Source organism: Homalodisca vitripennis, chromosome 7 (genome assembly GCF_021130785.1).
Source record: "Homalodisca vitripennis isolate AUS2020 chromosome 7, UT_GWSS_2.1, whole genome shotgun sequence".
Classification (NCBI taxonomy): domain Eukaryota; kingdom Metazoa; phylum Arthropoda; class Insecta; order Hemiptera; family Cicadellidae; genus Homalodisca; species Homalodisca vitripennis.
Genome location: NC_060213.1, coordinates 133,863,943 through 134,001,658, shown reverse-complemented (window position 1 = coordinate 134,001,658; position 137,716 = coordinate 133,863,943). Strand labels below are relative to the sequence as shown.

Genomic DNA, 137,716 nt, shown 5'->3' with positions numbered 1-137,716 from the left:
AATTAATAATTTATTGTCACAATTAGAATTTAACTTAAAGAAATTTTCAGTACAAAAGGTGCCCATCAAAACATTTTTTTTCTGGATGGCCGTCATCTGTCAAAAAATATTAATCTTGACCTTAGCTGCCGAAAAGTCTCACAAGCTCATCTGTAACAATCATGATTCATGTGGTAGGTAAGATTCTACAGTCTCAGAGTAAACGTTGTATATCTTCATGCCTCGGGAAGATAAAGCAGATCATTATAAAGTATAAGGAATTATATTTGCCACTAGTAGATTGCACGATATTCCGATTATTTCTTATTACATTTTTTACTTTGTTATTACTCTTTTGCTGTTTTTGTTACAGTTGCATATCTCTATTTTATTGTTGATGCTCATGTATTATTGATAATTTTATTGTTATTACTGCTGTACAAAATTATGCTGTGGCAATTAGTTTACTTTCAAACGGTAAGTTATTATACTTTCATTATATCATTACAACGTATCATTATAGATACAGCTATGTAAATAACAACAATTAATTAATTAGTTATATGTTATTTCAAATAAAGTGACATGATTTGGCTAGGCCGACACAAATCAGTTGGAATCCTGTGTCTTTTGGTCTTCATTATAGTTTAATGTCCAGTAATACCTAAAGATTAGCTGTTTAGTAATTGTTACAGTAATGTTGGCTTATATGTTTCCAGAAAATACTATAGCGATAACGCGCACAGAAAATGGATTGGAGCCCTTGGTCTCGGACGTTTTCAAGTCAAGGAATAAGCGTTGGGTGTCCCTATGGGTGTTCCCCAAGGTTTGTGTAGTGGCCCAATTTGATTCAATTTGTACACGTTGGAGTTTCCCAGTCGTCTTCATTATTGCACTTCTCAGTTTTGTTTGAGAACAATTGATTTTATTTGAGCTGTACGTTTCATATGAGCAGGATATGTTGAGGAAGGATGTTGATCAAATTAACTGACTTACGCAGTACAGTATGTGGGCGGGGTAAGCCAATCATATATCAACAGTTTTTAACATAACAACCGATACAAATAAATAACAACTCTTTTGACGGATTTCAGTGTCGACAGTTTGCTCTTCAGAGAAAAACCTTCACCGTTTCCAATATCTGATGTATCAGTGACACAAAAAGCTTACAAAACTCCCTCACCGATACCAAACTGGCTGCCTTTCTATTGTAAGAACACATTCGTACTTGAGAGATCTGGTTCTTGAGATATAGTGCGGACAATCAATGCAGGGGATCACGAGAAAGAATAATTGATCTATAAACTTAGAATGCACGTTCCTTGTTATAATCTTAGCGCAGACTGTTGCACGAAAGCCTACGTGATTTAGCGTACGACTACTTTGTTATAAAAATACAATGAAGGCACCGATTTAAACTCTGAAAACATTAAAACTATATTATTGTATCATTGAGTTTAGTGCAATACGACGAAACATCCTATTCGGTCTTAAGAGAGAAAAGAATTGTGCTGACAATATTGGAAAAACTGGGTTACAATTTAAGAAATAAAGAAGCGTAAACTTTGGTTCAAAAAACTAATACCTATGTTTAGAAAAGAGGTAGACATGTCTTATTAATTTTATCAAAGTACTTTAGCATGATAACTCATCTCCTCTAATGTGTTTTATACAATTTTTTATTACATTAATTTCAAACTTTTATTTTATAAATGTCTTATTTTAGTAATTAATATTTCCAAAGCTGTAAAAACTCTATATAGTGTGTAATGTTTGATCAAGTATGAAGGAAACAGGATTTTTCCGGACATTTGCCATCGTTCAGTGAAACAAGAAAACAGTAACACTACGTTTCGAGATCTGCAATCTGATCTCTTCTTCAGGTAAAGAACTAACCTAATACATAATTACAAACTAAGTTAAAATAAACAAATCTTACTAAAGCGTTGTGGCACGCCTAAGTCAGGAATCACAACCTACATGTTGTTGTCAACTTCACTAACACTAAAGACATGCACTTAATACAAAACTATACAAAACACTAATCATTAAAAGTAAACTACGGAATACAGGTCACAATGCGTCTTCACTCGTCTACTGACCACCTACGACTGACCTTTAAGATGCAAGCTCTCAAGGTCTTTGATTTGTTTACTGGTTCCGGGTCCGTACCGAGAATCAATTCTTTGTTTAAAGGTTATTTTTGACGATGGAAGGATTGTGAAGGAAACAGGATTTTTTTCCGGACATTTGCCATCGTTCAGTGAAACAAGAAAACAGTAACACTACGTTTCGAGATCTGCAATCTGATCTCTTCTTCAGGTAAAGAACTAACCTAATACATAATTACAAACTAAGTTAAAATAAACAAATCTTACTAAAGCGTTGTGGCACGCCTAAGTCAGGAATCACAACCTACATGTTGTTGTCAACTTCACTAACACTAAAGACATGCACTTAATACAAAAACTATACAAAACACTAATCATTAAAAGTAAACTACGGAATACAGGTCACAATGCGTCTTCACTCGTCTACTGACCACCTACGACAAGTATTTTATCAATAATTCAGTTAAAATTGTCATAACTTTTTTCATATGGTTAATTACCACATTTCATTTTACCAGGGTTCTGGAAACAATTTATGCACCATTTAAGTAAAATTACAATTGATTATGATTTCAAAATTATAAATTTTAAAGTGATTATAAACTATAGTGTTTTGAAGTGACTGGTAAGAGAGACGAACTGTGATTCACCAGTGCCATTTCCTGTCCTCCTTAATGAAATAATTAATTATTTTATATTTTACCATTTCCTGAATTCACTATTCCTCATAGCTACCACGAAGGAATACAGAAGAAGTTAGTGTTAGCTAATTTTGGGCAAAGAAAGTAAAAATATAGATGTCTTATTTTACCTGGCAAAGTTAGGGCTAAGAAGCCCTTTCTATAATTTAACCTGGGGACCAACGGCTTAAAGGTGACTTCCAAACCACCATTGACATGGTGAGGTGAGTACCATTCGTATTAAATTATTTCCCAAGCCTTACCAATGGAACTACTGTTTTCTCAACCACGCCACGCCTATAGTATCACAGTAGTTTTTTGTATTCCCTTTTTTTAGCACGCAGCCTTTCCTGTAGTACAGACACCAGTGGTGAGACAGACTTTGTATGTGCCAACATTTTGAATTTTGAACTTTAAAATCGCAAAGAAGAATATTACGACATCACTTACAGAGAATATTGCGATTTCCTCAAATTTCAAGAACTTTCCAACTTGAATTCAACTTGTCGACAAGAACTAACATTTACTTTTTTTAATATTTTTATTAATAAAATATTAACAATATATTGGACTTATAATTTATTTGACTATGCATGCTATAAATAGACCCTCTATCCAGTATTTAGTGAGCGAGTACGATAGACTATTTCGGAGGACTTTTGCTCTATCGAAATGAAATAACATATATTTCAAAAGTAAATAAATGTGACCCTTTTATTGTGTAAACCCCCATTTTTAATTTAAAACTGTTAAGCCTTTTCGATTTCTGTATTTTTCACTTAATAAATAGTCTATGTCGTTTGTTAACTGTACTCATAGTTTAAATTACTATCAATAGTCCAGTAAAATAAGGATGCAACCTCGGAATGAAAGATAATAAGATAAAAATTTGCATACGTCTTTATTTTGATACCTCAAAAAGTCTCATATAATCACGTGTACGCGTCTTGAAATATTTAAGGTCAAAGTACACGAAAATCAGTTTTTTTAAATATCTCGTTTCCTTTACGCCAAATGACTTTGAAGGTAGTTAGAGAAATTGTAGAACGGAAAACTCTCTTCAACTTTTGTCTGAAGTAATTTTATGTACGTTCAACCCTTTTTGAGATACAGCGCAAAGAGAGTAGGGGACCGCTTACCTGTATATACGATCATGCGAGGTCAGCCAGTAGAATACAATAAATAAATGAGTTATATTGTTAATTATTCACTTACTATTATTATTACTTAGTACTTTTATTATTGTTAGCATTATTATCATTATTATTGCATTTTAATACAGAGTGGGCCAGATAAAACCGGTCCCGAGAGGCGTAGGCGCGCCGATGTACATACAGCATGACGGGACATTGACCTTTCCCCTTCCACTACTGTCTGCCGTCCGTTCCTGTCCTGTCTATCTGTCCACGTCAGTGTAGCTTGAGTGTTTGACCGAGCAGTGTGGATCATGCCGTATTCAATAGAACAGCGTGTTTTCATAGTGGAGGAATATGTTCGTACAACTTCAATAATGTCGGTCCGTGAAAAGTTTCTTGAGAAGTATCCTGAAGGTCGAGTTCCTGCTAAATCAACCATTCAGGATTTAATTAAAAAGTGGCGTACAACAGGCAATGTGTCCAATATGAAGAGAGACAAACAACCAACTGTACGAACACCAGAAGCTGTGGCCAATGTACAGACCATTATTGGAAGGAGTCCTTCAAAGTCAACACGACGATTATCGCAACAAGTCGAATTTCTCGAACATCTTGTCGGCGTATACTGCATGGATTAAAAATGCATTGCCTATCGTGTGAGTGTTGTTGTTCAGGAATTGAAAGAGGTTGATTTGGCTAGACGTGTACGTTACTGTCAATGGGTTCTTCAAGAAATTGCAGAAGGTAACGTGGATCCATTTTTATTCATTTCTACAGACGAAGCATGGTTCCACTTATCAGGGTATGTAAATTCTCAAAATACGCGGTATTGGGCAACACACAATCCTCATGGTAACCCATGAGAAACCATTGCATGACTTTAAAATTGGTGTTTGGTGCGCAATGTCTGGTCGCCGGATCATTGGACCAATATTCTTCGAGGAGACAGTTAATACAGACGTTTATCTACGGATCTATGAAGAATTTGTTACACAACTGAATCCAGAAGAAGTGTCATATGCGTACTTCCAACAAGATGGGGCAACCTGTCACACTTCTGATCGATCTCTCGCTCGAATCCACAGTGATTTTACTAAAATAGAGAACCATCAGTAAAGACTTGTGGCCAGCCAGATCGCCCGACCTATCGCCTTGCGATTTTTATCTCTGGGGCCGTCTCAAAGGTAATGTCTATCACAACAACCCACGGACTTTAGAAGAATTGAAGCAAAACATACGACAAGAAATTGCCAACATTCCAGTAGAAGAATTGCAGACTGTTTTCCTGAACATGATTCGCCAGTGCTGAAATTTGCATACAAGTTGGTGGCTCCCATTTTGAACAGAGACTGTAAATCCTTAAATGTACATGTTGTAAAATAGACAAAATAAAATTTCATTTTATTACTTAATATTATGTATTTTTTTTATTTCGCCTAGTCACTTTTTTTCAGTTTCCTGTACGCATTGTATGAGTATTACGTAAACTCGCTCGGGACCGGTTTTATCTGGCCCACTCTGTATTATCATTGTTCGTCTTCTTCTTCTTCTTCCTCTGGCTGTTCAATATCGGATTCATTATCCTCATTCTCGTTTACAAAAGTATCAGAATAGAAAGATTCAAGAATATCAGGTGCATATTCACTTCCTTCATTGAAACCATCTGAAGTTGATGAAGCGTTGAGGCATGATTGTCCATTACACTGCCCACAAAAGTGCATCCGCAATTAGAACCAAAACCTTTCCTGCAATTGCAAAATATTGTATTCAGCAGTTCTTCTGGTGCTGGTGGTTATAATGTTGTTATTGGTTCCAGGAGTTCATTTTGCAAGTACCCAGCCGAATTCCTGGGGTTCTAAATCATTTCCCAACCAAATTTGGGTCTGGTAATAGACACGAAGGATATGCTGACGAACTGCTGTACTTGAAGGTGGAAGACTTGATAACTGCACTGGTTTGTTGCTTCTTGTTTTTTTGATGAACTGGGTGTATCGAAAAGAGTCTATATCGTCTTTTGATTTCGGAGCATTATACGTTTGCTAAGAAAATACGTACTCCATTTTCAAATAATTCTTGTACAGAGCAGTTTTTTTTTGTTTAAATAGTTCAGCTGATTGATTTAAATCGTGATGTTTTTCGAACATTTTAATAAACGATATTTTACCTTTTTTATAAAGCGCAGAAGTCGTATCACATCCACTAAACGCCTGTAAAAATAATATGTGTTTCTTAGAATGAGGGTATTTATCAAAACTTTTCGATGAATACAATTTTGTCTCCAAATTACTCTTAACCATTTTTTTTTTTGAAAAAAATGTCTTGTTGATGTGATTGAGCACGTCCTATCAAGATAACTAGCAAATCAATATCTTCTCCTACAATGACAGAAGTTTTTTTTAAGTTCAGACTCTGCAATAGCTGTTGCTACAATAAGAACATCAGCATCATCTCTGGCTTGTTTTTGTAGTGATATTAACAGTTTTTAATTTGTTGATAAGCATGTCTATAAATTTTTTTATTAGATGAATTCGATAAAAATTTTTCTTGGCTGATTGGCACCTCCATTGTTTCATCAAAGCGGAGTTCGTAAGATTTTGAAACACCAGCAGTTCTTCTTAATTGTTCCATTGCTTAAATGACCTTAGTGTAGTCTGAGTAACCATCAAATACAACAACGATACTTGACCCATAATGTGTTTGTAAATATTTGACGTATTTATTCAAAATATGAGAGATAGTATCATCTTTATTCCATACAACGCGATGCAAGAGAAATACACCATCGATAATATAATATTCATGTGGTATAATATTCATAGTAATATAGTAATATGGAAGAAAAAGTATTTCTTTTAATATTGTATGTTTGGTAAAAATAAAATAAGTATTATTTAGAGAACATATAATTTATAATTTTTATCTAAATATGGTATATTAAATAATAAATAATAATAGAAATTTAATAATAATGATAATAATAAAATGTAATAATAGTGGATAATAATAAAAATGTAATAATAGTGATAATAATGCTAACAATAATAATAGTATTAAGTAATAATAATAATAGTAAGTGAATAATTAACAATATAACTCATTTATTTATTGTATTATACTGGCTGACTTTGCATTATCGTATATACAGGTAAGCGGTCCCCTACTCTTTGCGCTGTATCTCAAAAAGGGTTGATCGTACATAAAATTACTTCAGACAAAAGTTGAAGAGAGTTTTCCGTTCTAAAATTTCTCTAACCACCTTCAAAGTCATTTAGCGTAAAGGAAACGAGATATTTTAAAAAAACTGATTTTCGTGTACTTTGACCTTAAATATTTCAAGACGCGTACACGTGATTATATGAGACTTTTGAGGTAAGTTTTATAACATCAAAATAAAGACGTATGCAAATTTTTATCTTATTATCTTTCATTCCGAGGTTGCATCCTTATTTTGCCTTATTTTACTGAGTTACGAGGAACCTGTGTAGCCTACGTCTTAAGTTAATAAAAATCTAAGTAACAAAACTAGATAGGTATCCTATAAAGTATAAGTTAATCAATCAATATTTATTCAGAACAATTTCACTTATTTTCAAGGCATTCTACTACGTCTTGCCCAAATCTAATTTAGGAAAAACACAACTATAAGCAAAGTTCATTGTCTTCCACGAATGATGATGCTATTAATCAGATGTACTGATGAGACCTAATGGATCTCGGTAAGGAGTTCCTGGTGATGAACAGGTGTTACATGTAGAGCGATGTAGTATATAATCGCCAAGACAACCATGGCAAGTCACTGACTGTACTGTACTGTCACTGTCTCATCATGAGGACCTCCGTAGCCGTTGCTTCCCTTGCCATCGTTGCCCTCGCCATCGTGAGTTACTTGTTTAGTAATAATTCTAATTTACATAAATATTAAAATAGTCAAATAATTTGATTTTTATATTTTGATAATACGGTAACGTTCAATAACGATTCAGTAACGGACAGTTCCCACACAAAGTTCAATTTTAAAAGCACGACTTTTCTTGAATAACTTAATTTAAAACAAGTGAAATAGTATAATATTTTTTATACGTTACATGCTAAAGCCGATTGTGGGTAGTTGTTAAAATCAAACATGTTTGTACTATTGATATTTTACTTGTTAAATGTAATATTCCTAAGCAATATTAAAAAGTATTGGTCTACTGTGCAATAATGTAGCCAGGAAAAAGTTTTGGGAGGAGGTTCAGACAACATATTTTTCCGTAGTGGACAATGAGTAAGGCCCCATTTTGTTCCCTAAAACGTTCTTGACCCTTTTTATTTATATTTTGTGTGATAAGAACGATCTTTCAGGAGTAAATGTTAGTAATACTGAATTATTTGAATAATAATAACCGTTTACTAAAAAAATAATTGAAAAAATTAAATGGTACTTATTTTTATGTATATTTGGAACAAATCCATAATCCAGTTGTTATTCAAATATCTATAATAAATAGTGCATACAATTAAACCAAGAGGATACATTTTAAGCAAAATGTACATGTCTTTTAATAAGTTGAAACACTCGTACTAAAATCTTTGCTAACATTTCTGTCATTGATTTATTTCTAAAGACGAAAAACAATAAAGTTATTGATTTGATATTCATCACTTAACTGGGTAGATTATTAATTATTTATACAACTCTAGTTTTCTGTCATTACTTTAGTATTTTAATATTATTACGATCGTATTTCAGTGTCTCTAAGTATGTTTAAATGTATAATTTATGATTTTGTATTAATAACACTTATTCTTGTTGATATTATAGCGAAAACCCTACTCACATATATTTGTATATTTATAATATTCATTATATAAACAAAAAAGGAACATTTACAACCAATAAAAAAGTGGTTAATCATTGCTAGATTTCAATATTAGTCAAATACACCTCAATCATTCAAGTGTATTTGTCAAACATGGAAGATCCAAAAATTAAATTCATGTGTATTTTTGTGTAATTTTTAAATTCAACTGTATAAATCCAAAGCATTCGTCTGACTATTTTATTGCAGACGATTTCATACTATCTTTGATAGAAAACTATAATTAAATGCATTAAAAACGTTAGTTTGAATGTAAGAGTAGTTTTTTTAACTAATTCAGTACATAAAAGAACTGGATTTCCTGACATGCATAATATTGTAATCATTACTTCATTGAGAACATTTACTCTTAGAATTTTACAAGAGTAGATACATTTAATTTTATGACCTTCTGTAATTTATTTTCCCGCCATGTTATGTTTCAGTTGGTACCCACCATCTCTGCTGGATGTGCTAAAACAGTAAGTGTTTACCTTTATTTTTGTATTTTGAATAGTTTAGTAAATATTTAATTCAAGTTTTATTCATAGAAAAACGACTAAAATTCTTACAAACATTATCCCACTCTTTGTTTTGTCATTGATTAAAACATAGACTTTTTGTTATCGTTTTAAAATGACAATCGCACGTATCTAAAAATACACAAAATTATGAGCTTTTATCACGAAAATGTATTCAAAAAATGATATTTTCGCGTGTTTGGCAATTGACTGTAGGCGCGTTTAAAATGCTGATCAATGTACAAATTAACTCATTTCATCTACTTTTCTTTTCAAATTAAAAATTGGCTACAAACACTGTATTATTTGTGGTAGTATTCGATGTGAAAATAGAAAACCTCTCATAAACGACAATATGTTGGCTTAATATATTTCTCCGAAAAATATTGTTTTGTATTCGTGTCGCAAAAATGTATTTTAAATTTTTGTGCTATTTCTCTTATTTGTATTTTATTTACTCGCCAAAATCATCAAAGCTTAACGGAATATGTATTACAAAAAAAAAGTTCGGATCTTATGCATGATTATTCAGGTTGTTGGAGTTGGTGTGCCTGTAGAGAGCTACAGCGCCAGCGTGAAGAACGCCGCCTCCAACTCTGACGCCAAGACTGCTGAAGCCAACAAGGAAGACGAGGCTTACACTGATGGCATCGTCAAGTACGCTAGGGGATCCTCCAACACTGCCACCAGCCAGGACAAGGATAGCGCTCAGTCCTCCGTCAAGGAAGTCAACGTCAAGGGAATTGACGGCAGCTCATACAAGGCCAAGTCCTCCTCAGTGAAGACCGCCTCTCTGGACGCTGACACCAAGACCTCCAGCTCCTACGTGTCCGTAGGACCCGCCAGCTCCTGCGCTTAGAGGAATGTTTTCACTGACTTTTTAAATTTGCAATAAATTAATATTTAAACACTACACTTTTTTATTTTAATCCCATGTCTGGATGCTCTTGCTCTATAATATATGATGAAAAAACCATATGCAATCTCTGAAAAAAGATATTGATTTTTGAGGGGGCAAACAATACAACCCTCTTTTAATTATCCAGCATATAAGAGAGGTTGACGTTGACATACATTACCCTTGCAGTTCTGGCCCATCTACCAAAGTTATATATGGATGCCTTATAGTTGATAAGCCTGTTTCTGTTTCCTACTCTCTCTAACAGCCTCTGTTCTTGCCAGTGTCTCATGGTGCGTTCTAGGCTCCTCGTTCCTACCTCCGATGAACCCTCCAATTGGACCATCCGACTTTGATCTGGGACGTACATAGAATCTTGTAGGCTGCGCGTTCGTTTAAGTGTATTATGGGCGGTATCTGAGTCGGTGTGCCTGTAGAGAGCTACAGTGCCAGCGTGAAGAATGCCGCCTCCAACTCTGACGCCAAGACTGCTGAAGCCAACAAGGAAGACGAGGCTTACACTGATGGCATCGTCAAGTACGCTAGGGGATCCTCCAACACTGCCACCAGCCAGGACAAGGACATCGCTCAGTCCTCCGTCAAGGAAGTCAACGTCAAGGGAATTGACGGCAGCTCATACAAGGCCAAGTCTTCCTCAGTGAAGACCGCCTCTCTGGACGCTGACACCAAGACCTCCAGCTCCTACGTGTCCGTAGGACCCGCCAGCTCCTGCGCTTAGAGGAATGTTTTCACTGACTTTTTAAATTTCCAATAAATTAATGTTTAATACTACACTTTTTTATTTTAATCCCATGTTTGGATGCTCTTGCAATATAATATGTGATGCAAAAATTGTATAGCCTACAATCTCTGGAAAAAGATATAGGTAAAGTACGATTTGATTTTTGAGGGGGCAAACTAGCACTAGCACCCACAATACAGCCCTCTTTTAATTATCCAGCATATAAGTGAGGGTGTAGCATTACCCTTGCAGTTCTGGCCCATCTACCAAAGTTATATATGGATGCCTCTTAGTTAAAAGCCTATTTCTGTTTTCTGTTCTCTCCAACAGCCACCGTTCTCACCAATCCTCATGGTGCGTTCTAGGCTCCTCGCTTCCAACCTCCGACGAACCCTCCATTTGACCCATCCGACTTTTATCCGGGATGAACATAGAATCTAGTAGGCTGCGCGTTCTTTCAAGTGTATTATAGGCTGTATCTGTTCTCGCCTGTTGAACGGCGTTAAAAAGACCTTCAGGCTCACCCGCTGATTCCCAGACCCCTTATGACAGCTGCTTTGATCTCCAGGTCTTGGATTTCTAAGGCCGTCACAGCTTCCTAACATTTGACCTTTCGGTTCACTCTGATCGCATCATTTCAGTATTGCACTGAAAATCCTTCAGTACAATACTGAAAGGATCACGGTTTGTGATTTCCCTGCTGAGTGCAGCAGCTAGATGCTTCCAGGTCAAATGCCTGAAGACTAAACCCTCTGTGCCAGTCATCAGATTTCACCTTTCCCCATATCTCCTTCAGCAAATTCTCATAAGTCCTGCCTTCGGATGGGCCTTCTTCTGCGCTTTATTTACTTCTCAGTAGGTTGTCTCACTTCAGCCGTCTCCTCCAATGCTAGTGCCACCCACTGTTCCTTTATCCGGGCTCTCTACAGAGTTAGCTGCCAGGAACTCTCCTTGCTGATGTTCCTGACTCAGAGTTGAGATCATCGGAGCTCATGCGGGATGGATATCGCTCCCGTAGGTCCATTATTCGTCGTGAAAACGTACTTGGGCAGGCCTACAGCATCGTTGCTGAGTTCTTATCCGCAAGCACCACTTTTCTTCAGTGACCTCCGCAGGAGAGTAGGGCAAGTTCCCTGTTGAACAGAGAATGAGTTCTGATTCACAACCCCTTGTCATGTCCCGTTGCCTTCTATCTGACGGCTCAACATTCCTGGATTCACCTGGTCCATTTTACAATGTGGCCCACTCCTGCCTTCAGTCCCAACACAAAATTGTATTGTTGTTACGTTTATTTCGTTTCCATCAGAGCGGCGGCTGAGACACCCTCCTGTGTGTTTGTTTGTTTAAAGTTGGTATATTTAATCGTGCGAGGAACATTTCATTATCTCGAAAATAAATTGCTTATTTTCACTATACTCAATCTCTTAAATAAAACTTAATCCTGAAATTTGTTGATATGATCTAATATCGAGAACGACTGGAAGACTCCGGCTAATTCTTTGTGTAAAATATTTGTTAAAATCCAAAGAAGGTTTGTAAAAAGAGAAAGATAAGAAAGGTTAACTGTAATATTTTGGAATACTGAAAAAACTTTAGTATTTATGTTTTGTAATCCAAATGTAACTGACACTAAACAGCTGTTGGCACGTCTTTCAGATGAACTGGACGAATGGGTTGAAACATCTGTTTACATTAAAATTTTATAAAATACTATTACGCTCGGCTTCGCGTGCTTTTCGTAAGCTTTTCCCGCGTATGAGCACTTCTGGTTGAAATGAATTATATTTCCAACGTCGATTTAGGGTTTGGCTTGATGTCACGATCAAGAAAATTTGTCAAAAATGTAGGCCTATTGTACACGAACATGTAGTTTATTACAAAACTCAAGTTAATATCAAACTTTTACTCCATGCATTCAATGCTTCTAATGCATTGAAAATATTATTTAAACACTGTTATAAAACCAAACTTAATGAAAGAAGCAGTAAATGTTTTCACGTATCTTAGATTACAAGAACTGGTTTTCTGATTGATGTAGATGTCAGAGAACTACACACTTATATAGCTATTTGATTCGGGTAATAAAGCAGCCTCAACTGTGAGTCCATAAAATATTTTATACGGTCCGAAAAAGACACCTTTTAACCAAAGTAGTTACCCAGCAGGGATTACTTCTGGATGGTTTATCCTTTCCAGTTGAACCTACCAATGGACACACCAAAAACCGATGTGTCACTTAAATCTGGGCAATCTTATGGATCTCTAGGAGCGGTATATCACTAGCTGCAAATGATGACATTCCAAGGTGCAAGGGTAATTAAATAGGTCTAGTCTACCGCGGGAGATGACTGTTGGAGTTGGTGGGGTTTGTTCCCTAACCTCAGAGGTTCTTGCTAGCCTCAACATAAGGGTGTGCCACCCCTGCCTGCTTTGACTAGAGAGGCTGGTTCAGAGATGGACTCCCCTTCTTTCGAGGGGACATGACTTGAGATTAGTGCCCTAAATTCTTCATGTATCTCGACAGGAGGCGGCCCCTATCCCCAACCTTACCTATCCAGAATATCCTGTCACTCCGTAAGCAGTGCAAAGGTCCTTTAAGGACTAGGTGCAATTTATAAACTTCTTGTCCTAAGAGAACAAAAAAACCAAAGTAGGATTCTCAAACCTACATATGTAAAAAAATTTTCTTTGTCGGGACAAGGCAAACTTTACTATGGTACTAAAAATATAATTGACTTCAAGTACATGACAAGGACTGAAGTAAGCGTTTTTCAACCGAAGTAGGTTTCCGAGACCTTTGTATTTGTACGTTTGATCAGGGAAACAAGACAGACTCCAGCTGTTGGCAATATAATTAATGAATTATATAATATTAACGAACCAGAAATGCTCTTATACATAATATAAGAGCTCGATTAAAGTCTGATACTCTTAAGCATGAACAATGAAATAATATTTAGCTTACCTGATGTATGCCTACTGTTTGAAAAGTTTCATAGAACTCCATAATATTACATCTTGAGTGCTTTTACTAAGTGTTACAAGGATTTCTATTTCGGAAATTGTTTGTGGAATCGCAGGTATCTAGTGAGTAATAAAACCTACATTTCACTTTTTCATTTGATGTTACGTCTGGAATTGCTACCTCAAAATGGTTTTCAACTACGTGAAACGTGAGTTTTAAATGTTTGCTATTATATTGCAATGAATTGCTCATACAAATTTATAAATTTTAGAATGCAATGGGAAAACACTTATAAATTAGAAATAATTTCATTATTTGAAAACATTCTTTAAATTGTGCATTAATGTTGCCAAGCAATAAATGTAATAATTTTCTTTTCTGCCTCTAAAACAAACATTTGTTACCAAAAATATTATGAAAATATATAGTTTGTAGGACATTTTTCTGTTATTGACTGTAAAATTACTTTAAATGTTATAAACTAATTATAAGTTAATTATTTTAGTTGGAAGTCAGAAATTTTGTTTTGCAATTATTGTCCAATAAAGTAATTAACGCCTTGACCATGTCTGTGCTGAATAAGTACTCCCCAGTTGTGATGTTAAGAGCCCAGGGGGTGCTAAGGCATCATCTCCTTTTTGTCCAGTCGTTTTGTGTTTGGAAGAACATAAATATAAGGCCTTTCTCGTATTTTAACCTGGATCTGACTTTTGTCAAACTTATTTTTCAAGAAAAACATCTACGACATTGTTTTATGATATATCCAGACTGATACATCATCTCTGACATACACCAAATTCAAGTGAAATTTGTGATTATTCTGACTTATTAGTAAAATTAGGTGAACCCATAATGATTAGTTCCCTGACAGTAGTGTATTCTTCAACGGCTTTGTGACTCTTAGTGTTTACTTCAATGGAATTGTTACTTTTAGTGATTACTTTTATGCCATTGTCACTTTTTGCGTTTTCTTCAACGCTATTGTCATTTTTAGTGTTTTCTTTAATGGCATTTCCACTTTTATTGTGTGCTTCAAAGTCATTGTCCCTCTTAGAGTTTTCTTCAATGCCATTGTCGCTTTTAGTGTTTTCTTTAATGGCATTGTCGTTTTTAGTGTTTTCTTCAATGGCATTTCCACTTTTATTGTGTGCTTCTATGTCATTGTTGCTTTTAGTGTTTACTTCAAAGCCATTGTCTTATCAGTGTTGTCTTCAACGATATTGTCGCACGTAGTGTTTCCTTCAACACTATTGTCACTTTAAGTGTGTACTTCAAAGTCATTGTCCCTCTTAGAGTTTTCTTCAATGCCATTGTCGCTTTTAGTGTTTTCTTTAATGGCATTGTCGTTTTTAGTGTTTTCTTCAATGGCATTTCCACTTTTATTGTGTGCTTCTATGTCATTGTTGCTTTTAGTGTTTACTTCAAAGCCATTGTCTTATCAGTGTTGTCTTCAACGATATTGTCGCACGTAGTGTTTCCTTCAACACTATTGTCACTTTAAGTGTGTACTTCAAAGTCATTGTCCCTCTTAGAGTTTTCTTCAATGCCATTGTCGCTTTTAGTGTTTTCTTTAATGGCATTGTCGTTTTTTAGTATTTTCTTCATTAGCATTTCCACTTTTATTGTGTGCTTCTATGTCATTGTTGCTTTTAGTGTTTACTTCAAAGCCATTGTCTTATCAGTGTTGTCTTCAACGATATTGTCGCGTGTAGTGTTTCCTTCAACACTATTGTCACTTTTAGTGTGTACTTCAAAGTAATTGTCCCTCTTAGTGTTTACTTCAATGCCATTGTCGCTTGTAATGTTTTCTTCAACACCATTATGACTTTTAGTGTGTACTTCAACACCATTGGTCGCTTTTAGTGTTTTTCTCTAATGGTTATGTCACCTTTAGTGTTTTTCTTCGATGGCTTTATCACTTTTACATGACTCATTAGAAAATAAATTGTGTTATGAACTTAATTTTGCCAAAAGCTTTAGGAAACTTGTAGGGACATTTATTAAAAGATTGTATGAATGTTTTATTTTAAATCTATGAACCATTAGCAGTCATAAAAAGTTCCAGATGACCCAAGATCCCAAAAAAATTTGTTGTTACAGCAAGACTAAAGTTATGATAGCATGAATATTGATGGCACCTTCCATTTTTGTTCAGTTAAAACTTCACATTTTTCAAATAAATGACGACAGTAACATTTCTACTACAGTATCAAATAAGTCAACTAACAAGAACATAATACATCAATGAATTTTCAGTAATAGACGGTAATAAAAAATAACTGTTTTGTACATTTTATTCCAAAAATGACAATAGTCCATAAAAATATTTACAAATGATTATACACAAATACACCTATCACAATGCTCACAGGCTGAGGTGGGAGGTCACATGGCAACATGAATGGTTCCTGAAACACATCACAAAATTATTTGTATTATTTTCTAGAAAGTCAAAAAAAGCTCTATTCCAAATCAAAATCGTTTGAGTTTGAATCACCTTTTATAGAAAAAAGGTGAAATTTTCATTCAATTTTAAATATGATATTGATTCATGTGTGCTTAAGTGCGGAATATCTCAAATAAATTATACATACCATTGTTTAAGCTTTGCAGCCTACGGCCAGAGCAAATTGGCCAGGATGGGTGTAACAAGTCCCATCACGATGCTAGACAGCAAATTGACACTGTGGTTGTCCAAAATACTGATGCCACTGATGTGCTTGACACCCGGCCCCGGCACCTCTACGATGCGCTGTGTGCGCTTGTCAAGACCTGTTCACACACATCAAATATCCCATATACCAATCTGAATGTGGAGATTTCACTTTCCCTGAATGATTTTTATACTAGCCCTATACCTTTTTATTCACATGGAAACTAAGTTTTTTTTTTAACTGGTATGAAAGTATGATTGGAGCAGTTTAGATTTTAGGAGAAAAATGCTTTGACTAAAAAAGAAGAGTTTTGAAGCAAAGTCGGAATTTTATTTTCCAAACTAGAGGAATTTATTTTTAACAACATTTTAACCCTCTGACGCGAATGTATCAGCAAATGTAGTTACCGCTACGGTGGAACATGTTTAACAAAGTTAGTAAGTATTTACGAATACATAGGTGTAATAATGCCTTAATAGTTAATTTTGGTCAGAACTAATGATTTTCTTTCAATTAAATACTTCTAATAAAACTCACAATACATCTAATATAATAATTTTTGTATATGCTTAAAACTGTTGATTACTGTCAGAAAAAAAAAAAAAAAAAAAAAAATGTCTAATCAGCAGTTGATTTCCAAACCTGAAATATCATTTTGGCAACTTATCATAGCTTTGAGATAAAATATCACCATATCATACAATTCATTCAGAAAAATCAATTTCACAAATTTAAATAATCCTCAAACATATCTAAGTAGGGCAATATTACCATTTTGTTTACTGAAGCCTTTGTAACTGCAATAGCTGACAGAAGCCGATTGGATATTGAAGATATTCTACAAAATACAACAACTAGAATGAAAATCTTTACCAACATATGATCCTTGTTTTGTCTACAATGTTCTCTTAGACATGCTTAGTCGGAATAGTTCAAGACCACATGCCGGGCTATCAGCATGATGTTTTTATATGACATCAAACACGTGACATCATTACAAATATAAGTCAGATTATGATGACTATATAGACTAAATTTTGTATTATTATTTGATATGATATATTTTATATATTAATTCTGACAGCACTGATCTAATGACTCATTGCATAAAAATCCTATTTCAGAGTACATGTCTAGAGATCGATATCAATATATCTTTCGTCTTGCATTTTTCCGATAACACACTATGTACAGAAAAATTACAAAAATCAAAGTAATAGTAGATATTACAAGAAAAACATTTTCAGAGCATTTAGAACCTTTCCGAAATCCATATACCGATGAGTCTTCTCCTCTTCAAAAGCCAGCTAGGTTTCAAGCAATACATTTCTTTAAAAAGAAGTCGACTTGGAATTTATTCCGCGTCGACTGTTGTTTACAGTTAACAGTACTTATTGTGTGATTTTGAAATGTTAAATATATATATATAATATACTTTCAAATATTTAACCCTTTGCGCTAGAGAGGTCAGCATCACTGGCCACACCAAGGATGCAGACAGCTCACGATTGTTTTGCTGTAGTTTGTCCTCACAACTCGTATGGCCAGTACAGATGGCTGCGTTGTTTCATTGACAGTTTGGCGGCCACATTTTTGTTTGCCTCCCCAGATCGGAATTATTTTTCAATATCCTCCGTGTCTTAGCATAGTAACTTAAAATGTTTAAATAAAAAATAATTTAAATTTATTTTCAATGAATTTTTCTAATACGAAGATAAACATACATTTGTGAAATTTTACTCTGATACGTACCTGTATATTGTTAACAAAGATATATAAGAAAAATGTTATAAAGTAGGCCTTTACAGTTATTTTATACTCAGACATGAACTATTTTACATTTTTCTCAGTCTTTACATTTTTTTTTACGGAATACAAATTTTAAAAATACACACCTATGTGTAGTCAAGAATAGTTAGCACACGTCTTCTAGCAAAATTTTCTAGGTTTCTATCCCTTTTATCACTTTAGTGTCCCACTACACGTCATTCGTCTTATTTGCACAGTCAATGTTTAGGGAAGAATTATAGGCTAGTTTAAAATTTACTGCTTTACTTAAAAATTACTTAAAAACAAAAACAAAATTAGAAAATATCTGCTACGTTTATTGGCCAGTAGAGCTGGCCATACGAGCTCCAAGGACAAATTATAAATACTGCTTTCGAGTGCATAGGGTTAACGTTAAAATCGTAAATACACATACTTACTATATACAGGGTGTCAATTAAGTCTGGAACCTCTTTTTTAATTTTTGAACCACAATAGAAAGAAATACCAAAGTTCACACGTGCTTACTGGTGTGATAGTAACGCACACATCTGCCCAATTACCGACCAGATAATCCCTTTGGTTGACGGTCCACAAGGAGTCAGACAAAATTCTTAAATAGCAGCATAGGTCAAGTTTGGTATCAAATTAAAGGTCTTACTTAGCAGAGTATAATGCCGCAAATCGGACTTAAAAAGGTGGATTCATTCAGTAGTTATAGCTATTTGAGTTTTAAAACAATTGAACAATGTAAATTATTAAGTATTACAAGTAAACACCAATTTTTAAGTACCTGTGATCAAAGTAAGTGTTCAAAATGTTCCGCTCCCATTGTTTGGCAATGTCCTAGGCGGTTCTAAAAGCTATCCACTGCATTTTGAAGGTAGTCACGAGGAATATGTTGAGCTTCTTGGACTATGAGATTTCTTAGGTGCGCCAAATCTCGAGGCTTAGTACGATAAACTTTATCTTTGAGGTATCCCCAAAGAAAAAAATCCAGCGGAGATAAATCAGGGGAACGAGCAGGCCACTCTACTGCACCACGTCTTCCAATCCATCTGTGAAGGAATATTGTATCCAAGTATTCTCTAACAAGGAGAGCAAAGTGTGGTGGGGCGCCATCTTGTTGGAAATAAATTCTTTGAAATTGTCGACCAAGAGCAGCTTGTAGTGCAGGAATTATCTCATTTTGGAGCATTGCTAGATACGAGTCACCATTTAAATTACCATTGATAAATAATGGGCCCATAATTTGATTTCCTATAATACCTGCCCAAACGTTAAGTTTCTGTGGATGCTGTGTATGACTCAATCTGCCACTTTCACATTCTAACAGTAGTTGTGTTATTGGTAATAATTATTGATTCCTGGCTTCGATTACTACATTGTCAGATGATGGGAGGGGAACATTTTGAACACTTACTTTGATCATAGGTATTTAAAAATTGGTGTTTACTTGTAATATTTAATAATTTACATTATTCAATTGTTTTAAAATTCAAATAGCTATAACTACTGAATGAATCCACCTTTTTAAGTCCGGTTTGCGGCATTGTACTCTGCTAAGTAAGACCTTTAATTTGATACCAAACTTGACCTATGCTGCTATTTAAGAATTTTGTCTGACTCCTTGTGGACCGTCCCCCAAAGGGATTATCCGGTCGGTAATTAGGGAGATGTGTGCGTTACTATCACCAGTAAGCACGTGTGAACTTTGGTATTTCTTTCTATTGTGGTTCAAAAATTAAAAAAGAGGTTCCAGACTTAATTGACACCCTGTATAGTACAAATTTATTTTTGGTGTGCTTGATCCATATTAGAGATGTAGCCTCGAAAAGTGTTTGATGAACTCATCATTGAACAGTACCTGATGATGAATTCTTAGAATTGAAATGTACATCGTACGAAATAAAAAATACATCAAAAAGTGTTAAAAAGGTTTATTATTGTATATAAGTTTATTTTTGTTTGAAAAGTATACACTTAAGATTGAATTGACCACATAATTCATATTAAACGAGTTATAATTTAAATAAACAAAGGATATTTGAAATGTAAAACATTTAAAAGATTAAATGGTAGAGAAATTTGTTTTAACTTTGCCTCGTAAATAAAAACACTATCTTATCATGTCACATACCTGAAAACTGTACGGTGGCACCCAGGAAGGAGTCCACCAAGCTACCAGCAAGACCGGCAAAGGCACCCCACAGAATGATCGGCCACTGCACCGGACTGCGCGCCAGTTGCACCGGATCCACGAGGTACCATACAGCCAAATAGTAGGCTGCACCAATCACCAAGCCACCGAACAGACTGAACAGCAACCCGGCAGGTGAGACCCCACCATTGGTGCCTATCATTTAGATTTCCATGAGTTCTCAATTTTTCACAAACAGATGTAACCCATGAGTATGAGCATAATACGAGCAATCTGTAGATCAAATTATCTTCACCATAGCTTAGAAGTAATACTGTATCTCTCATACTTAGAGCTCATGAGTTTGATTCAGAGAGGTCAGTAAAATTTGCAAAAGAGTTTTGATCTATTTCCAAATGCCATCATAAAGGACTTCCTTTTACAAGAAATCCAAGGCAAATTGCATCATAAAACATTTCTCGCATACTTTTGATCTATTCTCGTGTTCCCAACAGATAGTAGAAAAAACTAGCTTCCACCTAACCTATTGTCCTTCCACCAGTGGAGCTTGAATGGTTTATGGATGGTTCTAAAACAAAAAGTGGCACAGGCACTCAAATTGTGGGAGTGAGACCATGTAGGGAGCTGGTGGTCCATATGGCTCCTTATCCCACAGTCTTTTAGACAGAAATTGCAGCCATAATGGAATGTGCTCGTGAGAATCTTTGCAGAAGACAAAGAAATAAGACGATTAGCATTTTCACAGATAGCAAGGCAGCATTAAAGACATTGAACTCTTGTGTGTTCAACTCCAAACTTGTCTGGGATTGCAATCAAGTTGTTTCTTCCCTTAGCAGAATCATCAATACGACAGTTGGTTAGGTTCCTGGTAATGAGGGAATCTCTGGGAACGAAAGCTGGTCAACTTGAGCAGCGTCTAACATGACGGAACCCCCACCGTTCTGTGGTATTTCTAGGTGTGAATCCTCGAAGTAAGCTCATGCTGAACATGAGAGAAGGTGGAGGCTGCATACGGGTCTGACAATGAGCAGAATGATCCTACAGCCGCCTTCCCCTAGGGTGTTATCTGACCTTCTCTCTCTAAGTCGATTGATGTCTTCTCGGGTTATGGGCCTGATTACAGGACATGGTCACTTGAGGAAACATCTTCACAGAGTAAGCATTCTTCTGAAGGATCTGCTTTTGTAGAATGTGTGCTGAACACTGCTCTTTGACTGTCCTGCAGTAGCAAAAGAACGCTACACCATCTTTGGTAGTTTTGACAAGGGTGGTGAATTTCCCCAGGAGGACCTGATAGGTTGTTTGCGGTGGTTTGTAGAACTCCTGAAATCATACTGGTTGGCCTCATGGTATACTTCTGGGGTGTGCAAAATGCCATTGAGGCATAAGTGCATGGTAATAGACCGCCCCTTAGAAGAAGAACACTATATCTCACACTCAGAGCTCATGAGTTTGATTTCCAGGGAGGTCATAAAAATTTGTAATCGGGTTTGGATCATTTTCCTTAAAAACGTCTACTATAATAAAATAAAATTTCATTAGAAAGGACTTGGTATATAATAGTATATTAGTATAATAGTTCTGTGTAAAAGTGTAATTATTGATCTGTTCTTGTGTTTTCCAACAAATTGCAGAAAAAACTAGCAACAAATCATCCTAAGATTATTCCACAGCTTTTTCAGTTTGCAGTTACCCATGCTGTTTTATAACATTATATAATTAGATAGTACGAATTTTTGATATTTTCCACTGTTATACGCTGTAAAAGTTATAATGATGGAAATGTCTAAAATCCTACTATTTTTTCAAATTATCCAACATTTAAACAAACTTTTCAGTTATATTTGAGGTTCTTTCTTCTTTTATTATAAAAACACCAACAACATCAAATGTTACATATTTACTTACTGTGTAACTGATCAAATTACATTAACACAAAAATACTTAAATATTATATGTCCCTTTTAATAAAATTTTAAAAAATGAGAAAAACTCAACATAACAATAAGAAGTTACAATTTTGCTCAATTTAGTACATCCGATGCTATTTGACTAGTAAATTCTTATTTGGGTGCAATCACTACTGACTTCATGCAATGGAAAATTAATTAAATTAGCAGATGAAATTTAAGTCCGCCGCAATCTCCAACCCACCTCTGGGGACCCGGCGGCCCGTAGTAACAAGGAATGGGCTGCTGCTGCCCACCACGGTGCCCAGTTCAGATGCCCACGTGTCACCATTACAGCAAGCCAACACTCCTGTCACACATAACAAATATATTAAACCTTACCGTTAAAAGTTCTTTTATTTCAATGCATGATGTGCAATTTCAATTAGTCTTATTTACTAATAAGAATTGTGAGTAAAATGAATCAGTACAAGACTAAACTAAGTTATTGTGTGCAAAGGAAGTTCTTTCTTGTTCAAGAATAAGTTTTCATCTTAGTATCAATTTTGCTGTTTGACTGTTATTTTCTTGGAAGAACACCACTACAAAGCAAAAAGGTGTAAACAAATCAAACAGAAAAGGTTGCTTCTTATTTTAAGAAATTTATTTTTTTTTTTACCCTTTTATTAGTGCCCCCTGTTTACCAGACGTCACAAAAAAATAGTTAAACATTTTTAAAACAAACTATTTATTTATTTAGAAACATTTTCCTATTTATAAACGTATGGTTTTACATAAAAAACACGATTGTAGTATATAAGTATAAGATTTAATTACCGTAGGATATCATTACAGTGACTTTTAGAACAAGAGTCTAAACCAAATGTGGCTGATCTGACAAATGTTACACTGATGTGTCCTGCCAATATCCATGAGGAATGATTTTGGTCATTAATCTTAGTCAAATCTCCTTGGAAGAAGGGGAAGCCAGCTCTGAACCAGCCTCTCCAGTCAAAGGCAGGGGTGGCACACTCTTATGTCTAGGCTAGTAATAGCCCTTAACACTTCAGGAGCCCCACCAACTCCAACAGTCATCTCCCGCAGTAGACTAGACCTATTGAATTACCCTTGCACCCCAGTATATCGTCATTTGCGGTTAGTGATGTGCCGCTCCTGGACATCCATAAGGTTGCCCAGATTTAAGTGACACATTGGTTTTTTATGTGCCCAGTGGTAGGTTCAACTGGAAGGTATAAACAAGCCAGAAGTGAACTCTCTTGGGATCTGCCACTGTTACACAACACCTACAAGTGGAACGGAAGTAGAAGTAGTGACTTACCGACAATTCCAAGGGCAAGCCAGGACCCACGGTAATCGTCATGGAAGTCTATTGGCCTCTCTCCGCAGCCTGAGTCTAGGATGTACAGGAATGCCAACTGTAGAGCCATACCACTGTTACACAACACCTACAAGTGGAACGGAAGTAGAAGTAGTGCCTTACCGACAATTCCAAGGGCAAGCCAGGACCCACGGTAATCGTCATGGAAGTCTATGGGCCTCTCTCCGCAGCCTGAGTCTAGGATGTACAGGAATGCCAACTGTAGAGCCATGCCACTGTTACACAACACCTACAAGTGGAACGGAAGTAGAAGTAGTGACTTACCGACAATTCCAAGGGCAAGCCAAGACCCACGGTAATCGTCATGGAAGTCTATTGGCCTCTCTCCGCAGCCTGAGTCTAGGATGTACAGGAATGCCAACTGTAGAGCCATGCCACTGTTACACAACACCTGTACCCAGTTGCGTTGTCCTCCTGGAACCAACTGTGTTGTTAAGATTAGTGAATACATTTTATTTTTATATATAATATGTGTTCTTTTTACTATTTTTTATACTACAAAGATTTAAAAATGTAATTTTAAATAAACATATGCAAAGAAGTATTAATGAGAATATTTTTGCAATGCATATCATCTCTTATCTGTTAGAATGTTTCACAAAATTATTGTTGTGGTGGATAATTATTAATTTTATTCTTATTCTTCCAAAGTAAATAAATATTAAAATGAATCCTAATTCTACAAATGTTGTTATGCTTCAAAACTAAGAAATAACTTGGTGATATTGTTCCAACATTGCTGTTAAAACAAACTTTATAAATATTGTTAACAATGTCAAGTAAATCATTAGAATTTAGAACTGTTATAAGTAATTAAATATACAATCAACATGTTTTATCATTAAATTTCTTTTTACGCTTGTAATTTGTTAGTGTGGAATTCTTAGAAATCTTATATAACTATAATAAGATAAATATATCAAGTTTGTAATATTTTAGATGTAAATCTATGGGTTTTAAAACAACATGTTTGTTAATTTTTTGTATAAAATATTATTATGTTTCGTACATTGACACTTTTCTTGCTATGTTTTTATAACATAGAACAGGGGTCGGTTATAATACACAAACTTTTAAGAGGAGTTGGTTTTGAACTTTGAGAGTCATGTTCGGTGAATTTATGCAGACTTTTTTTGTAATTGCTGCCATGTGGACGATTGCAATAGGTTGATTTTTTTATACAAATGTACCTAAAAAATTCACGACTAGGTTACTTACGCCTTAAACAAAATGAAATATGGTGTTTTTGAACGGATATAACAAACATTTTCTAAACATTTTGTTATGGACATTATTTTATATCTAAAGGGTGGTCCAATCAAAACGCACCATGTTAACTGTAAATAAAACAAAAAGTTTTCAAAGAATTATCCTAATATTTTTTATTTTGATAGAAAGATGTATGAAAAATTATGCGTGAAACAAAATATCGGCCAAATGCTCGCCTCTATCCGATATTTTTAGTGACTGTGAGACATAATTGAGGTTCAATAACTCTGACAATTGAAGTTCAATGTCTTAATGTGCTGAATTCTGAATTGTCTCATCCTTTAGATCTTAAATTGTGCTTGGGTTATTGATGTACACTTTTTCTTTTAAATATCCCCAAAAAAAGGTCCAACAGGGTCAAAGCACATGATCATGACAGCCAATTAACATAGCCACAACATGAGATAACACAGCCATTGAATTTCTTACACAAAAGAGCCATTGTTTCATTGGTTGTGGGGCACGTGAAACCATCCTGTTGGAATCAAATATCATCTAGGTCCATATCCTCAATCTCGGGCCACAAGAAGTCCATTATGATCTCACAATAGTGAACACCATTCACGGTAATTGCTTGGCCATCCCCGAGGAGGGTTCACTTCTGGCTGGTTTATATCTTCCAGTTAAACGCACATTGGGTACAGCAAAAACTCACGTGTCACTTAAATCTGGGCAACCTTATGGATGTTCAGGAGTAGCACATCACTAACTACAAATGTAGAGGTTCTGATGTGCAAGGGTAATTCGATATGTCTAGTCTACTGCGGGAGATGACTGTTAGAGTTGTGGGGTTCGTTCCCTAAGTATCAGAGGTTCTTATTAGCCTCTACAAGGGTGTGCCACCCCCTGCCTGCTTTGACTGGAGAGGCTGGTTCAGAGCTGGCATCTCCTTCTTCCGAGGTGACATGACTTGAGATTAGTGACCTAAACTTTTCCTCGTGAATCTTCGACAGGAGGCGGCCCCTACCCCCCAACCTCAATCATCCAGAATATCCAGTAACTCCGGAAGCAGCACAAAGGTCCTTATAGGACTAGGTGCGATTTTCAAAGCTCCTATCTGAAGCCTAGAGATTTATCACTGAGAGGAAATTGACCCACTTTATATAGTGAGAAATGTGATCAAGTTTTCTCAAATATAACAAATCTTGGAGCATAAGTTTTCCTCAGTGAAAGAATATCACAAATATCCTGAGTTAAACTGTTTCCCAGCACAGGAAATACATAATGTATAGTTGAAAATACCAAGGAATAAATCATGTGCAGTTTTAATGACACAGGAACTAAAGTTAATCTATTCAAAATTCTTAATTTGCTCACTGGACATTGAGAATTATTTTCAACACGCTTAAAACACGTAGCTAAGTGTAAATTAGATTTATGTAATAAGGATTCCACCACAGCCATAGTTTGTGGTTAACGTTAAAAAAAGTGTTGTTATCTATAATTTTTTACCAAAGAGTAAGTGAGATTAATGATTATTTAACTGTCACTAACCAGCCAAATGGATTTTATACATGTTACTTGGTTTTCAACCAAATGGTTACAAACTCCGATTTTCTCAATACTGACCATATCAACTTTCTCAACAGGGCTAGACTATAGACTATTAGACTATTTTCTCAAAGAGATTATAGAACACATCACCAGCTCAGGTAGTGAGTCCAGTAAGTCATTGATAACTTAGCCTTACCCTTATATACAATATATATAAAGACATTATTACAATATATATTATATTGTATACAATACTATACAATACTTTATATACAATATATATAAAGACATTATTACAATATATATTATATTACAATATATAAAGACATTAAGCCTGTAAAGCTTTTGGGAATGTATCTAGATAGTAGGTTAAGCTGGAATTATCACATTGAAGAACTGTGTAAAAAACTGGCAAGGGTAACCTATCTTTTGAGAAGGTTAAAAAACTGTGTATCAAGAAATATGCTAATTATAGCCTACTATGCATTTTTTCAATCTCATTTGCATTATGGCATAATCCTATGGGGTAACTATTGTAATTCCGAAAAAGTTTATATATAAGCAATATATGTATTAAACTTAATGTTTAAATTTTAGTGTAATTTTGTATTTACTATAATTTGTGTTCTTTGGCCTTTCTCTCACTTTTTCCCCAAAAAATTTCAAACATTAGTAAGGTATTAATGCGCAAAAATATTTCAGAATTATATATATATATATATATATAAGCAATATATGTATTAAACTTAATGTTTAAATTTTAGTGTAATTTTGTATTTACTATAATTTGTGTTCTTTGGCCTTTCTCTCACTTTTTCCAAAAAAATTTCAAACATTAGTAAGGTATTAATGCGCAAAAATATTTCAGAATTGTACGTTCAAATTACTTTACAGTCCAGGAGCCGTTGGAGGTCTATCTCATTTATTTTAAATTTAAAAATAAAACATTAGTAAGATATTAATTCACAAAAATATTGCAAAATTGTTCAGCCAAATGACATCACAGTCCTGATTCATTTTGCGGTTTATATTCTTTTATCGATATATTCATTTTCACTAAGAAATGAATTATCACATTGAAGAACTGTGTAAAAAACTGGCAAGGGTAACCTATCTTTTGAGAAGGTTAAAAAACTGTGTATCAAGAAATATGCTAATTATAGCCTACTATGCATTTTTTCAATCTCATTTGCATTATGGCATAATCCTATGGGGTAACTATTGTAATTCCGAAAAAGTTTTTGTATGGCAAAAAAAACCCTTAGGATAATAAAAAATGTTGAACCTAGGGCGTCGTGTGTAGAAATTTTAAAAGAACTAGAAGTAATGACCCTTTATAATATATATATATATACAGCGACGTAAATAGGGGGGGGCCACGCGGGGCATGTGCCCTGGCGCAGTTGTTGGGGGGGCGCCAAAACCGGCACAGCTTTTTCTAATAAAAAATTGTTGAAATATTTTTTAATGCGAGGTGTGATTTGCAAAAGAAAAATCATTATTATTATTATTTTTATTTGATTTAAGTTCTAAGAAAATGCAAAGTGAAATGATAGAATGCTATTCTGACTATTTACGAATCATGTTCTACGGTTCTGATGAACTTGTACAGAACGATTATGGGGAACTGTGGTATTGTGGAAGAAGACGCACTAGGACGGCGCGGGTAGAAGCACTTCTTCCCCTCGGCTCCCACCCGCAGCTCACCCATCCCTTAGCACCACACATGCCACATTGCCACAGACAAAACAATCGATGCCGCTGGCCTGACCTTGACTAAACAGATAATGCGTATTGTTGTTCAGTTGTGCCTACTATTGTTGACAATAGTTCATATTCTACTTATTTATACCATCATCAGTGGTTCGGTTCACGTTAAGTGGTGTTGCGGAGCTGTTTCTTTGAGTGTTACTAGCAATATTATTTTTGTGTTTGTGAATATTGTCTGTCGAAAAACTGTCTGGTGCGGAAAATCGCAACAGCGCTAAGAGAGAAAAAAAAAAGAAGCACATCAATCCTCGTTTTTCTTTCATAATGGCTAAATGAAAAAAAAGTAAAGGTTAGGTAAGATAGATATACGGACTTTGTTACTCTTGTATTTAATAAACTAATAAGATTAATGATTAACTTATTGAAACGCTTAAAAATATTATCATAATTAATTTGCTGTAACTGTAGCGGTTTTTGTTTTTTTAGATTGCTTGACTCTGTGTTTAAAAATATATATTGAAACACAGGGTTTAAGCTTTATCTTCTATAAGCTATTTCTTAGAAACGCTACAAGCAGCAAATCTAGTCATCGTTCACATTGAAGAGAACATTTCGCTTTAACCAGAATAAGAACGGTATAATTTATTTAAAAAAAAAATAGTATAGTAGGGCTGCTTGGTGCAGTATTGTTTATTTTAGCGTTAAACTATGCTTTTAGATAATACGGCAACAATTTAAACAGCTAAGTTCTACCACAAATTGACAAAATATACCAAGAATATTATTTTATCGAAGAAGGTAACTCGAATTTTATATTTTTTCAGATGAAATCAGGTGTTAGTACAAGTACGACTTTTGAAGATAGGAGGTCCATCAGCTGAACAGTCCAAGTCGTGTTTTTAATATGCTAATCATTGGTCGGGAAACTCTTCAGCTGGAAGAACTTTCCAGTGTCCAAGGTCACCCAGTGATGAGTCGAGGTTGAGAAGTGAGTGTATAACGGAGAAAAGTATAATATAATGGTACTTCTAGAGGTTGAAAATGATCCAACCATGTGGAGTTCTAAATCTCTTGATTCTAAAAAGATCGGGGAAATGGGCCTTGATCATTTCGGATGCAGGACAAGATGTTTTCTGTATCGAGATTATTGAATATGAAGGGAAAATAGAATGATCTTAAACAATATTTAGAGATGGGCGGGGAAGGTGACTAAACACGAGTGCGTTTACAAAAAATATTGCTAATGGTTAAAAAGTACAGAAAGGCAGTTATAGCCAAATCAAAACCAATCTTGTATTGTATCCTGAAAACTTTTTTCGACATGAACATACCATCCCCATAAGATTTTGCTATAGCAAGATGAAGGGTTCATCAGTGGAAGAAATTGAGTTGAACGGAATCCTGAGCATGAGAACTCCTTAATCACTACAGTGTGCTTTTTGTGCTTGGAATAAATAATATAGAATCTAGTTTAAGTTAAACGTTCTGCTATTGGAAAAAGAACAATACAAGGACATGATTTGGAAATGAAGAGGCACACTGGAAAGGGTGTTTTGTATGGTATCATTGATGTCAATCTTACATAGCATATGATGGAGCCATTACGAGGTCAATGAAAAACCTGGACTTTCAGTGACCTAGATGCGGTTAGGTTTTTGAGACCTATTGAAACTAGTTTCTTAACCATGCACCTCTGAAGAGCACCTTCTTCGCCATAAAAAAGGCCAAGTTCAGTTACTTTTCGCCGCTCATCGAATGAATTTTTAGACATTATTGCAGGAAGGAAAAGTCAGAGAAAACATATTTTGTGACATCAAGGCTTCAAAATACTTTTAATTATGTTTGACTGTTATCAGAGTAAGTATTTGGAGCAAATGTTCTCAAGTCTTCGTTATGTGAAAATCATCCGAACGGGTCGGAGGTAGTGGGGAGTTTTTATTTGATTTTGAAAAAGTTGGTGAAAAAACTGGATTTGGTCTTTCGCAAGAAATTTCAGAGAAAATAAAAAAGATGGCTTAGATTTGAAGAGAATGCGGGGCCAGTGCTTCTATGACAATGGTTCGTAATATGGCTGGGCAAATACAACAGGCGTCCATTCTAGGATTCTTGCCGGAAAACAACTGGTTTTTTGTGCTTGCGCGGCTTATTCCTTAAATTTGTAGGTGCAATGTGCTAGTATGTCAGGGGAGGTACAGTCATACTTATGGAAAACTTTTAATGTTGTACAATTTTTTTTGCTTCTCGACCAATGATGGGAGTTTTTATTACTACATGTCCTGATCTCTAAATACAAAAGTAACACCAGAATGGATCGACTAAGAGGGAAGCTGTAAAGTTATATACAAGCTTAGGTAAATTAATAAATGCTTTAAATGACCTCAGAACCAGCCTAACTACCTCAGATGAAACAAACACTGAAGCAGCTAATCTTTTGAACAATGTCTAAGCAGTTTTGGTTTTATAGTTTCTCTCTGTTTTTGGTTAAAAGCAATTGACCCGCATTGACATAGTGAAACAAGCTCCTACAAGTGGAGAATATCACCATACATAGATGGCCAAAACACATCAGTCGATTGATCTCTGCTACTAGACTCGGAAAGGGCAAACTATTAAAACTCTGCAATGAAAGAGCCAAAGAAATTGGCAACAAATCTTGGCTGATCCTCATTTCAAAGTAGTTCGGAACGAGCCGAAAAAGCGCATGTTTGATGAGGAATGCGAAGATGAAGCACTGAATTCTCAGAAGAGAAGAAAAATTTCAACAGCAGAGCTATTAGGGAATCGTCGATCGCTTCTTTGTGAATAGGAAAGATTCTATTATTCAACACCTCCCTCATTTTGTTGGTTTTTCACGGCGCTAGCTTTCTGGAAAATGGAGTGGGGTGACTTAAAGGCTAAAGAAATGAATTAGCTCAAAATAAAGAAGACTTGGACAAGACGAATTGGCAATGAAGTGGAAAGTTTCAAATACCATGGGTTTGGATTTCGTACAAATATCAAACAGCCAATTGATTGATCTTTGAATTTTTGTGTTGTGAACAAAAATGGAGGATGTATAACCAAAATAATGACTGCCTTAAGGTTTTTGACATTCGGTTTCAGTGGCTTCGAATGAAGAGTTTTAGTAAACTTAAAAATAATAAAAAATTATTTACGGAATTTGACAGGGCAACAGGAGGTGACACCCACCCCCCCCCCCCCCCCCCCCCCCCGAACCTAGGGATTATTTCTTGTGCACAGGTAGCTCAAAACTATGTTCAGTGAGATTGTCAGTACATATGCTGCAAGAAAAGCCCGAGGAAAGTTAAATTTAAGAACTTTATTATTTTAAATCAATATTTTACATAATTTACTATCATAAGTGTTTTAGTATAAATGGTGTTTTTTGAAATATATCTATTTTTGTTTTTGAAAATACGAATTCTACTTATTACCAAATACTATTTAGGCCTATATACTTTGAACTTGAGGTTGAGTATTTAAGATCAAGATACAAGATGTTTTAATGTCGCGTACCCTGGTACCGATGGACACACCACACTTTTTAAGAGGAGTTTATAAGGAAAATTAGTTTTCAGTTTCAATTGGATGGGGGGGGGAGGGGCGCCAAAATAAGGTGTTTGCCAGGGTGCTGAAAAAACCTAGGGTTACGTCGCTGTATATATATATAATATATATATATAATATATATATTGTATATATATATATTGCTGTTTAATTTAGTGTTAAAAAGAGTCTTGAGTTGTTTAAAGTACGGCAGGAAGTAAATAGATATCCAACTAGATCAAATTATTTTTTAGAATTGCCTCAAATAAAATTAGAGAAAACCAATAGAAGTCACATTAAAATGAAACTTAAATTTTTTAACAAATTACCTGAAAAGGCATGGACTGTACCCCTGCAAAGTTTTAAAACAATAACAGAAAGGTGGTTTAAACAAAATGTTTTTTTTTTCAGTGAATGATTTTTTGAACTGTGATATTAGTAGCCTAAGATTTTAAATTATTTATTCATTTATTTATGATATTTTTAACTGTGTGTAGATTCAACTTTTAAACCTTACATTAACTTTAGTAAATAATTTATGTACATAGTTTAGTTTATTTATTGACTGTCATATTTATTCAATTGACTTACATGAAAAATATGTGCCTAATATGTATTTTTTAAGGTTTATATGCTATTATCATTGTAAATAATTAGCTATGACTTTGTCAATTGCATTTCTATGGATTGCCTAACGACAATAAAACCCTTGAATCTTAAATCTTATTCCTAATCTATGTAAATAAATAAATAGACATTAACCTTCTTTAAATCCGTCCTCAAATTTGTTCTTCAGTTTACTGCGAAACTTGGTAGCTCTGCTGGAAGTGACAAAGAATGTCATCAGACAGACCAGGAACAGGTAGCTGCTTAGGGTGAGGATAAACCCAATAAATAGTCCTGCAAAAACAACACTATGAGAGAAACTTGGTAGCTCTGCTGGAAGTGACAAAGAATGTCATCAGACAGACCAGGAACAGGTAGCTGCTTAGAGTGAGGATAAACCCAATAAATAGTCCTGCAAAAACAACACTATGAGAGAAACTTGGTAGCTCTGCTGGAAGTGACAAAGAATGTCATCAGACAGACCAGGAACAGGTAGCTGCTTAGGGTGAGGATAAACCCAATAAATAGTCCTGCAAAAACAACACTATGAGAGAAACTTGGTAGCTCTGCTGGAAGTGACAAAGAATGTCATCAGACAGACCAGGAACAGGTAGCTGCTTAGGGTGAGGATAAACCCAATAAATAGTCCTGCAAAAAACAACACTATGAGAGAAACTTGGTAGCTCTGCTGGAAGTGACAAAGAATGTCATCAGACAGACCAGGAACAGGTAGCTGCTTAGAGTGAGGATAAACCCAATAAATAGTCCTGCAAAAACAACACTATGAGAGAAACTTGGTAGCTCTGCTGGAAGTGACAAAGAATGTCATCAGACAGACCAGGAACAGGTAGCTGCTTAGAGTGAGGATAAACCCAATAAATAGTCCTGCAAAAACAACACTATGAGAGAAACTTGGTAGCTCTGCTGGAAGTGACAAAGAATGTCATCAGACAGACCAGGAACAGGTAGCTGCTTAGAGTGAGGATAAACCCAATAAATAGTCCTGCAAAAACAACACTATGAGAGAAACTTGGTAGCTCTGCTGGAAGTGACAAAGAATGTCATCAGACAGACCAGGAACAGGTAGCTGCTTAGAGTGAGGATAAACCCAATAAATAGTCCTGCAAAAACAACACTATGAGAGAAACTTGGTAGCTCTGCTGGAAGTGACAAAGAATGTCATCAGACAGACCAGGAACAGGTAGCTGCTTAGAGTGAGGATAAACCCAATAAATAGTCCTGCAAAAACAACACTATGAGAGAAACTTGGTAGCTCTGCTGGAAGTGACAAAGAATGTCATCAGACAGACAGACCAGGAACAGGTAGCTGCTTAGAGTGAGGATAAACCCAATAAATAGTCCTGCAAAAACAACACTATGAGAGAAACTTGGTAGCTCTGCTGGAAGTGACAAAGAATGTCATCAGACAGACCAGGAACAGGTAGCTGCTTAGAGTGAGGATAAACCCAATAAATAGTCCTGCAAAAACAACACTATGAGAGAAACTTGGTAGCTCTGCTGGAAGTGACAAAGAATGTCATCAGACAGACCAGGAACAGGTAGCTGCTTAGGGTGAGGATAAACCCAATAAATAGTCCTGCAAAAACAACACTATGAGAGAAACTTGGTAGCTCTGCTGGAAGTGACAAAGAATGTCATCAGACAGACCAGGAACAGGTAGCTGCTTAGAGTGAGGATAAACCCAATAAATAGTCCTGCAAAAACAACACTATGAGAGAAACTTGGTAGCTCTGCTGGAAGTGACAAAGAATGTCATCAGACAGACCAGGAACAGGTAGCTGCTTAGAGTGAGGATAAACCCAATAAATAGTCCTGCAAAAACAACACTATGAGAGAAACTTGGTAGCTCTGCTGGAAGTGACAAAGAATGTCATCAGACAGACCAGGAACAGGTAGCTGCTTAGAGTGAGGATAAACCCAATAAATAGTCCTGCAAAAACAACACTATGAGAGAAACTTGGTAGCTCTGCTAGAAGTGACAAAGAATGTCATCAGACAGACCAGGAACAGGTAGCTGCTTAGAGTGAGGATAAACCCAATAAATAGTCCTGCAAAAACAACACTATGAGAGAAACTTGGTAGCTCTGCTGGAAGTGACAAAGAATGTCATCAGACAGACCAGGAACAGGTAGCTGCTTAAGAGTGAGGATAAACCCAATAAATAGTCCTGCAAAAACAACACTATGAGAGAAACTTGGTAGCTCTGCTGGAAGTGACAAAGAATGTCATCAGACAGACCAGGAACAGGTAGCTGCTTAGAGTGAGGATAAACCCAATAAATAGTCCTGCAAAAACAACACTATGAGAGAAACTTGGTAGCTCTGCTGGAAGTGACAAAGAATGTCATCAGACAGACCAGGAACAGGTAGCTGCTTAGAGTGAGGATAAACCCAATAAATAGTCCTGCAAAAACAACACTATGAGAGAAACTTGGTAGCTCTGCTGGAAGTGACAAAGAATGTCATCAGACAGACCAGGAACAGGTAGCTGCTTAGAGTGAGGATAAACCCAATAAATAGTCCTGCAAAAACAACACTATGAGAGAAACTTGGTAGCTCTGCTGGAAGTGACAAAGAATGTCATCAGACAGACCAGGAACAGGTAGCTGCTTAGAGTGAGGATAAACCCAATAAATAGTCCTGCAAAAACAACACTATGAGAGAAACTTGGTAGCTCTGCTGGAAGTGACAAAGAATGTCATCAGACAGACCAGGAACAGGTAGCTGCTTAGAGTGAGGATAAACCCAATAAATAGTCCTGCAAAAACAACACTATGAGAGAAACTTGGTAGCTCTGCTGGAAGTGACAAAGAATGTCATCAGACAGACCAGGAACAGGTAGCTGCTTAGAGTGAGGATAAACCCAATAAATAGTCCTGCAAAAACAACACTATGAGAGAAACTTGGTAGCTCTGCTGGAAGTGACAAAGAATGTCATCAGACAGACCAGGAACAGGTAGCTGCTTAGAGTGAGGATAAACCCAATAAATAGTCCTGCAAAAACAACACTATGAGAGAAACTTGGTAGCTCTGCTGGAAGTGACAAAGAATGTCATCAGACAGACCAGGAACAGGTAGCTGCTTAGAGTGAGGATAAACCCAATAAATAGTCCTGCAAAAACAACACTATGAGAGAAACTTGGTAGCTCTGCTGGAAGTGACAAAGAATGTCATCAGACAGACCAGGAACAGGTAGCTGCTTAGAGTGAGGATAAACCCAATAAATAGTCCTGCAAAAACAACACTATGAGAGAAACTTGGTAGCTCTGCTGGAAGTGACAAAGAATGTCATCAGACAGACCAGGAACAGGTAGCTGCTTAGGGTGAGGATAAACCCAATAAATAGTCCTGCAAAAACAACACTATGAGAGAAACTTGGTAGCTCTGCTGGAAGTGACAAAGAATGTCATCAGACAGACCAGGAACAGGTAGCTGCTTAGAGTGAGGATAAACCCAATAAATAGTCCTGCAAAAACAACACTATGAGAGAAACTTGGTAGCTCTGCTGGAAGTGACAAAGAATGTCATCAGACAGACCAGGAACAGGTAGCTGCTTAGAGTGAGGATAAACCCAATAAATAGTCCTGCAAAAACAACACTATGAGAGAAACTTGGTAGCTCTGCTGGAAGTGACAAAGAATGTCATCAGACAGACCAGGAACAGGTAGCTGCTTAGAGTGAGGATAAACCCAATAAATAGTCCTGCAAAAACAACACTATGAGAGAAACTTGGTAGCTCTGCTGGAAGTGACAAAGAATGTCATCAGACAGACCAGGAACAGGTAGCTGCTTAGAGTGAGGATAAACCCAATAAATAGTCCTGCAAAAACAACACTATGAGAGAAACTTGGTAGCTCTGCTGGAAGTGACAAAGAATGTCATCAGACAGACCAGGAACAGGTAGCTGCTTAGAGTGAGGATAAACCCAATAAATAGTCCTGCAAAAACAACACTATGAGAGAAACTTGGTAGCTCTGCTGGAAGTGACAAAGAATGTCATCAGACAGACCAGGAACAGGTAGCTGCTTAGAGTGAGGATAAACCCAATAAATAGTCCTGCAAAAACAACACTATGAGAGAAACTTGGTAGCTCTGCTGGAAGTGACAAAGAATGTCATCAGACAGACCAGAACAGGTAGCTGCTGTGAGGATAAACCCAATAAATAGTCCTGCAAAAACAACACTATGAGAGAAACTTGGTAGCTCTGCTGGAAGTGACAAAGAATGTCATCAGACAGACCAGGAACAGGTAGCTGCTTAGAGTGAGGATAAACCCAATAAATAGTCCTGCAAAAACAACACTATGAGAGAAACTTGGTAGCTCTGCTGGAAGTGACAAAGAATGTCATCAGACAGACCAGGAACAGGTAGCTGCTTAGGGTGAGGATAAACCCAATAAATAGTCCTGCAAACAACAACACTATGAGAGAAACTTGGTAGCTCTGCTGGAAGTGACAAAGAATGTCATCAGACAGACCAGGAACAGGTAGCTGCTTAGGGTGAGGATAAACCCAAATAAATAGTCCTGCAAAAACAACACTATGAGAGAAACTTGGTAGCTCTGCTGGAAGTGACAAAGAATGTCATCAGACAGACCAGGAACAGGTAGCTGCTTAGAGTGAGGATAAACCCAATAAATAGTCCTGCAAAAACAACACTATGAGAGAAACTTGGTAGCTCTGCTGGAAGTGACAAAGAATGTCATCAGACAGACCAGGAACAGGTAGCTGCTTAGAGTGAGGATAAACCCAATAAATAGTCCTGCAAAAACAACACTATGAGAGAAACTTGGTAGCTCTGCTGGAAGTGACAAAGAATGTCATCAGACAGACCAGGAACAGGTAGCTGCTTAGAGTGAGGATAAACCCAATAAATAGTCCTGCAAAAACAACACTATGAGAGAAACTTGGTAGCTCTGCTGGAAGTGACAAAGAATGTCATCAGACAGACCAGGAACAGGTAGCTGCTTAGAGTGAGGATAAACCCAATAAATAGTCCTGCAAAAACAACACTATGAGAGAAACTTGGTAGCTCTGCTGGAAGTGACAAAGAATGTCATCAGACAGACCAGGAACAGGTAGCTGCTTAGAGTGAGGATAAACCCAATAAATAGTCCTGCAAAAACAACACTATGAGAGAAACTTGGTAGCTCTGCTGGAAGTGACAAAGAATGTCATCAGACAGACCAGGAAACAGGTAGCTGCTTAGAGTGAGGATAAACCCAATAAATAGTCCTGCAAAAACAACACTATGAGAGAAACTTGGTAGCTCTGCTGGAAGTGACAAAGAATGTCATCAGACAGACCAGGAACAGGTAGCTGCTTAGGGTGAGGATAAACCCAATAAATAGTCCTGCAAAAACAACACTATGAGAGAAACTTGGTAGCTCTGCTGGAAGTGACAAAGAATGTCATCAGACAGACCAGGAACAGGTAGCTGCTTAGGGTGAGGATAAACCCAATAAATAGTCCTGCAAAAACAACACTATGAGAGAAACTTGGTAGCTCTGCTGGAAGTGACAAAGAATGTCATCAGACAGACCAGGAACAGGTAGCTGCTTAGAGTGAGGATAAACCCAATAAATAGTCCTGCAAAAACAACACTATGAGAGAAACTTGGTAGCTCTGCTGGAAGTGACAAAGAATGTCATCAGACAGACCAGGAACAGGTAGCTGCTTAGAGTGAGGATAAACCCAATAAATAGTCCTGCAAAAACAACACTATGAGAGAAACTTGGTAGCTCTGCTGGAAGTGACAAAGAATGTCATCAGACAGACCAGGAACAGGTAGCTGCTTAGAGTGAGGATAAACCCAATAAATAGTCCTGCAAAAAACAACACTATGAGAGAAACTTGGTAGCTCTGCTGGAAGTGACAAAGAATGTCATCAGACAGACCAGGAACAGGTAGCTGCTTAGAGTGAGGATAAACCCAATAAATAGTCCTGCAAAAACAACACTATGAGAGAAACTTGGTAGCTCTGCTGGAAGTGACAAAGAATGTCATCAGACAGACCAGGAACAGGTAGCTGCTTAGAGTGAGGATAAACCCAATAAATAGTCCTGCAAAAACAACACTATGAGAGAAACTTGGTAGCTCTGCTGGAAGTGACAAAGAATGTCATCAGACAGACCAGGAACAGGTAGCTGCTTAGAGTGAGGATAAACCCAATAAATAGTCCTGCAAAAACAACACTATGAGAGAAACTTGGTAGCTCTGCTGGAAGTGACAAAGAATGTCATCAGACAGACCAGGAACAGGTAGCTGCTTAGAGTGAGGATAAACCCAATAAATAGTCCTGCAAAAACAACAACACTATGAGAGAAACTTGGTAGCTCTGCTGGAAGTGACAAAGAATGTCATCAGACAGACCAGGAACAGGTAGCTGCTTAGGGTGAGGATAAACCCAATAAATAGTCCTGCAAAAACAACACTATGAGAGAAACTTGGTAGCTCTGCTGGAAGTGACAAAGAATGTCATCAGACAGACCAGGAACAGGTAGCTGCTTAGAGTGAGGATAAACCCAATAAATAGTCCTGCAAAAACAACACTATGAGAGAAACTTGGTAGCTCTGCTGGAAGTGACAAAGAATGTCATCAGACAGACCAGGAACAGGTAGCTGCTTAGAGTGAGGATAAACCCAATAAATAGTCCTGCAAAAACAACACTATGAGAGAAACTTGGTAGCTCTGCTGGAAGTGACAAAGAATGTCATCAGACAGACCAGGAACAGGTAGCTGCTTAGAGTGAGGATAAACCCAATAAATAGTCCTGCAAAAACAACACTATGAGAGAAACTTGGTAGCTCTGCTGGAAGTGACAAAGAATGTCATCAGACAGACCAGGAACAGGTAGCTGCTTAGGGTGAGGATAAACCCAATAAATAGTCCTGCAAAAACAACACTATGAGAGAAACTTGGTAGCTCTGCTGGAAGTGACAAAGAATGTCATCAGACAGACCAGGAACAGGTAGCTGCTTAGAGGTGAGGATAAACCCAATAAATAGTCCTGCAAAAACAACACTATGAGAGAAACTTGGTAGCTCTGCTGGAAGTGACAAAGAATGTCATCAGACAGACAGACCAGGAACAGGTAGCTGCTTAGAGTGAGGATAAACCCAATAAATAGTCCTGCAAAAACAACACTATGAGAGAAACTTGGTAGCTCTGCTGGAAGTGACAAAGAATGTCATCAGACAGACCAGGAACAGGTAGCTGCTTAGAGTGAGGATAAACCCAATAAATAGTCCTGCAAAAACAACACTATGAGAGAAACTTGGTAGCTCTGCTGGAAGTGACAAAGAATGTCATCAGACAGACCAGGAACAGGTAGCTGCTTAGAGTGAGGATAAACCCAATAAATAGTCCTGCAAAAACAACACTATGAGAGAAACTTGGTAGCTCTGCTGGAAGTGACAAAGAATGTCATCAGACAGACCAGGAACAGGTAGCTGCTTAGAGTGAGGATAAACCCAATAAATAGTCCTGCAAAAACAACACTATGAGAGAAACTTGGTAGCTCTGCTGGAAGTGACAAAGAATGTCATCAGACAGACCAGGAACAGGTAGCTGCTTAGAGTGAGGATAAACCCAATAAATAGTCCTGCAAAAACAACACTATGAGAGAAACTTGGTAGCTCTGCTGGAAGTGACAAAGAATGTCATCAGACAGACCAGGAACAGGTAGCTGCTTAGAGTGAGGATAAACCCAATAAATAGTCCTGCAAAAACAACACTATGAGAGAAACTTGGTAGCTCTGCTGGAAGTGACAAAGAATGTCATCAGACAGACCAGGAACAGGTAGCTGCTTAGAGTGAGGATAAACCCAATAAATAGTCCTGCAAAAACAACACTATGAGAGAAACTTGGTAGCTCTGCTGGAAGTGACAAAGAATGTCATCAGACAGACCAGGAACAGGTAGCTGCTTAGAGTGAGGATAAACCCAATAAATAGTCCTGCAAAAACAACACTATGAGAGAAACTTGGTAGCTCTGCTGGAAGTGACAAAGAATGTCATCAGACAGACCAGGAACAGGTAGCTGCTTAGAGTGAGGATAAACCCAATAAATAGTCCTGCAAAAACAACACTATGAGAGAAACTTGGTAGCTCTGCTGGAAGTGACAAAGAATGTCATCAGACAGACCAGGAACAGGTAGCTGCTTAGAGTGAGGATAAACCCAATAAATAGTCCTGCAAAAACAACACTATGAGAGAAACTTGGTAGCTCTGCTGGAAGTGACAAAGAATGTCATCAGACAGACCAGGAACAGGTAGCTGCTTAGAGTGAGGATAAACCCAATAAATAGTCCTGCAAAAACAACACTATGAGAGAAACTTGGTAGCTCTGCTGGAAGTGACAAAGAATGTCATCAGACAGACCAGGAACAGGTAGCTGCTTAGGGTGAGGATAAACCCAATAAATAGTCCTGCAAAAACAACACTATGAGAGAAACTTGGTAGCTCTGCTGGAAGTGACAAAGAATGTCATCAGACAGACCAGGAACAGGTAGCTGCTTAGAGTGAGGATAAACCCAATAAATAGTCCTGCAAAAACAACACTATGAGAGAAACTTGGTAGCTCTGCTGGAAGTGACAAAGAATGTCATCAGACAGACCAGGAACAGGTAGCTGCTTAGAGTGAGGATAAACCCAATAAATAGTCCTGCAAAAACAACACTATGAGAGAAACTTGGTAGCTCTGCTGGAAGTGACAAAGAATGTCATCAGACAGACCAGGAACAGGTAGCTGCTTAGGGTGAGGATAAACCCAATAAATAGTCCTGCAAAAACAACACTATGAGAGAAACTTGGTAGCTCTGCTGGAAGTGACAAAGAATGTCATCAGACAGACCAGGAACAGGTAGCTGCTTAGAGTGAGGATAAACCCAATAAATAGTCCTGCAAAAACAACACTATGAGAGAAACTTGGTAGCTCTGCTGGAAGTGACAAAGAATGTCATCAGACAGACCAGGAACAGGTAGCTGCTTAGAGTGAGGATAAACCCAATAAATAGTCCTGCAAAAACAACACTATGAGAGAAACTTGGTAGCTCTGCTGGAAGTGACAAAGAATGTCATCAGACAGACCAGGAACAGGTAGCTGCTTAGAGTGAGGATAAACCCAATAAATAGTCCTGCAAAAACAACACTATGAGAGAAACTTGGTAGCTCTGCTGGAAGTGACAAAGAATGTCATCAGACAGACCAGGAACAGGTAGCTGCTTAGAGTGAGGATAAACCCAATAAATAGTCCTGCAAAAACAACACTATGAGAGAAACTTGGTAGCTCTGCTGGAAGTGACAAAGAATGTCATCAGACAGACCAGGAACAGGTAGCTGCTTAGAGTGAGGATAAACCCAATAAATAGTCCTGCAAAAACAACACTATGAGAGAAACTTGGTAGCTCTGCTGGAAGTGACAAAGAATGTCATCAGACAGACCAGGAACAGGTAGCTGCTTAGAGTGAGGATAAACCCAATAAATAGTCCTGCAAAAAACAACACTATGAGAGAAACTTGGTAGCTCTGCTGGAAGTGACAAAGAATGTCATCAGACAGACCAGGAACAGGTAGCTGCTTAGAGTGAGGATAAACCCAATAAATAGTCCTGCAAAAAACAACACTATGAGAGAAACTTGGTAGCTCTGCTGGAAGTGACAAAGAATGTCATCAGACAGACCAGGAACAGGTAGCTGCTTAGAGTGAGGATAAACCCAATAAATAGTCCTGCAAAAACAACACTATGAGAGAAACTTGGTAGCTCTGCTGGAAGTGACAAAGAATGTCATCAGACAGACCAGGAACAGGTAGCTGCTTAGAGTGAGGATAAACCCAATAAATAGTCCTGCAAAAACAACACTATGAGAGAAACTTGGTAGCTCTGCTGGAAGTGACAAAGAATGTCATCAGACAGACCAGGAACAGGTAGCTGCTTAGAGTGAGGATAAAACCCAATAAATAGTCCTGCAAAAACAACACTATGAGAGAAACTTGGTAGCTCTGCTGGAAGTGACAAAGAATGTCATCAGACAGACCAGGAACAGGTAGCTGCTTAGAGTGAGGATAAACCCAATAAATAGTCCTGCAAAAACAACACTATGAGAGAAACTTGGTAGCTCTGCTGGAAGTGACAAAGAATGTCATCAGACAGACCAGGAACAGGTAGCTGCTTAGAGTGAGGATAAACCCAATAAATAGTCCTGCAAAAACAACACTATGAGAGAAACTTGGTAGCTCTGCTGGAAGTGACAAAGAATGTCATCAGACAGACCAGGAACAGGTAGCTGCTTAGGGTGAGGATAAACCCAATAAATAGTCCTGCAAAAACAACACTATGAGAGAAACTTGGTAGCTCTGCTGGAAGTGACAAAGAATGTCATCAGACAGACCAGGAACAGGTAGCTGCTTAGAGTGAGGATAAACCCAATAAATAGTCCTGCAAAAACAACACTATGAGAGAAACTTGGTAGCTCTGCTGGAAGTGACAAAGAATGTCATCAGACAGACCAGGAACAGGTAGCTGCTTAGGGTGAGGATAAACCCAATAAATAGTCCTGCAAAAACAACACTATGAGAGAAACTTGGTAGCTCTGCTGGAAGTGACAAAGAATGTCATCAGACAGACCAGGAACAGGTAGCTGCTTAGAGTGAGGATAAACCCAATAAATAGTCCTGCAAAAACAACACTATGAGAGAAACTTGGTAGCTCTGCTGGAAGTGACAAAGAATGTCATCAGACAGACCAGGAACAGGTAGCTGCTTAGAGTGAGGATAAACCCAATAAATAGTCCTGCAAAAACAACACTATGAGAGAAACTTGGTAGCTCTGCTGGAAGTGACAAAGAATGTCATCAGACAGACCAGGAACAGGTAGCTGCTTAGAGTGAGGATAAACCCAATAAATAGTCCTGCAAAAACAACACTATGAGAGAAACTTGGTAGCTCTGCTGGAAGTGACAAAGAATGTCATCAGACAGACCAGGAACAGGTAGCTGCTTAGAGTGAGGATAAACCCAATAAATAGTCCTGCAAAAACAACACTATGAGAGAAACTTGGTAGCTCTGCTGGAAGTGACAAAGAATGTCATCAGACAGACCAGGAACAGGTAGCTGCTTAGGGTGAGGATAAACCCAATAAATAGTCCTGCAAAAACAACACTATGAGAGAAACTTGGTAGCTCTGCTGGAAGTGACAAAGAATGTCATCAGACAGACCAGGAACAGGTAGCTGCTTAGGGTGAGGATAAACCCAATAAATAGTCCTGCAAAAACAACACTATGAGAGAAACTTGGTAGCTCTGCTGGAAGTGACAAAGAATGTCATCAGACAGACCAGGAACAGGTAGCTGCTTAGGGTGAGGATAAACCCAATAAATAGTCCTGCAAAAACAACACTATGAGAGAAACTTGGTAGCTCTGCTGGAAGTGACAAAGAATGTCATCAGACAGACCAGGAACAGGTAGCTGCTTAGAGTGAGGATAAACCCAATAAATAGTCCTGCAAAAACAACACTATGAGAGAAACTTGGTAGCTCTGCTAGAAGTGACAAAGAATGTCATCAGACAGACCAGGAACAGGTAGCTGCTTAGAGTGAGGATAAACCCAATAAATAGTCCTGCAAAAACAACACTATGAGAGAAACTTGGTAGCTCTGCTGGAAGTGACAAAGAATGTCATCAGACAGACCAGGAACAGGTAGCTGCTTAGGGTGAGGATAAACCCAATAAATAGTCCTGCAAAAACAACACTATGAGAGAAACTTGGTAGCTCTGCTGGAAGTGACAAAGAATGTCATCAGACAGACCAGGAACAGGTAGCTGCTTAGAGTGAGGATAAACCCAATAAATAGTCCTGCAAAAACAACACTATGAGAGAAACTTGGTAGCTCTGCTGGAAGTGACAAAGAATGTCATCAGACAGACCAGGAACAGGTAGCTGCTTAGGGTGAGGATAAACCCAATAAATAGTCCTGCAAAAACAACACTATGAGAGAAACTTGGTAGCTCTGCTGGAAGTGACAAAGAATGTCATCAGACAGACCAGGAACAGGTAGCTGCTTAGAGTGAGGATAAACCCAATAAATAGTCCTGCAAAAACAACACTATGAGAGAAACTTGGTAGCTCTGCTGGAAGTGACAAAGAATGTCATCAGACAGACCAGGAACAGGTAGCTGCTTAGAGTGAGGATAAACCCAATAAATAGTCCTGCAAAAACAACACTATGAGAGAAACTTGGTAGCTCTGCTGGAAGTGACAAAGAATGTCATCAGACAGACCAGGAACAGGTAGCTGCTTAGAGTGAGGATAAACCCAATAAATAGTCCTGCAAAAACAACACTATGAGAGAAACTTGGTAGCTCTGCTGGAAGTGACAAAGAATGTCATCAGACAGACCAGGAACAGGTAGCTGCTTAGAGTGAGGATAAACCCAATAAATAGTCCTGCAAAAACAACACTATGAGAGAAACTTGGTAGCTCTGCTGGAAGTGACAAAGAATGTCATCAGACAGACCAGGAACAGGTAGCTGCTTAGAGTGAGGATAAACCCAATAAATAGTCCTGCAAAAACAACACTATGAGAGAAACTTGGTAGCTCTGCTAGAAGTGACAAAGAATGTCATCAGACAGACCAGGAACAGGTAGCTGCTTAGGGTGAGGATAAACCCAATAAATAGTCCTGCAAAAACAACACTATGAGAGAAACTTGGTAGCTCTGCTGGAAGTGACAAAGAATGTCATCAGACAGACCAGGAACAGGTAGCTGCTTAGGGTGAGGATAAACCCAATAAATAGTCCTGCAAAAACAACACTATGAGAGAAACTTGGTAGCTCTGCTGGAAGTGGTGAGGAAAAACCTAATAAATAGTTTTGAAACAGGACACAGTGAGGGAAACTAGGGTGAGGACAATCCCAATAAATAGTCCTCCAACAGAACCCAGTAAAAGAAACTAGATTGAGGACAAACACGTTAAATAGTCCTGCAACAGAACCAAGTGAGAGAAACTAGGTTGAGGACAATCTCAATAAATAGTCCTGCAACAGAACACAATGAGAGAAACTAGGGTGAGGACAATCCCAATAAATAGTCCTGCAACAGAACCCAGTGAGAGAAACTAGGGCGAGGACAAACCCAATAAATAGTCCTATGACAAAATCCAGTGAGAGAAACTAGGGTGAGGACAATCCCAATAAGTAGTCCTGCAACAGAACACAATGAGATTAACTAGGGTGAGGACAATCCCAATAAATAGTCCTGCAACAGAACCCAGTGAGAGAAACTAGGGCGAGGACAATCCCATTAAATAGTCATGCAACAGAACCCAGTAAGAGAAACTAGGGTCAGGACAATCCCAATAAATAGTCCTGTGACAAAACCCAGTGGGAGAAACTAGGGTGAGGACAAACCTAATAAATAGTCCTGTGACAAAACAAAGTAAACAATTTTCCCTCGTTGTAATTATTAGTTTGGTCTTCAATTAATACAAATTAGAGATTAGCTTAATATAACACACAATAAAAGTACACCACACCAAGTACTATGTAACAAGCAGGCAAAATATCAAATCTATAGCTTATTTCATTCTTAAGATGTCCACTGGACTGATTGAAAGATGGGCAATCATACAGAACAGACATTTGTACATGCTCCTTGGCAGACAATGAGGAATTGGTAGTGTAGTTTGGCTACATGTGTAGCTTATAAAACATACTTATAAGTGTCATATGATTGTACTCAGTTTGTTAAAAAATGTATTTATTTAATATGCTTACAGCCAATGTCATTAGCCTTGAACCTTCTTAATAAACAATATTTGAACATCAGTCAAGGATCTACATTCTAAGTTCTGCATGCATCTACATGTTTATTCTGTTGATAAATAACTTCCAAGAGTGTTGAGTACAGGTAATCTTCTTAAGATTAAGACATTATAAAAATATATGAATGTCAAGTTTAGCTCCAGTTTACCTTCCGCTAAATTCTTTGCATCGTTTTGAAATCAGAAACACGTAGACTACAAAATCTAGGTGAAGAGATGTTCTCATTGTCTCATCAGGTACACAACTGAGTGCACAGGACTGGAGCTAAAGTCAACACGCACATTGCATTAACCCTCTCCACCATAGATACAATATGTTTATAAAAATACAAGGTGTGGCTAGAAAACAACCGGATTAGTATTGGCGGAGCCACAGAACAAATGTAATAAGGCTGAATATCGTATGGCTGGTCAAGTGACTCCCCCTCCCACCTCCCTTCATGTTTCGCCTGGCTCCTGTACTTAATCCGCCCATAGTTGATCATCTTCCGTAACCCTGTTCATGACTTCCATTGCATTTTCACTTACTACTTCAACAAATATCGTTCCTTAGTTGTGAAACCAGGGTGGATGATCCAAGTTGGGATGTTGTGTTTGGTCAAAAATGTCTTCACTGACAAAGTTTTGTTGGGTGGAGCATTGTCATGGTGGAGGATCCTTGACTTGTTTTTCCACTAATCATTCCATTTTCTCCGTAGTCAGGACGCTAATGTAGTAATTCTGACTAATTATCGGTAATGTATTCTAACAAGGTTACCGATCTTTTCAATGTTAGCATCAGTTTTTGAAGACGATGGTCTACCAATGCTTGTGTCATCACTCGTGTCTTCACGGCCATCTTTAAATCATTTAAACAGTTGTCACCATACACTTGTTGTAACATTACAAATGTTTCACTTCCAAGTTAAAAAGAAATTTAATGTTCACACGCTGTTCTTTATGAATATTCAACATTTTCTCTGACGCATACTAAAAGTTAACTGCCTATAACTGGCACTATGGGCAGAATAAGTACGAGAGCCAGACGAAACACAAGGACGTGTGGGAGGGGGAGTCACATGACTGGTTATACAATATTCAGCCTTACTGCGTTTATTCTGTGGCTCCAACAATACTAATTCGGTTATTTTCTAGACACACCCTGTATAATTTAGCATTTGAACACTTAAGGTAGCCTATTTACAATAAAATTGTATTTTTCATTTCTTAAGATTTTTCAACTTCAAGCAAAATTTTAAGTAAATTTTGCAACGAGTCAATGTGTTAAAGCATCTCCTTACAAATTACATCTAATTGACAATTATCACCCATTTATAGTACATTTTTTAACAATAAATGTCTTGATTCTTCATTCTACGCTTTAGTAAATGGCCGTCTTTTGACATATAGTTCATTTTAATTAGACATACCCTAATGCAATTTACTCTTTTCAAGGACTGACAAAAGTCATGATAGAATATTATACTCCAACCCCAAAATAGCTTAAACAAGTATAATGTATACTGTATCCTGATTAATATAGTGAATCATGTAGTTGATTCATAAATACAGTATCCATCTTTATCAGTAGTCATAACTGTACTATAAATCTTTTGGTAATCTTGAGATAACCCATTCATTATCAGAATTCATAGGAGCTGTAAATATCACAGCTATCAAACGAAATTACTATCTCATTTCTCTCTCTCTCTCTCTTTTATATTCTTCTAAAATCCAATTATTAACATGAAGCAACTCACCAAGAATTGCACCACTGATACTTAAACTCTTCTTCTTCAGCCCATACGCAGCAAAAAAGATAGGTGTTATTACTGAAAACAACCATCTCGTGGGCGCTATTGTTTCTGAAAACAAAGAAATCCTTGTTTAAGATCAAAACTCATGAAAACTACAAGACTCACCACAATTTTTGTTGATTTTTCTAATGGAAAGGGCTAATTGTCTAGGATAGCAATGTGTACTAAATAAATGTGAGGAAAGACCTAAAAAGCTAAAAATAAAGTTCTCTCTAAAGGCCTTGTTGAAAAAATTGCTCATGGTAGTTAACCCTCTTGTAGGACAGTTAGCTCTGAAGTAGGGTATTGGACCTCGGGTATGCATGACAGATTGACAGTCGGTCGTTAGGTTAAGTAAATTTTCATTAGCTTCTTGGATAAAATTAACATTGTTTACTGTTACACTGACTTCTTTTCTACAATTGTTTGGTTAAAACTCCATATTTTAGGTCTAAGTTAGAAGATTAAGAAGTTCCTTACATGGAGGTTGTCTCTCTTATGCAAAAATGTTTCTTACTAGTTCTTTTCTCATTTTTTTCTTTAACATTTACCACCTTGCCACCTTTAAGTACACTCCACTAAAAAAATCAATAAATTGCACAAAAATGTCATAGAGAACACTTTATTTTCACTTTATAATTCACTATTTGATCGAAATTGATGGTGTGGTTACTGATGGTGGTCCATTCCATTCATCATGAACATCCTTTCAGCAGAATAGAGATCAACAACAATACTAAAGGTAGAGATCATACAAGGACTAAACATCAAATTATGATGGTAGCATTACAAACTTACCATTGTCACCTTGCCAAAAGGCGGTAAATGCCATGTTTCCAAGCCAAAGAATCAGAGACAGCGGAATCGAGACCAACAACAACACTAAAGGTAGTGCTGTCATTATCTTTGATCTCATCTTTTCAGAAACCATTTTACATGAATTGTATAGAACCTGAAAAATAAGTTTATTGGTTTTATATTGTTTCCATTACCATATGTGCATTTAGATTAGTGTATTTGAGGCAATGATATTTGTCCACAGTATTTTCACACTGGCAATATGTCAGTACACACATAGGCTAATTTGGTCAGTATATTTTCAGACAAAAGAGTTAAGATACCCAAATTGTAATGTTAACCACAAACTAATAGAGCTACAATAACAGGATTTACATTCAAATTTAACTTTATTATTTCTACGTTTTAAGCCTTCAGATAGGGTGGTTGGATCTTAAGCAGAGCATTTAACACTCAGATAAGGTAGTGTTAAACCCTCAGGACAGGGCATTTAGCTCTCAATTAGGACAATAGATCCTCGAGCATGGTGATAGACCCTCGGATAGACAATACATAAGGCAGTTAACTTAAGAAAGTTTTTGTTAACTGCAAAAGTAAGCATTTTTAACCATGATCCTCATATTTTCTACAAAGTTTTGATTAGAATCTCAGTATTTTTGATAGGTTTAGGGTAGGAAGATTAAAGTAATCCGTACATCAATTAAGGGATTTACTCCCTCATGCACAAAATTTTCTCATTACATTCTTTTTCATTGTTTTTTCTTGGTTACTTTGGGATTATACCGACCACACCAGTAATGAAGAACACAAAAATACAAATTTATAGGAAACAAAACATGAATAGAACGAAAAAAAAAAACAAACTCTTTAATTACAAAATTACAAACTTACAAGCATTTCCAGGTATTGTGATCGGTATTGTTGTCGCTGTTATCTTATCTTTCTCGAGAATCCCGATTACAAAAACGGCAGCGCGGGGCAGCCGAAAAAGTCTGCGCTGATGGCCGGGAGGCACTCGCATTTTGGGTGGCGGAGTGTGATCAAGAATAAAAACAAGTTTAGAGTGTTTTTTCAATAAAGAGTTTAGTTTTAGTTTGGTAATGTTTGTTTTTTTTATTGAATTTTTGTTTTTGGAGAAATGTAGAGGTAAAGCACGGAAGTACACAACAAAGCGACGCACTAGCTGAAACGGGGCGGCGAGACTCTGCTATCACGTTATCTACTAGAACCGCTCGACTTTGACCTCTGTCTGAGGATGGGGAGGGGTTTGCGATAAGACAATTCCTGTTTTATATTGATGAAATATTGTTCTACGCTAATCTAGTAATCAGTAGAAGCAAAATGTCAAATAACGATTCATGTCTGGGTGGTGGTCGGTATAATCCCAAAGTACCTTTCTTTAATATTGCTATCCTTAACACTTTTTAAATAGGCTACTATCCATTAATGAAATAAAAGTATCATGCAAAGTGGGACTAATAAACACAATAGTGAAAAATGAAGTCAGTTGTTCTAAAAAAAAGAATATTTATAAAGTACATAAACTTTTCAACATTTTGAGACCTCTCTGCATTCATATTTATCCACATTTTTTTTAACGATAATCCTGGTGATGGTTATCCAGTCATTACTACTCTCATAATTTTTATAAAACACAGGTTCTCCTTTATATAATACTCATTCACTATCTTGAGACTTTTATGAATCAAAATTTGAGTTCAATAAAAACACATCAGTGTAGCCTATGAACAAACAAAAATCTTACTTGCTAGACTCTAATAAAAGCTGCCTGCACGTGGGTCCAGATGAGTGAAAACAACCAGCAGCAAAAACACCTTTTAGTATTTTGAAAATCACACCCGCTTCAATAATTAACTGTGAAAAACACTTCATGTGACACAGCAAATTACAGCTTATAATTTGTACTATGTGTCTTGAATGTTCCCATAGCAGGCAGAGTGTGATTAGCAGATCCGGTTTTTATATCACTTAATATTATCATTGATATTTTTCATATTATATCAAATAACAGAACTATCTGATATCCACTTATCTAAAATGCTAAATAAAATTCATAGGCTGAAATTACAATTAATTTAATATAGGCCTACATAATTGCACTTGTTCTTCATAAATAATAAAGAAATCATAAAACCGTCATGAACAAAACATTATGATGGGTAATAGGAAGTATCTTGTTTCAATAAAAATGAAATAAACATAATGAAACCAAGCAAAACACAATTCATTACATTTCAATGCTATTTTCGGTTAACTTTTTAAAGTTAACTAAAACTTTTATTTTAATAGTTACTTATCAAATGTTGTTTTCAATCTGAAATTGTGTTTAGGTTGGTACAGATGACCAGTTAATTGTTCTAATTAATTAATCAGTGTTAATATCCTATTGGTATAGAAACCAGGTTGTTTATCATGTTCTACCCCATAGCCTTAGGTTTAAGTATAATACATCCATCACTGTTTCCACAAGTTATAACTGATTGTTGTGCTGTAGAGTAACATCCCATAGTCTTCTGAATTATAAGGGTTAAAAATGCATATCTTCAGTAGAAAGTTATTAAAATAATTACCTTATTGCTAAAATTGTTAGCTGCAATATCAAAATCCTTCAAATATCCTTCTCAACCAGACAAAAATAAAGATGTGTCTACTGTTCACTTTTAATTATTTATATTTTTCATTACAATGAGTATTAAATGAATTAAAATTTAAACATTTATAAAATTCTAATGACTAGTAAATATTAGTAAAAGTTTTAGCTGCCAACTACATCAATTCACATTGAAACTTCTCAACTCTTTACTCTCATTGTTTTAACGGCAGTCATACACTATCTAACTAGAACTCACAACACAAACAAAAACTAGACTGTACTAAGTACTTTAGCGTCCAGCAACTTCATACATTACCGATAAGAGAATTATAACTTCCATACAATCAAAAACCAACTAAACAAGAAGTATAAGTACAGTACAAACAATACCAGCTGACGAACTAGTCAGCTGGTATGTACAGTGTGATAGAATATATACGAGAATATGTCATAGAGTAAAAAAAGATACATTATGGAATGAAAAGTCTTTAGAGAGATTTAATTTCAACACATTCCTACGTTGTAAAACTCACTCACTCTACCGCAGCGGGACCTGGAGGCTCTATCTCCTGATTCACTAAATGAGGCGCCAATTCCGAATTTGTTAATACCACATTGATATTGCCAGAAACTCGTAATAATTTTGTCGACTTTGGCTTGGAACCATTTACTTAATTGTTTTCTTTAAAAGAAACAGACAATTTTTCAATCACTTTTAATTTCGTACACAAAACCTTCATGACATCTTGGATGTTGAAAAGCCTGTGTACAAGATTTAAAATTATTGGAGAACTGTGTGTTTAGTTTAAAGTAAATAATTTGTTTACCCATAAGAACAGCTCCTCCATGAATTAAATTCACTCAATTGTTTTAGATTGCAATTTTATAACCTCTAAACATTGCTATGCTACATCAGTGGTGTTAATAAGTTAAAACATCTAAGAAAATTGGGTGAATATAATAAGTAAATCTATTTAACAGTTTTTATAAATCTAATTAAACATTAATAAGTTTATAAAAATATGGATAAATCATGTTGACAGTTGTAACTAATCATAATAAGAACTGTAAATTACGTAAATAATTAAAAAAACTACATGAATTTTTATTGACAGCTGGCATTAATACTGCAATATAAACCCTCAGTCAATCAGAAACGGAATACCTTAACTAGTACTCCCTTTGGCATGGTACCTAACTATCGCCTAAAGCCAAAGAAGAAAGTATGAATTATGGTCCTGGTTAACGTTTTTGAATTAACCGAGCCTATTATATATTCTTTAATCTGTCTAGTATATAAACGATGATGTTACAACATATCCCTTGACAGGGGTTAATATGTTTTCACTATTCTTGGATCAAAACAATTAGATACCAGGATTTAAAAGCTACCCACGACTATGATTTCCGGCCGATGAGGACATAAATGAAGGTGGTTTCTTAAGGCTAGAAACACACCAAAAGTTCAATTTATTAACTAATAGTTGTCATTCAAAGAAATTCTAATCTTGTCTTGTTCTAGCACTTAAGTTTGTTGTATGTATTCCATGATGTGTTTTTGTTATGTATATTGACATTGCCGTTGGGAGAGTAAAAAAATAAATGTCAAAGAAGAAAAGGTATGCCAGGTGTTGGTACATTGTAAAACAATTATTGTATTGTAGGTCTGTCATATACATACATCTGTAAATTCCTCAAATAGGCCTGATGGATTATTTGGGCGATTTCAGTTCACTTCCAAGACTAATTCACCAGCGTCAGTGCCTTAACCTAACATTTGATGGTCTTATATGGAAGAAGGAAGTTTTAAATTGAAAACTATAATCTAGGTAGATTAGATTACGACAGTTGCGCCAGGAAAACTTCTATCGATGCCAGTTAGTCATAGCAAATACTTAGGATCTTATTTAAATAGTTTTTTTTTTTATATAAAAATCGTAGTATTTTTCGTATGTAGACTAGGAACGAAAACTGTTAGTGTCCTCTTTAAGTTAGATAACATTGGCAATCCAGCAATAAGAATATTGGTAAATTACTGAGTCCCTGTACCATGTGCCTGGGAAAATATAATACGGTATCTAATATTATAACATTGTAAATTTATGAATTTTTTATTGGCCGTCCAATCATCCTCTAAAGCAAACTGTGCATTTAGTCACAGTTTACTCTTGTGTGCATGTGGGATACTTTCCATATTTTTAAATATGTCCAAAGTTGTGCAAGTTTTTAAAAGGAAACAAAATCCAACCTCAAAATCACTGCCCAGTATCATCTTTATTCATCTATCATCTATGTATTAATTTTATCAAAATTGTGTAATCATTGATGTACAACTAAGTGAATAATCAAACGTCAGATTCTTAATTTCGATTTTGGAGAGGAAGGTCTATTAATACTGCCATACAAAAAACTTTAGGCTCAGTTTTTAATACAGTTGAAAACAAGAAATTTGTTTAACTTGTACTTTATAATTTTACAAAAGCTCTGGATTGTATACCAATGAATTCCGTAACACAAATGTATTTAGTAGTGATATAGTGTACTTAGTATCCAAATGGGACAGTGGTGTGGGTACGGTAGTTATAACAAGACAGCTGAATCAAGTAACGTCGATCGAGGCTACTTCTTGGATGGGTGACCCCTGAGCTATCCTATCCTTACAAACAGCCCACTTTTATACAAACGTATCTTTTATAAGACAGAAAATGTAGCATAGCCTATTCGAATGTTAAATTTATCAATAAATGCAATATTCTTGAGTCTCGATCTTCAATGATAGAGAGCGATAGCCTTGATTATGAATCTTGAGAATCCTCAGAAGGACTCATAATCACAGGCGATAGTCATATTTATATAGCCTGCCAAATTGCAATGTGATTGGCAAAAAATATTGGCTGTTTTCAGGTTTTGATTTTGCCGGTTAACTGAGCAAGAGCTAACTGGTTCTAAACCTTGTGAGCGGATGTCAATGTTCAATACTCTGATGATGCAGCCGTTTCGTTTGAGTTTCATTCATTCTGGTTTCAGTTTGTTTTTGATTCTGTTGCGTTAGTAGATTGAGGTTAGGGTTTGGGTTGTCTTTTTTTATCTTGTTTGCCTTGTAAAAAAATTGTACTCCAGTCGGAGTGTTGACAAGTATACATCAATGGTGTTTTCTTTTATTTAATTATGTTGTAGTTTAGCTCACTGATTAGTGAAGTTAATCAATGCGTTGATCTCTGTGCGTTTAGTTGGTGTTTTTGTTTTTAACCACCTACAGGGAGGAATTTTGGACATATGAAATTCTAGGTATATTTTTTATACTTTGTAAAAAGTTATTAACATTATTTTTTTATCATAAGTTAAGATTTCATTTATTTGCAATGCGAAACCACTTTATAAAGAGTTGGGTAGAGTACGGTAAGCGGACCCGGTTTTTTTATGTTGATTAGTACAATTATCGATATTTTAATATTCTTTCATCGAATACGCTCATAAATAACGTCAATATATCTGTACTCAAAATAACAATTATATCTTTAATTAAAATAGTTACATAATGCACAAAATGATAGCTAATCTTATAAATAATAAATGAGCTCTAATGATCAAACAATTAGAACTGGAAGTAGAAAATCTTATAAATAATAATGAAATAATAACAACAACAAAAAAAATGTATAATACAAAATATGCATACTTATTTATATGTTTTCTCCTGGGTAGCAATGATTAACTGCTTTCGAGAATTTTTTGAAGCATCTTCTCTAAAAAACTGTACTTCTCCTCTGTACAAATACTTACAGAGATGATCTGCAAGCAGGTCAGCTGATATGCCACTTTTTAAACTTCATTTCACAGTCCTCCATGAGCTTTTGACTGTCTGTTATTATCTATAAAATAAAATACCTTTATTATATGAAAATGTTTATAGTTGATACAAGTTAGTTGTTCAAATATCAGTATCGGTTGGTTATATCGAAAGTTATAATTAAGTAATATTGTTTGTTAATATTGGTATAAAAAAACTGGGTCCGCATATCGTTTGCTCTTCCCATGTTTTCTTCTGTGTAGTAACTTAATGATTAATTGTTTTCAAGAAGTTGTTGAAGCTCTTCTCTAGAAAACTGTACTTCTCTTTCTGCATAAAATACTCACAGAGATGATCTGTTAGCAGGTTGGCTGATATGCTACCTTTTATACTTTGTTTCAGAGTCCTCTATGAGCTATTGACTCTGTTATTTATGTATAAAATAAAATACGTTTATTATATATGAAAGTGTTTATAGTTGGATACAAGATAGATAGATATTGTTGAAAAAATCAGTATGGGGGGGGGGGGGTGGGGGGGGGGGGGGGTGGGGGGGGGGGGGGGTGGGGGGGGGGGGGGGTGGGGGGGGGGGGGGGTGGGGGGGGGGGGGGGTGGGGGGTTTTTAGCATCTCACACAATATGCATTAATTAATATAGTTCCAAGACAATAGAAAGCGCTTCATATAGTGAAAAACGTAATTCGGAAAACAAAAAAAAGGTGGAAAAATTAAGATTGCTTGTTTCCCACTAATAAGCTTCAGCATGAGTTTTGACATAAGGGTGACATCCCTACATTATGCAATGATCAAAAAGATATCTTCTAACAATCTCCACATAGAAATTATATCAATAGTCATAACATTTTATTAACCCTTTGAGGACCAAATTTGTTAGTTATTTTTTGACAGTATGAAAAATATTTACACCCAAATCAGTATAATGACATATAAGTGCAATTTTGGACCATTTTTTGTGAATACATGACATCAGTCTAAGCGGGCGTCCTGACAGACAAAAATAATAAGCAAAGCAAGTAGCTAACTATTGCTTTGCAGAAATTGCTCAATCTAGGAGGATAATGCTACTCACAATACAATAGATGTAAAAATTATGTAAGACGTGATTACAACGTAAAATTATGTATGACATGATTACAACGTAAAATTAATGTAATATATTATTACAACGTAACATTGTGTAATATGTGATTACAACGTAAAATTATGTAATATATGATTAAAACATAAAATTATGTAATAAGTGGTTATGATGTAAAATCAGCAATTGCATAATACACAAAAATGAAAAAAAGAGACAGATTCATGAACTACATTTTTTGAGAATTTCGGCATTCCATAAAATGATGAGGTCCGCACTTAGTGTTAAATAATTAGAATGAGTTTGTATAGTGCCCTTATTTCAGGCACTACATCAGCCAACAGATCGGCCGCCCACGGTCTTTTTTGCAAAGAAATTGAGACCAATGGATTGGCCTGGCAGTCCTCACAAGAATTCGCTAAGCTCAAGCGATTGGCCATTAGTCCTCAAAGGGTTAAACTTCCACAAGCTTAGGTTAACTCACAACCACATGTCACTGGGCTAAGTATGCACTACTCACTGTTCTCCTGGTGGTACGAGCCTTGTACCGTTCATTTTCACCGCCAAACTTGTCCAGGCCACCGTTTGAGCTCCTCACCCGTCCGGTTGTGGTATATACAGAGATGAGTCTCACACTTGCTCTTCACCCCTTCTTTGTTCACAGTGCGGTAAGTGAGTCTAGTGCCCCATGACTTGGTTATATACCTGAAACCATTGATATATCATTATTTATGTATTGCTAGTTATTATTTTACCCTTTTATGCATTTTTGACATTGTGTGGATATGCTGACTAACTACCTCATTATGTCTTTAAAAGTTCATTATTGACGATGTTAGGTTTAACAGGATTTCGGACATGTGCCATCGTTATGGTTACATAAGGTATAACACAAAGTTACGAGGATTGGAGTCAATTCTCTTTGTCAGGTGGGTGAGGTATTAGTACATACAAAACTAGAGAACAGAAAGAAGAATGAAGGGAAAGAAAAGGGTTTCAAACATAAACAAAAGCTGCTTGGAGTCTAGTCCAGGTGTTGTCACTGCAGAGAATGCAAGTCCCGAGCACAAGTCACGAGTACGAGAAAACACAATCACACATCACACTGGCACAGATAAAAGTGGGATACTAACACGAAAATCGATATACTACATAAATCGATAAACCACAAAATTTTAACAGTTAATCAACTTTTTACTCTAAACCAAATCCTAACATTTTACTAAGGCCAAATGAATAACTTTTACAACATGAGAATAAAACGCAATATCAGTTCCCCATCCATTCACTGCTTTAGAAAAAGTTCGTTATTACATAGGATTGTGTATATTTAAATGAGTTACACAACAAACTTAAAGGTTGAAAAGTGTTTTGCAAAATTGAGTAGACAGGTTGAAAATAATTACACTGTTTCAATATTGAGGTGGAATCAATTCAACTATTGTAAATATACAATCTGAATCTTTATCCACAATTATATTTAAATGTTAATTTTAGACAGGATGGCTTAGTGATAATGATAATGATTTTGATTAGTTGAATCAAAGTGTATGCTCAGCTTTGGGCTTACTTTAGTGTGTATGACCTGGTTTTTATATTTATGACGTGTCACATGTTAAAAAAGCAAAGCCTCAAAGATTGTAACTTTTTATGACGAATAAAATTAATTGAATTGAATATGGTTAATTTTAATCATTTTGTTCAGTTGACACATACAACTTTTCATTTTTCTTTATTGCACTAAATTAGACCTATAACAAAATAATCTGAACACATAAATTAACCAATAGCTTACTCTGTTAACTGAGCCTTCTCATTGTTGCTGAAGTCCATAGCAAAGATTATCTCAGTGAAGGAATCGGAGTTGGCAAACGTGTCGATATAACTCGTTATTTCTTCCATCGCCTTGAACTGTGACCTTGGTATACTCCTGGAAAAAGGTATAACCTTATTTAAAAAATATATTTATCATAAATTAACGGTCCTCCATTTAAAAAAATGGTAAAAAACATTAGACTAATTACATACTTGGAACTATATGTGAAAAAATCAAAATGAATTTACACTTTTTCAATAAAAATATATTGTATTTTTGAAATTAAATGAAATAGTTTATTTCATTTGCGAATAACACACAGAAAATTAACAAAATGTATTTATAACGTTACAATGAACTTAGGGAGGTGATTTTAGTCACAACAAAATTCATAAAAAAATCTTTTTGAAAGATGTTTTTTAAAACTGACAAAAATATGTTAAAATAATATATCATATACACACTATTCTACTCATATTGTAACTACAAATTTGAATTTTAATAGACAAGAAAATACATGTCAATTGTTTTTTTATATACATGGAGAAGTTTACAGCACTGTTATTTTTGTATAGTTATTTTCCTTGATGAGACCTAAGTAAGACAACAAAACAACAAATATTTATTTATAGTACTTTCTTTATTAAAATCGGATGTAAAGTAACAGATAAAATTCACCAATTATAGAAGATGATCAAATCTAGCAATCAAAGACGAAAGTTTTAGCTCAGAAACAGCAAAAACTATAAATAAAAATAGTTTTCATAAACAAGCAAATTAAATAAACATTAAAACTTCATTACATCCCACACTAAGTTCTTTTGTCCAATGAAGCAATTTTGTTTTTTTAAGTTGTTGAACACATTGCAGAAAAGATCTCACTTCTCAAAAACATTTTGAGTAAAAAAAAAGATTTTTCACATAATCTTTTAAGAAGGAATCACATGGGATCAAATCATAATGAATTGCTGGCCACGAAGAAACAAGCTCTCCTTCCTATCAAACTTATAAGGAATTAAGTTCCATCAAGTTGAAATCACATACACTATCGAAAATCAAATTGGATATTTTCCAGCAATTAAGGTGCACATAATTGAGGACACAGAATAATTAGTTAAACACCCAAACCCAAGTCTTCACATTTTTCTGGATTCCGTAGTATTTGCTCAGATTCTACTGTATATTTATAAAACTCAACAACTCCTCTCTTTCTGTAGTAACTGCTTTCGAATTTGTTGGTGCCTGACGTAGGTAAGACTTTGTTTCAGTTCAGTTGGTATCAAGGCAATATCCGTGCATGTTTCATGAGATGAGCTTAAGTTGTATCGTGAGCTTCAGTACGACAAAGAAAAACAATTTGTACGGTTGGAGGAAGAATATGTAAATATTGTAACTGCTTGAGTTTCTGCCTGATAGTAGTACAGGACAAGAAGAAACTTTGACACAAAAATTGAAAATTTTGTACGCACTGTCACTAATCCAAGAATCACGTTGGAGTGGTTGGTTGAAAACGTTTAGAATGCAAAACTTTTTTATAAGTTATTACAATTCAAAGTTTTAAACTTTTAAATGAGTTTTACTAACTGGATGCTCATTAAAAAAATGAACAAACAGCATACTCTTCACCCAGCTTTTTTCCCACATGTACCATTAGGACCTTCAGGTTCTTTTATTGGACAAAATCATGAAAAGGTGATTCGAGTATTGTGTCTCACTGGGGTAACTGAGCCTTATACGCTTGCACGCTTGGGAAAGTCAGGATCCACAAAACTACAATCTGTTCCACACGGCCTGTAGTAATAACTACCTAGTGATAGCAGTTGTTTATTCACTTCATCTCAATAACATGCTACTACTTTTTAGTAGTTACAGCAAATATTTCCTTTTTTTCATTCACTTCACCCAATGCATGCACATTAATACACACAAAAGTATAAAAACAAGGCCTTACTTGTATATTTCACTTCTCCTAGGCTTCATGTGATCAAACAGACCAGGCTTTCTTCCATCTCGATAGTAGCTCCATTTTGTCTAAAAAAAAATCAATCAATGAGTCACAATCAACGGTATTATCTTTTACACTGCAATTCTCAATCTGTATGGAAGATTACAGATAAAAATAGAAAAAGTAAGGAATGACAGGATGGTTGTTAGAGCTGACTCCTGCTTAACTTTCTGACAGCACTAATATTTTTTTGGTCTACAGATATTGAGATATTTAGTATACAGATAAGATTGAGCATTACCGAACCAAGATGGGAAGGCTGGGAGAGGTATCAAAATGGTATCCTTAATTGTATCTATGGACTCCCACACTTGGCCATGCACATATTTTTGGTTTGTGTTTAATAATTTAATTTTCTAAATAATTCAAGTTTTGATAACATTGAATTATGATATTTCAATCCGATTCGACCTATTTTGTAACGTCTTAAATCAGTAATTGGTAACATAAAAAAGACAAACACAAAAAACAGAGCAGAAATACTTTTCTAAACAATGCTCATCCACAAGACTTATGAGGAAAAGCAAGAATTCCGTTTAAATAGTATGAGCATTGTCTAACCAAGTGCTGTCAACTGAATTGTGACAAGACCTTGGAGGTAATGCCTACAATCATTGCCGACAATTGACATATCCCTACTCTAAGTGTCTCACCTCAATGCCATGAGAGAAGGTGGAGAGTTTGCTGAGAACGGCTTGTGCTAGCCTGGTACGCAGAGTCTTGTCATCTGATCCCTCGCCCTCCGCCAACACAGTGCCTTTCCACTTCAGGCTCAACCGACTGGAAAGATTAATTATCATGAAAGATTACTCTTTGTACTATTCTAGCTCATTGGTCATAAACAACTCACATTAGTATAAAATCCACTTCCACACTGTTTTCAATTCACCTGGAAGATTCTGTTGAAGTTCTAGTGGAATTTTGGAATTTTATAACAAATTTTTACAAGTAATAATATACAGATCTTATAAAAATTTTACTCAATATATTCATAACTTGATTAATGCCACTGACTATATTTCCTACAGCAAATGTTTTAACAAATTTTAACCGTGAGAAACAATGTTTATTATGCATTTTTCCATTCCGACATAAGATATGGAATAACTCTATGGGGCAACTGTTGTAGTGCACAAAATGCTTTCATGTGGCAAAAAAGGCTTTAAGAGCAATCAAGAATGTTTCTGATGGAGGTCATGTTTATCAATTTTCAAAGAATTTAAAATAACAACTCTTCCAAATCTGTATATTTATTGCTGCTTGATCGGTGTTAAGGAATATTCTAAATACACTTCCTACAAGAAAACAAACTCATAATTATTTTACAAGGAAAAACCATCTTCTTTACTGATTTCATAAGATTAGAAAATGTATGAAGATTAAATTATTCAATAAACTGCCTAAGAATGAATGCATGGAATGTGTTCTTGAAACAGTTCAAAAGAGTAATGGATAGATGGTTGAAGGACTTGTTTTTTACTCCATTAACAGATTTGTTGCCTGTGATATTAGTACATTAAGTTTTTAACATTTGAATTTTAATTATGTGTTTGTCTCATTTTAATAGCTATAATATGTCTTTGTTGTTATTGTACATTTTATTTTGGTATTAGTATTTTAATCTAAAATAACTTTGCCGTCTTTTCTAAATGTGTTATCTGTAGAAAAAAGTTTATAATATATTTTAATTAGGCCATTGTTATTTTTTTAATCTCATTTTATTGTTAACTTGTGATTATATTGTATGTTAAAACAATATAAAATTGTAACTGTTAATAAATGTGAACAAAATAATTATAAAGCCTTTGACTTTGTCAATTAGACCGTTTGTGTTTAAACAATATACAAAGACAATAAAAATTTCTTGATCAACCACATCACACCAGGCACTTACATAGGACAGAGGTTGTTATGGGTCTCATCCTTGTCCCAGTGACAGGGACCGAACTTGGAACGTCGGAACGACTCCTCCAAGATGCCGACCTTGCTGTCATTCATGGTGCTCTCTCTTGTCACATCGTATATGATGATGAAACCCTTCAACAGTGACTGCATCTGCGACTGGACGAGAACATTCGCAATGATACTCTTGTCCACGGTTACGTCCCAAATAGAACCCGATTTGGCCTTGTCCGAGTCCTTCTTGGATGACTCGTCCAGTGTTTCATCTGCCACTGTAAATATTAAATAATTACATTAAAAAACCAATCTGACACATCTTACCAAGAATTTTGCTCAAAACAAATAAATTCTTTAGGTCTTGTTTACTTACCTTTTGAAGCGACAATCGTTTTTCTAAAAGGATGCCTCATGGCCCCAGGATGTGAATTTAGGAAGTCATCCAACACTTCGACAGACAGTGCAGAGACCATACGAGTTGTTTTGGGATCATAGCTGTAAAAAATACATGTATTAATACTTCTTTCAATAAATACTTTTCACATGAAATATACACCACTTACTATATAATTTCAAACAGTTTTATAGATTTTTCGCTACAATAAAAACTGGTTACACAATATTTACTTATTTTTTAATACATTTTTAGAGACATTCAAGACATGTAACAACAAACCTGCTGCCGTAAACACCAATTTGGTAGAAAGCTTCTGTGAGGTGCGCGAGTTTCTGTTCAGGGAACTTGGTGCGGTGAATCACCATGAAACTTCTGCAGAGATCCCAGTGTTCAGGATCAAAGTTGTTCTTGTACTTATCCACATCCCAGTGGTAATCAAAAAGGGTATTTTTTCTGAACATATTACGTTGTGTATTTTCCCAAAATTATGACGTTCAATTTGTTTCTGAAACATAATTAATAAATTAAATTACAGTACCAAACTTTGACCATAACATTGATGTACCTTAGTATTTAGTTCTTTAACTAGTCTTTCATTAGTCAATTAAGCAACTGAGTATAAGAGCTCAAAGACTCAATTTTTAACATACATTTTATCTTCTGCCAAAGGACATAGCCAGCAAGAGGGTCCAAGGGATCCGGGACCTCCTCAAATTTTCAATTTTTAAATTACTTTTTTAGTAAACAATTATTATTATTTAAATAATTCAGTATTACTGAAATGTAATATTAAAAGATCGTTTTCAACAAAGAAATGGGTCAAGAACTTTTTAAGGAACAAAATGGGGCCTTACTCTCTGTCTACTACGAGAAAATATATCAGTTATCTGGACCCCCCCCAAAAAAACTTTTTCCTGGCTACGTCCTTGTCTTCTGTAACACCCTGAATATAGAAATCTGACTAACCTGAAAACATAGAGCCTTATGATTTGCTGCAAAATATCAGATACATAGCTAAACATTGTAACCACTTGTTAACATGCAACTTTCATGAAAGACGAAGTGTTCTCTTCAAAGAACAACTCCATATCAAATTACCTTGCTACGAGAAAGCCACTTCACCTATGTGTAATAAATAAATACAAATGAAGACTGACCATTTCTTCACAAATATGCTTAAATAATCGAGTTTTAATGCCTGGTCTCAATGTAGTTAACATTTTAACAGCGTCATCAAGAACTGTTTTGAGCTCTGGTACGGACATTGTAGTTTTAAAAATATGGTTTAAAGTTTATTTTTATTAAATCATTTTTTACTTCTTAGAGTTACATTATTACTTATGGCGTACACATTGTTCATTCTTATATGCAAATAATATATTAATTACTAATTTTTGTAATACAGACTAAAATAGCAAACAATTTTTATTCATATCGATATACAGCAATTTATTGCAATGCCCAATATCATAATACAAGTGTACTAAACTCAAATGTTAAACTTCTTAAATTATGTATACGTATATACGAATCCCTTTTAAAGGTACAATTCCAGAACTCACAATCGGTAAGCCTATCTAACATTTCCCTGTGCATTTTCAGCACACAAGTAGTTACAAGCTGTGATCTCGAGTTCACTTGGTATCAATTTACAATAACGTGACCATGGAAAGGTATGTTCATTTTTTTTTTTTTTCCTGAAAACTACAATTTTTCCTGAAAACAATAGTGAAGAAAAAATTCGTCGGCAACGAAAAATCAAAGGAGTTACGATTTTTTTAAATCCTCTGAAAACTCTGTTTTTGACAGTACCTCTGGCAACACTATCCATATTTGACAGTTTGGTATTACTCCGCGGCTCTCTCAAATAAAGAAGGGACGCCATTTTGAACTATTTTGTTCCTCTGTGTCTATTCTTAACCTCCTAGTTCAGTAGTGGTAATGGCACACCTTTGTGTTGGATGTTCGTTATCTTACGTGGAAGCTATTCGAAAAAGACGAGTATGGAGTTTTACAATTTTATGTAAACCACGGGGCTTATAACCGGACTAGGCGTTGTGGTAATAGAAAGTGTGGCAACGAAACTCGTTGTAAACGAATTTGGGGACTTCCATTTTCGGTGTAGAAAGTACTATACGCCTGCACCGAAACGAAAGAAAATCAAGTTGAACATTAAGGTAAGTGATAAGTTACTGAAATGATGCTGACTAGTACGTTAATCCTGTCAACGATGCCTGCCCGCTGCACACTGCTTGCTCTTTTAGAAAAAAAATTAACTCGAGCTTGCAAAAGTCAAATCCCAGATCACGTGATGCCCCTGCTCCTTAACGCAATAATGCCCGAAAGGCAGCAATATAATACAATAATATACTTTCCCCCCAGTTTATATGCACCTGTGATAATAATACTTGGCTATAAATGCCCAACCCATGAAAAAAAGTCCATTTTCCATGGTCACGCTATTGTAAATAAATACCGTTCACTTACATCTCCAACACAACCCAACTGAATAGAAAGTTAGTAGGAAAAAATTTGTCAACTCTCAGAAGGCAGAAGGGTACATCACTTTAGAACATAGATACATGTGTAAACACTCATATGGGTATATATAATTTCAATAAAGAGTGAATCAACTAAAAAAGAGTACTTGCTCCACCAGGAATCGAACCCGGATCTCTCAATTACTGGTCGAGCACACTACTACTACCACAGAGCCCTTTTTCCGTTCAAATTTGTATTTTATCATTTCTGCCATATATATACATGTGGGCAATAAATAGGCACAGTGGGCTAAATTTTAGGCGGCACAAAATTTTTGTTAAAGAAAAAATAATAAAAGATATTGAATAATTAAGAAAAGTGTGATAAAATGATATTCAAAGTATAGTTCACATTAATTATTAAAAAAACTGGTGTTTTATTGATTACACATAAACTTAAAACATAGAATTATATTTTAACACAAAAGGCACAAATAGACTGCGTAAGCATGATGTTCTTTTAGAATCCATAATTGTGTCTAATATTATTCTGTTTTTGGATTTAAATAATTTTGCAACGGTTCAGGGAGACATAGACTTTTACTAACATCATTTTTTCAGTATCAGGAATAAATCTAATATAAAATGTGCTTGAAACAATGATAATTGTTTGTTTTCATGGAAACCAAATAAATTGAAAACTTCTGTATTGTTAATTATTTCCTAGGAAACTAGGTGTCTTTTAATTGAAGTATTGAGCTTGTTGCATGTGTATTTAAAAGCTATTAGAGCTGTAAACAAATTGTGATTCAATCTAATTGAAAGGTAACTCCTAAAGAGTGGTTGAACGAAAGTTCACAGGATACACAAAGAGGCGTTCATCTACCAGATTGAAAGATTCCAACCAAGAAAGCGTTATCCAAGTCTCTGCTACAGGCGTCTTCTCTTTTGTTAGAGAGATCTTTTTCTTCAGTAAGAAAAAGGAAAGTAGACCAAAGTCCTAACCACCAGGGTTTTCTTTTTTTTTGGAAGACGACACATCCCAGCGGAGAAGGCAACAGGAGGTTTTAAGGTACTTTGGGATTGTACCGACCACACCCAGACATGAATCGTTATTTGACATTTTGCTACTGATTACTAGATTAGCGTAGAACAATATTTCGTCAATATAAAACAGGTATTGTTCTTATCGCAAACCCCTCCCCATCCTCAGACAGCTAGGTAAAAGTCGAGCAGTCTAGTAGATAACATGATTGCAGAGTCTCACCGCCCGTTCAGCTGGTGCGTCGCTTTGTTGTACTTCCGTGTTTTACCCCTAATTCAAATTCAAAAATCCTTTATTCAATAAAATGTACATTGTACAATGAATAGCGTCAACCTACAATAAGTATAATTACTAATAATTAATAATATTGAATAATAGTTAAATAATAACAAAAATTTGCATATAATAATTAAATTAATACGAGCAACAGCTGACATATAACTTAAATCAAACTAATATAATAATTAGCAAAAATTTAAAAACAAATAAAAATATAACATTTAACAGGTCACCAAACAGAAAAAAAATATTTTCCAAGAAGTAGTTAGTTTCTAACATAAATTCTTATACAGAAAAAGGATCTTATCACAAAATTTTCTTAAGTTTACGGCACTACGTGTATACATAAACTACAACTTAAATAATAGCTTATAAGTAAATAAATAGACAAAGTGTATACACAAATTTTAATTATAGTTTCTTTCCCAAAAACTCCTCAATGGAATATGGTGCTATTTTAATCAAAAATTCTTTTGGTTTTTTTTTAAATTTAATCAAATTTTGTTCCTACATTTATCCAAACACAAAAATTCAACAAAAACAAACATTACCAAACAAAAACTAAACTCTTTATTGAAAAAAAACACTCAAAACTGGTTTTTATTCTTGATCACACTTTGCCACCCAAAATGCGAGTGCCTCCGGCCATCAGCGCAGACTTCGGCTGCCCCGCGCTGATGTCAACGAAAGAAAAAACATCCCTCGAGATAGTACCTATCAGTAAAATATCAAATTCTGGAGGGGCTGATCAGAAATATAAATTGAATTGTAATGGAAAGGCAATTATGTACCGTGCAAAAAACTTAAATAATCATGTGATACCGCACGGCCTGCCGTAATCGGGATTCTCAAGAAAGATAAGATAACAGCGGACAGCAATACCGATCACAATACCTGGAAATGCTTGTAAGTTTGTAATTTTGTAATTAAAGAGTTGTTTTATCGTTCTATCATGTTTGTTTCTATAAATTTATATTTTTGTGTTCTTCATACTGGTGTGGTCGGTATAATCCCAAAGAGTACCGGTTTTAATTTCAACAGTTCCAAACAGTCTCGGAAAAGAGCCCCTTCTTTGAATTCTTAAGTCAACAGAGGAGAGTCCTCTCACATCCATCTTTGTGAACTTCAACAGGACAGGCTTCCAGAGAGTTTAAGGATCTTTCTTCTGTTTGAAAGAAGACCTTCAGGAGAAAAAAACTCCCAAGGTTCATCAGAATCCATCCTCTTGAACCCTCGCTTCCTAAAAGAAAAGCGTCCAGAGTTTCCTGGGACAATTTTTACAACTCCTTACATCCTGACGATTCCTTTTGGAATCATCTGCAACCAATCGGCCACTGAGTATACAACTGTAATGTGGGGCAGTGTGTTCGAGTAACAATTCTGGAAGCTATGCTGCATTTACAAGGTAGAGGATGACCGCTACATTATGTCGCAATGGTTGGGGCAGCGTAGACACGGGGGCAGGACAGCCCCCCTCCACACTACCACCAACTTTGAGACGTACCAAAACCACACCAACAAGGTATGAGGACAACAAACACTAACTAAATTAATGTTCCTGTAAGCAATTTTCATTCATGTAACAGAATGCAAATATATGTTGTTTTGTACTATTAATCGAGTTATATTATATAACATTATAAATAGTGCATATTATTGCCACTAATATTGGAATGTAATTTGTGAATATAATTTATGAGTGTGGATATCAACTTTTTTAGGCTCTTCCAAAAAACCAGAAATTCAAATATTAATTAATAATGTTTAAAAGTAATTTTTTCCAAAATAAAATTCACATCAATCTGATACAGGTTGATGGATGATTTTAATCTTTAAACATTTAGTGAATAGTATTTAAAGGCATGGGTTTGATCCTTGGATTTCTTCCAGTTGCTAAAATATGAATTTTAACTAAACATTACCAACAGTGTCTAAACCGTAGGTAAAAGTTTTGCCATTTTATTTACTACTGCAGTTTTGACAATCTTGCCTAAATACAGTTATCTCATCAAATTTAATACACAATAATATTTTTTTTTTAATTTCTATCATCAATATTTTCTGTTCAGGTACAGCCACCATAAGTTTTTTTTCAATATTTACCCTTAACATTTGGTGTAGCTCCGAAAATAGGTGCAACCTAAGAATGAGGATCTGGTAGAATATGTCCTGAATATGTCCTACAGAATGTTTTATCAAAATTGGCTCTTAAGTTTTTAAGGTTCAGCCATCCATTGATTTGTTTTTTTCAGTATTTGACCAGTAAAATCGATATTGCTCCAAAAATAGGTGGGACCTAAGAATGAGGGTTGTAATGTAATATAGTACACTATGTCTTGAATGTGTATAAAAAGTTTTATCAAAATCGGTTCATACGTTTTTAAGGTGCGGCCATCCATATATTTGTTTTTTAGTATTTGATTTGAAAAAATCGATAAATCTCTGAAAATAGGCACGTCCTATGAATGAGGGGAGTAGTATAATATGGTAGACTATATATATGGAATGTGTAGGCTTATACAAAAGTTTACAAAAATCTACTCATACAGTTTTGAATTACGGGACCTCTATAGCATTTATCAGAACTTGTGCTATAAAATCAGTATAATCCTGATATAAACCGCTGTGAATGGCGATTATTATAATAAAAGTAATACTTTGTTCATTTAAAACCTGTATTTGTAGTTTTGGAATTCCAGTTAAGTACACTCTATATATTCTGTATTGTATTTGTTATATTTGGCTTCAAGTAATAAAACTGATTTATGTTTAAAGGACTGGTTTTAAGAACTAAGTCAGGAGTAGATCACGAGCCAGGTTAGGATTCATATCAAAAGTAGAGCTAACGTAATCACTAAAACAGGTTAGATCTTTAGACTCCCAGGCTGTATCTTATCTGAAAGAAAATTTAAATAACTTTAGTTGGAATTACTTGTATCGGTATGCTAATGTAAAACGAAGCTTTGACTTATTTTTTGAGCATATTAAGTGTTAATTATGACGAATGTTGCCCTGTAAAAAATTGTAAAGGTAAATGAGTCCAAAAGTAAAAATAAAATAAAAAATAAGTGGTTTACACCTCAACTTAAATCCTACAGGGATTCTGTTATGGTATTTTATGATATATATAAAAATCACAAAGATCTTTACTGATGGAAAATGTTCACAAAACTGCATACATTACAATCAGAAAGCAATACAAGGCTGAAATAAGACGGGCCAAACAAATTGCTTTTGAAAATTACATTCTATCATCCAAAAATAAGTGTAAAGCTGCTTGGAATGTTATTAAGTCTGAATCAAACTGTAACAAGGAATATCAAAAGACTACAATTGATTCTGATACTTTTAATAATTATTTTGTAAATTGTGTTAGCCAAATGAATAAACCTACATCCAAATGATAACTTTGATTTAGCTATTCAAAATGTAAACAGTTTTATCTCTTGTAGATCCTTTGAAAGAAAGTACTTTACTTGGAAACCCATTACTGTCAAGGATGTCTTGTTGTGTGTATCTAAAATTTAGCTCATCACAAAGTGAAGATTTCTATGGGTTTTCTAATAAGATATTTAAAGAAATAATAGACACAATAGCTGAACCTTTAGTATATATATATTTAATATGATTTTGGATCAAGGGATTTTTCCTAGCAAAACTTAAGGTAGTGAGGATTACACCAATATTCAAGAAAGGTGATAGAAAACAGTCCCTCTAGCTACAGGCCAATATCATTAGTCCCTATAGTGAGTAAAATATTTGAGTATTGTGTCAAAGATCAGCTGTATAATTTTTTTGACAGTAGCTCGCTTTTGTGTGAAAGAACAGTTTGGATTTTTACCAGGAAAAAACACATCAAAAGCAGTTCAATCAATTGTTGAAAAGGTCCTCATAAGTTTTGAAAACAGAGATCCAATGCTCTGCTACTCTAATTGACTTGTCAAAAGCATTTGATAGTATACCACACAAGCTTCTTGTTAAAAAATTACACAGCTACGGAGTTAGGGGTAAAGAACTTTTCTTGTTATCATCATATTTAACAAACAAAAGTCAAATTGTGATTCAGGGTTCTGATTTTCTCAGATTACAAAAATGTGGCAAGTTGGTGTACCACAAGGATCGGTACTTGGTCCTTTTTTGTTTTATTATAGCCATTAATGATTTTGCCAATAGTATGCCCTGTGCATCAGTTTTATACGCGGACGACACAACTTTATTCAATTCAAGCAAACACCTTAATGACTTAGTTACATTGCAAAATCAATCTTTACAAATAGCGCTTGAATGGTTCAAAAACAATATGTTGACTGTAAATGCTGGTAAAACCGAAGAAATATTTTTCTCTTTGGACAAACAACAGCACAAAGAGTTCTGTTAAACTTTTAGGAAATCACCTGGATAGCAAACTAAGCTGGGATAATCATACTAGTCAATTATGTGTTAAGTTATCTAGAGTTATATATTTTGTTACGTAAATTAAGTCTGTGTTAGTAAAAAAATGTTAATTATGTCATATTATGCCTTTTTTTCATTCTATATTATCAATATGGTATAAATCTATGGGGGAACAGCTGTGGGGTTCAGAGAGTTTTGATATGGCAAAAAATGGCACTAAGGGTTATCAAAAATACTGGTAGTAGAGAACACTGTCGTCCTATTTTTAAAGAATATAAAATAATGACTGTTATAAACATGTATATTTTCTCCGCTCTAGTCAATGTTAGGGAAAATATTCATAATTACCAGCTAAGACAGGGACATACACAATTATAGTACGAGATCTAAGTATAAGCTAGAATTACCTTTTGTAAGGCTCAAGAAAGCCCAGGTCAGCCATTATTGCATGAACATTTGCACTTTTTAATAAACTGCCAAAGGAATGTTGGTACCTTGAACTAAATAAATTTAAATTATTACTCAAGGGTTGGTTGGCAGAAAATCCATTTTTTAATATTGAGGAGTAAACTTACATGGACATGTGACACGAACGCTTTAGAAGTAGGATCAATTTTACAAACTTGATAATAAACTGTTAATTTATTTTATGTAATATTTTATAATGTCTGTGTTATATGTGCTATTTATTTTTGTGTGTATCTATATGTTTATTTATGATATTGAAACAATCTTGTTTGTAGATAATAACAAAATGTAACTGACAATGCCTATTGTAATCACTGTATTACTTAAATGGAAAATAAACGATCTTGTATCTTGTATCACAGGATTAGTTCTTTTGTATGGATGGAGACTATGGGCAATTTCACACTGCTGTTAAACTGTGGGTAGGGTACATAAGAGAACCCAGTTTTTATATCGATATTAACAAATGATTGGGGGGGGGGGTGGGGGGGGGGGGGGGTGGGGGGGGGGGGGGGTGGGGGGGGGGGGGGGTGGGGGGGGGGGGGGGTGGGGGGGGGGGGGGGTGGGGGGGGATATACTTGTATTTTAACGATTGTCCGTGCATTTTATATTTTTTGACAATACATGAATTGAGTAGTGAGCCTTAAAACCTTATACTGTACCTACTTGAAAGATGACGATTTGATGCTGTGTCATTGCACTGAATTAGTGTTCATTTCTTAGGTTTGTTTTTTTTTTCATTTAGGACAAGAAGATAAGAAAACTCCTCATTGCAGTCCTAAAAGGACTTTCACCCTGCTTCTGGTGTGACAGTATATTCAGTATGGGCAAGGTTGGGGCAAGGACTGTTACCTCAACAGGGACTCAGATACATGACATTTATGACAATGTTACCTGTTTCTATAGCAATGCTATGTATAAACGTTGACGTAACAATAAAGACTGATTCTGATTCTGATTCTGATTCTGATTCTGATTCTGACTCAACATCTCATGAGGAGGGATAATGGTCATGTTACCTTGGAAGAAGGATAGACAAGCTCTGTTCCAGCATCTTCCAATCCAAGAGAGATTTGGTGATCTGCCGCTCCTAAACATCCATTGAATTGTCCAGATTTAAGTGTTGCATTGGTCTTGGTGTAACCAGTAAAATGATCGGTTTTGTATAAACCAGCCAGAAATGATCCCTCCTGGGATTTGGAATTGTGGTACACCTGACTGAGACGGCTCCTGTGCTGTCCTTACTACATTTACCAGCTGAATCTGATGGTCCTTCAAAGATCAATTAAATTCTTATGGTCCTCTTATATGATTCAAAATGGCATGTAACCAGATATTACCCTATAATATGTGCTTTACTCATTCTTGGCCTTGCCCACCGTTGCTTTGTCCTACTATCATGCCAACTACTAGTCCTATCTTTCTGAGAAGACTAGTCCATTCTTTGAGTTTCAAATCAAATTCTAAAGGAATTAGTTTCTCATGGAAATTCAATGATTGTCGTAGCTTTTAGAAATTATTTGTCTCAGGAAGTTATATTAACTGCAGTAACATTTTCATCAGGTACCTCAAGGCCAAAGGTTTTGGACTACCGTTACTTCACAGTAAACGACCAGAACCCTTGGACCCACATGGCTGTTTACCACTCGATTCAACCGGAGAATTTAAAAGATTACCTTTTGAAGAATGGAGGAGAGAGCGAGAAGTTCAAGCTTATTTCACCTCAGCGAGTCGAGTAAGTATGGTTTTGATTTTCGTTAGTTATTGTCCTTTTGTAATATTGTATGGAAATTTCTTTCAACACTGTTTGAAGCTAATGTACTTTAATAAATTGAGAGTGCTTAAAGGTAGTACACTTTCTAAGATGTCGTACTTAGAAAGGATTTAAATGTTGGCAATTAAAAGTAGATTTTTATTGTATACTTTACAAATGTGTTCTTCTAGTGTTTGTGTGAATTTTGTAAATATAAACAGGAATAGCATTTGTAAAACATGTATATTTAAACAATATTTTAGTATTGTTTAAGTTTTATACAGTACATGTACTATTTTATAAGTACTCAAGCCGGGTGCAACTAAAAGTGAATTGTATAAATTGTCAGTACTTTTCTTGATATTTGCAGTGTAAACAAGATAATTTAGTAATTCCAGCTGTTAGTTTAATCTTTATCTGACAAACAATTATAGATTCTGCAATTTTTAACTTATGTATGCTTTAAATATTACACACCTTGGTGAGTTAAACGGGCTTGAGTGTAAAAAAAAAAACAGTTTGAACGGACCTTCAGTGAAAACTAAGAAAGATGATCTACGCAGCCTGTCAGAAACGGCAAGGATGATGATTCCGGAGAGATGACAACCATCACGATATTTTCCAGTTCTTCTCTCCATGATGTGTGCAAGAAGAATCCCCCTCCTCCCCTCCCCTCACCCTCCCCCTTCTCCCCCTTTGTAAGTGTATGTGATAAATGAAACTATCTGGACTGAACTTTTGTTTGCGTTTTAATGAAACTATCTGGACTGAACTTTTGTTTGCGTTTTGTGGTGTTGGATACTCCACCTTCAAGTGAAAAAGTGCAGCAGAGGTTATCGAACTTCCAAGAACAGTAGGTGAGATCAAGTCAATGCTGAACACTTGGGAGAAACCTGTACTGGTCTCCGTTATTTTTTTAAAATTTTGTGCTGAAACCTTTACAAAATAATAATTTATGGATTATCTATTACTGATACACCAAATCTTCACCCAAAGAAGACCGCTTCATTAGGCAAATTCCCTTCCTGGTATAGTCACAGAGTTTATATTTCACCAACCTTTTGCTTTCAAAATATTTTCGGAGACTTTCTTAAGCGTTTTCTCTTTCTTAATACTTTTCTTTTCTTCTTTTTCGAGAGCTGTTGAAAAACAGTTTTTTACAGGTATTGAAACACTGAAGAATTCATACCTGGATTGGAAAATATTTTGTATAATAACATTGATTTATGAGAATCCCTTACGCTGCTACCAAACTGCCCTTGGCTGCAATTCATAGTGTCTGAAGTTCTTTATGGAATTCAAGTGTTTTAAAGACTGTAAGAGTAGCAAATTTTAATTTTATCAACTGTTTTCCTTTAGTTGTGTTTGCTATTGTTCCAACAAAATAGCATTAGAGAAAGCACTCTAGTCGTCTCTTAAACACGATAAACCAGGTGTACAGCATTACATCAATGCACGTCACTACATCAATGTACGTCATTACCTTGATCTCCCCTACTCACACTCGTCTGAAGCTTTGTGCAGGTAAGTCTAGAAGGACCCTTTCCCACTAAAGAGTTCTCACATAGTACCTAACCTCATCATTAATCTGATTCAACTATCTAGCTTCAGTCCATTGGTTCTTCCTCATCTAATGTTCACCATCACTCTTTAAGAGGGTGTGGTGGTTCCTCTCCTTTAAGGCAATTAACTCCCTATCTTCCTCTGTTCTTCTACGGAACAAAGAGTACAATTTTTTTCCTAGAAGTCTGTTCAGGATGATTCCAGCGATCAGAATTGCTGGTTTTGATACACTGTAGTCGGCGGAATCTACCTTCAATGCTCCATGCTGATGGACTTACGCAAGCTTCTTGTGCTATAGTCTTCGGGACATCTGCCCATGAAGAAGAACGGAATGAACAGCAGACACCAACAAGTGGCATTTGCCAGAAGACACAGATCTCCAACATTGGGTATCAGTCGTCTCAAAAACATAACGACCATTAGCTGCCGTATCCACAGTTCGTGACAGGATCTGTATGCCTCCGTCCAAGCAATGACCCTATACATGAAGAAATTTAGGCAAAGCTGATCAACAGAATGACAGACAATAAGTGCCACATAATCAACAGCATACCCGTACAAGCTATACTGGCATTCTGCTAGCAATAGGCTGTCAAGTGATATTCCAAATATCTGGGCCAGGAACGAATTCTTTTGCTACCTCTAACATAACCTCAAGTATATACTGTCCTTCACTGGTGTCCTTCAAGGGTATGATCTCTCAGTTAGGGACCACAATGTTTGCAGGAAGTGGGCCAGCAAGGATATCTAGCATATTCGCCCACACTGCAGAGTTCCTGACTTGCTGACGAACTGTCTCCATCACCTTCAAGACTGTGTCTAATGTAGATTTCTTAACCCTGAGTCCATACAGAGTTCCTAATAGTTCTCGGTCTAAATCTTCTTTATCTGGATCTGATGGTATGCATGCTCTTGAGCTTCTCCAAAATGCACAGTATACTGTAGATTGAAGCATCAACCATGTCACTACACAGGACAAAATTTAAAATGTAGTACATATGTGGTGTTGAACTCACCAAAGTCATGAATAACAAATGAAAAAGATGTACCTCAAAAAACCTCAAGCAAGAGATCTTCACTCTAGTCACATTGTACCGTCCGGTGTAGTTATTTTGACAAACAAATTTTTCAGTTCTTATACCTGACTTTGGTTAGTTCATTGCCACATTTAAGTACTTGTGTTATCAAAGGCTACTTCGATATCTGAAAAAAGAACCAACTAATGAACGACGTTAGTGGTTATGAACTGCTGGATTGAGTGTCTGATTTTTTTATCACCGAACGATGGCAAATGTCCGGAAAAATCCTGATACCTTCACTATCCTACCATCGTCTAAAACAAACCTCAAACAAAGGAGTGACTGGTGGCGGCATAGCATACATCTGAAATGAAAAACCAATCCATGGATCACGTAAATTCACTATTAAGAAGGAAAAGTGCAGGCACTCTCGTTCAACATGTAGGCTGTGACTGCTGTTTACTGGCACCGTCCTGGATCTGTGAATTCACGCTTTAAGGTAAGTCATAAATGTTGATATTGCTTGACTCTCAAAAGACTGACGTACTATCCAGGACTGCCGGTGTGAACTATTGTGAAAAGGAGTATGCTAGATCCACAACATGCTGTGGATACAACATGGAAGCTGATTAAAACCTCAGGTGGGAGGTTTTCTGTCACCTTTCTTACAGTCTCCATCTTGCAACCAGTTAATTGCAAATCTTCCGAAGCTGAAGGGGATTTTAGCTAGAGTTTGCGTAGACGGTGATGGAGAGCTCAGTAGGCAGTTGAAAGATGGTAAGAAACATCTATGGTAAGAGAATTAAAAAGCCTTTTAGCTGCTATGTAAGTGCCTCGTCATGTATAGAAATTGTGTAGAAAAATAGATATTTGTTTTACCTCTTCGTTGTTTTTGTATTCTACGTAAAAATTTAATTTGCCTGCTTCAAATTGCTGTAATTGTGGTTTCACTAAGTAGTTGAGATGTAATGGTCAAGCTCATCAAGAATTCCATCCTTTGAGATCCTGCATTAAATGACTGCAAACAATACAATGCTGTACAACTAGAAGACAAATGGTACTAGATGAAACATTGTAGTTTTGAGTTAAAGCTAACCTTAAAGACGAGTAAATTTTGCAACAAGCGATCCTCTCAATACAGGAACTCCATGTATCATCCAAATATCAATGATCTGCAAGTTTCTACCTCTTTTATGAACCATATCTGGCTGCTCCAACAACTAGGAATGATGCGTGAGAAACTGAGAACCTGCCAGCATCAAACCAAATGATGTCTGCTAAAAGATGGTGAACGCCAAACTAGGGTGCTCACTCCATTGTTGTCACAAACATTAGTGGTGATAAACTTAAAGCAAACCTAACCTAACCTTACAACCTAACATAACCTAATAACCTACCATAACCTATGCTCCTTGGGAAGCAGCAATTGTCACAAAACTGAAGCACAAACCGAATGACTTCGTACTTTCCTAATGTTACTTAACCAGACACAAAGCTGTGATAAAGATGGGGAAGAAAAGAAGGATTGAACAACCCTCAACTGATGGAGGGATTTCTAAGGAGCCTGAAAATGCACAAAAAAGACAGCAATTTATCAGATGCTATTTGTATCTGGTGGTTCCTGCTGATGAATATTACAAGAATGTCCAGTACTAAATTTCAAAGATGAGTTATATTTGACGGAGTCTGCATTTTAATTGATATTCATCTAAAGTGAAACCTTGATTATCAGAAATAATAGGGACCAAACATGTTTCAGATGGCTAAAATTTCCGAAAATACGATGTTATGTTAATAAGAAGAACGAACTGGAAATATACATAGATATACTCAAATTGTATAGTTACTGTATTATTTTATAATATCTACAGAACAAGAATAATATTTTACAGAAAATTTATTAAATAAACTGAGTTTAAACATATTTGATCTTGAAAAATCAGGGGAAAGAGTAAACGACACTGAACTTGCCACTGCAAGCCAAGCACTGAGCGATAATCAGGACACAGTTGGGTTGGTGATTGCAGCACTGACATTCCGAGATAAGATGTGGTGGCGGCAGTGTGTGGGGCATATAGGAATGGAATGATGGTGGCACATCTTCTGATGATACAGCTATGGCTGGGTGCGCTGCCAGTGAAGTCGTTTTTATTGCTCTTTTATGTGTGAACATCAACCCGGCAGCGAGGTGTTGTCTTCCATTGACAGTTCCCACAATACGTTATTTTAGTGCTGTTATTATAATATTATGCTTGCCACTTACCCAAATTATTTGTTCTTTCTGTAGCTTATCGATTTGAGACTACTGGAACTATTTTTACTACTTCTCAAGTCATTTCCAATTTCCCGGATTTCTGATAATTGGGATTTTCTGTATCAAATGGAGTATGGCTCTGTATGTATCGGATGAGTCTAGAATTATATTCCATGAGTGTACTCAACATCAGATGTTATAACTCGGGAGAATAAAAATAATCTCCTCGAGTTGTGACTTCTTGTGTCGCATTAATTTATAATTTTCCGGGCAAAACTGAAAGTCCCCTATTTTGAGTGTTTCTGCAAAAAAAGATAAACTGTTTCCTGTCTGTTTACAGGCCGGACTCCAACAAGACTGTCGAATTGGAAACACCAAAAGGTAGGTTTTTATCCTTTCGGTAAAAGAGTGATGTAATTTTAAGTAAAGACTCTTTGTTATAATTCATCATGGTGATTGTGATATTGGATCAACAACCAATAGTACATCAGCAGAGTTCAGTGAATACTAGAAAAATCTTCTTGAAGAAAAGATTCACTGGGGAAATAAGGTAAGCGGATAGGTTTGCTATGAGCCAATCTAATTACAGTTTGTGTTGTGTAAAAGTGCTTTCTCATTATTATCAATCTAAGTTTTGTATAAAAATTAAATGCAGTTCAAGATAGTACTATGTTAATCTGTAACCGAGTGATCCAACCTTGAACTGGCATCTGAAGAGCAATCACTCGCAATGGTGACCGTTTTCTTTACTCATCTCGACAGAGTGCTTTCATTGACTATAATCTCCTTGGAAATGCTCCTTGAACTCAATATTGGAGTGGTAAATGAATGAATTGCATTTTGTTTAATTTATTCTAAGTAATTGTCTACTGTGGATTTGTCCACAGAGGAACGATTATTGCAAGCACAACTGGACAAGTTGGTACATATATACCACATGGCAATTACATATGCCGGCAAGCACGTGGGGAGTCAGGGTAAGCTTATCTAGACCGAACTTACGGGAGTAATGGCTTGCAATAGTTGAGCTTGGTGAGTGCGCTGCCACCCGTCTTGTGGACACTGGTCTTATCAGGATAGGTTGGGTGTACTGCTGAGTGCGATCCCGTCTGACAGTTGTTCGTTGTTTCTGGCGATTTGGGGTTAGTCACTATCAAACGACTTTTAAAGGCCCTGATCGAAGAAAAGATGGGGTGTGTCTGCAGTGTGGAGGTATAGGTCATTTGAAGAAGGAATACAAGGCTGATCCACATTATAATGTGAGGTCTGCTGATCTCAAGCATCTGTTGGAAAATGAATCTTGCTCTGTTTTCAAACAGGCTCTGGCACACGCAAAAACTAAAAAAAATACGTTGATGCGCATTCTACAGGTGAATCTTTACAGAAGTCGATTACTGGTGCTGTTTTTGATTAAACAAGGTTGGACAAACACATAGACCTTCTGATCATCAGCAAGCAGTATTGAAATAAGCCAAGGTGGTTCCAGCGTGGTTTCAGGATGACCTTGGAACGGCAGCCATTTGGACTCTAGGTACAAGAGGTAAGTTGGTTGTTGAAGGGCATGCAGTGGAAGGGGATTCATTTAGGTGAGGTGTGCGGACTTCACTTTGGTGAGCTGCTACTTCATTCCCAACAAGAATATCCTAGACTTCCAGTAAAAGATTGACAATTTGGAGGACATCCTAAGAACGTTTGATGGTAATATCATAGTTGCCGGTGACTTCAATGCGAAATCTTTGTGAGTGGGGTTTGACCCATACAGATGCCAGAGGAAGATACATTCCTGAGATGGTTGCAAGAACAGGACTCATTGTGATCAATGAGGGGAGTGTATTTACTTTTTGCAGACCGGGGTATACGCAGATAATACCGGACGTTACTTTTGCAATGGAGGCATTTGCACGTAATATTGTAGGCTGGAGGGTAAGTGAGGACTATACAGGTAGCGATTACCAGCATATCAATTTCAGCTTGTGGTTCAGCCGAAACAATGATCTCTGGTGGCCTTCTGTTAGCTCATCACCCGCTGGAAGTGCTTTCAGAGGTAGTTGAGACAAATGAGAATGAGGTATTGGAAGGGGCAGGCACATCCAGAGACCTGGTGGAAGCTACCATGGCTTTATTATGGAGGGTCTGCGATGCCTCTATGTCCAAGAAGTCATTGCCACGAGGGGCAACTTACTGGTGGGCATGCAGAGATGGCAAGTTTGCTGGGATGCTGAATCTCGCAGAAGTTGAATGAAAAAGTTTATCGGTAACATCACAGAGTGGACAGCACAGTGATGTGAGGTGAGCTTCTTCCTCACTCAGTTCTTGTTGGGCCACGATTATTTTGCGAACATAATGGGGAACATATCTCGGGATGTGGAACATACCTTTAGGTGCAGAACATGGACAGAAGAAAGGAGGGAGCTGAAGACAAAGAAGATCTTCAACTGCAGACTATCATTGGAATTATGCTCCGAAGACAGGAATTCTGGAAGATGGTGACCAAATACGTGGAGAATATCCTAAGGGCAAAAAGGGTGACTCTAGATCGTGAATAACTTATTTAAGAAAAAAGGAAACCAGATGAGAGCTTGAATAAGGCTCAAACAAAAGGCCTAGCCTGAAGTATTCGCAAAACCATTTTCAGGTTGGTCCAAGAAGAGGGGTGGTGTTTTTTTTGGATATGCCTTCAGGAAAACACTTTTCGGAGAGCCTCACACTTTTTCACCTGGTTACGGTAACGCCAAGCATTTATGCAGTCATGCATTTTTTATGCTCCCTTTGCAAAAAAAAGAATGTCGAATGTGTTCAACATGTGTAAGCCATTTTGAATTTAGATATCAATATAGTTTATATCCTTCCCCTTTTAATTAATAAGTTGTTAAAACAGTAAACGAAAAAGAATAAAAAATGTGTATATATGTATTTTGGCTTATTGCATGTGTGGTACCCAATGATAAGCCTTATGTGGCTTGCTGGGGCCAAGACTTTGTTAAAGAATTTAATTAATATAATAAATTAAGTAGCCTTATTGATAGACTATCACGGTTTATGTTCACTTTGACTAAGTGAAAATCATTGATTCTTGATTCTTGATTCAATCAAAGCTGGCAATTCAAAGAATGTTACCTGAATTTCAATAAGAGATTGAACAACTTCATATGTAGTAATAAGCATCAGATATTAACGCATCTGTTTTATGAGGCGTATTCGAAAAGTAAGTACTGTTTTTTTGTACTGTCATTGTAGTGCTGCAGTCGGCATTCCACACATGCGCGTATGTCTTCCTTGTTCACTGCCTCTCGACTATTGCCATTTTGGTTGTTCTACGTTGTATTTTCTGAATGTTGTGAACATATATAATTTTTAGACAATTGAAGAGTCCAAAGCAAAAAAGATGATAGTCCATTTTTTTCAATTTTTCGTTTTCATTGGTAATACTGAGTTTATGTTGAGCAGAAGTTGTAGGTGTTGTGCTTTTAACAAGAAGACTGATAGTCCACAAGATACAGACAGTTTTAGATTTGTAGTACTTTACAAAAAGGGTGGTAGTCACTTGCCTTTGATACAAGAAAGATGATAGTCAACAATGCAATATATTTATGTTGTTTACACATGTGACTGTTGTGCCTGCAACATAACCTCACTTTGCCCTCTTGTGTTGGTTAAATGAATACAGTTTATTTTAGTGTTTTTCTTTTACATATTGTATTATATATTTGTGTCATAACGAGTGATAGTGATGAACTTCAAAATTTAAAACATTTTAAAACATTTAAAACAGTTTTGTGGACCCAAAGCAAGGGAATTCTATGGTAGACTTCCACAAGAACATTAAGTACTGTGGGACATTGTTCTAAATTAGAAAGAAACCAGATTTACGTATTAGTTAAGTGGCTGAATAAAGGACATTCATCTTTTTTGCTGTGTTTTTATTGTAATTTCCTTCTTTTTTTAGCTCTGTATATTTGTTTCTAATGAATATAGAATTTTAATTCATAAAATTCAACAAGAAATTAAATGCCCTTCAAACAAAAATGAGTAATTAAAAAAATTTTCAATATATAAGGTAGTGAGGTGAAAGTAAAAGTCAAAATTCTCTGCTCTGAAAAATCGTCATAATGTGACTATCATCCTTTTTGCTTTGTGCTCTTCAATTACTGATCCCGCTGACTGAGATTCTTTCTGTAATTTGGTTTTCTAATGCAAAGAATGTGAAACCGGTTGAAATTTATCGTCAAATTAAAGACATTTACGATGAAGATACGATAAGTGATGGAATGGTGAGAAAGTGGGTTAGAATAATAAATGGATGTCAAAGAAATGTCCACAACAAGGAGTAGTCGTCCTTCTGTTGTCAACGATGATTTGGTAAGGAAAGTTGATGGTGAAGACAATCGGTTCACAATGATAACTCTTTACGGTTACAGACCGCCTACGTTATCACAAGCTGTGTCTCTGATGGGTTCCAAAAATGCTCACCGATGTTCTCAAAACCAAGAGACATAGCAGTGCTATGAAATTTTCACATGGTACATTGAAGAGAGAGGACTTTTTAAACCAATTTGTGACTGATGAACCTTGGGTTTGTCGTATCATACCAGTATCCAAACAACAATGGAGTGGAGACACACTCAGTCTCCGAAAAAACAAAAGTTCAAAACAACAATTTCAGCAACAAATTATGTGCAATGTGTTCTGGGATAGGAAAGAGGTTTTTCGTACTGAATTCCTTCCCAGAGGTGAAAACATTAATGAGGCATGATATTGTGAGACTAAGAAAACTATGGTGTGCAATTCAAAACAAACAGAGAAGAAAGTTCAGTGAAAGGATTGTGTTGCCCCATGACAATGCTCGGCCCCATACTCCCAGTGACACCCAAACATTGATTCTACAGTTTCGTTGGATGCAGTTTGATCACCCATCGTACAGCCTGAATTTGGAATTGTTCGACTACCACTTATTCCTGCACATGAAGCGTGAGCTCTGCAGCAAGCACATTGGATCTGATGATAAATTGAAGAATGCTACGAAATCGTGGCTGAATTACTGCATTACTGGTGGAATGTTTCAAAGCATAAGGCATTGAAGACCTAGTCACCCACTATGACAAGTGTTTAAACATTGGAGAAAACTATGTAGGAAAATAGTTGAGTGCGGTCTTTCGTGTAAAAAGAAAAATTGTTGTAAATACATTGTTTTATTAGTTTTTTCCAAAATGTTACTTACTTTTTGAATAAGCCTCGTACAAAGTAGCATGAAGATAACATGACCATCATAATTCTGGTGGCAAGTTCTAATTACACGATTTATCGCACCCTCTTACTGAAATCTAAAGTTGCTTATCTTGTCACGCATAGTTCTGTTTAGGGAGTAGGAGGGGATATGGACTGTAGAGGTAAATGTTGCGTTAACAATGGCAGAATCCTTTTGGCTGTATCCAAGGATATGTAGATGCTCTCTCTAAAGGAATTTGTGAAGTCAGATGGAAGAATCTCTCTCGCCAAGAAGAAAAGGAGTTTTCAATGAAGAGAATGACTGTGATTGTAACTGTTGCAAAAAAGGCCACTGCCTAAATTAAAAAATTGTGTGAAATTTAGTGAAAGATCTTAACCGATTCGTGTCTTCTAATCGTCTGCATCTTTTTACTGCCTAAAGACCCAGTTGAAGTCATGGGTGGAAGGAAGAACTTTCATACAACCTTTCCAAGGCTTCTTCTTCTTCTGAGGGGGGTCTATTGCCGTGCACTAAAGCATCAAAAACTTTTGCGTACCCCGGCAGACAACAGACTTTTACATCTCTCACCATTAAGCTTGATAAACTTCAAAGCCCTTGAGGGACACCCAAATGCGGCTAAGATAGTATAAGGAAACGTTTTCCGGCAAAACAGGTAAGTTTCGTGTAACAACCGAATTTGTAAATTAACTTTGTATAGTCTGTCGAGTATTGTAAACAGTTTAATACGATAAACGGTGCAAATTGTGCAGTAATCGTTTTGAAAATGAAATATAAAACTAAGACAATTGCTGAACTAGTACATTGAGTCAGTGAGATTTATACTTAAGACTGAATACGTGCTGGTGAATAGAACACCGTAAAGACTAGTGTAGTAGTAATTATCATGGTGTAAGTAGCCATTTTCAGTTTTCAATATTGTAATTGTAATGAGTTAGTAATTAGTGTGTATAATCAATCACCTTATGATCTGTGGAACCCTCACGAACACACCTTGTGGACATTATGATTTTAGATAACCACATTTCACACTTCTCGACATGTGTGTTGTGTAATAGTACTGTATGCAAATCTAACATAAATATTAATATATCTAAAGTGTTAAATTTATTAAGTGTAGATTGCAATTAATCTAAAACATTTCAATTTATTTTGCTGTTTACATGTAAGCCATTGGTTTTTGAACTGTCTAGAGTGAATTTATTATGTCAAAACTATAATTAAACCATAAATACTTATTGAAGCTATTAGATAATAATAGTAATTACTTTATAAATAGAAAAACTATTAGTAGATTGAAAAGAATCCCTGTGGAACACCACGTTTAAGATCTGTCCAACTGGAATAAACTGATGTAGTAGAGGATTAAAGGATGCAACAGAATATAACGAAAGAGTTATTGCACAGATGGATGGATGGACTTCCATTTGACCTTTTGATGCCAAATCAGTAGTGAACTATATACCAATTTTCAAGTCTATGAACCTTCTATCAAGAGTTATCAGTTTTAGGATACCCGAGGGATCACTTCTGGCTGGTTTATACCTACCAGTTGAACCCACCACTGGGCACAGCTAAAACCGATGTGCCACTTAATTCTGGACAACCTTATGATGTCCAGGAGCAGCATGTCATTAACCACAAATGTTGAGATTCTGGGGTGCAAGGGTTGTACGATAGGTCTAGTCTACTGTAGGAGATGACTGTTGGAGTTCCCTAAGAATCAAAGGTTCTTCATACCTAGGCATAAGGGCATGCCATCCCCTGCCTGCTGTGTTATGACAGGAGAGGCTGGTTCAGAGCTGACTTCCCCTTCTTCCAAGGATACGGATACATGAGTGAGATTAATTCCCTAAATTCTTTATCCTGTCACTCCGGAAGCAGCACAAAGGTCCTTTTAGGACTAGGTGCAATTTCTAAGCTTCTTGTCCTAAGAGAAATAATAGAGTTAACATACAGACAGGTAAACGGAAAGACAGACACAGGGACAACCTCCTTTTGTGCCAAAATCTGCAGCTTCCTTCCTTGAACTAAGAAAAAGCTATCTATCAAGTTTCAAATCTGTAGGACCTTTCTATCAAGACTTATTGGACAAACATACTGTTCTGTGATGTTTTGACCTCAAAACCAATTGCGATTTTGCCTAGGATCAATATTTACCATGTTCCAAATTTCTAGGACTTTTTTATCGTGAGATATCGTACAGACGGTCGGACAACACGATTTCAGGAAGGACCTATTGGGTAATTTATTATGGTTAAGCGTTTCTTTTCAGAAAAGAATGTTAAATGTTCTTTGTTTAAGGTGGGTTATATATGATTTGATTATTGCCAATCATACCAGTTTGTTGTAGACTGTAAATAAGAAGCGAACAGTTAACACTTTCAGTCCTTGGCTTTAATTCAAATGTTACACTTTTAGTTCCAGAAATAATCGCAGAGAAACCTCCTGCCAAGAAGGTGGCTGAGAAGCGCAAACTGCCCCCTAAGGAACCAACACCTCTGGAGGAAGATGAGGGCAACAAGATACAGATCAACCTGAAAAAATTCAAAAAAGACAAAGTGGAATATCCGGAGGACACTGGAGGAGATTTCCCTGGACTGATCCTGTGGATTGGTATCCGGAAGAATAGCATATGGCAGAAGAACCTCTTCTGCATCATGATTGAGTCCTTCAAGATGTCGAAGTACGGAGATCTTATTGTTGAAGAGTCAGAGGAGAGTGTTTGGTGAGTTAATATAATAAAATAAGGTGGTGTTATTGAAGTCGTTTTTGAGTCACCACCAAAATTAGTGTTATGGACGTAATCTGAAATATGAACTACGTCCATTTCTAATAAGGCATTATTCATACTATAAAGATTTGAAAGAAAGATGAGACATTTGCAAAAATTGAGTTTGCTAAAAATATATTAAATTTTTAACCCATTGTGGATTGTATTGTTTTGGCGTGCGGGCACCAGCAGGCACAAATTAATTTAAGGTCAGCGGCCGCACAAACAGCAATGGTGCGCCACATTGTATCGCTCGCTATTGTATACTATAAAATTCAGCTGTGAAGGTATTCATTCAGATAGATCATGGGTCTGCTGGGGTATCCGTGATGTAGGAACGATAACACTCGAGCAAGGTTGCGGGGAGGCAAACAACTGAATAAAATTTGGTTGTAACAAAATATTATTCAGTTTTTAGTGAATAAATTTTGTTCCAGTATAACAAGTCTGATAACAAATTTGAAACTATGCCGAACTACTTTTCTACCAAATCGTGTGTTTTAGTGATTACTGTCAGTTGAAGAGAAGGTACCAAATTATTTAACATGACAAACTGTCTCAAAAATGCATAAGTTAAACACAGTTAGAATCCTAAATTCTTGGAAAGCGTGTTTTAGAGAATCGTTTTTTTTTTAAATTTTGACATGATTCTGAATGCCATCTTTTGCAAAGGTATTTCGTCTAGTTTTTTTTGTTGTTTAAGCACCATGCATACTTATCCCATATTATGTGAATGGGTAAAAATGATATATTGCTTTTAATGTCTCTATATTAAACATTTCTGACATTTAGCATAATGCATAGAGACCACTGGTCATTTTCTGCACAGCATGACCAACACGCTTATTCCAAGAAAGATGTTGGGCAACAATTGGTCCTACAAAAAAAACTTTGTCATGAAACATCTAAGATATACAGATTCTGTATTTTTTCTGACAGTATATACCTATTTGAATCAGTAATTTATGTAAAACAATGTTTTGATCATATACTAAGTACTAATAAACATACATATAATGCTCGTTTTAATAGACATATGGATCAACACAATCTCGAATTTTACAAAAAGAAAACATATTACAGAGGTGTGATATATTTACAAAATTTACCATCAAAATTTATAATGGAAACAGATCTGTTAAAATTTAAAAAAGGAGTTAAGTATTATTTAATTAATTGTTCTCTATATTCTTTTGAGGAATATTTCAGTACAAGAACCAATTAATTCATTTAAAGAAGAATTGAAAATAAATTGTTAAGATGTAAGTTTTATCATTTGAATGAAGTAATGTTACCATTTTTTATTTATATTTTAAAATTAATATTAGTATTTAGTTTTATTGTAGTGACGCTATTCTTTGTACCCTGTACATATTATGGAATAAAGAAAATTCATATTCTTTGTTGGCACAAAGAATATGAATGAATGAATGAATTGATTATTTGGGAAATAAATAATCAATTCATTCATATTCTTTGTACCTTGTACATATTATGGAATAAAGTGATTTGACTATGACTATGAGTCCTGAAAGCTTTGTGCTTTCAGCCTGGTTCAATCTATTATTACTGATAAATACCTCGAGAGTGAATTCTATGTTATCGTGTAGAACATCGGTGATGTTATGTTCTAGGGGCCGTAAGGAACCATTCAAGAAGTGTGTGATAAAGGCAAACCGCAAGGTATTGGCGGTGGGGTTAGGTGAGAGCAAGACGGAGGCAAAGAACTCTGCGGCCATGCAAGTGTTGCGACAACTGCGGAAACACTGTTACACAATACAGGTGAGTAAGTGACCTACTAATTATCGAATTACTCAACTCTTTGGTCCAGGCTGATGTTGCCTTTTCTCTTTTGCTCCTGTCCTTGGTCAGTCTTTCGTTAATGTTTCAATACCAGAACCATCTTACAGTTAATCAATCAGTGTATTGTTTTAAGATTTTTACAAGTTATAACAACGTCAGTATCGCATCACAACACCAAGTCTAAATATACTTATAAATATACATAATACTATAAATTACAGATAAACTGTTACATTTCGAATTCAAATTTTTTATAATTTGATCATTTTTGTATGTTAAGGTGTAAAAAGAGTTGTAAAATAATGCCACCAATTAGGTAAAATAAATTACTTCAATTAAATGACATTAAAAGATTTAAAACAATGGAAATAATCAACAAAACTAAAATTTAACAGTTAGTAAAATATTTATAAATAAACTAACAATAACAACAAGAGGTTATAGACTAATTTAAAATAACAAGAAAAAAGCAACTGTAAAGAGTTGAGTCACACAACACCAAAGAGTAAACAATTCTCAAAAAGCAATTTGAGTAACTCCAAAAAACTCCTGATGGCTGTAAAAAGGATTAACCAGTTACCACCTATAGAGCTTGAAATTACCATCGCTAGTCTAAAAGTTTTGAGACATAAACATAGTGTTCCAGAAATCCCCGTGTCAGTGATTTTGAAGCACCTTTTTGTCACAAGCACTCACTTTTTAATGTTTTTACCAAACTATAAACAATTTTGGTTGTTTCCATTGTTCATCAATCATTAAGTTAATGCTGGCATTAGAAAAACTAGACGGCAGCTGTACTTCAAACGAGCGAAAGTGAGATAAAACAGATTTGTGTCAATTTGAAAATCGACTTTAATCAGACCAAACATCACTGGTGTAAACACAGAATAAGTTTACAATTTAAGTTGACTACGTGACAGTGACGGCAGCGACATTGTCAGTGTTAGGCAAGGGAGTCAGCATGATGACACTGTGGTTGGATATGGCCTTGAAGGGTCACGTGGCATGTCACGTTTTATCTCCATTTCTACTACTCATTTTAACCTTTACTTATGTCAGTAGATCATTCAGTGTAATTTTGACACTTTCTTCTTCGCTGTGTAGTTTTTACTACTGGTATCTAACGTAGCTTGATTATTCAGCATTCTGTACTTAAAAGCTTGAATTAAACAGAATCTGTGCAAGTGTATCCAGATTTAAGGGAACTCATTCCATCTTTCACAAAATTAAAACTGGAAAAAATTTATAAATTAAGAAAGTAAATTTTTTTAAATGAAGCCCTTTTTACTGAATTGCAAAAGGGTAGTTTTATTCTATTTATTACTGGTATTTGAAACAAAAAACACTAACATAAAATATCCTGTTGTATCGGTAACTAAAGCCTTGTTACATTTTTTAAATAAGCAATAAAATAGCCGATCGGTAAAAGAATTTTGTAATATTTTTGTTAGGTGATATTAAACGATGAAACAATTGAAATGTTGAAAATAAGTTCTTTTAGTGTGGCTGGTTTCATTGAATGTAAGATTTTTGTAGTACTTCTTTGAGTGTTAAATCTAAAAATAATAAAGATAAAATTTTATTTTTTATATTTTAAAAAGTTTTTGAGTATGTATGGGGTTAATATACACATTTTCGCACAAACAATAAGATTTAACAAATTGGCCTATAAATAGCGAAGCACAGTTTTTAATAACTGTGTGCAAATTGCTAAAAATGCAATTTTTGGATAACGCCTGTAAAAATACTCTTGGTACTTTTGACTAGTATTCCAAAAGAAGTTTGGTACTACAGGGTTACTTATCAGCTGATCAGTAGTTCACAAATTACTAATCACTAAAATATGTTTTGTTGTGATTTGTGTATAAAAAAGCGTAGATATATAACCTAATTAATAGAGTCGTGGTTTTGTAAATAGTATCTAGCTTCCAGCTTCCTATATGTTTGTGCAAAGTGCGGATGTCAGCTGCTGACAGAACATCTCACAATTTGTGTAGTTGTATAAATATTTGCCCAATAAAATACATTAATGTTTATACCTTGATATTTGATCATGGCTAGTGGTGTTAAAAAAATTTCAAATATGTTAAGTTCAATACATTTTATAAGTGATACAAATGTATGCCCATAGTTTTTGCAGATTAAAGGCATATATTCTGGTAGTCCATATTATAATAATCAAATTCTTGTAGAAGATTTTGCATATAATTTAATTCTCCAAAATATTGTTAATTCTCTGAATCTCTGCAATCCACTTCAATATAGGGTGTTCCTGGATTACTTTTTTTGTTTTGTGTTGGGTGGTCTCCAAAGTTTAAAAAATGGGAGAAATCGTACTAAGAATAGTGAAAAAAGCTATAAGATTTGAAATTTCAGAATCTGGAATCTATTTTTTGACTCTGAATTGGAATTGAGATGAGAAAATTCTGAATTTACTCATCACTACAAATGCTGTTATGTTTAGAGACCGTAATTATTCTCTTTTTACTCAGACTGAGCTATTCTCTCTTCAAAACGTTTTTGTAAAATATAACTGTTCCTCTGACTAAATAGCGATTATTTTGTTTAGGCTAAGCTAAGCTACTTCAAAGATGGCAAAGCAACACCTTATGACTTCAATCCAGATCCTGCTAAGGCGCATGTGTACTGGTAAGTTAGATATAGATAGAGATGCATAATCGTTAATATTACTGGTAATAGATTTTAACATTACTTGTGCGTAAATAAAAAATCTACAATTTTTTTTTGTAGTATGAAATCATAGTGATTACATTACAGTAATTTTGTGTTTGTATTTAGATTTTTTATAGTGATAAATTCCAAAACATGTACCAATTAATCCTTTTAGTGTCAAGATAGATGTGAGAGTTGGTACATATTAGTGCAGGTATTACCGGAGTTGCAGACGACACTAGAGATTTGTTGTAGTACGTTTTTCCTCTTTATTTCTCAGCATTCTGGCTAATACAGTTACAATCCAAATGCTTCAGTCTAGTGTTTTTAACTTTTTTTGCCTGTGACCTGTACAGTTGGTTTTCCCGACCAACTTTTGATTTATTTAAACCTGTCGATCTCAACATTGTTAAAAAAAATGACAAAATTGGTTATTCATTTATTTATTATTTTTAGTGCATATAGTTCTCTAAATTGCTGTATATTTTGGAAACATTTAGTGTTAGAATTATATTTTTTGTACATTTTTGAAAATAATTGTACCCATAGTAACAACATTTAGCCTTTCGTGTACCATTTGTGGTTTTTACAATATATTATTTAGTTTCTCTTCTTCAAAACCTGGATATCATTATTTATATATTTTCTGAAACTTAGATCAAAGAAGAATACATGGGCTATCTCAGATTCTAATATTTATTATATTGTCACACTTTACCAGGTGCAGACCAACTACTTAAAAAGAAAACAATTATTAATAATTATAGTAATAGTTTTTTAAAGCAAAAGTTTTTATACCATAGTTATCTCCTAATTCCCCTGAAAAATATAATGGGGGATGCTACAGGTCAGGGAAATCAGGGAAGTCAGGGAAAAGTCAGGGAAAAAAACAGGACTGGAAATCAGGGAAAAGTCAGGGAATCTGGTCTCAAGTCAGGGAATTTCGACGTTGGTCAGGGAAAAATATAAAATCCCTTTACACAAATAAACTTACTGCCGCCGCGCCGAGTCCAAGCCTGCAGATGACGCAGCGCATATTTTACTTCTGTGTTGTAAAAGATCATTTAAGTCAATCTTTTTGTACGTATTAAACTGTGTTCACTTTATTTTTTGCTTTTTTATATTTGCCACCCTGTTAGCCTCAACACCGCTTTTTTCCACCCGTTAATTGCCAAAAACCCTGGGGATTGCGTCGAAAAAAGTCAGGGAAAAATGAAAAATTTGGTCTGGAAATCAGGGAAAAGTCAGGGAATTTCATTATTGGACTCCTGTAACAACCCTGATAATGTATTATACATATAGGTTGATAGCAAAAGTGTATTTTTTACGTTTTTAACCTTTTGAGTGCCACAGCGTCGCTAATTTTGACGGTACGAAAAGTGCATAAAGTGCCAGCGTCGCCAATTTTGACGTTTCGTATTTCGATAATATTTTATATAGTACAAGATTATTTTGGCCAAATAATCCGACGGCTGTATGCAATAGGTTCCAAACTATCAATAAATACGAGTTTTATGTTGTTTCTCTACTATTTTATCTGTGAAACTTATGTTGTTTGGGTACTTATCAAGAAGCCACTATTTTTGGACGAGTTTCCCTTATCGGGGACAAAATAAATTACAGTATTAAAAACAACTGACCTATTTTGGAATTTACAAGTCATTACGGCAATCAATTAAATCAACAACTATAAGAACAACGTTTCATTATTTGAAAATGTCAGGTCATTCGTGTGTCTATTTGGAGACGATTTGGAGATAGGAAGTATGACTCATCGAGTATTTTTCGATTCATTATGGAAGAAGCAACTATAATGAAGTTTATTTTGATCTCTGATAAGGAAAACTCGTCCAAAAATAGTGGGCTGTGATAAGTACCTGTAAGATGATTCTTTCTTCCAATCACGCGACGTAGCGGACGAGAACCGTGTTGCGTAACGGCCTTTCTTGTTGTTTATGTGGCGATAACCAAGCATTTGAGTAAATACAAAATAAAATATTAACTTATATAGTATTTTACTGTATATCTTTACAAAAGTAATGTATGATTTGAGTTGTGTTCAAGCGAAAAACGTAAATTTTCAGTGTAAATATTATTAGGGTTATTATTTAGTAAATATAAACTTTTATGTAAATATGTTAGCAAGTATTTGTTTCTAAATTTACTAATCATATTTATTTGTGTTGTATTTATGTTTTATTAGATTTATTGGGAAAACTACATCATTACTAAGTAATTTCTAAACTCTGACAAATGAAGTACAGTTTATAAAATGTCGGTACCGGGCAGCATTTTGTTAATACATATAATACCATGTTTTTAAAATTCTAGAATAAGATATTACACATGTGTTTTATTTAGAATCATATGGCGTTTATCATGGTATAAAGAAATAAAAATCTTAAAAATACCGTATACACACAAATTAGGTCGAAACTTAACTTTTTATACAAAAGTAAAACACTTTTTTTATAAATACTGATATTTTTATAAATAAAATTTTATTTGTAACGCTATGTATCATATTCTGCATTTAATAAGAAAAAAAACAACAACAAAATGATGGAAATCTGTTTGGTAGTTATTTTACAACAGCTTTTTTCCCAAAAGCTTACAAATATGCGAAAAACAGCGTGGCACTTTATGCATATGCCTTCGGAAAATACCCGTGGCACTCAAAGGGTTAAAGTACAGGTACAAAACACCCAAAATGGCCATGATTGCCAGTTTTTTGGTTTAGAAATTTGTCATATATTGAGATACATTCTGAGAGCTGTATGCCAACATCAAATTTTACTTTAGAAACCACTATATGAGGTTTTTGAGATGCGTTAAGAAACCATATGGGGAGAATGCGGTAAAGAAGTTTGTATAAGCATTTTGTAGAGATCACACACATTAAATTTAAAAGTGTGCCTTTGTTCTCTCTTCAAAGATTACAATTTTAGTTGGGATAAAGAAATTGTATGCATATAATCCAAATTCTTCAGTTTTTCAAATCTCATGTAAAACACAGAATTTGAGATAGCACGGTGCTCAAGAATGTTTCAGCAACTGACCAATAAATACAGCTGTATGGAAAACTACCAGCTGCATTTGAAAATAGTAGTAGAAATATTACCATATCTGCAGTGCTGCCAAACACAGGAAAAGAAATATCCTCAACATTAACTTGTGTATCTTTAGTTATTGACTTACAGTAATAATAATTGTTGCAGTGTGGTACGGCGGAATGCATTCATCGATCGAGCTGCTATCATAAAGTATATAGATGATTTCTCCCAGAAAGTTTGTGATGAGGAGATTATATTTGGAGACGACTTCACTTTTGATGAGCGAGAGGCCATCCTAAGGTAAGTTACTGTTCTATATACATTTTTATGAAATTAGGTTGAGTAAATTCCTAAAATATTGAAGGCTGTGAAAGAAGGAGTTGGCCCAGCACAGATACCGGCAGGTACGGAGGTCACTTCTATCCAGCGATCAAGAAATGAAGATCTACTTATCCGTGTAAAGGGTGACGGTAAATCAGCAGATACTATCTGCAAGGCAGTTTCAGAAAGAAATCCAGGAATAAACGCAAAAGTTATATGTCAAAAGAAGGCAGTATTTCATGTGAGTGACCTGGACGAAGAAACAAATAGGCAGGATATAATACATGGGATTAAATCGGAGCTTGGATTGAGTGACTTAGATGTGCATGACATAGAGGTGACATCTCTTCGACCAGCTTTAGCTGGTACGCAGAAAGCAACGGTGAAACTCCCTCAAAGAATAGCTCATAAACTGGTCAAGAAAAGGAAGGTTTTTTTATCGGATGCATTGCAAACAGAGTGAAAATTCGAGATGAGCAGCCACGATGCTTCAGATGCTGGGAACCAGGTCATATAGTTCAAAAATGTAAAGGACCAGACAAAACAGGTCTCTGTTTTAAGTGTGGAAAAGCAGGTCACCGGAAAGCTGCCTGTAAAGACTGGGAGTTAAAATAAGCAAGGCCAGTAGAGGACAGTATTGATGAAAATTCTTCAACTTAATGTGAACAGGATGAAGGCGGCACAGAGTCTCCTGTGCGCTAATGCAACAGAAGCTCATGTTGATATATTGCTAGTCAGTGAACCAAACAGAGCAATGACAAAAGGAGAAAGCTGGAAAACTGGTGTAGAGGGGGACTGCGCAATCTTTGTACTCAACAAAAGAAAAGCCATACTTCAGAGTGGAGGGGGACAAGGCTTTGTGTGGTTGGAATTTTCAGATGTGAGAGTTTTCAGCTGCTATTATTCGCCAAACAAACCCTTAGTAGGCATTATGGGGGGTTTTAAACCTGGATGAATTGGCAGATGTAATCAGGAGTAGTAGAAAGGAAGTAATCATAGCAGGAGACTTCAATGCCAAGTCCCCGGAATAGGGGGAATCAAGAGAGGATGCTAGAGGTCGTAACCTTGTTGAGTGGGCAGCAATGCTGAATCTAATCTGTCTAAATGAAGGTAACGAACCAACGTTTATGAGAGGAGAAGCCACTTCAAGATTGGATATTACTTTTTGTACAGAGAGAGTCCAAAGAAAATTGGAGTCCTGGAAAGTCCTAGAAACAGAAACATTAAGTGATCATCAATGCATAGAGGTAAAATTTGCGAGCAGGCAAGAAGGAGTATCACAGAATGCAGAAGGCTGGCGAGTTGATAATGCAGGTTGTGTGCGACTTAAGGAAGCAATTTATCAGAAGCTCAGCAGATTGTCAGTGTGTGATCCGACCTCGCTGACTAGGGTAGTTAAAAGCGCATGTAGGGAAAGTCTCAAGCCAAAGGACGTTCGTGGCAGAAGAAAACCAGCTTACTGGTGGACGATGAAAATTGCAGACCTGAGAAGAACATGTCTCAGGGCACGTAGAATTCTGACAAGGGAAAATAAGCGAACCAGAGGAAGGGCTCCTGAACACTTTAAAACAGCAGTAACAGAGGCTAAAAGAGAACTTCGCAAAGGAATTTTAAATTCAATGAAGCTGCGCTGGAAAGAAGTGTAAATGAAGATCCGTGGGGGAACGGGTACAGGATAGTCATGAAAAGGTTTGGACAGTCACTCCCTATGTTATCCTCTGAAATGATTATACAAGTGGTGGATAGTTTGTTCCCGAAGCATCCTCAAGTAATGTATGAGGAGATTGCTGCAACATACATTCCAACTTTCACGGATGCAGAACTTGAAGATGCCCTCAAGAGAATGAAGACCAAGAAGAGCCCAGGGCCGGACGGCATCCCCTCAGAGGCTGTTAAAATTGCAGCTAAGAGCCAACCTCATAAAGTCCTTCAGGCTATGAATCATGTCCTTCTCAATGAAGATTTCCCATCAGAGTGGAAGAAAGCAAGACTGGTTCTCTTGAAAAAACAGGGAAAGCCGAACTATATACCCACGTCGTACAGACCGCTATGCCTTTTGGATACGTTTGGGAAGCTACTGGAGCATTTACTTCTGGGCAGACTGAAAGCAGATTTGGAAAGAACTGGTGGTCTTTCTGAGAACCAGTTTGGGTTCAGGGAGGGCTATTCTATGGTGAGCGCTGTCCAGAAAGTTTTAAACTTGGTGGATCGTGCGGCAAGTGGCACCACACGGACCAGAAAAGTCCCGGCAGTAATTACCCTGGATATCCGGAATGCTTTCAACAGTGCATCATGGCAGAAGATATTAGACATAATGAAGTCTAGGGGAATCGAAGCGAACCTAAGAAGAGTGATTCAACAGTACTTAAAGGGCAGGAGTATACTTGTGAAGACTGAGCAAGATTTCTTAGAGATGGAATCCAGTGGAGTACCTCAAGGCTCAATACTGGGACCCACTTTATGGAACTTGCTTTATGATGGGGTGCTCAGACTTCCTTTCTCAGAAGGTGTATCCCTGGTGGGATATGCTGATGACTTAGCGTTAGTTGTGATTGCCTCATCAGAACGACTCCTTATGAATAAGGCGAACAGAGCCATCAGTCAGATCAGTACCTGGTTACAACATCATGGGTTAGCAATCGCACCTGAGAAGACAGAAGCTATAGTTATGGCAGACAGAAGAGTACTCTTAGACATTAGATTTGAGGTCAATGGAATTGAGGTCAAACCTACTAGAAGGCTCAAATACCTGGGAGTTTGGTTAGACCATAGAAGATCATTCAAAGTCCACATCGAAGAAGTCTCTAAGAAATGCACTAAAGTTGCTGGCTGTCTTAGCAGACTTATGGGGAATATACAGGGGCCTAGTCCAAGTAGACGAAGATTGCTGGCAACAGTTGAGTAAATTGAAATTTGATACAAAATGGGCATTGTACTGGAGAATGCTCTACTGCTTGTTCGTGTGTTTTAAGACGAACTTAAATTGATACAAATTCTGTTGGTAAAGTAATGTTAAGGATATTTTAATTGTATCTTTTAGCTATTTTAAAAATGTTATCACAGATTAATTTAGAAAGAATTACATTCTTTTAAATATATACATTACATACATCCCCATTTTATCCCTACTGATGAGAAAGAAGTCCAAGAAGCAATAAATCAACTAAAACCAAAGTTATCTCGTGGACTGAACGAATTCCGAGCTAAAGCAGCAACACACTGTGCAAAACAGTTGGTAGCTCCTATAACAAGTATAATTAACAATTCATTCAGGCTGGGCTTTTCAAAAATTTCTAAAATCTACCCTAAGCATAAAAAAGGTTCATTTACAGACTATCAACCTATATCACTCTTATCCACATTTCCCAAAATAATTGAGAAAATTGCACTGAAAAAAATTCTGCAACACCTTGAAATTAACAATCTCCTAAATAAGAACTAGCATTAATTTCTCAAGGGGTAATCAACTGTTAGTGCAATTAAAGACCAATTAGAATAAAACAACCATGTCTCAGCTATTTTGCTAGACTACAGCAAAGCATTTGACTGTTTAGGACACAGATTGATTCTGGATAAACTGGCTGCACTAGGATTTTAAGGGAGAGCCAGAGATTGGGTATCCAGCTGTTTAAAAGGACATAAACGAATCATTGAAGTTCAGACAACAAACAGTAGTAGAAACTGTATTTTCAGATCCAAGCCACTACCAGTGAGAAGAGGTGTGCCTCAGGGCTTAGCCCTGGGTCCTTTCATGTATGTGATTTTTGAAAATGACTTTCCATGTTTTACAAATGACAGAGCTGTGGAAACAATAATATGTGGAGATGACATCACCTCGCTCATTTCTGACATTAAACATACTACAGTACTGTCTCCATAACGACTAGCAATAAACCCATCACAAATTAGTTTTAGTCGCAAACATGAAGAAATACAAAACATTCCTAACATCTCTACAGAACAGCAAACTAAATTTCTGGGCCTTTCCTGGACCACTCATGTTAACTTACTGAGTAAGAAACATAGCTCTGGAGTCTATGTTGTCCGTATAATGAAATTATTGATAGGAGGGCTGGTGGCAGCTAAGACCTTGGTGGAACCCCACGTCAGATGTGGTTTGATTGTGTGGGGAGGAACCTCTGAGCACAACCTCAAAAGAATACTTGTCCTTCAGAAAAAAAGCCATAAGAGCTGGGGGGGGGGGGGTGGGGGGGGGGGGGGGTGGGGGGGGGGGGGGGTGGGGGGGGGGGGGGGTGGGGGGGGGGGGGGGTGGGGGGGGGGGGGGGTGGGGGGAATTTTATTAAATTATACTGTTATCTTCGTTGCCATCGTAATTACCCATGATATTAATGTAAACATATTTGCTGACGCTCAGCCAAATCCCATTGAGTGTAATCCACCATCATCTAACGCAGTGTTTCTCGCATATACATTAAATTTCTGCAAATTTAAAGTTATAGGTTAGGTCTTTTTCTACAGATGAATAACATTTTTCCAGCCCTTCGAGCGATAAGCTTCGCTAACGCTCAGCCAGTTTTGGTTAAATAAACAATTTTTCTTGTATAATTCTGTGTCTACTACTGACGGTATTCATAGGTGGGTTTAAAAAGATGAAGGGGTGTTGCACTCCAAAACATTTTGACGGGAAAAGGGTCGTTCTAGAACTAGCCAACACAGTTGGCGGCCCTTATAACTTCTGACCACAAGCATTACTACGGTCTTGTACATAAAAAAGTAGTTAACAAAGTCGTCAAGGTCCAAACAACAGGAGACCGGCTGATTGACGATACCTGTTGGGGAATGTGGTCAACTCTGAGCAGTGGCGTAAACTAGACAGAGTCGCGCCCCCCCGCAGGCGTACTGGAAGGATGCGCCCCCTTTTTTTTCCTGTCGGTCTCCTAACACCCCCCCCCCTTCCTCCTACTGACCTACACCGCTATCGTTATAATGTATAGCACTTACTTCCCTGGTCATAGCCTTTATTCTCATTGATGTTCACCTCTACTTACGGTAAATTGTAATAGAATAAAAACAAACCTTTACTTTTTAAGAGTGGCTTATAAATTTGGTGTAAATAGTTGATTAGTCACCGTGCTGTGCAATGTTTATTTTTATAACATTTTGTAAAACCCAATAAAAAAAAACAAGATCAAAAAGGAAAAGAAAAACTTTAAAATGAATTTTTATTCCATAATAATTATTTATTAATGAAACTATCTCACAAACCATTAAAATAAAAATAGAACAAAAATTGTTAGACATGTTAAATTATTTCCATTTATTTAAAACCCTCTCCTCTTCTTAAAACTGAAATATAATTTTTCAGCTAAACATCTTCATAAAGTTGATCCTACGAGCACGTTCATGTTCTATGCTCTATGACTCCCAAAGCGCTCAGCCTTGGTATTTGGTCATACGCTGTGTTTCTCAAATAATTCTTTATGAGCTTTGAGTTTAGAAAATGACCTGAAAGATTTACTATAAGATTAAAAAAACTATTGTTAGTTAACATATATGCCATTTTCAGGTTATTAATACAAGTAATATAATTAATGGGTTATAATAAACTCTTTCTTAACACAAAAATTAATTTTAGTTTAGTTATCGGGTTTTTATGATTATTTTGGTGATTACGAACCTTTCCGCTGACGCTTGACGTAAATGGGAGAGGGTCAAGAACATCATCATCGCTGACTGCAGACCATCAGGAAGGCTGCTTGACACAAAGGTTCACGTTTTCTATGCATTTTAAATATGAGGCTAATATCCTTTTAACTTTTATCAATCCTCTTGTTTTTATTTCATCCCGAAAACAATGTTTCTGAAAACACACTATTTTGGTGTCTCCAAAACCCACGTGTGATAACATCTTCCTCATACTTCTCACAAAAAACTTCCTGGCTGAAAAAATTAGTTCATCATCCACTTTTTCTCTCGTGATGGTACTTGTGGAGTAGATAAAAAGATGAAACTGATACGTTAATCCTGACCATGCTCTCAAATAACGTTCTGGAGACTTTTGAGCAAATAACTATATCCAAGCTCCTGTAAAATACTTTTACTTTGAATTCTTGCAAATGGATTAGAAAATTTCAAATCGGTTGGTCAGTTCCGTTCAAAATAGTTTTTTACTTTTTTACATCAGTTTGAGTCGGCAGAGAAGACTCAATATTCCATCCCCTGGCTAGCGTTTCAGCTTCTTTAAAACAAACACCTTTCAAACTCATTTCTTGCACTCTTTAGTTCAGTCATACTTCTTTCCAAGAAGGGGCTGTAGCTTTCGGTCAATTGATACATCCTCTTTTTGTAGTGTTTTAGATGTAATATTTAATTCTCTTCTAAAAACCTTACTTTGGAAAGTAAGCAATCAATACAAATTTGAAGAAAACACGTCATTTGTTTTTTGAGTCCAGTTGCCTCTGAAAACCTCTTTAATTTCTTTTTAGAAGTCAGAATAATATTCGTTCCCAAACAGCTTTAAGACAGAAAACAAAGTTTACACTTTATGGCCAGTAAACAATCGTGACCTAGATGACCAAACGGGTCGGACACAATCTTTTGAGTGTCTTGCTAAGTATAGGACCCCCTTTGCTCCATAGATTTCTCTCTCAAAGCTTGCCATCTTGGCAGGCTTTTCGCGAAAAACACGTAAATTTGAGTTGACCAAATTCGTAAAATAAAATCATTTCTGTTATGTCATTAACTGGAGTCATTGAGTACCAAATTTAAATTATGCGAAGGCACAATGCACGTACTTCTGCATTTGGGCGACTTTTGTCTTTATTCTAGATTGGATTCCAGAATAGTTTTTCCACTCATTACGGCTTGCAAACCGTCATAACCCTGGCCTCTACACTTTTCAATTTTAATGGTTTGTTTTCTTCTTCCAAAAAATTACAAACCTCGTTAGGTAATTTTTTATCCCGAATTTTGGCCTGTAAGAGCTATGAACCCTAAGAATGATTTCTTTAATTCCAAGTTTTTCGTAGTTTTGGAACTGGGACACATGTTCGAATTACTATCGATAGATTGATCAGCTTTTTTTGAGACGTCTTTTTGGGGAAAAATGAGGTGGGTGTCTAATACCAGAGAGAAAAAAGGAGCTGCTTGGATTTCACTTACAACCTTCATCCAGAACATGCTTGTGACGCCAAACATGAATCATTTTCATTTTGGATTATTGGGAGATCAAATACTTAACTTTGCTTTGATTCGTTTTCTAAGTGACTTTTTAGAAGAGGATCGTATCGATGACAACAAATCTATAATATTCAAAAAGTTCCCAGAAGTAGTCGTCACACTGTTTCAAATATTTTCATTCCGATGCCCTCTGAACGCTAAAGTTACAAGTCAGCCATAGTTATTACAACATCTAAAAAGTCTTTTGAGAATCTCACAATACTCAGGTTCATACATTTGAATAAGTGATTTTGCATCTTGGCTATTTTTTACGGTACTATATGCAAAACATGAATTTAAGTGAATAAACGAGAATGTTTCATGTTCTTTAATTTTTTTGCTTAAACCTTGCCAATACATTTATTAGACCTTTACACCAAGCATCTTTAAATTTAGGGTCAGTATCTGTCAGCGCAACTACACTCAACAAGGTTCACAGTATACGCCATTTAATAAAGGTGAATAAACAAAGCCAAAACCCGTTCTAGTTATTTGCCCGGTTTGGGCAATTTTGTAATAAAAATCACTGCTAAAAGATCTATTGTTTGGTCGAGTCTTTATGAAAAGGCCCTGTGGGCCTACATGGTTCAGAATTCAAAATGAAAGTTTTATCTTCTTCTTTTAAGAGGGATACTCCTGTCATTAGTGTAGAGCCCAATGTCCAAGTTTTAAAAACACCACGTTGTTTGACTGATTTCATTAGTATCAATATGCAAAACACCAGTTTTTAATCAATGTCCTATCCTACGGTACAGCTACAGCTATCATTATTTATCTTAACGCCTAGAACCTCACGTCAGGTTCCGTTATTTGTGAATTCAGGTGGGGTCTGAGTAGATGTTCCATTTTCTGTCTCGAAGGTAGGTAGGTCAGCAACTTATTTCACTACACCTCACAAATTAAACCGGAAGTTATTTTGTTTCCTTACACTGTCATGTTTTTTACTAAGAGATATGTCAGATTTAAAAAATAGAGTCAATTTTTTGGTGTTTTTTTTTGCTTTTTCTTCCTCCGTCCTTCTTCCGCATTCGGTATTTCTGCACCACTATGGTTTTTTAGACATTTTTGTTTAATTATTGATTTAGTTTTCTAGTACATCGTCCCATAATATAAGTTTCCTGTAAGAGGTGGTAGTTTGCAAACACTTTTCACGCCACCGCCACCCACAGTTGTAGGCCTTACTGAATAAAATCACAACTTTTCGAAAATGCAGTAAACGTAACGAGTAATGAATATATGACTGAGTGACAAGGAACCACAGTATACTGTGAAGGAACTACCTAACAATAATTGGGTCCTTGGTAGTGTGGAGGGAGGGAGTGGGAGTATTCAAGTCGCCACATACATGAAACAAAGGCAGTACACGCACGCACACCCCCACGCTCCACACACTCGGTCCTAAAGGCGCCTTTAAAATACACTTCCGTGGCGTTTCAGCAAATCGTTTGCCTGCTTTAGGTTTTGAAGGCGTTTAAACTAAAACATAGAATGATTTTAGGCCTTCGATGATTCCTCGCTAGCTCATTTATACAAAAAAAATTATCTAAGGATTTACAATGAAAATCGTGATATTCAACCTTAAGAAATTTGGGTAAAATCGGTATAATTTTTTTTATTTTTTTCATTCCTTCGTGTGCGCGCCCACCTTGGCACGCCGCGACCCCCCAGCAATTGCGGGGGGTGGCGGGGGTTTATTGATATTACGCCACTGACTCTGAGCCGACCGTGTTGTGATTCATTCCGCCCATAAATCTCCAAGAATCAGGCATCAGCCACCACTAATAGAGCAATAATAATTAGAGTTGTGTGACGGGCCTCCATTTGTTACAGAGATCACGTTGGAGAGTCTCCAATTAACTCTTTGGCTTGGCGCTCTCGAATTCTACCCAGGTATCGAGACCCACCCAACTGCTTCAGGAATATTTTACCGCTCATTGTACGTTTTATTTCAGCAGTGTGTAGTGTTTTTTTTGTGTGTTAGGCTTCGGTGTAACGTTTCATTGAAGATTATTTTACAGCAAGGGCTAAAACTAAGCGCTGTGATTTTTCTTGGATTTCCAGGAAGAGGGTTAACCATTTTCCAATAAGTAAAAGAGCAGGTACTCGAGGCTAGGTTCTTTGATCCTACTTAAGAAGCGTTGCTGAGTCCACCAACCATGGACGTAGCCAGCGAGGGGGGTTCAACCCCCCCCCCCCAATTGTAAATGACTTTTCAATTTTCTATAGCAAACGATTATAATATTTAAATAATTCAGTATTACTAACATGGTACTGATGAAATACCGTTCTCAACAAGGAAAACGGGTCAACAACATTTTAAGGAAACAAAATGGGGCTTACTCTCTGTCCACTACGGGAACATTTCAGTTGTCTGGACCCCTCCAATTTTTTTCCTACGCTCTTGTCACCAACCCGTTTCACGCCAGTGAGTTTGATGAGTCAGAGCCATTCCTATGATTCCTCTCCACTCCTGGCATCATTCCTTTCAGACGTTTCCGTTAGTGTTGCTGATGAAAGTCAGCTGAGATGAGTAACTGGTGAAGTTGGAAACCTTATCTACTTTTTTCACTCTTCTGGGATGCCATGAACATGAACAGGTTGAATTTGAACCAGTTCCAGTGGTTTGCAGATCTGCTGAACTTGTTCGGTGCAATCTGGGAAGGAGATCGCGACAAGAAACTATTCCTCCACGGAATGCAGTTTTAAGAAACCAGATAGCAGTGAGTTTGCAAGACTCAGCAGGGTGACGCGATACTTCCTGATAGCACCAGACAGGCCGAGTTGTGGAGACATTTATGCCCGCCAGTAGTCATCACTGCCGGGGTGGACGCCGGAGGAGGCGTCCTGGAGGCAGTGACACTCACTGTAATGTCCTTGAAAGAAAAGTCAATAAGTATTTATTTCTTCCATCAAAAAGCATTTACATCTAGTTTACATGCGTTTCCTTAGGTGTAATACAATAAACTACAATAAACGGATTAGGTTGCTGTAAGACTTGTAAAATAATACTTAGAAATTAATTCCAAAACTAAGTAAATACTTTTGTTTTGGGAATGAGTCTTTTGTAATATACCGCACTCTTATTTAATATTTTATTGTAGCTTAGTTACAACAACAAAGAAATAGAATTGCTGTAAATAAATATATAAATATTCAAAAACAAATATTATTAATTATGTTTTTAGTAGTTTATAAAAAAAGTGATACTAAAGATTTGTGTGGTTTCATGGGAGAAGACCTATGGCAGCTGCATTGCTTCTGAGCCAAGTAAAAACACTGCTTGAATTTTCCTTTTATACTGAATAAAATACACTTCACTTTGTGGATTTCTCCATATTGAGTTACAAATAATGATTTTTCTTCCTTTAATCAGACCCTAACATTCTTTCGCAAATCTTCGATCGTTGGAACATACTAATAAGCATTGTGTCCTAAAGTTCCAGGATAGTAATATAAGCTAGAAAGTTGAGATTTAAACTTTATTTTCTTGGAGAACCACTATTTCCCCGTGGTTTGTTGTGAGTTTAATATAAACAGAAGTTTTTACCAACTGCAGTTGAGCTAAACGTACTTAATTCTAATGAAACTGCAAGAAAAAATAAAGCCAGTAAGGTGGATGTTTAACACTAGGCCCTACATATTTTTGAAAAGAAACTGAGAAACACGGTGGTAGTCTTTTGTAGTCATAATGCTTGGATAAGATGATTTTCGGGACTCATAGGCCAAACTTCCTATCCTATACCAATACCATATTAGCAAGTCTATTCATCGTAGTCCAAATTTTGAGAACATCGGTTGAAAATTTGGCACACTCACGTTCATATATACTTTTGAAAATCCATTAAAGTGTATTTTATTGATTACCATAAGTGAATACTTTTCATTTTTAAGAATTTGCGGGGAAGTCTTTGTGGGTAGGCAACATAGTAAATCCTTTTATCTATAGAAATTCCCTAGCAACCAAAATATCATTGTTCCATGTTTAAAAAGATTTCACTTTGTGAATTCAACCAGCTTAGTACATTGCCTGTGTTGTACTCACCAACACAATGCGTTGAGTTTAGCACCAGTTCACCTTCCTCTTAGTGCAGCGTCTGGACATCAAGACAATTGAGACAATTGTCCTGACAATTGAGACAATGAAAATGCCTCTTCACTTAGATTACACTATAAATTATTAGTCTAGGTATCTCTGATGGCGAAACGATGTAAAGATTTAGTATTGATTTTCTTCGTCGCTGATTTCTCAGACGAACATGACTCCAGATTCCAGGAGTCAAGTCTGTGACAGCGTCATATTCCAGACGCTACACTAAGAGGAAGGTGAACTGGAGCTAAACTCAACATTCACATTGTAAAGATTTGTTACAATGCGTTTAATACTTACTTCCAACTGCTGTTTAGAAATTCCAATAAAAGTAACAGTTTTAGAATTATATGCAAGTTTCGATATTAGAAATATTATTGGCTTCTTTTCCAAACGACGATTTGATATGTGAGGCCTTCGTCTAAACAGTGTTCCCCTATTTTTTCAAAATATCACTGACAGTTGGTTCCAATATAGTTATTAACATTTGATATGTAAATTTTCAAATAATTGGAGTTTGAAAATATGAAACTGAGAAGTAGAGATAAGGAAACAGGATTTTCCGGACATTTGCCATCGTTAAGTGAAACAAAAAATCTGTAAACACTACGTTTTGAGATCTGCAAGTGTTAGGTTAGTTATTTACCAGAAGAAGAGATCAGATTGCAGATCTCGAAAACGTAGTGTTACTGATTTTTTTCACTAAACAATGGCAAATGTCCGGAAATCCTGTTTCCTTCACAATCCTTCCATCGTCAAAAAAACTTCAAACAAAGAAGCGGAGATAAGTTTCTTGCTGAACCATTGGGAACCAGATGGGAACACTTGCTGAACCATTGGACTGTGCGTGTTCATCCAAACAACACATCCAACCGATGAATCAGTTTTAAGATGCATCAAATACGCGATACGCCTCGGTTTTACAGGGTAGTAAATATATTTATCGGGCCATTCAGCGAAACGGTTCCGCCGGTAAGGAACGTGCGCCGGTCACAATGGCCGTTTCTCGGAACGGAACGGCAAACGGCAGCCACCTGACATTATTTCAATCGGCCGCTGCCGTTAGAGTAAGGCTGCCTGTCCCCACAAAACAGGAGACTGACCGTAAACTCAATAATTGTGGGTAGACCTCAGGGAACCTTATTTGCACCTCTATTGTTTCCCTTTCCCGAAGAACACAATGAGCAGTAAAATAAATTCCTGAGGGAATTTGTAATTTCTCCACCGCTTTTGAGTAAATTTGGCGCAACTCTAGAAAACTTTGCAGGGGTTACAAAGGCATTACCAACATTAAAAAAGGGTTTTGAAGCTATTCCAGCGTGGTGATGGTGAAATCTACACTATTTACATATACTCGTACAGTGTTTCCACAAAGTCAAGTCACACTTTTAAAACTACAGTATTACAAAAGACATAAAATTGAAAGTGCATGTGTGGCGGATATAATAGTGTTTACCAACCTTCCGTAAGTTTCAGACATTTTTCTACCATTAGTAAAAGAAGAAATCCATTCCAAAATTATGAATTGGAAACCATATCTCTCAACAAAATTCTTTTATAATTTATAAGTTTTAAATCTTATTCTATTTTATCATGTGTTTTTTTTTTCTATTTTATACAAGTTTCTTCTGTGAACAATATCTAACTGATGATGACTTAACCGGCGAAAGCCCTTTTAAAGTGAACTAAATTTTTGGAAGAATAAAAAATGTCTTTTATATTAAAACCTGGTGACTTCAATCAAGAATACAAAACAGTATACAACACAATAAAGAGATTAACATAGGATTACCAGTTTTTACAAATTGCCCTGCAGGCGTCCAAGCGCACTTGATTGCCTTCTTTACTTTGATCTAAACTTCTGGGGTGACTGATTCAATCGCAATTCTGACTCATTGCTTTAAACGAACAGATGACGATGCACATTTCTAGATATGGACACAGTATATTTATCTATCTATGTTTAATGCAGATATCTGTAATGACGCTGTTGTAGTTGAACATTAAAAAATAGCCACAATATGTAAAGGTCATTAAATAGTTTCCCATGGTTTAGTTCGTTTTTTTAAAGGTCGAACTTTAATACGAGTATTAAAATCCTGGTCGCGTTAATCTATGTACTTTTTATCTTTAAGGTAAGTTAATCTATAAAGCTGTTGGAAGTATGTTCATGGACATTTTTACTTAAGGAAGCGTGTTATCATTATTATCAATGACAAAAAATCATTCATATTCAAAATTGATGATCACAAGGTTGTTCAGACATTAGTGATACACGATGAAAGTTTAGGCGATAATAGAGTTTTGTTTTAATACGCACAGTATGTTTTCCCGTCCTTGTTATTATTCTAAGTAGACATTGGGTATATACTCTTTAAGATGATTGGGTTATATTATTATTTTTATTAGAGCCGAACTCAAATAATTATAATTCCAATACTAGTTGTGGACATAATTTATATTTAAACTTAATTGTTCTTTGCTTATTGTGTATTTAAACTTATTTAACCGTTAGGAAGGCACCTCCCATGAGTCACCCTTATTTTCCGTTAGGGTCCATATTTCTTAGAAAAGGACTTTTAGATGCCAAATGATAATACCATTTGTAATTCATCATAGAGCATTAAATTTTATAAAAATAGTAATGGAGCGGGAGTTGGTGGTGATTTCCGAATGTTTACTCCCTCCCCTAACACCACTAGATGAAAATGTTTCCCACGGGATGTCGCATGTTGTGTTATTAAATAATTGCATCTGATAAAAAAAGTACAGCCTGCGTGAGATTTTAACGATCTAGCAATTTCCTCCCTCAAATCAATCGAAGAGAGGTATCGGATAAATCCCTCGGACTCACGCAAGGGTTATGCGGGCATTTTGCGGGTTAAGAGTTTCGATACCCGCTGACGTGGTCGGGAGAGGACGGAGTGAGATCTGCAGACATCCCCTGTCCTGGATCAATTTGACGGAACACTCTGACGGCGATTATATCAATTGACCCGAGTATGCCTGATGACCTCTAGCTAATTGCTCAGGCTAGGCCGCCCCTTCTTCGTCCCCTCAATGAAGAATTTAATAACGGCTGAGGGTCTACGGGTAATTGACCGTGACCGCTTTGGGCGGCCAGAAAGTTCACAGGAACGGATCAAAAACTCTGCGACGTCCCCGCAAGGAAAGTTTCTTCTGTTGTGATTTAATCCAAATCTCGTTAATTCGGACGTGAAGTAGCGGACTACAGCCAGGATCTGCGTGGATTTCAGCTGGAGGCCTGGCTTTAGTTACATAAAAAACGTCTAATCCATAAAAAAACTAATTATCACATCAATATTGTCGGAGTAAACTCTTGGAAATGATCGGACAGGATTTACCAAGGTCAATCCAACAGACCGTCATAGAAACATTAATAAACCACTTGTCCATGTAAAATGCATTACAATCTAGTATTAAACAGAAAAGAAGGGTTAGAAAAAACGTGAAGAAAATAAAAAGTACTTAACAGGGAAAAGTAAAAACGTTGTATTACTTACTTAACCATACATAATCTCAAGGAGAGAGCCTTAGATAACCAGGTACTGTCTATAGATTAGCAGTACCGATGGCCCGAGCGGTTCTAAGACGGTTGGGACTTTTAAGTCTAAAAATGGGAGATTTGATAAGTCCCTGTCGCGTGTGCATCCCGTTGTACTTTATATAAGTACCAATCTCAACCTTGTTCCTGTATCGACCTCTCCCTCGTTATTCTGTTTGATGAGATTCCCGTCGGGACAGGCAGCCAGTTGGGCCACATGGAGGACGGACAGAAAATAAAGGCTTAATAAGGGATCCCTTCTCCTTTTAAATAAAACCACCCCAAAATTCTCCAATGATGGATTGATTAGTATTTCTAGTCCACGAGCACGAAAAAACCAATTTGACATTGTATAGACGTTCCAACCTAGTCTTGGAAATCGAACCAACCCCCCAAAATATTTCCCCCCCCCCATGGATGAAAATAGTACCCCCTTCCCCCCCCCCCCCCCCCCCACCCAGTATATGTAACCCGCCATGCTAATTGTGATGGAGGTTGATTTTGAGAGTTTCACTCGAAATCTCCCCGGGTTGAAATTATGAATATGTATAATTCATCTCTCTGAATTATTTTGCTTTTAGCTTGCATATTTAAAACTCACCTGCCTTACTCAACCCCCCCCCCCCCCCCCCCACCTACCATACATGTTAAATCAGTCGCACAGCTAACCTTACAGAACCTTCAAAGTGACTACTATATAGATCTTTTTTATATCCCACTATGATGATTATTATTATGGCACACAACTTCCATATAGGAGGCCTATGAGAACACTCAGACATAGGAGCCTAAAGTTGGAATAGGATTCGATTGCATGATATCTGAATGTAACCTATTTTGAATATTTGGGTGTGACTTCCGTGTACCGTATGACTGGAAAAAATTTTAGACCCTTAAACGAAGTTGACTACTGCAATAGAATGTGTATTGTCTGGTGAAATTAAAAATATATTATTATTATTCTGTGACAGTCGATCATTGTGAAGTGCAGTGGGCAGGTGGAAATAAAATCTACGAAAAATACTCGTTTTCATTGTGTATCACCTCTCTCGATACCACTCCCATTATAACTTCAAATTTCAACTTTTCAAAAAACACTAGTGTGCGTGGTGAATCAATATTTTTCTCTGTCTACTTCAAAGAAAATCTAACTTTTGTGCCTATACAGTGCAAAGGCAAATTAATTAGCTTGACTCCTGGGACTATTCCTCATAAAAATATCAACAAAGCCTATTTATACGTTTATATAACAATGGTATACAAACTATAAATCAAACGGAAACAAAAGAACACCTTAATTACGAGTATTACATTACACGCTGACCGCGTTATTGACTTCGCTCTTTCAATATTTTCAACTACGCATTAAAATTTAAATCACCAATTTTGATCCGGTTCAAATTTAGCCAAAAAATTAGGGCGTAACTTTGGCCATTAATTCCCAGAAAGGTGAAAATTTGCATCATATGCTATAGGGACACCATTGTTTATGGAAATTGTGAAAAGTCCCCATCGATTCCCATGTCTGCAAAATTTTTTATTCCAAGGTCAATATTTCATTCCCAAAAAATATGTTTATTTTGAAATTTTCAGCGGAAACAGTTAGTTTTAATGAAAAAATATGACAAACAAAAATTGTAGGTATGAATCATGCAATTATCTACTTAAAAGCTCCTTAATGCTTTTTTTTCATAACACCTAAGAAACCATTTTTGAGGGAAAAAAACAAATTACAAAACTTGTCCGTTTTAACGCTTGTATTGTCCATAATAAGCAAGTGACTAAGCTGCTTATGATATCATTGGGCGTGTTAATATAAGTACAAACTACAAAGACTGCGTGACTAATACATTCATTAGTGAACCAATAAATGCTGAGAATATGATATTTAAAAAAAAAAACGGATTATGTTAATTTTTAAGGGACCATGTGCCCACTTTGAACATCTTGCATGTCAATCCATTTTTCGAGTGCCCGTTCCGTATACCTGCTTTTTCTGAGAGGTCGCCAACCTAAATCACCCTTGTTGAGTCTTTATAATTCCTTTTGTGGTGAAAACACCGTTCATTTCTAAATATTCTCTGCTTAAAGTTTGGTGTTTTAATTCACTCTTTTTTGTTGAAAATATTTGCGGGCAATTGTGTTTTATTTGCACTAAACTTTTATCTTCCGAGTGAATGTGTTATTGCTGATCGCGGCATGAAGGACGTTACTTATACGAGTATTTATTCAAAGGAAGAATCAATTTTACTGATTACTTGAAGAATGTAAATTCAGCGGACTAATCGGTGTGCTGTTTCGCAAAACATACAATAGAAAGAGTACAATTGCAGCAGCAAAACGGCAACATGAAGAGGAATAAGCTAGTACCTCTCAAAAAAGTCCTCCTCGTACTAGAGCTACATGGAAAGTGAGTTATATTTTTCTATTTATAATTGTTGTATATTTTGCGGCGACACAGTTGAGTGAGGAATACAAAATAGAAACAGGCAACAGAAATCTCATCTTAAAATTTGTAGTGTTGTAACTCATTCATTTAAAGAACTCAGTTATTCAAAGCAGTCTCAGTCTTGTTCTGATGACACTGCAAAAACTATTGTTCCTCGTAATCGGGTATGTACACGATTTAGTTGCTGCTGAAGACACAGTACCTATAATGATTGCTTTGTATCATTTTAAAAGCCGACCAATGGAGGCTAAGTCGGCCGTCCTCAAGATCAAGCTTAGTATCTCACCATGGGGGACATATTTTTTCATATATTGAAAGTAGTGATTACTGCCAGTTTAAGTTAGGAGAATTAGAAAATGTCATGTAAAAAACTTAAGTGCCGATTAACAGAAAAATTAAATTACAATTGAAGTTAAATTATGGTGAATGGAGTCATTTCTTTCTCCGGAAATCTAGGTCAATTAACAGGTGTATGATTTCTTGTTAATTATTATAATAGTATCAATTAAGCTTGGATGTGAAAAAAAATCTAAAAGCAAAGAAGAGGCAATTGAAAGAGGTCCCTATCAACTGCCGGCAGCATTTATTCAAGAAGATATTCAATCGGTTAAATCATGTACAGTTTTTACATGTGAGGTCTGGCTATGATACAACATCAGCATAATGTTTCGAAGGGTTAAAACAACAATTTTTTTATAGTTTGAAAAAGAAAACTTTATTACTTGTGCACTAGCTTTTCAAGATATAAAACTCTTCACACTGAAACTCGATTTCTTCTGTCTGTATATGGAGCTCCAAAATTTAACTTCCATAGACAAATTAAGTTACTTATCTTTTGCCAAAACAAAACTCGTAATAATAAAACGTGTGGGGGGGGTGGGGGGGGGGGGGGGTGGGGGGGGGGGGGGGTGGGGGGGGGGGGGGGTGGGGGGGGGGGGGGGTGGGGGGGGGGGGGGGTGGGGGGGGGGGCAAGTAAAAAAATACAATTTTACTTGATGATAAACGGAGATTTTCAGTGGGTCACACTCTTAGTTAAAAAGTACTCCAGGATTTGGTACCATGTGAAAAACGACTTTTTCAACGTCTGAATTAGGTCAGCTTCTTTTGGTTTAAATATGTGGTACAAGGTAAGTAAAACAAATCAACTTCATGTAAATCTGCATTGTTTCCTGATTAATTTAAAAAATCTGAAACTGTAAATTCCTTTAGAGATGGCAACCTTTCAAGGAATTCCGGGGGCCTTTAATGTCCACGATGGTCTTTACCATGTAGTTTACAGTTAGACAATGTTTATGAATTCTGTTCAATGTTTTTTGCGCTTGAATCTCCTAGCAATTAATATATAAGGTCCAAACATGGGTATTAAACCGACGACTAGGGTTCTCCAATTCAGCCTTATGGGTTTAAGATGACGCCCAGAGCTGTTAGGTGCTTGCAAAGGATCAGGCTATCCGTCCAGCCACCTAGTGTGGATTGAAATAAATCAACGAGGGAGATGCTGTAACGCGCTTACCATAGTCCCTTTCCTTCTTTTTTAATCATATTCACGTTCTTCGTTTTGTTGTTAGTAATGTAAAGGAAACATCTATTTATCACAACTTTAGTACTTCAGATTGTACCTGAATTCATTCCAAGGATCTATTATTGATACATCTTTCATCGAGCGGACCTTCACCTGGAGTCGGTACCCTGCAAAGACACATCAAATCAAATCAAATCAAATCAAATCAAATTTCTTTATTGCCAGGACATGGTTAACATGTATAAGCATGCGTCAAATGACGTTATTGTAACTAAAAATTTTTCCATCCGTTCTACATCAAAATCCTCAATCAAACATACAATTTCACCTTCATTCATTTCCTTTTATTCGCCAATCATCCCACCACCAGCGACGGGGCGACATACCTATTGGCTGGTCTCCCAGTTTTTTTGCCAAATACTCGTCGACATTATAAAATGCCTGTGTCGCTAAAAAGCGTTTAGACGAATTTTGAACGCCTTGGGCGTTGGGGCATTTTTTATTCGGTGTGGCAGCTTGTTGATGAAATGAACTCCTGCTTGTGATGGCAGGCGTTCATAAATCACCGTTTCTGTGTTGGCCAATTCGGTAGTTTCCTCCCCCTGGCTCTGGTCTCATATGAATGTATGTCTTGGCCACTTGTCTTGACGCATTTTGACATACAATACTGTGTTGTTTCGAAAATGTAGAGACTCGGCAGGGTCAACAGCTGCAAACTTTGAAAGATTCTCTGCATGACTCTCTGAATTTCAAATGTGCGATTATTCGGAATCGCTTGCTTTTTGCAATCTGAAGACCCTCATCAACTGATTGTTTGCACAAGCACCCCACAATGCACTCCGTAGGTAAGGTGGGGGTAAATCAAGCCATAATACGCCGTCATCAGTACCTGAGTGGGGCAATATTTGGCTAGATTCCTCAAAACAAAATTTCCTGAGGATATTTTTGGCGCAAACGTGATCAATTTGATTATTCCATGTCAACCCTCGATCAAGGTGTATTCCAAGGAATCTCGAACTATAGACCCTGTCTTCTAGTATGGAGTCTGCCAACATAGTGGCAGGACCACACCGAGAATCCACAGGCCGAAGAGCAAAGTTGATGACATTGGTCTTCGTTGTGTTTGTTTGGAGATTGAGGCTGTTGAAGTGTTGAACGCAATTGTTGACATCAACAAAAGAGCGTTCTTCCAAGAGAGATGTTGATTTTTCACTGAAAAAGAGAGTCGTGTCATCAGCATACTGCACGGCCTTTCCGTGCATTAGTGATGACTCAATGTCATTGACATATAGCAGAAACAGAATTGGGCTAAGAATAGATCCCTGAGGAACCCCATAGTCCAGTCGATTTTGTTTGAAAGTTGATTTGAGATTTGGACAACTTGAGTTCTGTCGCTTAGAAATGATCTAAGCCACCAAGTGTGGCACGCCTCGGATGCCGTGTGTTTCCAAAATGTCGAGCAGATGTTCGTGGTCAACACAATCGAATGCCTTAGATAGGGTCGAGAAAGACACCTAAGGTGGCATTTCGATTTTCTATACCCTCAACAACCATTTCAACTAGATTCGCCACAGCGTCGGTAGTTGATTTTCCTTTTCTGAATCCGAATTGGTATTCAGAGAATTGGTTGTTTTGATTTAAAAACTTCAGCATTCTGATCAAAAAAGATTTTTCAAAAATTTTGCTCAAAACTGGCAAAATGGAGACAGGCCGATAATTATTTGTGGAAACAGGGATCGCCCTTTTTATAAATTGGACTTACTTTCGCGGATTGTAGGAGTGAGGGAAATACTCCTTGTTCAAAAGACAAATTAATTAAATGTGTATAGTGGGCTCAGAATATGTTTTGTAACAATTCTTTATGAGCCACATAGACGTCAATTCAATATCGTTCGATTTTTTGGACGGGAGCTGTCTAAAGATTCGATCAAGCTCTTCTTCTAAAACCGGTACCAGTGCCAGTGACGTTACTGGACTATGTATTCGCCTAAGATTCACTTGAGGCTGCAATGGCCGGGGTTTAGCTCGCAAGCCACAGACGCGAAAAATCTGTTAAACTCGTTCGCCACCTCCCCAGCCTCACATACAAGTTCATCTCCAATTTTAAGTTTTGATTTGATCACCCTGTCTTTTGTTATTTTTGATGATGCCCCAAATTGTTTTTGAAACATTTTTTGAAGATATAATTGATATTTGAGACATCCATAGCTTTCGCTGCTTGGATCACTTTCTTATATGTTTTTTTGTATCGATTGAAAAAGAGTTTGAATTCAGCGTTCGAAGTGTTTTTATTGAATTTCGGAGAAAAATTTTACTTTCTCTCTCGACACCAATATAACCTTTTGTGAATCCAATTGCTGTTTGCCTTTTTTTGACAAACTTTGATTGTTTTCGTAGGACAGCACAAATTTAGATGATAATTTAGGACCTCGTTAAACGTTTGAAAACTGCTGTTCTACTGATTGCGTTAAATTTAGAAAGTTCCACGTTTCTTTGGACAGGGAAGTGTTCAGAAGAGCAATGTTTCCAGGCCTCATGTCTCTTACTGTTTTTGTGATTTTGAGCTCCCTTTCGAAAGTGTTTTCCACTGATTACAGCCTCTTGGCCACAGTGATCCGAGATTGCTGTGTTGACCACGGGACACCGCGACAACCTGGAATGTTGGAAATGATGTTGTCTATAGCTGATTGAGTAGTTGCCGTTACTCTCGTTGGAGACTTGACAAGCAACTCAAGGCCAAAAGACCTCAACAAATCCACACATCTTTTGGGTGATTGGATTCTGGTTGTCCATTGCGTTAATATTGAAGTCACCCATGAGGATGAAGTCTTTTCTGTGATTGGTCAAGTCTGTAAGTAAGTGTTCAAATTTAGAAAAAAAAATTTCTTCACTTCCACTGGGAGACCTGTAAATTCCAATGACCAACAATGTTGTGTCACTGCCTTGAAGTTTGATACCAACTGCTTCAAAGTCGCGATCAACTTTTCCTTGAATTGAAAAATTGGAAAAGGTGAAAATTATTTTTCACAAAAATAGCAAACTCCCCCTCCTTTGGAGTGGTGTCGACAGTAAACGTCTGCCAATTTGTAATTTTGGGAATGTGGCAAAGATGTATGTTTTTTGTTGTTGAAAAACCGTTTTTCGGTTACAACAAGTACATCTGTTTTCAAATCTTCACACATGAGTTGAATTTCCTCAAGTTTGTTGGTTGCCGATTGAGAATTTTGGTGAAGCAGTCGTATCGTATTTTGAATGTGAAATTTTTGAATTTTTTGTTTGTTTTTCTACACACGGCGGTCACACCACCCCGTCGCTTGAAGGTGCGGTCCCTAAAAAAAGAGAGCGTCCCTTGAGGCCCGTCACCGTCCGGAGTACACGGTCCCCTCGCCGCTTCGGCATAGGTGACATGCTTGGTGTCTTGGGGGATGCTGAGGGGTGTCGGCCGTCTCCCCGTTGGCAGCCACAGGCGCCGGCACGATGGCAGGAGGGGCGGCGGCCGTCGGAGCAGTGACGTGCGGCGGCCGCGCAGGCTTCCTCGGTCCCGCAGGTGCGGGTCTCAGCTCCAGGAGGCTCCCAGCCACCATCTCAGCCATCAGCCGCTTACCCCGCATTGAGAGATGCTGACCGTGCCTCGTGAAATGCTTACGGCCGATTTTATTGAAGTCAATCACTTGAATGTTATAGCGAGCGGCCAGTTCCTCAATATAAGCATTCACGAGCACGGTCTCGTCCTGGATGGGATGGTTTGGGTGCCAGGTCATGTCCTAATTGGCAAGGTGACTACAGCGAGCTCGGTGTTGGCCGGTCTGGTAGCGATGTGGGCCTCCAGGTGACTGTATATGTTGCGTTGTTTGCCCACTGCTAGATCGTTCGAGCCAGCGATTAACACCTCGCAGTGGGTTCCGGGTCGAGATGGTGTGTGGCCCGAGCTCACGATGTCCAGCAGGCCGGCGCCAGGCATGCACACGTCACCAACAGAGAACGGAGAGCCGGTCATGTCCCCGACAAGTCCCGCGATGTAACGGGCGTGACTGTCACCTCTAATAGTAATGGAGCGGAGTTTGGGGGATCGGGGTAAGGGAAAGTCTGCAGTTTTTTGCGAGGATTAAAATTGTTGTTTTGAGGATGGTTCGGGCTGGAGAGGTTTGAGTTAGAGATTTCAGGGTATTTCCTTCTTTTTTGTCTATGAGCAGGCAGTTTTTTTATTTTTTTACTGAAAACACCTGAGAGTGAGTTTTTTCAGCTGGAGATACTTTCTTTTTTGATGTCACTTTAATCCATGGCTGTTTAGAATTTTCATCCTGCCGGTCCTTTCTTGCTGTCAACTGTTGATTTTAAGTATTGATTTTCCGCCTGAAGAACCTCGATTGTTGTTTTTCTGACTGCAAATAATATCAATATTCTCAGCACACCGTGCAACCGTGCACACGCGGTTGACTGCAAAATCGCACTGCGCACTGAAGTCCAAGGAATCGGGCGCGGGGTCTTTTCGCGTGCTGAGGGACGGCTCTGACTCGCACTGGACGCCGCGGTCCACCGTCGCGGAAGTGCGGGCGGTCCGGTCGACGCGGAGCGTGTTCGAATTATTCACTGGAAATATCTGGTCCGTGAATTCAAAGTAGTCGGGAGTCGGATTCGATGGTGTGTGATCCAACAGTTTTTTTAAACTCGCTTTTCCAGACGCGTAACCTCTTTTTTAAGCCGGGAAACCTCCGCTACTGGGTCTTCAGGTGTTCCTAAGACTGATGTGCTACGCTTATTGGTTCCCCAGGGCCAGGTGTGGTGTCGGTCAGTGCGAGGCCAGGGTCGGGCGTGGAGCAGACATCAGATGTCTCAGTGGCTGCTGATTGACGAAGACAGCATTTCTCTAATTGCCTGAGCTCCCAGTTCCCGGGACGGAAGTCACGCCTATAACGGTGAGGTCAGTCTCACTTCACGTATCAATGCTGACCCTCGACAAGACCCTCGGACAGGAACCGTGCTCTGTGGAGCGGAAGAGGGAGTTCACACGGGGCGAGGCGAGAATCTCTGTGCTCACCCATGTGAGCAGATGGGAGCATGGACGAAGGCATTCAGGTAGAGCATTAAACTACTCATTTATTAGGATGAGATGTTTGTCATCCAAGGGGCATAACGGATACATACAATGTTATTTGTCCCCACTTCCAGATTAAACATCCGAAGGATGTTACAGATTCCAGAGTCATAACAGAAACCCTACCATTAGTCTTTGCTTCGTGGTTACAGAACTTTACAGAATCAAGGGACATAACATATACAGTACACTGTTATTTGTATTTGCTTCCTGGTTAAGTCTTCGAAGGATGTTACAGAACCCAAGGTTATATCACTGTGGTTTGTCTTTGCTTCCTGATTAAGTCTTCGAAGGATATTACAGAATCCAGGGTCATAACATATGCACTGTTATTTGTCTCTGCTTCCTGATTAAGGCTTCGAAGGACGTTACAGAATCCAGGGACATAACAGAAACACTACTATTAGTCATTGCTTCCTGGTTAAGTCTTCGAAGGATGTTACAGAATCAAGGGACATAACACTGTTATTTGTCTTTGCTTCCTGCTTTTCTTCCTGGTTAAGTCTTCGAAGGACGTTACAGAATCAAGGGACATAACAGAAACACTATCATTAGTCTTTGCTTCCTGCTTTTCTTCCTGCTTAAGTCTTCGATTGATGTTACAAAATCCACGGTCATAACATATGGACTGTTATTTGTCTTTGCTTCCTGGTTAAGTCTTCGAAGGATATTACAGAATCCAGGGTCATAACATTGTTAATTGTCTTTGCTTCCTGGTGAAGTCTTCGAAGGATGGTACAGAATCTAGGGTCATAACACTGTTATTTTTCTTTGCTTCCTGGTTAAGTCTTCGAAGGGTGTTACAGAATCTAGGGTCATAACACTGTTATGTGTCTCTATTTCCAGGTTAAACATCCGAAGGATGTTACAGAATCCAGGGACACAACAGAAACACTATCATTAGTCTTTGCTTCCTGGTTAATTCTTCGAAGGATGTTGCAGAGTCTAGGGTAACCTTTGCTGAACTTCCTTGAACAAACTTAAAATTCACAGTCAAGCCCTTAAATTCACAAACTTGAAAATGGGTTAACCTTCCAATATAACTTTAGTCGACATATGATACTAACCTTAGCCTAGGTGCTATTCTCCATTAGAGAGATCACCGTTCACAGGTTCAATTCCAGGAAAGGTCTATAAATATTTGCTAATATCTTTGGATTGATTCCTTTTTTAAATTTTCCTAAATATGTGCATAAACTAATAAAATTTCATTGGCGTCAGTTGTTTTCGGAATTATGGAACTTTTGTTCATAATTAAAATACTGATGTATACAAACTGCAACTCATTTCAAAGGATCTTCTTTATCGTTCAGTAAATCAATTCTTGATGGAAAAGCTGTAAAACTCCAGGGGGTACTTAAATCATCCGAGCATTTCCCCAGAATGTCTGCACTCTACAATGGACGTTACATTAGGTAAATATGGCCCTGTTAAAACGAGAGAGCGCTCTGCGTACCAGAGGGGACCGGGATTAAAGGGAGCGGCAGACTTCAGTCCCAACCTTTTTACGGAAAGACAATAACCGGCAATCTAAGAGGCACTAATGGAGAATGAATTAGGAGGAGGGAAAGGCTATAGTTAACTAGAGGACTGTGGTAATGGACGATGGACGGAGCAACCCTCTCTCCCCGGCTACTGACCTCTTCGACTTCTGGACATTTGGTTGTATCGGCTGAGCAAGACATACCTGGAGTCTTCTGGCTTCATAGTAGTGTTGGGCTAATTGACTAATCGACTAGTGTTTATTCGACTAGTGCCTAAAGTATTCGACTAGTCGATTGATTTGAACGACTAGTACATTGCGTTTTCAATGTACTGTAGCGTTTTGCTAGAGTTTATACTTGAAACATTGACGATTGGTTATGTATACATTAAAATAAAGATGCAAACTTATTACTTTACTAGTAATGAAAACCTTCAGATATAATCGATTAGTTTAATTCAGTATAAATTTAATCGTTAGTTTTCTACCTACCAAAGTTAACCCTCATAATTAAAAGTAAACATTGCGTAAATGCTCAATTTGTAACATGGCATTTGTCAATATTAAATTACAAAATTTCTTTATACTCACTTTACAGTAGTCTACATTATTGGTTTGAATTATATTATTTTTATTTAGTATTATAGTGCAAAAACAATATTTTATTCACATTTTTTGGGACAAGTCTACTCCTTCTATCATTTGCTGCTTGTTCGATAATTGAAAGTTCGTTTAGAAGGGACTGACATACGTACCTTTAGCAAGTAACAAATATCTGGAAATATACAATTTTTTTATTCCTCACAATAAGGGAGAGGGTCTTTTGGTCCATCAAGTAAAGGTAGTTCCAAATAGTGTTGAACTATAAGAGCAATTACGGCTGGCGACTAGAATTATCATTGGCATCAGTGGACTTCTTTTCATGTCAAGTCAAGAAAAACTAGTCGACTAGTTTTGACGACTAGTCTAGTCGGTGTTTGAATGTAGTCGGCTAGTCACTAGTCGGTTGTAAAAAGCAGTCCCATGACGACTTCATAGATGTAATATACGTGATATCTTCGAAGTCATAATACCAATATAGGAATGACGTTAGATTGTCATAAACGTCCACAATCTATTTTTTGGAAAATAGCCCATTCATTAAATTATCGTTGATTTCTAAGTACAATGAAAATCCATTTGAGGCTATGTCGGTGAATCAGATAAAATATTTCCATATAAAACAAAGATAATGAACAATGTTTGAGAGCAATTTCCATGATAAAAACAGCAATACGGTTTCATCCCGCAAGAACTTTTTACTCCCTTATGAGAAGCGTCTAAATACCCCCACTCTATAATACTTACTCAGCGCAGTTACCTCTCCCAAAATAGTTACGGGTTTCTTAATCAATAGCACATAGTGAAGTCTTTAATGGGGTCTAGTTTTGAAGGAGGTAAAAAAATTAATTTCACAAAAAATTATAATAATCATCAAAAATGAATCGCAGACGTTTTGCTAAGTTCGTAGATAAGGATTATATCTTTTCCGGTTGCACAAATAAATACTAATCTCTTAGTAAACTATAAATATCTAGATAATTTCCTGTGTATGTCACCTTCACAGGAAATCATCAAATTCATAAATATTAACATCATCAATAACAAATACGTCAACGTTGCCGTTTTTATTGTTAAGATATTTCTTTCCTGTGTTTTGGCAAAGCGGAAATATTACTATAACATAACTGTTATGTTATTAACTCCACATTATAGGGTTATCTTTATATTAGTATAATAATAAATCAACTAAAACCCTTTTAAAAAATGTTTTATTGCCATACACGTGTTTCGGTATTCAACCATCATCAGTGTACATTAACCTCTAAATAAATAATAAACAATTAAATATACAAATGTGGACCATTATAATAAAGATCCTCATAACATTTTAAATAGTAGTCTGAAAAATAAGACAAACTACATTTTTGAAAAAATTAAAATATTAAATACAGTTTACTAATCAAAATTACAACTGTGTCGTTTAAATTTAAATTGTCTTATTTTCCAGACTACTATTTAAAATATTATGAGGATCTTTAATATAATGGTCCACATGTGTATATTTAATTGTTTATTATTTATATAGAGGTTGATATACACTGACTATGGTTGAATACCGAAACACGTGTATGGCAATAAAAACATTTTAAAAAGGGTTTAGTTGACTTTTCATTATACTAATATAACATACTTTATCAATGTATTATGTACTACTTACTCTAGGTACTGTTGTCTTGGTTTAAGAAAAATCCAATCTTTATGTATCAATGCTTGTACAACTCTAGAGACCACTGATATAATAAAAACTAAACCTTTTGGTTTAAAAATTTGATTACAAAAAATCTTTCTCCTTTTATTTTGCAATATTACTAAAGCCTCTTCTCGGAATATCCGTGTGTTGAGAGGTAATCAAGCAGAAAAAAGACCATAACAACTGACTAATGAACCATCAAGTCTTGGCAGTGAACGAAGACTGCTCGCTGCCTAGGCGCAGAGGCGAGGGGACCGACAGTGGACTACGGAGGGGTCAAAGGGCACTTTCTTAGTTATGCGACGACGCTGAAGAGATTGCAGACCTCTTGTTCATCTAACACACTATCTTGTCCCAGTTAGCAACTAGCATCTCTTGCACAACTTAGAGAAATGGGCCTTCCCTCGCGTAGATCTTCCATGCAAATCTACACGGAACTCATGATGACCTCCTTTATTAAGTTAAACATTATATTTTATAACCTCTTAGATTCTTAATTGGAACTGGATAGGCCTGAAAGAAATGTTTTTCTACGACATCCGCATATATGTAACTGTAAAATAATACTAATTAATGTATTATCTTTTAATCCTTGTATACAGAAACATTCTCATACGGCACTTTTTCCGAGGAAATTACCACACAATTGTACTAATACACTTACGACATATAAAATTCAAAAGAAAAATAAAAAGCCATTAAAATACAGTTGAGTGAAAGGCACATGTGGTATATGCTTTTGGAACAGGTAAAGGTACAGTGGAAGCATGTAGCAGCATGTGGTATTTAGCCTGATTCCTCAAACCATCGATTGATTCACGGATTATGGACAAGTCTGTGCTACAGATTGACAACAATACGAATCTAATACCGCCATAAATTTGTATGACCCTTACTCTTTCAATATACATGTGCGTACATTCTTCTGTACCGTAAATACCTTTACTGATTGAGTTTGTATAAATGAGGTGTCTAAAAGTGCATTTAAACTATTAATCCTTTGAAATTTTAATTTTAGTAACAATGCCGTTTAGTTAATTTGACGTTCTAAAATTTTGCCTATACTAGTTCAACTTTATTGGCTAAAAATGGATATAAAATATATTATGTGTAAAAATTGCAAAACTATTTATTATGATAGTAACTTTTTAACACTTTTTTTAATACCGGCACTCAAATATTTGGTAAACGATGCCACCAAGGACGTAGCCAGCAAAGGGATTCAGAGGGTCCGGACCCTCCCTCAAATTTTTAATTTCTTTTCTTTCAATTTCTTAAATTAATTTTGTTAGTTAAATAATAATTATTATTTAAATAATTCAGTATTACTGACATATACTGCTGAAAGATCATTCTCACATTGATACGGGGCCTTAATTTCTGTCCACTTTTGGAAAATATAAGTTGTTAACTTGACTCCCCTCCTCCAAAATATTTTCCTGGCTACATTCTTGGGTGCCACTATTTAAAGTGTTTGTTATATTGCGCAACAACCACTATAAATAAATCGGAGAATGCAGCTGTTGATACTCTGGAAGTCAGGTGTTATGTGTGGTAGTTGAGTACATGCGATAACCCACGGCAATTAACCTGCTGCAGTTCGCCCTGCCCCCCCCCCCCGACACCACACCGCACTGCCGGACAAGGATAATCACTTAACACCTGGGAACGTTAACATTACACATGTGGTTTACGGGAGAGACAGAGTCACCGGTGAGGCAATTGCGGTCAGATGACACCTGTCCAGCGAGCGGGGAATTGTGGAGTACCACTGGGATCCTGCTTAGTTCCGCAGCTGTTACTAATTTTATTCTTCTAAATGTTACTGACTTTAATACCATAAAATGTATGTTTTTACAGTAAAAACACATCTGTCCGACATTTAATAAAGGGCCCAGAATGAGGACGCGGCAAATCTAATCATTTAATTCCAATCAACATTATCCATTGCATAGCAAACATCACTTTTTAATCCGAAATTAGATAGACCTACTCGTAACACTTACTAGTAATTCTACAGTGATCAATCGTAAATTACAACATATTTTCAGCGTGCTGGAGTGAGTCTACCCGTTACATGTTCTTCCGGTCAAATGCCAGAAATTCGTCACCATTTTAAAGAGCCCTTGATGTCAAGTAGAGTTTCAAAAATCAATTTTATAAGCTTGAACGTTTAAATTGATTTTTAAAATAAAATAATACGAAGATCTGCCTATGAAATCAAATGACCAAACCCACGATCATTGTTTCTCAGCAAATTAATAATTTCTGCCTCTTGTCTGGCATGCGCGTAGCTCTCGAAGTCTTTGTTGAGGCACATTTGGACATAACATGTAAAGTAACATTAACAGAGGATACACTTTATTGATTTTTTTATCGCATCAAAAATATAGTTTCTCTTGTGTATGTAGCTTTACTGTTAATTAATACTTAAACTGAAGTAGGTTTTGTCACAACCATCGTAATAGCTACTGTAATATTATTATTGTAAAATGGTTGTTGTCACAAATTTTCTCTTTGGGGAAGCTGAACATAGTACACTCACGATATCCCGCATTAGGCCAACACTCAAGCGTCCACCGAGTTCATTAAAAAGTTTATAACATTTAATTTTTGTAGAATGTTTTGAAGATTGAGGGTGTTGAAAAATTATCAAAATAAAAAGTATGTAGTTCCGAAATTTAAACACTTCTGTAACACAGTCATACCATCAGTGTACTAACAAATTTTACGTGACGATTGAATCTTATTGCATGAGCAAAAACAAAATAGAGCGGAATATAGATCCCTGGAGGACTCCATAAATCAGCTCAGCAGGATTGAAAAATCCATTTTGCAATATTTATATGGGTTCAGTTTTATGGTTAAGTAATGAACTAAGCCATAAACATGAATACTCTTATGCCAAGAGGTGTGAATTTTTGAAGCAATGTTTTATGGTAAATACAGACGACTGCTTAAGAAAGGTCAAAAATCCGTGGTGGGAGAGTTGTAAAGAGTACTTGTAAAAAATGGAAACATTTTTATTGTTTATTTCACAATTTTTTTACATTACCGCGATAGTTAACAAGTATTACAACACAAAATGGTCTTGTAAGATTTATTTACATAAACATTTTGTTACATGTTTGTGATCAAATTCGCATTTTTTAGGTATGGCCGATAATTTAATTATATTTTCGACACATTATCGACCGATAAACTTAAATGTATTAAAATTCATTATGAACTATATGATTTTATGTTTGTTATGACCAGAGACAATTATGCAAGATCAAAATTAGTGTTAGTATTATTTTACTAGAAATCTATTTGTAAATTCATAATAGAGTTTATTTATTTTACATTATTATCCAACATCAACAAGTTTTCTAAATTTTGGCTATAAATATGAGTAAAATTTATAAATTATTGGGATTTTAACGACCCAAACCACGTAAAATAATCCAAAGTCCAGTAAAGCGATAAATCTCTCTCCCGGTAACCCAATATTACTAAGACACAGGCAAGAGCAGTTTCGCATGTTTTGGTACTCTACTTAATCTCCAATGACGTGACAGCTTACTAATTATAAATCTCCTATAGCTGGCAGTTGGAGTCAGGCCAGCGCTACTGGTCGCGCAGGAAACTTGGAGATTAACATGTGGCGCTCAACGTGATCTGCGTTTCAATCTCCTTAAGTTTATTTCACTACCAAAATGTTGAGTATTTTTGCCAGAAAAGCTACAGGCTTTGGACGTAAATACATATTTTATTTGTGTAACTATAACACGAGAACAATACTAACATAATATGACACCTCGTGCAGAAGATACATGAAAAACCGTAAATGGAATTAAAATAAATTACTCGAAATATAAAACTTTGATCAGTAATACACATTTTCAGGATGACTGGAAAAGTCGCTTCACGGAAGATGCACCGCCACAAACAGAGTCGAATTCATCAAACATCCTTCTACCAAGACGATGGATTCTAGGTATAGGACACGCAGAAGGTAACTATAGATAAACCGCTCGCAAAGAAGCCTGCGCAGAAGCAAATATCTGAGCATCCACGCGCAGGAGGGGCCCCTCTCCAGTGGTGAGGAGTGTGACAAGCATCTCCTCGCCTCTGTTATATCAGCTGTGTGGATCGTGTCTCGCTCGCGACAATTTGTTTACACTGCAGCTACCTACCTATTCTAAAAGAATATTGTATTGTTGTGTGTATTCCTATACAATCGTAAAACATTAATTAAACACACTAGTGTAGCTGTAGACGTATCCAGGAAGCTTGCGTTTTGGTGTAAGGTTAGCCGTTAAGCGGCAGTGGTCAGGTCAGGGGATAGAGCGAGCGGGCGACTGCCGAGCAGTGGTGGGGATACTGGGAGAGGGCGGCATCACAGCGGCGGAGAGTTATTTACCCCACCCTGCGTGAACTAAAATCGCCCAGTGTCTTTTTGTAAGTGGTTTACCTATAGTAGAGTGCAACCTACAGAAGAATATATTCTGCGAGCGCGTGGATCTCGTAGACCAATCAAGCTTAGAATATCAATATTAATCAGATAGATTTTAGTGGCTCAATACTAGTGAGTTGCTAAACACACGATTATTGTTAATACTTATAGTTTATAATTTATATTTAATATTGAGTTTGTTATGGGAAATTTATACTGATATTGGATAATAGATACTCGTATTCTAGACAATTCAACGCCATTGAAACACTAAAACCTAGGTTTCCATAGTAAAACTTTTATGGATTTGAGACGGTTCCTATTTTTAACGAATTTTGAAACTCTAACCCCATGTTAAAAGGGAAGCCTCGTGCTCGTGTGTGAATAGCCGATTACTTTTGGAAAATCTGACCTTATTTGACTTTATACATGATGCTCTTAGAATTTTATGAAAGCATAGAAAAACGATTTTTATCCCTCAAGTCCCGGCCAGGAGTTTCGTAATATGACCTTCATACCGTCTTAGGGGAAGATTACAACTTTCCAAAAATGTGTAAATAGGTTTATGTATTTTGCAAAGTTGGAATGTCTAACCGATAACTCTGTCAGTTTGTAACAAATCTCAACAACAGGATAGCGTTAAGTTCACAGCCGCAATTGAATACTATCTTATGTTCTCTGCTATTAATTAGGGGAATCCGACATTACTTTCCAGCGGTCGCGGTGTGGACGTCGGTATCTCTTCGGGCCATTAGTTATCGGGGTTGCAGACAAGACGGACGCGGTAGTGTGGTGTCGACCTCTGACCTGGGTCACCGCCCTCTACATCCACTACCGGAGACTGCTGCGGCCTGCACAGTTGGCTATCTGGGAATTCTAAAAAACTTTGCCAAGAAGCAAAGAAGAAACACGTAACACTGCATTCAGCTAGAAAAAAAGTACTAAGTAAAAATGTTCTAATACTAATGTATTACGTAAACTGATGGCTTGAACCACTTCACCACTCAGGAAGATAATACATTTACAATTGAGTGGTGAAATTCCTAATGATATTGAAAATCTAATTTTAGGTTTGTTGTTCAATGGGACGCTTATGCATGGTTCCCAATCCAAAATTCATTGTAACTGTATAACTTCACAAACCTTTTTTTCTACAGGGTTCCACGGCAGGAGGATTTTAATTTTTGAAGAGGACACAGTCCAAACCTAATTTAAACTGACCTTCTCGAAAATCGAATCCATAGCCTCTCAGAGACATATTTTCATAAATGTTAAAGAAAGTTATACACACAGTATACGCTATAAAGTTGAACTTTATTGGATATGTACGTGTAGACTGTAACGGAAATCTATGATGATGCTTTAATTATAATATGGAATAATATTATATGGAATGTAAAACGAACAGTTGTTCAGATACAGATAATGACAATGTTAGCCAGTACGGGTAAGACACGTCGATATTTTTATCTCAGATACTCAGCTGACAAAACTGTGTTGAGGCTTATATCTTGCAAAGAAGAGATACAAAATCTTTTAAGCTAATTATTCCTCAAAAGTACGATATTGGGGCACACAAGTCAGGTCAATACACAGTTCACTGCTTGAAAAATGAAATGAAAATATCTTTATTCCTTCTGCAATATTATACTTCATGCATCTTATAATGGTAGGAATATACTCGACCATCCTACACAGTTTTGATGGCCGGCAATCAAACAATATACACTATTGTTGCTTATCGCTTTCATTTTATGGCATACTTCGTCCATTTATTGCCGTTTAAGATTTCTGTATAGTCAAGATGAAGGAGTTTCCTCTGTCACAAACTTACTACAGAGGAACCGATTTGGATGAGCTGTAATGTGGTAGGCTACACTTCTGAATTTTTAAGTATGTGTAGTCGACTCATTTTATACTTAGTCCTGTAAACTGAGCAATTCTTATAGTTTTTTCTATCTAATAATACGAATATTTTTCATTTAGTTACAATCAAATAAAAACAGCTATGTGGCCTACTTTTCATGATTAAATAATGAAATTACATTACGTATGACCTTTGTTCGAGTCCACGACGCGAATTTCTTTTAAAAGTTGGGCATTTTATTTTGATTATTTACACTTCACTAGGAGAAATAATCAAGTTCTGAAATGTTACCACTAAGTTTGCAAATTGGTTGGGCTAAAAAATTAGGGCTAGTGTTCACAGTTTCTTTCTATGATTTCTTCCCAATTTTACAGTTCTACCCACTTCAACAGCCTATTCCATTCGTATTACTGAGAAAACCAAATACTTCAACTTGGCGGAAATCCCAGTGATGCTAACCCGAACTACAATCCAACCGCAGCGATTTGGGAAACATCACTGGACATAAACATAACCCCTGCGGACGCCCACATCATTTGGCACCCCGACACGTGTAGAACACGACAAACCGGACACTTACAACTTGTTCAGTCCGCAGAGTCCTCTTCTCGAGTGTCCGTCTCCTAATGGTGCCAGAGCTTGTCTGAGCCTGTCAGGACCACGTACTGTCGGCAGGATAGCAAACAGGATTCGCCCGCAGGCGGAGAAAAGGTCAGCTCGCGTCGACAACTTCTCCCTAGTTATGACTACTGTTGTCTATTACCGGCGTTAGCGCGTGCAATCATACCAGACGATAAACTGTGCTTGGCACACACCGCCAGGACTCCTGCGAGAGGCTGTTACACACCGGAGGCGCTGACCAAACGTACGGGATGTGGAACTGTCTCCTTAACCTAGAGGACTTTAGATGTTTCCTCGGCGGACTCATTCGGGGACATTGGACCTAAAGTGGCTTGGGTGATGCTTTGCATTTAGACAAAATAATGGCGATAAGTCGTTTTGCGGAACTTTTCCTGAGAACAACAATGATCATACATTATTTAAATAAAAACACGGAATAGACCACTCAGTGTAGTGTTAAACCGAAATAAGATAAACAAAAGTGTCCGTAAACATGATCCTTGCGGAACACCACAATTTTATTCTTGAAATGTGACTAATAGTTGGTAACTGATCAATTGCCAACTAATTCCGAATTTAATTAAATAATTGTGTTAGAGCTTCTATGATTCCTCTCATAAAACTGGCTTTGATTCATTAATACGTTTTAGGCGAATACTATAGGGAAAAATCATTCATTGAGGTAATTCTCGTAGTAAACCCCCTCTTTTCGAGGAAATGCTAGGGGGTGCGTGTGTAGCGTACGCGGTTATGTGATACTGAAGCGTTTCTTAGCTTCGAAAAAACCACTCGTGCTATAGAGGAGAGGAATAGACTTTAGAGGTTATCGGACAACTGGTTTACTTCCTCAGTCGGACAAAACATAGAGACAATAAAAGTTCGTACCTTATGCATTAGGACGTTTGTCCAATCTCGTCAGCGCGTCTGAGATTCGAATAAAATTATTAGCTTATTGTGAACAAGTTCTAACAAAAGAATGTAGTTTTCTACGTAAAGAAAGTCGTTGTTAAAGTCCACAATTGGGTCTTAGAAGTGAGCAGTTTGATTTAAACAAATAACTCTAGTAAGGATGACAGACTGATACATAATTAGTGTAATTATGTGGACAGCTTTAATGTAGTCCTTACGTTAACTGAATGTATAGTATTTTGAAAAGTTTGTTTTGTATGTGGATATATTAGTAAGTTTCATATTCAATAAGAATATGTAAAGGAAGAGGAATAAAAACAATATTTTTTATTTGCGAGATAAAACTGAAAATCAAACAAATTTAAGCCAAGATAATCATTATATAAAAACGAATATTTTTAACTCAAAAGTCCGATGTAAGGAGTCAAATTTTCGTAAAATAAAATATTTATAAAGTTACAGATACAATATATTATATTATTGTGAACTAAAAAAATATGACGCGCTCAACTATAAATCATTTATACTAAATATCAGAGACGACCCAGCAGGGATCACTTCTGGCTGGTTAACACCTTCCAGTTGAACCTACCACTCGGCACAGCAAAACCCGATGTGTCACTTAAATCTGGTCAACCTTATGGATGTCCAGGAGCGGCACATCACTAACCGCAAATGTCGAGATTCTGGGGTGCAAGGGTAGTTCGGTAGGTCTAGTCTACGCGGGAGATGACTGTTACAGTCGGGGCCACCAAATTAGGCGGGTGGGTGGAATTGCGCCGTTGCCAGATTGTGCAAACATCGTGAAATAGAATAATCCCTGAATTGTATCCATTTCAGAGCTTGACGTTGTTTGCTTTCTCCTGAAATTTTGATGACATCTTACAAGTTACAAAAATGAAAAGCGTATTATTGGCTTCAGGAGAGACCGCTGATGATAACGGTATATAATTTTTGTATGTAAATACAAAAATGTAATTTTGAAATACTAAATACCTACAAACCAATTTTAATTCATTAACATGCTGTATTAAACATTTCAGTAAGCGAGGAAGTTTTTTATTTTTTGGTTAGGAACATATTTCCTGTGGCAAAGTTTTAGACAAAGGTATAAACTTTATTTTTTATTCCAAACAAATTTTTCTCAGTTTACCAACTTCGCTGAGAAATGCGTGCAAACCTAAATTATTGAAATCAAACACGCAGAGCGATGCGTGCGCCGTGCGTATACACACAATTTCTACTCAACTATATTTTTAATAGCAAACTTTACTTTCTATTATTTTTATCATTACTCAACTATAGTACTATGTATTGTAACCATAGCGAAAATTAAATAAATATTTTAAGTTTAATAAAAATTAACCATGCTTAAAACAATCTGTTTTAACAATGTCACGGTCACTGTCGCTGTTTTCACTGTCTGATGAGTCGGCTGTAAGGTTTATAATAAATGGTTCCATTATGTGTTCAATTAACTTAACACATAATTGTTAATTGTTCCAAGAACACCAGGATCAGCTAAACCTTTCAGAAAATTCAGTACATTAACTAGAACACATTTAGTTTGACTATTTAAATCACTTTTTTAATACCCTCTAATCGTCTCCTTTTCACAGGTGTTTTTTTTTTTTTTTTTTTTTTTTTTTTTTTTTTTTTTTTTTTTTTTCATTTTCACGTGAACTACCAGCTTCCTCCATTTTCAGTTTTGTAACTAAACTCACTAACTAGTCAGACAGTACAATACGACTGGCACTGGCACTGGCAGGGTGGCGTGTGGAAGCTGCAGCGTCGGCGCGACGCTTGGACTAGGCAACAATGTGCACACAGCGTTGCCAAATTGTGCCTGAGAGCGACCGATTCTCGACCTTCCTCCGCTTCACCGGTCCCATACGTGGCAGCAGCGCAAATCCACCCACCCGCCTTATTTGGTGGCCGTGACTGTAGAGTTGGTGGGTTCATTCCCTATAAGAGGTTCTTGCTAGCCTCAACAAGGGTGTGCCACCCTCTGCCTGCTTTGACTGTAGATGCTGGTTCAGAGCTGACCTCCCCTTCTTCTAGGGAGACATGACTTTGAGATTAGTGCCCTAATTCTTCCTCATGGATCTCGATAGGAGGCGGCCCCTACCCCCTAACCTTATCTATCCTGGATATCCTGTCACTCCGGAAGCAGGGCTAAGGTTCTTACAAGACTAAGTACAATTAATAAGCTTCTTGTCCTAAGAGAAAAAAACCAATATACGTTATCAATTGTGTGATCGCAATGACATGGTATTATTAAAAAATTACAAACTCACAGCTATTTTTGTTTGTGGTGTACATAAATGAACATATACACGCAGTTTCAAAACTCTCACAAAAAATGTAGGAATAGGAACCTGAATTCCTGAACCACGGAACAGGAGGAGCCAAAACAATATGCAAGCTATAATCTTTCTCTTCTCGTTCTTGTCTATATGTGGTTTTTCTTCAAATGGTTTAGTGCAAATAAATCTACTTTCATAATAATTTCTTAGCTTTTATTTATTGCCATGTTGAATTGTTATTTTACTGTGAATACAAGTGAGATTGGTCATGGAATAAACTTACAAAGTGTGCAGTAATTGCTATCCGATTTCAACACTTAAATTGCTTTTAGATTTATTGTAAAATTAGCACTTTTTAGCCATTTTAGTTTAAAAGTTTACCGTTATTTTTAAATCTAATTTTAAAATTAAACCAACTAATTTTATTGATAGATCCTGAAGTTAGGTCAGAGTTGGTATATTATTTTTTTAAAAAAAAATATAATTATAAACACACACCGTATTTAGAGAGGCGGGTGAACTGTAAAGGAAAAGAGATTTCTCATGTATACTTCTTTTGGCTTCTTTGGGTCTATGGAACAATATATCCAGTTTGTAGAGATATTTTCAAACACTCTGTATACACATATACACAAATATTGTGTCACTATGTTCGTTTACGCTAATGTCCCAAACCGCTGAACCATTTTTCAATGAAATGTTATTATGGTGTGTATTGTTTGGCCCAACTTAAACGGTAAGATAGTTTTTATCTCGTTTAATAAACTTTTAAAACTTTTAAAATAAAATTTTTTATTGCAAATGTAAGGTTTTTTATACATAAAGGGTTGGATTCACTTCTAGAACCTGTTAAATGTAATCAACAGCTCTGTGTTAACATAGTTTTATTACATTACAACCATATGTTTAATTAATTTACTTGTAACAACAATTTTCAACTTGTTTACATTTATAGTTTTAGAAGCATAGAGTAAGCTTGGTGGTAGTAACATCACTTCTTATATCAACCTTTTCTGCGTCCACAGTTTAGCATAGAGTAAGAAATTATCAAGATAAGAAACAAATATATTAATGTAAAATGTACTTTTAGCTGTACATTAAATGTACAGTATGTAAATTTTAAGTATGTAGTATTATGAGTGTTAAGTTATATATATTTACATATATATGCGTGCGTGTGTGTATGTCTTTATCTTTATGTGTATGTTTGGAATGTGTTTTACAACCAATATATTTTAATATTTCACTTACAGTTCGGCTTGTTAGAATTAATTAGAACTACAGGCAATATTACTTTAATGATTTACAACCAATTAAATCGAATTTCCTTGCATCTTTAATGGCCTCTAATCATGCCAGCAATAAAGTTAGCTGGCGGATGTCCAGGACTCCTGGTCGGAAACTGTTAGTTCGATGGTCAGGAGTAGTGGAGTTTTTACTTGCTCTGATCTGGCGTTGGATATGAATCACAATTAATTGTTCTATAAAAATGAAACATTTTATTTTTTCAGTGCATGAAAGACCCGAAAAAGTTCAATTGTGTGCCAGCCTTGTAAATGAACATTTTAAGAAGGTTAAAAAATTAAGCGTGAAAAGAAAAAAGACAGTCATGTTTATACTTTTTATGCTTTATATAAAAATAATTGTATGCCACTTATAATAAATGCCTCATAAACATTATAATGCCACTAACAATGAAATATTACATGTAATAAATACATACTTGAGCCTGTTTTCCTCCATTTCCCCCATTAATAGAGTTAAAAGTTGGTGTTCCGCAGGGTTCATGTTTACGTACATTGCTGTTCATCTTGAATTTAGCACTACATTAAATGGCCTAAGTCTCCCATTAATAGAGTTAAAGGTGGTGTTCCGCAGAGATTATGTTTACTTATATTGATGTTCATCATCTTGGAATTAGCACTACACTGAATGGCCTATGTCTCCCTTTAATACAGTTAAAGGTTGGTGTTCCGCCGGGTTCATGTTTACGTACATTGCTGTTCATCTCGGATTTAGCACTAAATTGAATGGCCTATGCCTCCCATTAATAGAGTTAAAGGTGGTGTTCCGCAGGGATTATGTTTACTTATATTGATGTTCATCATCTTGGAATTAGCACTACATTGAATGGCCTATGTCTCCCTTTAATACAGTTAAAGGTTGGTGTTCCGCAGGGTTCATGTTTACGTACATTGCTGTTCATCTTGGATTTAGCACTAAATTGAATGGCCTATGCCTGTTCTTTATTTGAAGTTTATTTATGACAATGGAAGGATTGTGAAGGAAACAGGATTTTTCTAGACATCTGCCATCGTTCAGTGAAACAAAAAAATCAGTAACACTACGTTTCGAGATCTGCGAGATCTGCAATCTGATCTCTTCTTTACAACGCATCCTGACTTAGGCGTGTCACAACGCTCTGGTACGATTTGTTTATTTTAACCTAGTTTTTAATTATGTGTTAGGTTAGTTATTTACCTGAAGAAGATCTCAGATTGCAGATCTCGAAACTTAGTGTTACTGATTTTTTGTTTCATTGAACGGTGGCAAATTTTCGGAAAATGTCTGTTTCTGTTTGAATCCTCAAACGTTATTGTCAACATCTGTGTAAAACCTATCAACGTGGACCGTTCCGACCACAGAGGTTCTTCTAATTCTTCATCGACATTAACCACTACGGCGACAACCTGCTGACAGGGAGGAATGCGGGAGAACGTGAGACGTTGGAAGGGTTCCACCAGCTCTTGTACGCTGCTGGAACACCAGCTACACGCAGTACCGCGTACCGGTCCCGGATAATAACTCCTTCTGATTCCCAGACCTGCCGTTCTCCAGGGCTCCGTGCGTGTACCAGTCTGTCTCTGTGTACCCATCTGTCACCGCGTCTTGTTAACATTTATTGCTTCTTCACCAGCTGGCAATTGCGAGGAGGCGTCTATGGAACTTACCGCGCTTACAAGTTTTATTCAAAATAAAAATCAGGAATTTTTATGAACATTTTTTTTATATATTCTTGCCACAGCTGTGGATGTTAAAATTTTTAATACATTTTTTGCGGTATACACACGAAAACAGTCATCGGTATAAATTTAAAAAAAATGTAAGAAATTGAAACAGATTTTAATAAAATGTTCCATTGTTTTTAACATAACATACACAAAAAAAGGAATTATGACGGTACTTTTAACATAATATGGGGCCTCAGGCATTTACATGGATACCAAGTTTTCCGGTTCACATCGTGTTGAAACAATGCTAACACAATTCAACTCTTTAGCTATTAAACCCCACGTTGGAGAGTCATTTTCAGCTAAGAGATGACAAATGACTGAATTGTTGCCTAATATAGTGTTATCAGCCTTTGATATAAGACATGTACATTGTGATGCAAAAAAAATAAATACTATAGTTTTGTTAGTGTTTGATGTGGTGAGAACCGGATAACTTACATGATAGTCATAATAATGAAATTATAGAAGATAATTAGATTAATACATTCAGATTAATCGGATATTTCATGAGTTGTCTAAAACAGGTTAATGGTAAAGTTTTTGGAATATATTGCAGTTTAAGACAGTTTTTCAGTAATTTCTAGTGTATGGTTTGGAAGGAAGGAAATCTGAAGTTATTTTAACTTGTTCCAACAATTAATTGAGATTGCTTTCGTTACGCTCCCCTTAGTATTGTAAGTCGAAGCACTAAAAATTTAGAAGTTATTTTTCCTAGCACAATACAATAGTCACTATAGGTATTAAAATCTAGATTGATGCTTTTGAAGATTAATTTACGATTAATACAAAATGGTAATTTGGTGACGTTAAGTCAACAAACAAGACTAAACTTCTTGCAAAAATAAATAAATCCTGCTTTTGGCGCAATCGTAAATTTAAACGTCCAGGCTTAGACGGCTTCAGTCAAACCGGGCGTTGGAGTCTCCGCGCGGATTGGCCTAGTTGTCGGTAATCCCGGCTTTCAGCAGCAGTGCGGCGCGGCTGTACCGCATTAAACCGCGGTTAAATCTATATTAGTGAGGCCATTAGGCCTGGACTCTGCCCAAGCCGCATCTTGTCCTCGTCACCACTCCAGTCACCTGACACCTCCATCATGATGACCATATGGCGCTTGGACTTGCGACAGGCATTCGACTTAGTTAATGGAAGATCAGCCATTCCCTCATTATTGCAAGAAGACAAACGTCTTCAATGAACTGTCATTAAAAACTATTCTTTTTTATTTTCCTAAAGCTGCCTGATAAAATCATAGAGATAATTTATTGTACAAGTATCACACTATTGCCCTATTCAGGTTCTGATGACGGCGTACTATCCTTCACCTCCCATACGGGTTGGTGTTGTGGGGAGCTTGTGTAAACTTCAAAAACAAGCGATTCGCATAATTGCATAGTTTAAACACAGAGTCTAAGGAATCCTTCAAAAAGTTGAAACTGGTAACTCCGCCTCTATATCTTGGAATAATGTTGTTTTGTGTGTCTAAATGTGCTTATGCCACGTGGCCAAGATGTACATACGTAAGCGACTAGAGGCAGAGATGACTACCGAACTTGAAGATTCAGAATGGTTGCCTAAGAATATTTGCCCTCGCAGGCAGGTGTTCATTTTATCAACAAATTGCCAGATTATATGAAAAAGTGCCCAAACACCCAAAGTGTTAAAAAAAATGTTTATTGATACAAACATTATATAATGTAACTAGTTTCTGCCATACGACTGGGAGACCACCCAATTAGACTGGCACCGTTGCTGGAGGTAGGAGGATTGGAAAATGGATGACCGTATGTGTGAGTAAGTAGATAACAATTCACGTATAGCTCAGTATGTAAAAAAACAGTTGGGTAGGTGCTGTTGACCAGTCTAGAATAGTAGATAACAATTCACGTATAGCTCATCCTGTAAAATAACAGTTGGGTAGGTGCTGTTGACCAGTCTAGAATAGTAGATAACAATTCACGTATAGCTCATCCTGTAAAATAACAGTTGGGTAGGTGCTGTTGACCAGTCTAGAATAGTAGATAACAATTCACGTATAGCTCAGCCTGTAAAATAACAGTTGGGCAGGTGCTGTTGACCAGTCTAGAATAGTAGATAACAATTCACGTATAGCTCAGTCTGTAAAATAACAGTTGGGTAGGTGCTGTTGACCAGTCTAGAATAGTAGATAACAATTCACGTATAGCTCAGTCTGTAAAATAACAGTTGGGTAGGTGCTGTTGACCAGTCTAGAATAGTAGATAACAATTCACGTATAGCACAGTCTGTAAAATAACAGTTGGGTAGGTGCTGTTGACCAGTCTAGAATAGTAGATAACAATTCACGTATAGCTCAGTCTGTAAAATAACAGTTGGGTAGGTGCTGTTGACCAGTCTAGAATAGTAGATAACAATTCACGTATAGCTCAGTCTGTAAAATAACAGTTGGGTAGGTGCTGTTGACCAGTCTAGAATAGTAGATAACAATTCACGTATAGCTGTCTGTAAAATAACAGTTGGGTAGGTGCTGTTGACCAGTCTAGAATAGTAGATAACAATTCACGTATAGCTCAGTCTGTAAAATAACAGTTGGGTAGGTGCTGTTGACCAGTCTAGAATAGTAGATAACAATTCACGTATAGCTCAGTATGTAAAAAAAACAGTTGGGTAGGTGCTGTTGACCAGTCTAGAATTGTTGTATGTTTGAGTGTGATTTCTCGTGGTATGTGTGTCAAACTTTTATTCTAAGTGTGTCAAAATGTTATTCGCATAATGACCTTTGCTTGCATTGTAAGAGGTTTATTGCAATAAAAAACTGATTTGATTTACAACCAATTTGTATCTGTACGACAATTTAAATGTGACCATAAACATATTTATAATTAACCATCTAATGTCTACACATATGATGAACGCATTACGGGGAATGGACGCGCGATGTTATCGGTCACGTGACACATGATCCGGGTGGATTTCACCGGGTCGAAAAGGCAAAACAAGTCTCATGGCACGGTCACTAGAAAGCATACCAGAGCAATAAATCATAAGGAACCGGTGTAGAAACAAGAACATGTGGCCAACATTAGTTCTGAAGATTTGGAACATTGCAAAACTCTTGCCAACTGTTAAGTTTCAGAAAAATTTTCTTTGCAAAACAAACGAAGAAGGTGTTTAGAGTTAAATTAACCCCATTGAACATGCCTTAGAGTTGAGTATTAACATTGACAGTTGTTGACCCAACTGAAATATGAGTAAGTAGTCTACTTAATAAGTCTTCATAACTTAAACTTGAAGCTCAATTTATTATACTTTAAAACCCTACGAAGATATTTTAAGTATCTTGCCCTATAACTATCCACATTTTGAAGAATCATATTTTTAAAATCGCTAATTAAACAGTTTAACTGT

General features: G+C 36.5%; 4 protein-coding genes across 8 annotated transcripts; 2 read left to right on the top strand and 2 right to left on the bottom strand.

The window, feature by feature from the left end:
- The first annotated feature begins 7,667 nt into the window (after window positions 1–7,667).
- Window positions 7,668–10,953, top strand: LOC124366351. Its single transcript, XM_046822842.1, has 3 exons — window positions 7,668–7,783; window positions 9,194–9,229; window positions 9,801–10,953. Exons 1-3 carry the CDS (start codon window positions 7,733–7,735, stop codon window positions 10,125–10,127), a joined length of 414 nt encoding a protein of 137 aa, XP_046678798.1. The 5' UTR covers window positions 7,668–7,732; the 3' UTR covers window positions 10,128–10,953.
- A 5,189-nt stretch (window positions 10,954–16,142) lies between these two features.
- Window positions 16,143–51,777, bottom strand: LOC124366349 (transmembrane protein 19). Of its 4 annotated transcripts, XM_046822839.1 has the most exons (10): window positions 51,713–51,777; window positions 48,783–48,936; window positions 47,949–48,053; window positions 32,525–32,662; window positions 24,135–24,157; window positions 23,846–23,972; window positions 22,610–22,714; window positions 20,435–20,650; window positions 16,468–16,645; window positions 16,143–16,281 (listed from the first exon to the last, which is right to left on the bottom strand). In XM_046822839.1, exons 1-9 carry the CDS (start codon window positions 51,734–51,736, stop codon window positions 16,488–16,490), a joined length of 1,050 nt encoding a protein of 349 aa, XP_046678795.1. In that variant the 5' UTR covers window positions 51,737–51,777; the 3' UTR covers window positions 16,143–16,281; window positions 16,468–16,487. The 4 variants fall into 4 exon arrangements, with proteins under 4 accessions (XP_046678795.1, XP_046678794.1, XP_046678796.1 ...); XM_046822838.1 differs by lacking the exon at window positions 23,846–23,972 and having other exon boundaries at window positions 24,008–24,157; window positions 51,713–51,751; XM_046822840.1 differs by lacking the exons at window positions 23,846–23,972; window positions 51,713–51,777 and adding an exon at window positions 51,374–51,706 and having other exon boundaries at window positions 24,008–24,157.
- A 5,009-nt stretch (window positions 51,778–56,786) lies between these two features.
- LOC124366348 lies at window positions 56,787–71,117 on the bottom strand. Its single transcript, XM_046822837.1, has 8 exons — window positions 71,008–71,117; window positions 62,681–62,906; window positions 62,378–62,499; window positions 62,000–62,279; window positions 60,759–60,885; window positions 60,052–60,131; window positions 58,080–58,214; window positions 56,787–56,989 (listed from the first exon to the last, which is right to left on the bottom strand). Exons 2-8 carry the CDS (start codon window positions 62,860–62,862, stop codon window positions 56,842–56,844), a joined length of 1,074 nt encoding a protein of 357 aa, XP_046678793.1. The 5' UTR covers window positions 62,863–62,906; window positions 71,008–71,117; the 3' UTR covers window positions 56,787–56,841.
- A 1,492-nt stretch (window positions 71,118–72,609) lies between these two features.
- LOC124366347 lies at window positions 72,610–93,627 on the top strand. 2 transcript variants are annotated; one of them, XM_046822835.1, is made up of 6 exons: window positions 72,610–72,803; window positions 77,998–78,038; window positions 85,303–85,609; window positions 87,289–87,436; window positions 90,027–90,106; window positions 93,349–93,627. In XM_046822835.1, exons 1-6 carry the CDS (start codon window positions 72,700–72,702, stop codon window positions 93,485–93,487), a joined length of 819 nt encoding a protein of 272 aa, XP_046678791.1. In that variant the 5' UTR covers window positions 72,610–72,699; the 3' UTR covers window positions 93,488–93,627. The 2 variants fall into 2 exon arrangements, with proteins under 2 accessions (XP_046678791.1, XP_046678792.1); XM_046822836.1 differs by lacking the exon at window positions 77,998–78,038.
- The last annotated feature ends 44,089 nt before the right edge of the window (window positions 93,628–137,716 follow it).

Excerpts from the sequence above, each read along its gene's own strand:
- LOC124366347 (XM_046822835.1), top strand. The coding sequence starts at position 72,700 with ATGGCTGTTTACCACTCGATTCAACCGGAGAATTTAAAAGATTACCTT. Across the intron at positions 72,804-77,997 it reads ATTTCACCTCAGCGAGTCGA|GCCGGACTCCAACAAGACTG; the intron begins GTAAGTATGGTT and ends GTCTGTTTACAG. Across the intron at positions 78,039-85,302 it reads CGAATTGGAAACACCAAAAG|TTCCAGAAATAATCGCAGAG; the intron begins GTAGGTTTTTAT and ends TTACACTTTTAG.
- LOC124366351 (XM_046822842.1), top strand. The coding sequence starts at position 7,733 with ATGAGGACCTCCGTAGCCGTTGCTTCCCTTGCCATCGTTGCCCTCGCC. Across the intron at positions 7,784-9,193 it reads CCATCGTTGCCCTCGCCATC|TTGGTACCCACCATCTCTGC; the intron begins GTGAGTTACTTG and ends GTTATGTTTCAG. Across the intron at positions 9,230-9,800 it reads CTGCTGGATGTGCTAAAACA|GTTGTTGGAGTTGGTGTGCC; the intron begins GTAAGTGTTTAC and ends ATGATTATTCAG.
- LOC124366349 (XM_046822839.1), bottom strand. The coding sequence starts at position 51,736 with ATGGAAGTTATAATTCTCTTATCG. Across the intron at positions 23,973-24,134 it reads GACAACGCAACTGGGTACAG|GTGTTGTGTAACAGTGGCAT; the intron begins GTGTTGTGTAAC and ends TTCCACTTGTAG. Across the intron at positions 16,646-20,434 it reads TGCCACCGTACAGTTTTCAG|GTCTTGACAAGCGCACACAG; the intron begins GTATGTGACATG and ends GTGTGTGAACAG.
- LOC124366348 (XM_046822837.1), bottom strand. The coding sequence starts at position 62,862 with ATGTTCAGAAAAAATACCCTTTTTGATTACCACTGGGATGTGGATAAG. Across the intron at positions 62,500-62,680 it reads ATTGGTGTTTACGGCAGCAG|CTATGATCCCAAAACAACTC; the intron begins GTTTGTTGTTAC and ends TATTTTTTACAG. Across the intron at positions 60,886-61,999 it reads CATAACAACCTCTGTCCTAT|TCGGTTGAGCCTGAAGTGGA; the intron begins GTAAGTGCCTGG and ends TAATCTTTCCAG.